Source organism: Nelumbo lutea, chromosome 7 (assembly GCF_056320005.1).
Source record: "Nelumbo lutea isolate HS-2025 chromosome 7, American lotus-T2T, whole genome shotgun sequence".
NCBI lineage: Eukaryota > Viridiplantae > Streptophyta > Magnoliopsida > Proteales > Nelumbonaceae > Nelumbo > Nelumbo lutea.
Window position 1 is genome coordinate 18947154 of NC_142690.1, and position 144179 is coordinate 19091332.

The 144179-nt window shown below is 37.1% G+C and overlaps 7 protein-coding genes, 2 long non-coding RNA genes and 4 pseudogenes across 11 annotated transcripts in view; 8 read left to right on the forward strand and 5 right to left on the reverse strand.

Annotated features, from left to right (window-relative positions):
* Window positions 1-459, reverse strand: part of LOC148845463 (65-kDa microtubule-associated protein 5-like) — a 9569-nt gene extending 9110 nt beyond the window's left edge. Inside the window, exon 1 of the mRNA XM_088956242.1 lies at window positions 183-459. Coding sequence (XP_088812368.1) covers window positions 183-257 — 75 coding nt within the window. The 5' untranslated portion in view covers window positions 258-459. The remainder of the gene's footprint in view (window positions 1-182) is intronic.
* A 22574-nt stretch (window positions 460-23033) lies between these two features.
* Window positions 23034-52280, forward strand: LOC148845464 (cytochrome P450 78A5-like). Its single transcript, XM_088954960.1, has 7 exons — window positions 23034-23489; window positions 24110-24309; window positions 25298-25942; window positions 40744-40894; window positions 46367-46543; window positions 47149-47318; window positions 51780-52280. The coding sequence occupies exons 1-7, from the start codon at window positions 23183-23185 to the stop codon at window positions 51894-51896; spliced, it is 1767 nt and encodes a 588-aa protein (XP_088811086.1). The 5' UTR covers window positions 23034-23182; the 3' UTR covers window positions 51897-52280.
* Window positions 52281-54001: 1721 nt separating this feature from the next.
* Window positions 54002-55302, reverse strand: LOC148845465 (cytochrome b561 and DOMON domain-containing protein At5g47530 pseudogene; annotated as a pseudogene).
* Window positions 55303-55621: 319 nt separating this feature from the next.
* On the forward strand, window positions 55622-57153 carry LOC148845466 (cytochrome b561 and DOMON domain-containing protein At5g47530 pseudogene; annotated as a pseudogene).
* Window positions 57154-68925: 11772 nt separating this feature from the next.
* On the forward strand, window positions 68926-69210 carry LOC148845467 (uncharacterized). Its single transcript, XR_016101847.1, has 2 exons — window positions 68926-69055; window positions 69158-69210. It is a non-coding gene; the product is annotated as an uncharacterized LOC148845467 (long non-coding RNA).
* Window positions 69211-71004: 1794 nt separating this feature from the next.
* On the reverse strand, window positions 71005-72488 carry LOC148845468 (cytochrome b561 and DOMON domain-containing protein At5g47530 pseudogene; annotated as a pseudogene). Its single transcript, XR_016101846.1, has one exon. The product of XR_016101846.1 is annotated as a cytochrome b561 and DOMON domain-containing protein At5g47530 pseudogene (transcript).
* Window positions 72489-77447: 4959 nt separating this feature from the next.
* On the forward strand, window positions 77448-81655 carry LOC148845469 (70 kDa peptidyl-prolyl isomerase-like). Of its 2 annotated transcripts, none has more exons than XR_016102551.1 (12): window positions 77448-77687; window positions 77798-77884; window positions 78102-78362; window positions 78750-78827; window positions 78970-79050; window positions 79842-80033; window positions 80174-80257; window positions 80346-80509; window positions 80613-80749; window positions 80861-81007; window positions 81089-81216; window positions 81351-81655. XR_016102551.1 is itself a non-coding variant. In XM_088956078.1 (12 exons), the coding sequence occupies exons 1-12, from the start codon at window positions 77543-77545 to the stop codon at window positions 81460-81462; spliced, it is 1602 nt and encodes a 533-aa protein (XP_088812204.1). In that variant the 5' UTR covers window positions 77448-77542; the 3' UTR covers window positions 81463-81655. The 2 variants fall into 2 exon arrangements, 1 of the variants encoding a protein (XP_088812204.1); XM_088956078.1 differs by having other exon boundaries at window positions 80613-80733; window positions 80859-81007.
* Window positions 81656-93324: 11669 nt separating this feature from the next.
* Window positions 93325-96701, forward strand: CYP98A3 (cytochrome P450, family 98, subfamily A, polypeptide 3). Its single transcript, XM_088955781.1, has 3 exons — window positions 93325-94076; window positions 95369-95766; window positions 95892-96701. Exons 1-3 carry the CDS (start codon window positions 93593-93595, stop codon window positions 96534-96536), a joined length of 1527 nt encoding a protein of 508 aa, XP_088811907.1. The 5' UTR covers window positions 93325-93592; the 3' UTR covers window positions 96537-96701.
* An 8958-nt stretch (window positions 96702-105659) lies between these two features.
* On the forward strand, window positions 105660-111862 carry NF-YC11 (nuclear factor Y, subunit C11). Its single transcript, XM_088955250.1, has 6 exons — window positions 105660-106212; window positions 109895-109967; window positions 110317-110410; window positions 110612-110728; window positions 110813-110867; window positions 111032-111862. The coding sequence occupies exons 1-6, from the start codon at window positions 106180-106182 to the stop codon at window positions 111512-111514; spliced, it is 855 nt and encodes a 284-aa protein (XP_088811376.1). The 5' UTR covers window positions 105660-106179; the 3' UTR covers window positions 111515-111862.
* Window positions 111863-111900: 38 nt separating this feature from the next.
* On the forward strand, window positions 111901-114241 carry LOC148845472 (uncharacterized). Its single transcript, XR_016102317.1, has 2 exons — window positions 111901-112798; window positions 113203-114241. It is a non-coding gene; the product is annotated as an uncharacterized LOC148845472 (long non-coding RNA).
* A 4375-nt stretch (window positions 114242-118616) lies between these two features.
* LOC148845473 (toll/interleukin-1 receptor-like protein pseudogene) lies at window positions 118617-123024 on the forward strand (annotated as a pseudogene).
* A 6394-nt stretch (window positions 123025-129418) lies between these two features.
* On the reverse strand, window positions 129419-132893 carry LOC148845474 (cysteine proteinase inhibitor 12-like). The gene is made up of 4 exons (XM_088955251.1): window positions 132261-132893; window positions 131938-132157; window positions 129919-130064; window positions 129419-129748 (listed from the first exon to the last, which is right to left on the reverse strand). Exons 1-4 carry the CDS (start codon window positions 132474-132476, stop codon window positions 129611-129613), a joined length of 720 nt encoding a protein of 239 aa, XP_088811377.1. The 5' UTR covers window positions 132477-132893; the 3' UTR covers window positions 129419-129610.
* A 6518-nt stretch (window positions 132894-139411) lies between these two features.
* Window positions 139412-143677, reverse strand: LOC148845475 (cysteine proteinase inhibitor A-like). Its single transcript, XM_088955252.1, has 3 exons — window positions 143193-143677; window positions 142870-143089; window positions 139412-139673 (listed from the first exon to the last, which is right to left on the reverse strand). The coding sequence occupies exons 1-3, from the start codon at window positions 143409-143411 to the stop codon at window positions 139666-139668; spliced, it is 447 nt and encodes a 148-aa protein (XP_088811378.1). The 5' UTR covers window positions 143412-143677; the 3' UTR covers window positions 139412-139665.
* Window positions 143678-144179: the final 502 nt, after the last annotated feature.

Genomic DNA, 144179 nt, shown 5'->3' on the forward strand with positions numbered 1-144179 from the left:
TTACTACAAACCAAGCAAAATTAGAAGAGAGAGTGTATTTACTACAGACCAAAATTATCCAAGAAATAGCATCTAGATCAGTCGAAGTGGATAAGAAATTACGAATTGCATGTCAATTCATCAAATCATCACCATTGTAACAAAACCAAGAAAGAGGGATAAAGAGAGAGTCCATTGAAGACCTGCAACTTCTGGAGGAGAGAGCCGCACGTCGTCTCTGAAATTGAAGGAATGCCCGCCATTTCCAGGGCAGCCATGACAGAAACAGTCGAATAAGCAAAAAGAACAAAACCCTAGAAACTGGAACCTAGTATTCCTCCTTTTCTCCTCTTATTCTATTTTGGGATCTGAGAAGAACTGCAGCAATGTTCACGAAGAAAGAACAATTACAGAATTCTTTAACGTTAAATAAAGAAAAGAGGAATTCACGGAGAGAAATAAGTGCGTCTTGGAATTCAATGGTTTTGGCGCGAAGACCAATGGAATTCAATTTGTGGAATTCTATCACGACGCGCACGAATGGCGCGTCTTGGAGAAAGTCCCGAAATAACAACGAACCATTGTTCCGAAATTGCCAAAACAACCTCCGGTTTTTTACGTTGTTCTCGCCCTTGCTTGGCTTCTAGCACCTGAGCGTCGCCCTGGAATTCCCCGATCAATTCCGTATTCTACATTACACCGCGTGCTAAGTTTGTTTGCTGCTGTGCGCTGTCTTACTCAATTACTCTTTACAGGTCTATGTAGATTTGGTGGGACCACCTTCGGTCAAGACTGTTGATCTGGTGCATCAAAGAGAATGAGTCAGCAATTGTTGCCGTTCTTACTGAAAAAATCACTGCCGTTAATCCAGTGGGGCATAGTTTGGACGAACCAATGAGCCATCAGCTGCTTGGCGGTAACTTACGTACTTCCAGTTCCAGAAGCCGTCTGGGCGAGATCGAATCTGATACTCACAAGATGTTCCTACATCTCTACCCACGTGACATGACAATCCCTGGGGTTGGGGAGATGTTCCCAATGCATATTAGTCATGCTCTGTGAGTGTGGATGTGGGTACAGATCATTAGTAGCAGATCCCGAGTCTCTTGGGGCGGTTTATGAATTCGAAATCCCGAAATGTTTGTTTTCTGGCAATGTAAGGCCCAATTGAACCGTCAAGAATTTTTCTTTTTTATATGAAAGGGAAAAAGACCCTTCCCCGGTTCCCCGTTCCCCGAACAAATAAAAAAGGGCTACTCAAAGACAAAAAGAGCTTGAGAGGCCTTTTTATTAGCCAATCAAATAATCAATCTATCGTTTCATTTGGTTGTTAATGGGTGGGCCCGACCCGATGAATTCGATGGACCTGAATTTGATTGGGTCAGTTACTCGGTTATAGTTTCAGAATCCGTACCGATGAATCAGTTCTAGTCATTATTATCGGTTTGAAATAAGGTTTTAAAAACTGACCCCGGAAACAAAACTGTTCTGGCCATCGGTTTTTAGGTCAGCGGTTTGACAATTCGGGTCAAACAGTTTGAACGGTTTGAGCATCTTACCCATTAGATTGTAATATTAAGATAAAATGCATACTATATAAGAGAAAATAAGAATTGAAACTACAGCGATGGTGAACTACAACGGTGGCATTATCAATCTTAGATCTCACTCTCTCTCACTTTTTCGCGCAAGAAAGACAGATCAGAGATTTCTCAATTTCAGACTCCTAATATTTGAGATTTCTCATATCTGAAATCTGAACAACAAACCATTCTATGGGTTGAACGATTTATTGATCAAACTGTTTGGATCAATGATTCATTGACTAATTCAATGGTTTTTGACCAAATGCTAAATTTAGGTAAAACGAAATCGATCACCTGAACGGTTTTCAGTCCAAACAATCCGACTGTCCGAGTCAACAATAATACAAAAACATTGATTTGAAACAGATTCTACAAAGTCCCGAATCGATTCAAACTCAACTAGAGCTGAGGAGAAATAAAGCCTAATAGCTCCAAGAAAAAGCTCAAGCCATAAGTAATGGGAAATTGATGCAACATGCTAGCAATGCATAAGTCTTCAATGCATCCGAGTGAAGTTGCTCTAGCTTCGATATCACTGACTAGAGTTGTACCATTTTATTCTAATTCTTTTTAATCTTATTATTTTATATAAAATAATTATATAATATAGACTAAAATTTTAAGATTTTTTTTTTCAATTTATTGTCTATCTTATTAATTTATTTCAACCTTTTTCATTATTTTTTCAATATTTCTAAAAAAAATCCTGCCCACAGCTCCCAATCCAACACGGACTTGTTTGGGCTCGTGTAGTGGATAATGCTGGGCTTTCCTTTTGAGGGTTCTGGATCAGGCAGGCACAACCTGCTACAATAAAAGCAGCTTGCAAAGTGGGTCCGGCATGGCTCACATTACACGTTTAAAGAATATTCAACGGGTGCAAAAGCCCTCCATCTGCTCTTGTAAAATCCAGCGTCACAATTCACCTCAATCCACCCCTAAGGCCTAGTTTGGATCTAGCATACCACACATTACACCTCTATCAATGAAGAATATGCAGCAGGTGCGAAAGCCCTCAGTCTATTGCTCTTGTTGAATCTAGCGTCACAGTTCACTTTAATCCACCCCTAAGACCCAGTTTCGAAGGAATATAATACAAATACGCAGTTTAATCCACCCCTTACCAGTTTGCAGTTGAAGGCAGCTGGGGGTGGGTAGTGGAGGGACAAACGAATGGTGGTCAGAAAATGGAGTTCCACCTTGGGCTAAGCATCTATTAAGGGTTGTATGGGGTCTAGATTAATATTGTTCAGAACTCACTGATTTCTAGTGTTTCAGAGTTCTCAATAAAGGCACGGAAAGCTACCAATGGGATCCCTTTCACTGAATTATTAAGGATGTATTTGGTTGCACTAGTACAAATAAATGGGAGTGCAAATGAAAAGAATGCAAATTCTGGTTTAATTTTGTTTTGGGTTTTATTTTATTTTGCTTCAAGTTTTATTTTACTTCATTTGTATTGCAAAACAAAACATTTGCATTACCATAATTTGCACCAAATGAGATTTCCCATAATTTGCATTACCATAATCAAACAAAACAAAATAAGTTTTAAAATAAAAAGAAACCATAATTTGCACCAAAATCATTTGCATTACCATGATTTTGCATCAACGCAAATAAATTCGTATTGCAACCAAACACATCTTAAGGCTCAATTTGAAAAGCATACACATACAAATGTGTACAATGCAAATGCATACAAAATAATACAAAATACAAGATTTTGCACTCTATACATTTGTATTTGTACTCCTTCCAAATTGAGCCTGGGTTTCACCAACCATAACCATAAGAGAACCCAGTGGAGAGTAATAGGTGATGCCCACCATAAGACTCGAGCAGCCTAACACTTCAAGCACAGATGATAAATAATTCTCCTCATCCTTGTTGTGCAGAAGGCGAGACAACTTAGTAATGGGAAATCTCATTTTCTTGAATCATGTTTTTTTGACAAAATTCAATTAGGCGTTTCATGCTTAACCAAAAAAATCCTTATGGAGCCTTTTAGGTGTGGAAGGGGGAAATCGTTTCTTTAGACTTCAAATGCTTTCTAAGAATATAGACCCCACTCCATTGTTTTGGATCCAAAATATCAATGACAAATTGACAGGGTTCATGAACCTAGACAAATTGGGGATCCGAGTCTCGAATGGGGAACCCATCCCCATCGGGATTGGGGATGGAGGAGCATTTCTTTCCCCAATGGGGATCAGGGACGGGGATGGGGAATGTAATCCCCACCCCGAACCCACCTCGTTGGCATTCCTAATCATTCTAACCTCTTTTGACCAATCAGACTTCACCAATGTGTTCAGAAACCCAAAAATCCCTAGTGCATCAAATTTTACGGCCAAACTCCTCTGATTGGTCGTTAAACAAACAAGATTTCATTTTAGACTTTCTCGTTAACTATAAGCTAAAACCTGGTCTAAACTAAATATATCAACCCACACCTCTAGTAAAAAAATCCACCACTTGCATCAGATTCAAGATGTCCAAAACAACTTATCCACCAAATTTCGTTCCAAAATTCCCTTGTTTGACCATCTATCAAGCTAAGATTTTGTTTTTGAAAATCTTATTGATTAAGAGCATATCATTCATAGATCTCCTTCATCCAAGATTTATTTGACCGTTCACACCCCACTACCATGTTCAATGACCCCCTAAAAAAAAACCCTCTATGCCAAATTCCACAACCTAATTCATCCATTTGATCATTAAATTAAAAAATACTTCATATCAACGAATTATATTAAATTACTACATTAACTATCCCCACCTGAGACCTCTAAAAGGGGTAAGGGCTGCAATAAGAAGTGGGTTCCGATAAATGTGTAGAGGACATAGGGCAAAAGAATCACTAATTATAGAAAAGGAGTAGAGATTAGTTCCCAAAGGGTCTATAGACTCGATAACAATGGATAGAAAAGCATAAAAGGAGAAAACAATTGAAAGTTTTAAGAGCCTGATGCCTGAGCTAAATGGGGCTGGCTTTGGATCCGTTTTGTGGAGTCTGAGTCAAATCTATTCTCAGATTTTAAAAGATCAAAATTCCAGGCCTCCAAGTCTGTTCTCGAAGAAGATTGAAGCTTTCCTCAGTGGCGACAATGCTATGATGCTACCAGAGCGGGAACCAATGGAAGTGATTGATGAGGTATGCCTCAAAATATTAAATCCCTCAGTTGTTCCTATTTTTGCTTCTCTGATTTCTTTAGAATCAGTTTGGGTGTTGGTAAGGTTGTTTATTGAAACCCTAGCAAAAAGAAATGGTAAAAGACTAAAGGAAAAAAAAAAAACAAAACAAAACATAATTGTGTTTTCTTATAGAATAGCATTGTGTCGGGCCATAACTTCAAACTATCAACAATGTCCTATTGTAAAAGATTTAAAAATATTGGATGGCCGGTTTTCCTTTTTTCCTGAAAGAGGAAAAAAAATAAAACCAATGGCTAAAAATTGGTATTTGGTAGATGCAAACAAAAATGAAATAGTAGCTTTTAAATCTGTTCGAAGTCCAAAAAGGGGGCTCAACAACCATGGAAGAATAGGGTTCTAATGCCAAATCTTGTTAAGTAGGTCGGTCTTCAATTTAAGAGGTTTAAAGGGGGTTGTCCTAAAACAATCCCCAAAGAGAAAATGAAGGTTGCAAGCTAGAATTGTCAGGGTTTAGGATCCCCTTAGACAATTTGTTTAGCGAAGAGGATTCTAAAGAAAGAGAAACCTACAATTCTCTTTCTAACGGAAGAAAAGTGCAATTTGATTGAGGTTAGGAAAAACCCAAGGTCCTGAGGAACTGGGATTGTTGAGGAGTGGACCCATGTTGTCTCTCAGGTGGCCTGGCGTTGTTTTAGTCTCCATACAGTAGAATTATAGTGCTAAATGCCAATAAGAATTTCATCCACAATAAGGTATTTGATCCTAAAAAAGGGGATTTGATGTGCTCTTTTTATTATGGGAAACCAAAGAAAAAAGATAGAAAGAACTTCTTGGATTCTTGGAAGCAGTTTGATAGGGGTTGTTTGGACCCTTGGATTTATTTAGGAGACTTTAATCTAACTTTTTCTGTTCAAGGCAAGTTAGAGGGAAGAGTGGAGAAGAAATGGATGATTTAGAGGAACAATAGGGAACTAACTGAAATAAATTTATCAAATATTCCATTTTTTGGTCCAAAGAAAATTTGGACAGAGCCTTGGCAAATAGGGAGTGGCTTTCTATCTTCCCTCATGTGGTAGTGTTGCACATTCCCATAGGAGGATCAGACCACTTACCTATTATTCTTGATCAAGCTCCTGAGATGGGTAAAGGAAGGAAACCATTTTGATTTGAGGAAATGTGGTCCTCCCATAAAAAGTGTGTAAAAGTGATTTAAGAAAGTTGGGGGCAAACACTTCATAGGGTCTAATGAAGCTGTTATGAGAAATAAATACATATGGCTTTACAAAGACTTAAGAGTTTGGAATAAACTTAGTTTTGGGAAGTTGGAAACCAAAATCCAAGAAGCTCAAGTGGATCTGGATAAAGCTCTTAGAGAAGCAGGTTCCTCTGCTTCAAGGGAAAGGGTTAAAGAGTGTGAAGAAAAGTTGGATCAGTGGCTAAGGAGGGAGGAGATCTTTTGGGCTCAAAAATCTAGATGTGATTGGCTAAGTTAGGGTGATATGAATACTAGTTTTTTCCACCATACAATCCTAACTAGAAGATCTAGGAATAGAGTCCTGAGAATTTGAAATTTTGATAGGGGGCGAGAAGAAGAGCAAAAGAAAATTATCGAAATTTTTAAGGAGTATTTCAATAACATGTTCACCTCCTTCTCTCCTCAGAACATGGAGAATGTCACAACCTACATTGGGAGGAGTTTAGAGCCAGAAGAGGCAGGGGAGCTACAGAGAGAAATTACAAATGAGGAGATAAGAGAGGATTTGTTTCAAATGCACCCAAAGAAAGCACTTAGACCAGATGGGTATCATAATATATATTTTTCAAAAATACTATGAAATAGTAGGAGAGGATGTTCTGAAAGCAGTTAAATTATTCTTTAATGAATGAAAAATTCTTAGGGACCTCAACAATACCTTTATAACTTTGATTCCAAAAGAATATCACACAAGGACCTAAGCTAGTTTAGACCCATTAGCCTATGTAATACATTTTATAAGTTAATTGCAAAAATTTTGGCAAATATGTTGAAAACAAAATTGGGTAGCATCATTTATCTAAATCATATTGCCTTTTTGGTAGGAAGATACATAACTAACAATGTCCTTATAGCTCATGAGATTTTCCATCACTTTAAAAAGTCAAAAGGTAGAAAATTTTATATGGCAATGAAACTGGATATGAGCAAGGCTTATGATAGAGTGGATGGGTTTTTCTAAACAGGATAATGGAAAAGCTAGGTTTTGGGGAGAAATGGGTTGGTTGGGTCATGGAGTGTATTACCTTTGTAACTTATCAGGTTTTGATTAATGGAACTCCGAGCAATAAATTTTACCCTAGTAGGGATTTGAGGCAAGGGGATCCTTTATCTCCTTATCTCTTCCTTATAGTATCAAATGTCATTTTAAGAATGTTGATAATTCTAGTAGAGTCAAAGAAGATTTTGGGTGTCAAACTTAATTATACATGTCTAACTATTTCCAATTTATTTTTTTATAGATGATAGTTATATCTTCACCAAAGCAAACTCTGAGGAGGGGCAAGAGATTATGGATGCCATTAAGGTGTATGAGATGGTCTCGGGGCAATAGGTGAACTTGAGTAAATCTTAAATTTCTTTTATCTCCAAAGTACATAAGATCCAAAAATGCTAGCTATGAGTTTAAAGTTAAATTGGTTCTCAAACCTTTAGTCTAGTTGGGATTCCCTATTTTTTCAATAGGTTTAAGATTAAACTTCTTGATTTCATCATTGAGAAGTTAGAAAAAATGACATTGGGTTGGAGAATAAAGCTCTTGAACCAAGCTGGTAAATAGTACTAATCAAGGCAGTCCTAAGTAACATCCCAACCTATGTTATGTCTTACTTTTTACTTCCTTTGGGAGTTAGTAAAAGGACTAAAAAAATCAAAGATCTTTTTGGTGAGGATTATGAGAGGAAAAAGAAGTAATCCGGTTGGGGTGGGACTAAATAAGTAGAAACAAACTTGACGGTCAGTTGGGGTTCAGAGAACCAATTGCTTTTAACAAAGCTCTATTGGCCCACTAAGAAAAAAATAACAGATTTTTGGCATAAGGTAAATCTAATTAGAAAATGGGCCCGCTAAGAAAGAATTACATATTTTATCAATGTTCTTTTTGTATAAAATTAATGGTTGAGGTCGATTCAACTTTAACATTATTTTATATAAAAACAAGTAGTTACTATTTTTTGCCTAAATTATAACCTTTAACATACATAGATAGATACATACATACACACATTTCTACCAAATAAACAAACATACATAATCATGCATTTGTACATATATGTTTATATGCATACATACATATATACTACTTACATAAGTACATGTTTATATACACAAAATCAAGTTAGGTTTGGGTTGGCTAAAGCCTTGACCTTATACATTTCAATCCTAACACTAACTAAAACTTCAACCCAACCCAACTTTTTTTAGTCGGGCTTAGATTGGGTTCGTCCTAACCTAACCAAGTTGCAACCTTTGATTCATTAGTTTCGTGATATGCATATTTTATAATTTTAAAGACAAAGAAGTTATGTTTGTCTTGTTTAAGCCTGTTAGTACAAGACTCTCAACACTATCCCCAACAGGTCACTACAATTGCACATTGGGAACATGCACAGTGACCTAATTTAGTATGTAATAACCTTTCACATGAGTCATTGTTGTTTTTTTCTCGACTGACATGGAAACATGCACGATGACCTAATTAAGACCAAATGTTGGGATTAGGGAGATCACATTTGCACCCCATAATTGCCCCACATGCACATCTCAATGTGCATTGAGGATATCTCCCGAAGTTGTTAGTGGGAGATGTTCCCAATACACGGTTGGGATATGTTGTGGGGCACCCTATGTAAGGTGCAGATGTGAATTCGGGATTAGGGGTTGCAAGTAGGGTGTCAATTGGACTGGATTTGGTCCAATCTGATCCAACTCAATGTAAGTCCATTACTAATGGACCAGGTCCAATCCAATCCAATGAATATTTTGAATTGGTCCAATTCAATGTCTGGACCATTCAATCTGTTCAAATTTGTTTCAATTCAGATTAATTCTAACCCAAACCTGGTCCATTGACACCTATATTCTTATCTTCCATCAATGGACCAGATATTGGCTTCCAACCCAATCCAATATAAATTCATTATGGATGGATCAGGATCGATCCAATCAAATAAATACTTTGGACCATTAAGTTGGGACTAGTCCAATTCAGTATATTTTATTGGTCTATCCAATCTGTCCAAATTGATTTTGGTTTGGGTGGGATCCAATCCTAAACTGGTCCATTGACACCCCTAGCTGCAAGTTGATCAACATAGGGTTGTGTCTTGGCGCATGGGTCACCAAAGGCTAGCCAATTCTAGCTTAAACCAAGTTACCCTAACTGGCTAATCTGTGGTTCTTATTTTTCAACTCGAGCACAGCCTTGGTCAAGGCCAAGTTTGGGAGTTCTTATTTGAAAAAATAAGTGCTTATTCTAATAAGCACTTATGAGCATTTAGTGAAAAATCACTTATTTTAAAAGCGGCTTGGTGGGCCAAGATAGGCTAGGAAGGAAATATGCACTTTAAAAATTAGCCAAAAATCTGGGTTTCTCAAATAAATGCTTATTCTCAGAATAATCACTTATTTTGGACTTATTTTCCAAATACAAATAAGTGCTTATTGATATGGTCCCCACCCAAAAAAGTACTTATTTCAATAATCACCTATTTTTAAGCACTCCCGAACTTAGCTTAAGTCAAACTATTTTAGGTTGGCTAGTGTTTGGTTGTCTTCTTTATTGTACCGCACCGCGGCCTGTGTTTGAATTCTCAAACTTAGCTTCAGTCAAATTTTGCTAGGTTGGCTAGTGTTTGATTGTCCTCTTTATTGTACAGCGCCATAGTTCGGCCTATGTAAGCTTCTGCTTTTGAGCTTTGAGCTTTGGGTTGTTGTAAACAAAAATGTGACAAGAAAGCATTGTAAGCCTTTAATAAGTGTTTCTTTCAAAACATAATCTAAAGTTGAAGTATTTTTGTGCCCCAAAACACAAAACCTAAAATCAGAGTTTTAAAAACTCAAATCTTGAAGTTCATCTAAATGCAAGCTTAAAGAAAATTTGAACATTTTGATTAGTAGAGTTAGAAACATAAATTCAATGAAGCCCTCACCAGTTACAACAAATAGTCAAATACTCAACTTTAACGTAATTTTTCAGAAGATATGTATAAAATGTGCTTTTGAGCCGGGTTTTGGGACCAATATTGGCTAATGGCCTTTAGCTGGGTTTGGGATGCAAAGGCAATAACCATAGCCCAAACCCAAGATTTCAAGCCCAAGTCAAGATGCCTAATAAGCCAAGTCAATTCAATTACTTTTAATTCAAAAAAATAATAATAATAATTTTTTTTTTTCAACTTGAGCCCGCCTAATGGAGGATAGGTTTTGGACCTTTTGGTCGATCTTTGGTATTTGTTTTCATTGGCATTAAAGAATAAAAAGAATATACCTATTAAATTATTTCTCTTTTTATAGGCTATTGCTTTCCAAAAGCTTGGTTTCTTACCCAATTTTTTTATTAACAAATTTCGGAACATGTCATTGTATTGTCATATTCACCAAGCCCACTTGATTCTTACAAAAAACAAAAGTAATGAAACATTATAGATATGATTCTATTAGAAGCCCTTTGTCCAGCTTTTACTTTTCAAAAAAGTACTTATCCTGACCAACAAGAAAATTAATACGATTTCTAGTATATATCCAATTTCACCATGAAAACATTATAGATGTGATTCTACTAGAAGCCCTTTTTCCAGCTTTTACTTTTTAAAAGGTACTTGTCCTAGCCAACAAACAAATTAATTCTATTTCTAGTTTTTTCGAGTCATTTGCTAATTATTAAAACACCCCTTATAGTTTAACCAATTTATTTGAACCTACCCTATAAACTATAGTTTTTATTTTAGTGAAACACTCCTTTCAGCCTATTTATTTAATTGACCTTTCATTAAGAACTGTTTGCTTTGCCATTGAATATTGTAACATGATCACCTAAACCCAATGGAAAATGTTCAAGGGCATGGGCCCATGGTTGTTTATCCCTAAAGTACCCCTAACATTTTTTTCGTATTAGAAAACATATAAATTCACCAAATAGAGCCAAATAGAGTGGTTGCCTATGTTTTATCAAGGACAAAATTTGGAAATTTCAATTTCTTTTGAATGATGTTAGGGTCAAAATTGTCATTTTTGACTTTCATCTAATGGAAAGTCAATTAAGTAGATCAATTGCAAACTATAGGCGGTGTTTTATTAGTAAAATTAGTTGACAAGGGGCTCTTTGGAGGTTTTGAAAATTAAATAAAAAAAAAAGGTCATGGTGAGTTTTAGATAATATCCCTTTTATATATTTCATCGAAAAATGATTCACTAAGGTGCCCCTCAAATAAGGTGGTCCCTTCAACACTTCAACCATATGATCAACTTCAATTGTGACTTTGTAACAGCTGAAATGTATAGTAATCAACACAAGTTCCCGAATAACTTAGCTAGGCAGTGTTTGGCACATCTTTCGGATAGCAAGAAGCACAATAGACCAACAAGTGTCTTTTTCCCATTTGATATCGCATAGATCGAAAGATTGAAGGACGAGTGCACGTAAACATTGTGATCTTTAAAGGCATGACAAGCACATGGAAAGACAGGAAAAGCTGAAAATCGGGAAGGTTCAAATAAAGCTTTTGGCTTTTCCATGTGGGAAATAGCATTCCCTACTGTTCTTAACAGCTCGATAGACCACAGCGCAAACCAAACATCACAATCTTTAAAGGCAAGACCCTATAACCTTAGTGTGTCTTCTCGTCTACTGGGTTAGTGAAGACATAAATAGAAAAAATTGACAAAACAACCCCATAATCACTTAAGGCTGCATTTGTTTGCAGTGTAACTCAATAACGATTTAAAATGTTACATCGGTTTAAAATTATCGTCCTTTGAATGGAGTGGAGTTTTACATTATAGATCAATATAAATATTATATCAATAAAATCAATATAATATTACATCAATAACCACGTTTTTCAATATTCAATCGTTCAAAGACTTAAAATGATTTGATATAAAACCACCAATAAATTTTTAAATGTATGAGGTTTTACACAGCAAACAAATACAGCCTTAAATAGACAAAACTACAGTTATTTGGTTTAAAAACTTTGCTATTATTAAACAGACACTACTTTAAAAGAGCACTTCTAAGTGTGAAGGATCCCATATTGAATCAAACACCAAATTTAGTTCAAGAAAATTGAAAGGCCGCATTATGAGCCCATCAATAACACATTGGTTTGGTTCACTTTTGGTGAAAAATAATAAGTGGTGATGCTACACTTCGGCCCATAGATAGATTGGGTGACTTTTGAGGCTCTGTTTTAAATGAAAAGGACCGTACCATGTCTATCCACGTTCTGGTTAGGGGACAGCACCCAAGTACTACCTATTTAACTAACATAGGCCTACTTCTTATACAAAAAGGTTTTGTTTGATGAATTGCTTAGCCAACATTTGTCTGGACACGTGGTGGTGGCTTATTAGTAGGCCGACACCCATTCATATGTAAATGGTGACGTGGCAAATTATATTCTTTTGTTTGTTAAACATAAAAAATTAAGGGAAAAGGACGGTTTCAAAAATCTGCATTGAGCCTGTTCTCACTTTTTAAGAAAAAAGTAATTTTTATTATATATATATATAAATTAGAGAAAAATCATAGATTCATAGTATTCAAAATATTCCATTATTTTATTTCGATAAAACAAAATAGTATGGCTGAAGAGTGAAGAGTGAATACTGGTAATTCTAATTTATAAGATGCTGTCAGATAAATTTTTGCTTTTTAGCTTTGGGCTGTAAAAATTGGAAATATGCTTTTTAGTTTTTAGTTTTGGGCTGTAAAAATTGGAAAAACATAATAAAATTTTACATTTAAGGGTTCATTTGGTTTATAATTGGAATCAAAATCATTTAAAATTGGAATTGGAATGATTTATTCTCATTATCTGTTTGATTCAGATAAAAATGGAAATGATAATTGAAATTAGCAGGAATAAAACTTTATTTCCAAGGGAGGGGTAAAAAATGACCATTCCCTCAAATAGGGAAATGTCATTCCAGCAGGAATGGGAATGGGATTCCAATTCCCGCCAAACCATTCCAATTTCAGACCCATTTCTGTAAATCAATATTGAGCTTTGAAACTTTAAAAGTACAAACCTAAAGCTTATCCAAACGCAATCTAAGAATCTAAGACTGATGTACCACTAAATTAATTGTGAAGAACTTAATGCCAAACATGTTGTAGAAAATGAAAATTGCAATAGTTGTTTGGAAATGTCTAGCCATTGATATATAGCTTCACTAATTAGGTGATGCATACTTTTTATTTTCTAATTCCGACCTGTTCTTTTTTTCTTTTTCTTTTTATAAATCTTAGTCCATGTTTGGTTTGAAATCCCTTCTTTTCCTACCTTTTCGTTCAAATCAAACACAACCCTAATTATTCAAATTTTCTTGTACTATTGTTTTTGGGCAACATTAATTCTCCAAATTAGTAAGGTTATCCCTTACTTATCTTGATGAAATTTTAATTTGGAGACCTTTGATGTCTAGCGTCTAGCAATACCAATTATATGTATCAATTCGACTCAGCTCGATTACACCACTACCCTCCACCAATTCCCAAGTAAAGCATTTTTTTTTTGTAGTGTTAGGAGGTGTTCTCAAATGTAAATCGTTTTGTTTTTGTTTTTTTTTTTCCTTTTTTAGATTAAAAAACAAATCAAAATCATCTGGCTTAAAAATAAAATTGGTTCTTACAAAAAAAAAAAAGAGAAAATTGTGTTAATATTTATGTATATATTTTCTGTTTAAAAAAAGGGCATAAAATGCAAGGTTTTTAAAATCGGAACGGACAGGGAACCGTTATAGGGACTGGTTCCTGGGTTGAACGGTCTGACCATCCGGTCCAAATGGATGGATCATTCTGACAAAAAAAATTAAAAATTAAAAACAAAAAACAAAAAAATGGCCAAAATTGTTGTTTGGTTTGGTGGTTCAATGGTTTAACTGCCCAGGCCAGCGGTTCACTAATTAAATAAACTTTTTTTTTTGCCAAAAAGCGGTTTTGGGATGAAATGGAACGATTCAGGTGACTAATTCCCGGTTTTCCTGATCCGGCCCAATTTTGAAAACATTGATAAAATATGTTCTTGAATTTCAAGTTTGAAAAACATGTGTTCATTTAATAACTTTATCATGCTTAATGAATAATATGATTTATGTCAATTCAAAATTTGTTTTCATTTTTTAAAACCGTCATTTTCATAATTTAAAAAGTATGAATAGGTTTTTAAAAGAAACGAATTGTTTTTGCTTATAAAACAAAAACAAAATTCACTAACATGTTTCATTTTTTTCCTCGATATGTCAATTTCAAAATCTAATGAAAGCAAAAATATTAGATGACAACCTTATTTTCTAATTCTAGCCTTCTGACTAAAATCTTAATAATTAATATTTAATTTTTCTTGTTGCATCTTCTTTTTTATAATGTTTGTTGATATGTAAATTTTTGGCCCAAGAAATGAAGTAAATAGACCCAAATAAGCTATTGGCCCACTAAGAAAAAAATAACAGATTTTTGGCATAAGGTAAATCTAATTAGAAAATGGGCCCGCTAAGAAAGAATTACATTTGCCCATTATGAAAAAAACCCTAAATTTAAATATGTCATTGGGTAGACAGATAGGCCGAATCTTGGATTGGGATTACAGAGAATCGCATCTAAAAGGAAATGAGCACATTAAGGAGGTCTGATTGATCAACCAAATTTCGAAATTACTTTTGATCAAATGAATGAAAAGCTCAGTGGAGCCCAATTAAATGGAAATCAAACTTAAATGAGAATCTATAGAAAAAAAGATAAGATGGCTGATTAATGGATATGAAGAGGGATATCTTAACCAAACTAATAAAATCTTGAGCTCAAACACTTCCTAATTAGCCATTTTAGCAAGTTTCGCCAATCAACCTTGATTGGATTACACAAATTGATGGAGGAAATCTTGCCAACAACCATTTAAAGCCAATCTTGTGGGTCCCCCAATTAATTGTTTGATTAAGATCTGAATTGGGCGTATTTTTCACTATAAAAGGGGATGGTTTTTCTCTCATTCGGCTCCCCCCTTTAATTACTGAGTTTGTCTCTGATCGATGCCGTTTCTTTTGAAAAAGAAGGAGAAGAAACGGGCTACACTAAGATCAAGGAAGAAAAAAGAAAGGCTTCAACTCTTCAACTGTCGAAGCACCGAAATTGCTACCACATCAACTTGTGAAGTTCTAATCATTGATTGAGCATGAGTAAATTTTAGTTCACATAAGTTTGGGCATTACTTGCTTCTCCTAATTGTAAGTTCTAGACGCGATTTTGGAATTTGTCTAAGACAAGAGAATCAAATGGTTTTCTTTGCAAAAAAAAAAAAAAAAGAATTTGTATCCCATTTACATTTCTGCAAAAAAAATAATAATAAATTTCTTTGAATTTGCGCACATTAATTTTGTGCTCCAAATTTAGCACTAAATTTGTATCCACAATGTTCTCCAAATTATTAAAGTTGTCGTTTTCATAGTTATTTAAAATTTTAAGGGTTATTTACTAAACACCCCTATAATTTTATGAATTTACTAAAACCTACTTTACAATTTGTTTTATTAAAACATCCCCTATAGTTTGCAATCAATTTACTTAATCAATTTTCATTAGATGAAAGTGAAAGATGACAGTTTTAACACTATCATCCATTCAAATAAATTTAATCAAAAGAAACTAAAAACAAAAAATACCATTTTGCCCCTAGTAAAACACGGACAACCACTTTATTTTTCTCTATTTGGTCAATTTTGTTTTCTATATAAAAAAGTATTAGGGGCATTTTTGGAATAAACAACCATGAACTCATACCCTTGAACATTTTCCACTCAGTTTAGGGGTTCTTTTGAAATAAACAACCTTGGTTCCATGCCCTTAAACATTTTCACTTAAGTCAGGTGGTCATATTACTATTTTCATATGGCAAAACAAATCAATTTTAATGGAAGGTCGAATAAGTAAATAGGTTGCAAAGTATATGAGGTGTTTTAGTAAGATATAAACGATCTAGGGTAGTTTTAATTAAATCTTTAAAACTATAGAGAATGTTATTGTAAATGAGCCAAATTTTAATTCTAGCTTCACCAATCAGGTCGCATCTCTCTTAAACATGATGATATTAGTTTATGTCTTTTAGTTAAGAGCGATTTGCCTCTTCTTACATTCTCAATCGAGCTTTGTTGCGGTTCTAACGGGCAGCAGCCCTCACTCACTAATTTCCATTTCTATTTCCAAACTTTCTTACTGAAATCATAAAAGATGTTAAATCTTTCTTACCATATTTCATTGGTAATACTCTATAAATTATTGGAAATAGTCATTTAATTTACACCCATCATTACCATTATCTAAGCCTTGTCTTAGATATATGGGATTGGCTACATGAATCTTATTTTGCCATTTTGTTCTATTTAGTCATATATCCATTATGTTAAATTGTGAGTGTTTAAATCCAAAGATTAAAATATTAACAAGTTATATCATATTTATCCAAACACGTATGGATACATCGATACAAAAGTAATCAATAAAATCTAAAATTTTGCATGTATAGGACATAGCCCTTTAATAATTATAATATAAAAAAAGGAAAGAATTTGTAATATTGATACATACCCAACTTTGAATATCAAGCTAATCAACATATTAATCCTTGATTAAATCATTTCTTACTATACAATCCATGTACTTTTTTGCCCGATTTCCTTTTAGCCCCTAGTCCTTTGCACTGTTACTTCAAGTTCATCACTAATCAAGTACCACCTCTCACAAAAGGATATCCATGTAGACCCTTCAATCAGCAAATTTGCTTCATTTTTGCATTCTTGATCAAGCTTTTTTTCATCATAATTCCTCTGAAACCTGAAATTTTTGTAACTCTTACTTTATAATTCCGACTTTTCTTTTTGAAATCCTAATGAAATTGAGTCATTCATGTACTATCTAATATTGATAATATTCTTCTAATTATTAAGACTGTCCCATGAGAATTCATTTCGAAAAATCAATGGAATTTTAAATGCACACACCCGTGAATTTGGTGCATTGTCAATTTCTTCACGTCATTACGTAAAGGAAAACAAACACAAGAAAGCATGAGACATGAGGGGCTTCTTGTCATTTTCCTGATGTCCACTTGCTTACTCTAGATGCAAAGTCAATATAAAAGATATAAAGTTGGCTCTAATAGAAAGTTTTTTGTACTTTATAGTCATTCAGCTCTCTCAATATATATATATATATATATATATATATATATGTATTTGATGAGGAGGAAAGGGAAAAGGGAAAATCTTTATGTAACATCATACTCATTAATTTCTTGGCACATCTCTTGACTTTTGCTTTGCCTCCCCTAAAGGCAAAATCTATATCTAAACAAACCATATAGGTGGTTATATTGAATTCCTTTTTCATTTTTTTTAGTGGGGAAATCTAGGATACCGAAAATACATGGTATTAGAAGAATTTTAACCAATCAAAGCATTCCGTAAATTTTGTTGAATACCCCTTGATTGGTCATCTCTTTAATGATACCTTTTGATTGGCTGTAATTTTTTTGGTATCATAATCAAACCCTTTTTAGTATTATTATAGCCCATTATCTCTTTGTAAGTCCAGAAGAAGAAATAAAGAAAAAAAATTAAAGAAAGAAGGCTAAATCTATTATGGTAGAAAGGTATGATATTGGGAGAGTTTTAACCAATCAACACCCCATGAATCTTGATGAATATTACCGATTGGTTACCACTTTTATGATATTGGTTGATTGGTTATAAATTTTTTAGGACATCGTAGTCAAACCCAAGAACGAAAGAAAAATAAATGAGAGACATGGTGTCACAAGAATTCAAGAAAAAGGAAATGAGGTGGTGGATAAGCCAGCCTAGAATTGCAAGTCTCAATCACATCAAGCTCTCAGGTTAGGTTTTGGGCCCATTGAAATTTTAACAATTTTTCAACCCAACCTGACACAAGTTGCATCCACTTTAATGAAATCCTCAAGAGCTTGTTAAAATGGTAATTTTGGAGTTTGTTAAAGCACCTTTTATGTGTACAAATAAATAAGGAAAGAAAGAAAGAAAAGTAGAGAAGATGAAGTAGGAGACATGAGTAGTGTATTGTCATTTTCATTTAGTCCACTTGTTAAATTTAAGGGTGAAAGTCTCCTTTTGTTTCTTCAACATTTGCTTGAGAGAAGCTTATCAGCTGCTGCTTCTTTTCCAAATCAAGTTCTGCTTACAAGAAAAAAGTTTCAAAAAATGTGAAGATTTTTCTTTTTGAAAATTTCATCCAAAATTCCCTTCCTTTTCCTACCTTTTCTTTCAAACCAAAACCAAAGGCAATCTAAATGTTAATTGGTTTGTCATATCAGTTTGAGAAGAGTGTAAATACAAATATGTTCAGTGCAAAACTTTGTATACAGTATTTTATTTGCACCGTGTATAATTGTCTTGGGAAAATCTGTGATGCTGGAAAGATATGGTATCCCAAGAGTTTTGACAAATCAAAACCCACCCATGAATATGATACCAGTTGGTTGGTCACAAAATTTTCAAATATCATGTTTTACTCCATTTGTGTTTACAGTCTTCCCTTGAAAGGAGTACAAATGCAAATTTATAGAGTACAAAATCTTGTATTTTATATGTATTTGTATTTATACTCTTTCCAAACTGAGCCTAAGATTCTATATTGCTATCGTGTTGATACATCATACATATACTCTATGTATTTATCTATCCATTCTTCCTCTTTCCCTCCCCAAACTATTTGTCAAACCCACTTAAGAATCAAGGCAAAATTATAACATGAAATTCATGTTCTAAAAGACAATGTACCATATGCTCATTATGAATAATCTGGTGATTTCAAATTTTCAATTGCCTAACTTGAACAGGTCGAAGTCATGACCGAGGAATATTTTGAAAAAATAAATACAAATCCCTTAAATAAATATAAAATTTCCACGCAAAACAAATAAAAAGACCACATTTACAATTAAAAAATTTTCAGATTTTTACCAAGGAAATTTCATGACCTTGACATTGGTTGGAAGAATGATTCAGCCTCGAAACCTTCAAATGGTTCAAACATTTGGGACATCGGCCAACCAATTGACAGATGCGAAATGCGAATTATCCATGGCAATTTGCAAGTGGCAATTCTCCCCCATCAATGGGCATAGCCAACGGTCCAACATGACCTCTGAACCAGCCCAACCAGTTGATCCGGCCAACAGACCATTCTTTATTTTTATCTTTTTTTTTTATAAATTAATTTCTACTAGAGTTTTATTTTTTATTTTTTATGGGGCTACGCATAATGAGTACTTGAGTAGGCGTAGGACTACTGTCTCTATTACCTTAGGACTAGGATTACACAAAGCGTGATTCAATCCCAACTCTGCATTACAAGTTTACAACCAGTTAGAGACCTTACTAATTGAGTTATTTGACACCTTCTTCTGGGCTATTGCTCGTCAAACATGCGTAAAAACCCACATAACTAATCCTTACTGAATATGCCAGTGGTCTTTGCACTGAAATGACACTTTTCCTCATTTTTGCCAGTTGTTCGGCTTCCTCGATCCAAAGGTTAGGGATGGAAATTGCCTTAGCGGGGATAGGGGCAAAGATGGGGATTGATAATGATAATCGATTAGGAATGGAAATGGAGATGGGGAATGAATTTCCTACCTACTCTGACCTTAATTATATATATATATATATATATATATATATATATATATAATATTTAAAATATTTTTATATTTAAAAAAATCCCTTGTTTTAAACAAATTTATTTTCCAAAAAAATCAATTTAAAAACTTCCGGTGATTTAGGTACACGATGGGAACTAGTCTTTGTCGGGATCAGGAATAGAGGGTCATTTTTATTTCCAACGTGAATCAGGGTTAGGGTCACCTATTTGTTTCAAAGTCAAGGTTAGGGATGGGGGAATATGGTCCCCGCCCTCAACTTGCCCATTACCATTCCCATCCTTACATTTTAAAAGCTGATGTATTCATTCATCATTGGCTACATAGATTTTTACACACAATATGCTGAATATGAATAGTAGATCCCCAATGCCTTCTTCCACTATAGATTTGAGAGTAGCTTGGGTTTGATGATATGGGATGGGCTCCCCACAAAAGCGCCCCACATCCATCCATCCCTTGAATTGTAACATCTCCATGTGGGGACCGCTTAGTGGGAGCCCATCTAAACTTGGATTTGATGGGCATTGATGACAAAACCTAATCATATCTATGTGCATATAACATCACAATAACACATTGATAATATTTTCCCGTGAATGAACATAAATTGTACAAGAGATGTTCTAGTGAGAGAAATCAAAAGTATAAATCTCTTCCCAACAAAAACAACCACTCCAACATGTCTCATATATGATGGGCACCTGGCTTATGGTCAGATGTGCATGCACTAATCATGTGATAACTTAGTATGTATTTGGTATAGCTTTCATTTATTAAATAAATGTTTGTAGTGTTTTGTCTTCAAAATTGAAAAAAAAAATTGATAAATTATTTATTAACAATTAAGCATTATTAGGCATCATATCAGCGGAACAATGAATAAATGCTTAATCATTAGGGGAAACGTTAAAATAAAGCTTCCCCCAATGATTGACACATATATGAATAAATACCAACTTTTATCAATATGGATGCCTATGAATCAACATGATGGGATAAATGCTAATTTGGTGATGACATAACACCATTTATCAAATAAACGGAAACTATACCAAATGCTACCTTAGAAGGGTATTGGCATAGTGTTTGTTGGGAGGAATCCTCAACTTTAGGCATTGATGCTGTATTTTTGAGAAAACGATGCCTCATCAGTGCTACGTTAGAAAAGCGGTGCTCCATAAAACAACTTCTTATTTGACATCGTTTTTCTAGAAAAAAATGTTGCTTTGAACCACATATTGGAATTTGGGGAAGTGTGGTATGAAGAAATGCCAAATTCAATGTTTTCTCAGAAAATAACCTATTGTTACCAGCAGTTCAATGACATGGCATCAACATGGCATCATCTTGGGCATTGGATAATGTAGAGCAATGCTGAAATTGATTTTACAACACTAGTATCAAATAAAACCAGTGTTGTTTTCCCAAAAAACAACCTATGTGGCAGCATCTATGCCAAACTAAAAGAAAAATGAATCATTTTTGAGAAAAAGGTGCAACAAACATCCATGCCTAAGTGGGTCCATTTTTTCATCTGAAGAAACGACATCCATGCCAAACACTTACTTGAATAGGGATATGCACCCAACAGTCTTCCAAATTCCAAGCTATGTCACATCTATTATATAAAATTTAATTAAGTAGCATCCCAGAAGTGGGCTCATCCATTCTTAAAAAATTGTCAAAGTGGTTACTTTCGGCCATAAACAAATTTGAATTTTGATCATAATTAAGAGCCTTACGGTTCAAAAATTGATTGCACATTAAAGTTATGTAAATTACCAGAATTTAGCATAATTAGAAAATCTATTATAACAACAATACTCAGTAATTAAATACTGATTATTAAAAAAAATATAAGAAAATAATCATCACAATTGCTAATTAAAAATAATATTTATCTTTAATAAAATAATTAAGTAAATATTACACTTTGATTAATCTTTAAATTTTTATAGTAAAAATTTTAATTATAATAATTATTATGATAATAAAATCATTAATTAAATACTAACCCCTTACTTAGTACTAGGTCATTCTCTAGTTTCACCATAAAACTGGACCTACCATGTTTGCGACATAACATGATAGAATAGTTTTTTTATGGTGAGTGGATTTGGTCTCAATAAGAGTTGGAATCTCTTGCTAATAAAACACGTTCCAACCCCCCTACTGATTTAATCTAACACTGTACATTTCACCGTGAGACGGCCCATCATAAAAGTGGGATCCATCGTGTTTGGTGTTAGATCATGTTGGTGGGTTGTTGGAATGTATTTTGTTAGCAGGTGATTCGAACTCGAAGCGGGATCTACTCCTCATAAATGGGCGCCTCACAGGTACATCCACCGTGCATTGGGAACATCTCCCATGAATAATAACTAATAAGTACAGGAGATGTTCCCAATGCATGGTAGGATGGGTGTGAGGAGCAGATCCAATCTCTCTAAACTCACTGTTTAATCCAATCCAAACCAGCTAAAATAAGAATTGGGATCTGTTCTTTATTTGGGCACCTCACAACGACCTCATAGGCACATTCCATCATACATTTAGAACATCTCCCGTAAATAATAAGATATAAATCGGGAAAATGATCTCAATGTGCGGTGTGATGTTCTTGTGAGATCGGTGTCAGCGTCATTGCTAGGAGCAGATCCGGTCTCCTAAAATGGCCGCTGAATCTTTCAACTTTTCTGATCCGGCACCATCTATCCATCCATTCATTAATCACCCAACCAATGATGGCTCCACACAACTGCTTCTCATACAGTGTGCCTCACACCGACCACAAAGGCACATCCGGGGAACATTTTCCGTATTGTTACTCAGAAAATGTTTCCACTGCAGGGTGGTGGGATGTGCCTGTGTGAGGTCAGTGTGCGGCGCGCTCAGTAAGGAGCAGATGCCATTTAATTACTTTAAGCTCTGATTAATGGTAGAGATTAGGACTTATTGGACATCCCACGTACTCTGTCACTCTGTCACCATTTCCATTTTTTTTCTAGACACAGAGACCTGTTAGGAACTCTAATAAACTATTGACCAAAATCCTTGTATGTATATGCGTACATGTGTGGTGGGCCGGTACTGGGCAGACAAGTCCCTTAATGAGACAGTGACGTATATGCGTACATGTGTGGTGGGCAAACATGTGGATCTCTTCTCCGGCCATTCCTGGTCCTGGGATTCTCCATTATCCACGTTAAACTCTGGGTCGCAGATGAGAAACACTGGGCCCTACACATGATGAATGTTTCTCGACCGTTAGATTGGCATCAGATAAGCTTAGCTGATGAAGATCACAACCGTGGGCCCCAAGATCGTTGAAATTATTCTAGGGCCTTCGTTCCACCAATCAGAGAAGTTCACAATTCGGCTCGTCTTCCCAGAATAATAACAAGTACTGGAGAGTGGAGAGGGAGAGAGCGCTTTGAGAGTTGATATCCAGAGCTGAAATTCTCTGAAGGATACGGAGATTTTTGTTTTCCGGCATTAAGGGGTATGAGATGCTTCAGATGACAACCTGTGAAGCTCCGGGCAGTATACTAGGGTTTATCTGGAAGAGGGATCAGTTGGGATCTGGGACTTGCAGAGCTGAAGGAGATTCTCCTTTGTTCAGCGATTTTGTAGCGAGGGAAATCAATGCCTTGTCATGGCTTTTTCTCATATTGATTACTTCTCTTCTGCTCGGGAAAGTTATCAGGTTGGTGAGATTATGGGCGAATGGGAGCAAGATCCCTGGTCCTCCATGCCCGTCCGTTTACGGGCATTTGAAGTTGATTTCTGGAGCCAATTCTGGTGGTAATCTCATTGGTGGGTCTTAATTTTACTGTTTATGGTTGGTTTGGTCTGGTGTTTACTGTTGAATTGGAATACTGTTTGTTTTAAGCTGTGGAATACTTATTCTTTGAAAATTCTCGTGGGATTCATTTCATTCTAAATCTTATGTCGAAGAGTTATTTATTTGTTTTATTTATAATCTATCTCTCCCAAATCTCTCCTGTTTACTGAGTGGATTTCTTCTGTCATCAACTTCAAATAGTCATGCTTGTTTGGTGTTAAGTTCGAAGTTGGCCCCCCTCCCCCCCTCTTTTGTAATGATATCACTTAGTTATTAGTCTAATTTGCTACTTCGTCACCGTTCTAAACAGAAAGAGATCTGTTCTGTTGTATTATCATTTTAGATTACCATATGAATCACGACAAACTAATTTAGTTGTGTTATTTTGCGATCTGGTGTGGTTTTGGGTTAGAAGTTATTTCTGATTTCTTTTGGTCTATTTAGATTCCTTTGGTATACAACTCATTAGATGGTTAAAAAATTAATGATGCTGCTTCTAGTAGGGGTGAATCGGTTATTCATTTTATTTATATTTGGTTATGATTTTGCCTTATGATTCTTATTATGTATGCTTGCATGTCTTGGCTTTCAGATTTTCTGTCAAAGTCACATGAGAAATATGGATCAATTGTTAGGCTATGGTTGGGTCCTACTCAGCTTCTGGTGTCTCTAAATGATCCAGAACTTATTAAGGAGATGCTTGTAAAGGCAGAGGATAAATTGCCTTTGACAGGAAGGACATTCCGTCTGGCATTTGGGCGGTTGAGTCTCTTTGTTCCATCATTTGAAAAGGTAACTGTTTATGTTTTTCCTTAATTTTTTTTCTTTTTATTATTATTTACTGATCATTTGCGTCTACCAACTATTTCTTCAATTGGTAAGAAGCTCTTCTTGTTTCCAAAGACAGTCAGAATTCTTTGATTCATAATAAATTACCAACATAACAATTCAAATCCTACTCCAGAATCCCAAAGTGAACAGCAATCATGATTAAATCCTATGATTCATGATTCAAATTTCAGGAACCCTATTCTTCATGCAATTCAATAAGATTGTAAGCTGATGCTAGTCACAGAAGACTAACCTCTGAAAATCAATATTTAATTACTTTTTGTTGTGTTTCCTTATTTCCTTTGGTTCATAACTTTTAAAATAAGGTGCCCCTTTTATCTTCAATCTAATTTTCTTAAGTGTGAAGCACAAATTTGTATATGGGTTTTAGGATTTCCTAAAACAATAAATTCTACATGAAGGATCAAGACAATTTCTTATTGATCTATAGTTGTAAAGGCAGAGGCCATTGCTTGGTGCAGTTGCAAAATCTTGGGTGACAAGTGCGATAATGGCTATTTGTGCAAAAAAAAAAAAAAAGCCATAGGTTAGGTATGCATCCGGTTTTGAGAAGAAAAAGGGAGTGTTGCCATTTATTTTTTCAGTTTATATGCATTTTGATTGGTACATAAAAGTAGGGAGCTAACGTAGAATTTAGTTTTTCCTTGTGAAATTCTAATGCATAGGGAACACCTAGGTTACTACGCACTCCACTGATGGCTAGAATTTCCTTAACTATACTTCCTTTTCAATAAGACACCATCGCATGTGATGTGCAACCTGTATTCTCTTTTTGAAACCAAAAATATCTAATCTATGTGATTTATTTTAATTCTTTCCATTCATAACATACTGAAAATGGGAAATGCATTTCAACTATTGTGATTTCTTGTACTTCTTTCTATTCATAACATAGTCATATTGATTTTTTCTTGTTCACCATTCACAGGCACAAAAGAGAAGACAATCATTGGCAATGCAGTTGAATGGGAAATTACTTGACAGGGCAAATATGATAACTCTGAAAGTTGTGGACTCTGTCATGGAAAGAATTCATTCTCTCATGCCAAAAGAAGTTCTTGATTGTAGATCGGTTTCCCAACATATGGCTTTCTCCATCCTTGGTTCTATGCTCTTTGGAGATGCATTCTTTGCTTGGTCTGATGCAATTGTTTATGAAGATCTTCTTATGATGATTGCTAAGGATGCTTATTTGTGGGCATCATATAGTGTTCCTCCATTCTGGAAAACAGGATTTTGGAGGTACCAGTGTTTGTGTAGAAGGTTAAAAAACTTAACACAAGACATTGTTCAATTATGCAGAGAAACTTGCAAATTCTTTGGTCAAATGGACCAAAACCACCATGATGAAAGGGCACATATTGGAAAGGAAGTTGCGAAGGGTGCAATATCTTATTCTGGTGGTTTGCTGGCAGATGACTTATTCTTAGAGGAGCTTAATGGCCATTTTATCACAAGGGATGAACCATGTGGGAATATTATGGGTATGATGTTTCATGGATGCCTCACCATGGCAGGCTTGATTGCAAACATCTTGACAAGGCTTGTTATGCATTCAGATATACAGGACAAGGTAGGTGTTTCTTTTCCTACTTGGCTTACTTTTTGTTAAGTTCCTTCTCTTTTATGTTGTTTTTGCATGGTTGTTGCTCCCAGATTGAATTTATACATCTACCATTGGTTGGTTTGTTCTTTATGGTCCTACTCCTACTCTTCCAAGAGTTTTGGAGAGTAGTGTTTCATTCTCATATTTATTATTTAATGAATTTCATCACTACTAATAATCTAATATAAAACAACCCATATTCAATTTACGAAGTCAATTGTAAATGGATTCCTTTTTTCTTATATCTTTTTGTATTGGCCGATATGTATCATTCTAATGAGGGTCTGATATGTGGAATGCATGGGAGTTATCTGGGCCAATATGGACTTTTAATATTATAATCTATCTACATTGTCTCTCATTTTTAATTACTCCATCTCTCTCTCTCTCTCTAATAACTCCTATATTTAAGATAACTTTTCTTAAAGAACCCCTAATCCCTTATAAATACTCCCTCTCTCTTAATAATTCTCCTATTTAAGGCAACTTTTCAAATTCAAAGTTGTTTCACTTTTAAATACATGCTACATTTAAGGCAATATTCAAATTCAAATTTGAATATGACATGCTATTAAATTAGTGTATTAAAAACTACAAGTAGAAAGTAAGAACATTTGAACACTGGTCATTAATTTGTAATGTTGATTATTTCCATGTAGAGTAGTTTTTTGGGGTGTCACCTTGACACCTGTTTAGATTTTTAGAATCTTTAGATCGTATTATCCTTTTATTTTAATGAAATCCTTTTGAAATTCTTCAAAAAAAAGGTGTAGAAGAATATTTGTATTAAGAATGCTTTTGAGTGTTCCTTGCCTTACAAGATTGTGGCAAAGGTCTTATCTTTGAGGATAAAAAGGTGCTTCCTTGTCTTATTAGCCAAGCGCAGGGAGCTTTTGTTCAGGGGAGACAAATTGTAGATCAGATTCTAATAGCAATGGAGGAAATGAGGAGATCGGGGCGTCAAGGTTGTGTGTAAACTAGATCTTGAAAAGGCCTATGACTTGGTGGATTGGGAATTCTTGTCAATTGTGCTAAGGAAGTGTGGGTTTGGGGATAAATGGTGCAAATGGATAAACGGTTGCCTCTCCAATTGCCATTATTCCATCCTAGTCAATGGGATAGTTAATGATTTTTCCCCAGCTAGTAGGGGTCTGAGACAAGGCGATCCCATGCCACTTTTTCTTTTCACTTTAGTCGTTGATGCCTTTAGTAGACTCCTCTAAGAAGCAGATAGAGCCGGATCTATAAGAGGGTGGAGAACAGGTAGAGATAGAGTTTTAGTTTCCCATCTCCAATTTACAGATGACATAATAATCTTTTGTGAATGTTGTGATTTAATGGAGGTACGAAATTTGAAGGATTTAATAATTCACTTTGAGAGGGCCTCAAATTTGAAGGTAAATTTTGAGATGAACTGTGTTGTGGGAGTTCATTTGAACAGAGAGGAGATGGAATCTATAGCAGCCTTGTTAGAATGCACTTGCTCTCAGTGGTTTCTTTCCTACCAGACTTCCTCTAAGTGCAAACCCAAAGGAAATTAGGTTTTGAAACCCGGTGGTGGAAAAATTCGAAAAAAGATTGACAGCTTGGAAGAGAAACTATATTTCCGTGGGTGGTAGAGTTACTCTGATTAAAGCAACTTTAGCCAACTTGCCTTTATATTTTTTGTCAGTTTTTAGAATTCCTAAGAGGAAGGTAAAGAGGTTGGAAAAATTGATGAGGGACTTCTTATGGGAACCTGGAGAAGAGAAAAAAGGTCACTTGATTAGGTGGGGAGGTGGTAAGTTGGAGTAAGAAAGGAGGCCTAGGCTTAGGGAATGTGGTGAGTAAGAATGAGGCTCTTTTAGGTAAGTGGCTTTGGAGGTGGCCCTTGGAGAGGGGGAGGTTGTGGCATGAAGTAGTGAAAAGTATCCATGACTATTCTGAATCAGGTTGGGATGTGGGGGTATCTCGAAGGGCTTTGCTCACAACACCTTGGAAGGCGATCTGTGGCATTCTCCCTAAATTCCTCAGTTTTGTAAGGTATGATGCTTGTTCTGGAAACTTCATTCTTTTTTGGGAAGATACATGGGTGAGCACTCAACCCCTGAAAGACCGTTTCCCTTCTATCTATTCCATCTTCCTCTTTAAAAAGAAACCCATTTCTTGGTTCCTCCCCCCCCGGTTTGCCCCTAGGCTTTAAATTGGGATTTCGGGTTTTGAAGAGGGTTAAGGGATGAAGAACTTCATTGTGTTTCGGAGCTATTGTTGCTTCTAGAGTCAGTGTGTTTGGACCCCACTAACCCAGATAAAAGAGTCTAGGCCCTAACCCCGGTTGGCTCCTTCACTTGTGCATCTTTCTTCAAAGCCCTTTGCTCTAACCCCTCCTTTCAGGTCTTCCTTGATAAAGATGTTTGGTCAAGGCTAATACCTCCCAAGATGTGTTCTGTTGGGAAGCCTATTATGGTAAGATCAATACTGTGGAAAATTTGCAAAAGAAGAAACATTTTATGTGTCTATCTCCAAATTGGTGCTTTATGTGTAAAGTGAAGGGTGAGGACTGTAACCATTTGCTGATATTGTGTTCCCTTTTGCTGCCAATAGTTGGAACTGGGTTGCTTCCTTATTTGGGTGCAGGAGGAACTTGCCCTTTGAAGTAAAGCTGCTGTTCACTCCGGCTGCTTTTGAGAGATTGACAAAAAGAGGGAAGCTAATGTGGAAATGTATCAGAGCCACTACTTTGTGGATTTTATGGGACGAGAGAAATGCTAGAATATTTCAAGAAAAGGAAAGAAGTCTTGCTGAAATCAAGGAATGCATATTGACAAGGACAATCTCATGGTTGAAATTTTCACATTTGTTGGCTGACTTCTCCTTTGATGACTTAAGGAGAAACTGGGAAGCAGTGGCTTCTACAATATCCACCAAGAACAAATCACAAGTGAATTGGAAACCCCCATCGGATGGAATGGTAAAATTGAATTTTGATGGTAGCTGCCAAGGTAACCCAGGGCTGTCTGGAATTGGTGGGGGTTCTGAGAGACAAAGACAACAATATGTTGTCTCTTTTTTAGGACCAGTGGGTGAAGGCGATTCTGTAAGGGTAGAGCTACTAGCAGCGGTACAAGGTATACAAATGGCTAGTCAAATTGGAGTTAACAATTTGTTAGTAGAAGGGGGTTCCAAAGTAGTAGTGGGCTGGTGGAATAGCCCAGATACATCTTGTTGGGGCTATAGGGATCTGTTAAAGAAAGTTATATGGATGAAGTAGAAAACCTTATGTGCTGATTTCAGCCAAGCTTCTTGTGAAAGGAAGAGTAGAAAGTTGGGGATTTCAGCAAGAGGGGAAAGGGGAGAAAAGAGAAGAAGGTCGACTAGGATAGATTAACATAACCCTAGCCGCCAGCCCCTCATTCTATTTATAATTAACTTAAGTATGAGATATTACAAGGATGCCCTTAGTAGGGCGGCAACTCAAACTAAGTAATTATAGCTCTTTAAAAAATAAAAACTAATGGGCCCAAGGCCCAACAACATCTTAATTTAAAAGAAAATAGACTAAACACAAGTTGGCCCACTCAACACTCCCCCTCAAGTTGGGAGTAGATGTCATACATTCCCAACTTGCGTAGACCATGCTCCAGCTTATTCTTTGCAACGCCTTTTGTGAGGACATCAGCATGCTGCAGAAGAAGAAATGTATGGAAGACAAACTTCTCCAGAAGTTGCCCTTTCTCTGATAAAATGTCTATCTACTTCAATGTGCTTAGTTCGGTCATGCTGGACTGGATTATGAGCAATATTAATTGCTGCCTGGTTATCGCAGTATAGCATCATAGGTTCTTTTGCCTGAACACCGATTTCTTCCAACAGAGAATGGATCCAGAGAAGTTCTGAAACTCCATGTGCCATGGCCCTATATTCGGCTTCTGCACTTGATCTTGCCACAACTGTTTGTTTTTTACTCTTCCATGAGACTAGGTTACCCCCAACTAGGGTGCACACTCCTTAAGTTGATCTTCTGTCATCGAGGCATCCTGCCCAGTCCGCATCTGTATAGGTCTCTAGCTTGAGCTGTCCATGATCAGTAAACAATATGCCTCTGCCTGGATGTCCCTTCAGATAAGCAAGGATCCTGTCAACTGCCTTCCAGTGCTGGTCTCGTGGGGCATGCATGTATTGGCTCACTACACTTACTGCATAGGAGATGTCCGGTCTTGTCATGCACAATTATAGTAGCTGACCCACAAGTCTTTGGTACCTCCCAAGGTCCTTTACTGGTTCACCTTCTGATGCATTGATTCTATGGTTCTGATCAATGGGGGTGCTAGTTGCCTTTGTTCCAAGTTTTCCTATTTCTTGGAGAAGGTCCAAGACATACTTCCTTTGAGAGATAAAAATTCCATGTTTCGATCTTGAAACTTCAATGCCTAAGAAGTATCTCAGTTCTCCAAAGTCCTTAATCTCAAATTCCTTATGCAGGTTCCTCTTTAGACTATCAATCTCACTCAGATCATTCCCAGTGACAACAATATCATCCACATAAACAATTAGGATTGACACCAAGGATCCCCTGCGCTTCACAAATAAGGTGTGATCAGATTGAGTTTGAGTGTAGCAAAAAATAATCAGGGCCTTTCTGAATCTGTCGAACCATGCTCTGAGGGATTGTTTCAAGCCATATAGTGACTTCTTCAGCTTGCATACCTTTCCCTCTTTAGCATTATCATAAAAACCAGTTGGAAGATCCATATACACCTCTTCTTGTAGATCCCCATTTAGGAAAGCATTCTTCACATCCAGTTGAAACAAGGTTCAAGAGTATGAGGCAGCAAGAGAAAGGAGTATCCGAACAGAGGTCATCTTTGCGACTGGTGCAAAGGTCTCTAGATAATCAATGCCATAGGTCTGTGTATATCCTTTTGCAACAAGTCTTGCCTTGTGCCTCTCTATGCTTCCATCTGCCTTATACTTTACTATGTAAACCCATCTGCATCCAACTGCCTCATTGCCTTCTGGTAGGTTCATAATCTCCCATGTCTGATTCTTAATCAAAGCTTCCATCTCTTCTTGCATAGCTGCCTTCCACTCAGGTTTGGAGAGAGCCTCACTAACACCCTTGGGTATAGACACAAAATCAAGAGAAGAGAGAAAATCACGTTAGGAAGGAGAAAGTCCACTGTAGGATAAGTATTGTGATATGCAATGAGCAGTGCACTTCCTCTTCCCTTTTCTAAGAGCAATAGGGAGATCAAGGTTATCTGTAACAGTGTTAGTGGGACCAATGGGAACTGAAATAGTAGAGGGATCAAGAGGAATACCTGGATCTGTATCAGCCGAATCTGGAGTCTCCAAGGGATTGACAGGAAGTGGTGTGAGTTCTGCCGTAGTGGAATCAACCTCCTTATGAAGTCTCTGCCGTGAGTAATACTGTGAGACGGAACGCAAAGGGGGTGGCAAGGTAGGTGACATCGGATGGTTGTCAAGCACATTAGTAGACACAGGAACTGGAACTGGGAGAGGGATAGATTGTTGACTTACTTCCTCAAAACACTCCCCCTGAGAAGGATTCCTTGAGAAGAAGTATGTAGATTCAAAAAAGGTAATGTCCATAGTAACAAACCGGTTCCCAGAGACTGGATCATAGCAGCGGTACCCTTTTTGATTCTCTGCATATCCAAGGAAGACACATTTATTTGCCTTGGGATCAATCTTCGAACGGTAATGACCAAGAATATGTGCAAAGCAGACACACCCAAACACCCTTAGGGGAATATGAAACATCTCCCCCTGAGGAAAAAGAAGGTTGAATGGAGTGCTGAATCCAAGTATATGAGAAGGCATCCTGTTAATCAGATATACTGCCGTGAGAACAACATCACCCCAAAACCGAACCGGAACTGTCGCTGTGATCATCATGCTTCTTGCCGTCTCAACAATGTGTCTGTTCTTTTTCTTTACAACACCATTCTGTTGTGGACTGTAGGAGCAGCTACTTTGATGGACAACACCATACTCCAACAGATATGAGGCAAGATGTCTCTCAAAATATTCTCTAGCATTGTCAGATCTGAACATCTTGATTCTAGTTCCAAACTGTGTTAATACCATCTGATGGAATTGCCTCACCAAGGATGGTCTCATCACGTGATTTCATCAAGTAAATCGAGGAGTATCGAGAGAAATCATCCACAAACAGAAGAAAATAGCGATAGCCGCCCATAGAGGGAACATGATAAGGGCCCCACACATCCAAATGAATAACATCAAAAGGAGAAGCACATCTTTTATTACTCGGTTTAAAAGAGTGTCTACAATACTTTCCAAGTTCACAACCTTCACACTTTAACCTTGACAAACTCACAGACTCAAACAGTTTTGGAAACAAAGAACTTAAAGAAGAAAAAGACAAATGACCCAGACGATTATGCCAAAGTATAATCCGATCCACAAGTTTTGACTCACTGTCCTTGCAAACATGATGACTTTGGTGAATTGGAAGAGTATCCAGGAGGTAGATTCCATTCACTTCACGACCACTCCCAATCGTCCTCTTTGAATCCAGATCCTGCAAAATAGAATGTCCAGGAGAAAAAATTACTGAGCAATTCAGATTCTTAGTCAAACTACTAACAGATAACAAGTTGGTGCTCAATCTAGGAACGTGGAGGATAGAGGGTAAACAAATGGAATCATTAATATTGACAGATCCCTTCCTAGCAATAGGAACATGGGATCCATCGGCTGTGGAGACCCTATCTCTGCCAGAACTGAGCTGGTAAGAGGAGAAAATGGTGGAGCAATGGGTCATGTGCTCTGAGGCTCCAAAGTCTATAATCCAAGGAGATCTCTCCTTACCTGAAGCAGAAAAATAGTTTGCAGTGACATGTGGACTACCTGTGTGGGCAAGGGAGGTAGAGTGAGTTCCACCTGTGCTACCTGTACCCTGTTGTCCGGTTGCGGCTGAATTGGAACTGGTTGTATCCCTCTGATTCAAAAGTAACCCAAACCTCTCAAGCTCGGCCCTTACTGTAGTAGCTGCAACAGACTCCAAGGCAGCTGTAGTAGGGGCGGCCGGAGTGTCACCAGTAACTGCCATATGTGCATTTCCTCTCTTATTCTTCAATCTGGTCGGCACAAGATGTGGGTGAAGCTTCCAGCAAGTATCTCTTGTATGCTTTGGTTTCTTACAGTAGTCACAGACTAAGTCCCTTTTGTCTTCCTTCTTGTTCTCATTGCCATTCTGTTTAGGTTTCACAACACTTACCATAGCAGACTGATTAGACATGAGATTCTTCATCATTACATCCCTCCTGCACTCTTCTCCTGAGACGAATGCATATGCTTGGGAGAGAGTGACACTGTCCCTGGAAAGAAGATGCTGTTGTGCAATGTCATACTCAGGGTTAAGGCCAGCAAGGAATTCGAACACCCTGTACTTCTCTAAGTGTTTTTGATAGGTAGCTGCATCCTTGGTGGTTTCCCAAGCAAATGTCTCTAGATGGTCAATTTCCTGCCACAGGGTCTTAAGGACTGAAAAATAAGCTGCAACAGATCTATCTCCCTGCCTAGTAGCAATAATCTGATTTCTCAGTTGATAAGCCCTAGCAACATTCTCCTTCTGTGAATAGGTCTCTGCAACCCCATCCCATATCTCCTTAGCAGTGTTTGCCCATAAAAAGTTTTTACTTATATGTGGCAACATAGAATTACACAACCATGTCATTACCATATAATTTTCTTGCACCTACCGGGAGTTGCCAGTTTCGGGTTTTACCTCTTCACCAGTAATATACCCCAATTTTCCACGAGCCCCAATGGCCATCTTTGTAGATTGGGACCATTCTAAGTAATTTGTACCATCCAACCTAACTGTAGTAATGGTTCCGGCTCCGAAGGGGTCTCCAGCACCTCCTCCCACTGGTCCCATTTCATTTCTGGGCTTATATTCAACTCTGTGTCCCTCCATGTGTCTCAAAGAGGTCCAAAAAACAGCTAAAAAATGCAACAAGAATAAACAGAATACCTTCTAGAACCAATGACACTCCTTTGGTGTCCTTGACTTTCTTCTCACGAAAGATTCCTTTTCGGTGGGATGGGGAGAAGAGGGAGAAGAAACAACCGCCCTCTCTAGAGGCCTCCAAACCACATGGAACTTGAATCGCCCCTTGCAAAAAACCCAGAGGAACCCTAGAAAAATAGGGCGCCACTACCTAGGTCAAAATTGAAGAGTCCAACAAAATCAGGACTCTTCCCCCTTTTCCAGTTTTTCCTGATTCTGATGAGAAACCCTAGACCAGCTACAGGGCATACAGATCCATCAAGAAAATCCAAAAACTGGGCTTACCTGAAAGCTTCGATCAACCTCTTAAAACTCCATGCAGTCCGCCGATCTAGGGCTGCAGGAATAAATCTCTTCAAGAACCTTCAACCTGCTTTGATACCAAGTAGAAAACCTTAAGTGCTGATTTCAGCCAAGCTTCTTGTGAAAGGAAGAGTAGAAAGTTGGGGATTTCAGCAAGAGAGGAAAGGGGAGAAAAGAGAAGAAGGTCGACTAGGATAGATTAACATAACCCTAGCCGCCAGCCCCTCATTCTATTTATAATTAACTTAAGTATGAGATATTACAAGGATGCCCTTAGTAGGGCGGCAACTCAAACTAAGTAATTAGAACTCTTTAAAAAATAAAAACTAATGGGCCCAAGGCCCAACAACATCTTAATTTAAAAGAAAATAGACTAAACACAAGTCGGCCCACTCAACAGATGACAAGAAATATGACTATCAGATTTCAGTGGGTCAGCAGATAAGCAAATGCAATGGCTGATTCTCTGGCCAAACAAGGGGTGTCAAGGGGATATCTGTTTTGGGCTACTTTGTAATTTGTGCTTCAGGCTTGGGCTTGTTTAGTGCATATGATTTAGTCCTTGGGGGAGGTAACATCTCGTGCCTCTTCCTAGGCTGATTGCATCCTCTTATCTGAATTAATAAAACTTCTCTCATTTATTAAAAAAAAAGGTGTTCCACTTGCAGCTGGTGCTTAATCATTGCATTCATCTGAGTTCATCCAAAACTGTATTTCCTTTTTGCAGACAAGTATCTTGATTGATTTGACTTGATTTCCAAAGGGCCATTACCCAACGATGACCCTAGCTATTTTGGGTCTTGGGAGGTCTTGGCAATAAATCCGATTGAAATATGAGGAAGTAGAGAAGAGAAGGGAAGAGGAGAGAAAAGAAGAAGAAAGAAAGGAAGAAGAAAAAGGTTTGGAGCAATAGAACAATGCTGGGAAAAGACTCTTGTGCCCCTGCTGTAAGTGAGTACAATAACAGAAATAACATAAAATAAAAAAAACGCTTTAACTAGCCAAACAGACCCTAACACAAATAACTAAATTATTTCAACACTCCCCCTCAAGTTCGAGCATAGATGTTAATCATGCCCAACTTGTCACACAAATCATTCTTCTGAGCTGACATATGGAGTACACACTTCTCCATTTACAAGTTTATCTCTAATAAAATGCTTGTCCACTTCAATGTGTTTCGTCCTATCATGCAGGACTGGATTAGCAGCAATATTGATGGCAGCTTTATTGTCACAGTAGAGTGACATAGGATTGCTCACTACAAAACCCAGTTCACCTAATAGATTTCTTATCCACATGATTTCAGCAACCTCATGAGACATCACTCTATATTCTGCTTCAGCACTAGATTTAGCCACCACACTTTGTTTTTTACTTCTCCATGTGACCAGGTTTCCTCCTACAAAGGCACAATACCCACTGGTAGACTTTCGGTCATCAATTGCTCTTGCCCAATCAGCATCAGTAGATACTTCCACCTTTAAGTGGCCATGTTTCTGGAACAACAAACCAGCTTCGGGAAACTTCTTGAGGTATCTAAGGATCCTCTCTGTAGCTTCAAAGTGAGTTGTCCTAGGATTGTGCATGAACTGACTAAGGACACCCACTGCATAAGCAATATCAAGCCTGGTCATAGACAAATACAAGAGTCTCCCTACGACTTTCTGGAACTTCTTCACATCTTTCAAAAACTCTCCCTGACCGTCTCTCAGCTGATGATTAGATTCAATTGGTGAGTCAATTGGTTTTACCCCCAACTTGCCTGTATCTTCTAGTAGATCTAGCACATATTTCCTTTGGGAAATAAAGATGCCCTTGTGAGAGCGGGCAACTTCAATTCCAACGAAATAATGTAAGGGGCCTAGATCTTTCACCTCAAATTGGGTGGCTAAGAATTTTTTTAGTCTTCGTATTTCAGCCTCCCAATCTCTTGTGATCACCATGTCATCCACATGGACAATTAGAGCTGCAATTTTTCCTTCACCTCTTTTCACAAATAGAGTGTGATCTGACTGGCATTGTTTGAACCCCATTTGTTGAACTGCTAAGTGGAACTTACTAAACCAAGCTCGAGGTGATTGTTTCAACCCATATAAAGATTTTTTTAACCTGCACACCTTTTGTTCACTGCCTTTGGCACAAAAACCTAGAGGTTGGGTCATGTACACTTCCTCTTCCAAGTCACCATTCAAGAAAGCATTTTTGATGTCCAATTGGTGAAGTTCTCATTCAAGATTTGCTGCCAATGAAAGAAGAATCTTGATAGAGTTCATCTTGGCTACTGGAGCAAAAGTCTCTGCATAGTCCATTCCATATACTTGTGTAAAACCTCTTGCTACCAGTCTATCCTTGTACCTTACAACAGTTCCATCAGCCTTGTGTTTCACTGTGAACACCCACTTGCAACCCACTGGTTCCTTCCCTTCGGGAAGATCCACCAACTCCCATTCTTAGGAACAGAGATATTGTCCACAGAAGAGAGGAATGCACAGAATGAAGGTGAAATGTGATTATAGGACACAAAATTAGTGGTACAAGATCTAACACCCTTTCTCTTAGCAATAGGAATATCAAGATCATTGATGACAGGGGAATCAACATTGAGAGCAACAAGCATATCAATAGCAACAAGTGTACCTGGCTTATGAGACGGATCTGCCTCTAGCGAATCCGATGATGTTGGTTGTATAGTGCCAGGTTCCACGGCTCTTGAACTCTGCTGGCTTTTATGGCGACGATGAAAGACCCAAAATGGAGGAGGATCGGGTAAAGGAGGTAGTTGAGTTTGAGCCGCCTGCTTCTCCTCAACCCTACTCTCCCCCCGAGGAGAAACCGAGAAGAAAGGTCGATTCTCAAAGAAGGATACATCAATGGAGACATAGTACTTGCGAGAGGTAGGACCGTAGCAATGATACCCCTTTTGAGATAAAGGGTAACCAAGGAAAACACAAGGAATAGCCCCAGGATCAAGCTTACCTCGAGTAGGGGACAAGTTATGGACAAAGCAACCACACCCAAAAACACGCATTGGAATGTGGACAACGGAGCTGTAGGAAACAAAAGCTGATGTGGGGCCTTATACTCTAGTAACCGAGATGGCATACGGTTGATGATGTATGTAGCACACAAAACTGCATCCATCCAAAAACGTTTTGGCACATTCATATGAACTAATAAGCCACAAGCTACTTCGAGAAGGTGACAGTTCTTTCGTTCAGCAACACCGTTTTGGTGGGGTGTCCTGGCACAAGAGCTTCGTTGAAGTGACCTACTCGAAGCAAAAAACTCCATGAGATCACTATGGAAGTATTCCTTCGCATTGTTCGACTGGAAGATATGGATTTCAGTTTGGAATTGAGTGAACACCATGCGTTGAAAGTCTTTCACAATTTTTGGCACTTCATCTCTAGATTGCATAGGTTAAACCCAAGTGTATCTAGAGTAATCATCAATCAAGGTAATGAAGTACTTATATCCAGCCTAAGTGGGTAGAGTAACAGGGCCCCAAACATCAGAATAAACAATATGAAATGGAAATTCAGATCTTTTATTTCTCAAAGGTAAAGAACTTTTACAATGTTTACTCAATTGACATGTCTGACACTGTAACTGACTCACTGACAAGGACTCAAACAACTTTGGGAACATAACTTTTAATGACTCAAAAGAAAGATGACCAAGACGACTATGCCATAAATAGGCTTGACTCTCACTGGACAAACTCATGGATTCTGTAGCTACAAGACCAGCTTTATTCTCCAACACGTAGAGACCATCCACCATGCTTCCTCTACCAATCATCTTCCCCGAGGCCAAATCCTGAAACACACATGAAGATGGAAAAAAAGTGACAGAACAGTTCAAGGAGTGAGTTATACTACTAATGAACAACAAATTTACAGGTAATTTCGGAACATGCAGTACATTAGAAAGGGTAAGGCTGAGTGGGAGAGGTATGGTACCTTGGCCAGCTATGGTAGAGAAAGAACCATCAGCTAGTCTCACCTTATTTCTCCTAGAGAGAAGGTTATATGTCTGAAATAAATTTGACTTACCGGTCATGTGGTTTGAGGCTTCAGAGTCAATAACCCAAGGAGAACTAATGGTATGTGATGACACATGGAAGGCAGTGGCAACATTTCCTGATGTAGACGCGAAAGAGGTAGAGGGAGTAGGACCATAATCCATCTGGCGGAGAGCCCTACCATACAATTCCAAATGGTCACGAAAGGAGTTGATAATTTTTTCCTTAGGGTCAGAACTGGGATGCCTCTCCTGAGTTACCAATGGGCTAGTCTCTAGAGACGCCATATTAGCTGAGTTATACTTTTTCTAATTCTGCTGACTTGGTTTCTTGCCTTAATCATGTGTTGACTTCTTGCCCAAATCTTGTGCCCATTTAGGTTTTCCATGGAGATCCCAACATGTATCTCTAGTGTGTCTTGTCTTCTGGCAGTGAGTGCACCAAAGTTTACACTTATCTTCTGTTCTCTTCTGAGAGTCACCTTTCTTAAAAGCACTTCCGACATTTGTATCTAAATTTTCCCGGACGACTAGGGCAACTGACTCCCCCTCTACACAATTCATCACACTTCTTCTACTCTCTTCTGACTGCACTAAGGCGTACACCTCCTGAACTGATGGCAAGTCTTTATTACCCAAGATCTGCACCCTGATGGACTCATATGAAGGGTTTAGTCCTAGGAGGAAGGCAAAGACCCGTTGCTGAGATACAATGCCTTTGCATCTTCATCACACTTCCAATTCACATTCTGGTAGTGATCAAGTTCTTTCCATATCGATGTCAAATCAGAATAGTACATCGAGAGACTCCTCTCCCCCTGCTTGCAAGTAGAGGATTCAGCTTGCAGTTGGTATATCTTGGCATAGTGTCTCTGCTCTGAATAGATGGACTTTGCTTGTTCCCATATCTCAGAAGCAGTTCCAGTCCACATAAAAGTCTTCCTTGTGGCAGCATGGAAACCAAGAGCCATGACATCACCATACTATTCTCTTGGTTCCACCTATCATATTCAGCACTTCCGTACTTTGGTTTCTTCACTCTCCCATTGATGTATCCTATTTTCCCCCTAGCAGTGATGTAGAGTTCTATTCCCCTAGACCACTCAAGGTAGTTCAGACCATCAAAGGGAATAACAGCCATGGGGAAATTCATATCCATTCCCCCACTCACTCCATTGTGGCTCCCTGAAATCTCTGAAGTAGCAGAATTCTCAGATGACATGGTAAACACAAAGTTTTTTTATCTAAACTCTCAACTTAGGATCCCTCCTTATATCGACAAAAGCTCCACACACAACAATTCAGTTCTGGACTTAATCTGAGCACAAAAAACAGCACCAATTTCCAAAGAAGAACTATGACGAGACTGATTTTCAGATCTGCATGAAGAACAGTCCCAACCTATTGGTTTTCCAGTAAGTTCCACCACAGCATTAATCAATAAGAGGGATCCTAACACACATGAAATCAGACTAACGAGCAGAGAAAACAGGTCATCTATGACTTACAGTCACCTTTTCATAGGTACAGGATCGCACGATCCAACAAATAAAAAAAATAACCCTCACAAAAGTCTGCCGACATTCGGTGGTTTGGATTCATTTATTCTCCACTTGGTACACGAGCAAGGAAAGAAATAAAAGAAGAAAGAAAACGTTAGGGTTGTACCAGTTGCAGATCTGGTTTGATCAGCCCAGATTCAGTCCTCTGTTCCGCCCAGATTCAGGAACTTGAAGAGAAAAAACTTGGTCGCCCAGATTCAATAGCCTTGCTCTGATACCATCTTGGCAATAAATCCGATTGAAATACGAGGAAGTAGAGAAGAGAAGGGAAGAAGAGAGAAAAGAAGAAGAAAGGAAGAAGAAAAGGTTTGGAGCAATAGAACAGTGCTAGCGGCGCCAGCTTCTATTATATTATATAGGGTGGCAGAAATAAGAAGGGAAAAGACTCTTGTGCCCCTGCTGGAAGTGAGTACTACAATAACAGAAATAACAGAAAATAAAAAACGCTTTAACTAGCCAAACAGACCCTAACACAAATAACTAAATTATTTCAACAGGAGGGGTAGAATGGATATGGGCCTAACATTTGGCTTTTTTTTTTGGCACATTGTGGCCGCTTTCAGACTTGAACCTGCTTTTTCATGCTTGTCAGCCCAAGCAATGGCCCCTAACTGAATTTACTTAATTTCCACAAAAGGAAACTTGATTTAGTATTTGTTTTGATAGTATAGAAAAAAATGCATATTTGGCAGTAAAATCTTACATGGTAGTTTTTCATATAAAAGATGTTTAGGTTTGCATGATAAATAAATGAGATAAAAAAGCATGTTGAGTAGAGCAATTATTCCTTCATGACTTCTTATTTTTGCTTTTTGGTACAAATTTATTTGTTGCAGATCTACTCAGAGATAATTATGATGCACAGAGAATCATCTAACCCAGAATTGCAGAATGTTGATAAGATGCACTTTTTATTGGCCACTGTATATGAATCTGCTCGTCTTCTGCCAGCAGGACCGCTGCTTCAAAGATGTTCTCTGAAACACGGTACTAATTTAACAAGGGTGAATGGACATTCTTCACCCATTTATGGATTTTACCTCATTGCATCATGGAATTGTTATTGGTTGAATTGAAAGTTTCATGAAGTAACATCTCGTGGAAAATTTCCTTTGAATGCTCTTTTCTGTTTTCCACTTCAAGGACACTTATACTGAGGATGCTGTTCCAGTTCGTTCTTATGAATTGAAATCTTACCATTTCCATATCAATAAAAAAAACCTTTTCCATCATTATGATGATAATTTCTGACCCTCTGTGTCCTCCATATTTCATCCTTAAAGTGTAGAACTTCTGTTCTTCCCCCTTTCCTCTCTAACTAATTTTAGGATCCTAGTTCAAGCTTGTACCATACAATCAGTCAATTTTATCTACTTGAAACGTGTGGAATTAACTTCTCATCTCTCTTTGATATGGGAGAATGGTTGAAAAACTTGGGTTTTGATACTGAATTCTTAGAGTCGAGTTCTTCCTAGGCTTATTATCTAGCTTAAAAGGTCAACTGACAAGTTTATGCTTAGAAAGTCTTTTGGGTCTCATTGTCACTCAGTAATGTACCAATGTTTTTAAACAATAGCTGGTGTTTTTTTTTTTTATTTGTGTTTTCATTTTGGTTTTTTTTTTGGAGAAAGAATAAGTTCAAATATTCTAGTGTTTGGTGCTCCATCCCATCCAGATGGTCCGAATAACTACTGCTAATCTTCACACTTTCTTCCAAGGACTCCACTACAGTCCTAGGGAAAACCCAATTTAGGGAATTAAGAAAGGCCAGATATTCCTGCTGCAAGGATAGTGGATTAAAGTGGTCAGCAGACTTCCCTCGGTAGTTGCAGAATGTACAGCCAGTGTTAGGGATGTCTGTCTATTTTTATAAGATTGTCTTTTGCCAGACAATTGTTTAGCATAGTCATCCAAACTATAAAGTCTTTGAAGGTATACTGATTTTGAACAACCTTACAAGGAAAGCTCCTCCTACTAGAGATAACCATTTTTCTAACCAGAGACTTGATGGAGAAGGTGCCTAACTTCTCCCAATTCCAGAACAACTTATTAGGCATACCAGCATGGGGCGAGTAACTCTGAAACTTAGTAAAAGGGTTCCCACCTTTTCAAGTTCCCAGTTATGGACATTTACCATTTTACCCAAAGTTTGGGAACCGTTATACCTTGTCGTTCACCATCTCATAGCACCTTAACTGAGAGTGGCCACTAAGCAAAAAAGTTCCTAGGTATGTATCCAGTTTACCCCTTCCAAGACCTAGATAACTGACATTGGGTAATTGCCTTCTGTAAATGTTGGGTGGGCTCCTGGTTGGAAAGGAATTGAGAAATCCTTCTACTCTTTCATTTGGGGTAAATGATATAAGCCAAGTGATGGTTCATATTTGGAAACTGGATAGTTCTCTGGTTATCTGTTTGATTGGCGGTCTAGTTAGGTATTACAGCACATTGGGTATTGAGGCAGACTCAGGCAGAGCGGCATTTCATTTTGTTAAACCATTGAAGACGGAAGACCAAACTCCAAAGTTCTAATATTGTTAAAACCATTATTGTCTTCCCTTTTTCTCATCTCTTCTTAACATTTAGTGCCTACAAGCCATGATTCATGAACAAGCTACAAATATATAATATTGATAAAAGAACTGCAAATATATAATAAAAAACAAACAGTAGCTTCAGTTCTAGTTTTTCTGAAAAAAACAAAAAGTAGCTTCACTTATAGTTTATCGAACCACAATGTGTCTTTCCTTTGGTTTTGTTTGATTACCAACCACATACTAGCATCGTGGCTGTCTGTTACCCCTGTGTTTTGTAATCAGAACATGTTTATGATGCTTAATTCTGCCAATCTATGGGAGCTTTGATCAGTCCCTTTGGGGCTTTTTGTATCAAGAGCTTCCCTTTTATTGTATGTTTCTTTCATCTTGAATAAATTTACCTTACCTTTTTTTTTTTCAAAAAAAAAAAAAGAAATACTAGTATCAATTCCTGCCATAGTTGTCGAGGTGTAAAGGTGATTGTAGGCAGCAATGGAGCAGCTTGTTGCATACTCATTTAGGCACCTAGGTGTTGCCTAGGAGAAGGCATTTTATTATGAATCATCATCATCATCCAACCCTTATCCCAACTATAAGTGGTTGGCATATAGTATTTTACAATATAAAAACTAAATTATAGGTTGTTAGTTCCTTGATTTTATATACCAATCAGCATGCACTAAATCAGAGAAGCAATAATGCTCTTTACTAATGACATTTACTTTCCTATCAAAACATGGCAAATTATCATATCTAGAAGATTAATCATTGTAAATCTACTAATTTCAATATTTCAAATATCACACTGTAACGAAATAATTATTTGATAGAGCAATTTTATGTCAAATTAGCAACTTAATAAAGCTACAATTTTATATTAATAAAATTTTAGATAGAGAATACTATAAAGAGAAAAAGAACAAGGAATGGAGCCCCTATTTTTAATGTAATAGTGTTGTTTTAGAAAATAGAACAAACCTCTTTTATTTTTCCTCTCTCTCTCTCTCTTTCTCACTGTCTTTATTGTGGACCTTGAAGTTTTATTAATAATGGTAAAAGATATTAGGCGCAATGAGGAATGGCCATTTTGTTGGGCTAGCTTTCTCTACCTAACCCTACCCATATTTGCCTATATATCTCTACATACAACTTTCATTGGTTACTGCACAAAATAGCTGTTCCCTAATTATCCCTCTTGAGCAGATGAGTCAGTCAAATATTTTGCTGATCTAGGTACCCAAACAACTGAAACAACAAATTGCCTTGCTAAATGCTTAGTTTCCCTTAGAGCCTGTGTTGCCATGTTTCTTTGTTTTTTTTTTTCCTTTAAACAGCCCGCAACAGTCTTGTAATCTCCTGCACCACTAGGTTTCTCATGTTTAGCCCTTTTTCCCAACCCCAATCCCTATAAAACAGCCAAGGCCTCAGCCCTTTAGAATCCCCATGGTCTATGGAGCCTGAATATTTTGCAATTACCTCCCCTTGGCAGTCCCTAAATACACCTCCAATACCTGAAATGCCTGGGTTGCCTAAGCAGCATCCACCAAAATTGAACTTCACTTCATCTACAGCTGGTGGTTTAAAAACCTTTGTGTAATTTTCCTTGATGGTGAAGAATGAGCTACAAAATGCATCCTCTTAGGATATTATCCATTGTAATCTGCTAACAAATTTTATGTTTTAATCCAGTGTACCACGTATTGCAATGTTTTCTATGATTGCTTCCTTGGACATTATCCTCTCATTAAGTATTCTTTCATTATCCTCTTCCCAAAAGAGTCCAAAAGATACCATCCAAGTGCATCTCCACAAAATCTTTCCCTTTTTCTTTGGTGGGTCAAGGAAAGAAGTCAAGAAAATGCTCCTCACATATCCTAGTGGGGACCATCTACAACCAAAGAGAGTGAGAAATTATTCCTTATGCTGGAGGCGAATAGGCAAGAAATTAGCAGATGGGATGTGAATTTCCCACTTGCATTACAAGGAAAGCACTTGTGAGGTGAAAGACACTGATTAGACCTCCTTTTCTGCAATATCTCACAGGTGTTGATTTTCATATTATATACCTCCCGGCAAAAAAGTCTAGATGGAGCTAACAAGAAATGGATGTACAGGAAGTGACTGAAAGGCCAAGTCAAGAAGGAAGCGCAAGAAAAAGTGCCCAAGGGAGAAAGGGATCAAATTCTTGATTTGGGTTTTGAGTGATCTAGAAGGTTAAGAAGAAGTTCATCGATTTGAGCATGTTCAAACTCCCTCAAACCTCTCCCAAATCCCAGATCCCAAGAATGGCCAGTAATTGAGGGAGAAGCCAAATGGAAAATAGGCAAAAGCTTGTTCTGGGATATCTGAGTACATGGTATGAAACTGATCCTTAAGTGGTCTATCCCTCCACCGAAGATCCTCTCAGAACTTATCTGGCAATAGTGTCATAAGAATATGCTGAAAGAAGAGATGACATAAGAAAGACATGGCTTTCCAAGTAGAGGAGAGCAATGCCCTATTAGCCACCTCACCATCCCAATCATTAACAGCCCAGGCATGTATGCTAGCAATAACTTTGTGCAACATATTATTTTTGCTCCAGAGGAAATTTCTAAAGCCACTTAGCAAGTGAAGCAAAATTCCTTTGCACCACCCTTTCCTACTCCTGACCCTCCTTTTTTTCCTACCTTTGCACATTCTTTCCTAGTTGATGAGATAATCTCTCTAGGACTCTCCAGGCTCTCATAGGAAGTCCCTTATTAACTTCTCTAGCCTTTTAGCAACTGATACTGGTACCCAGTTAAAGACCGACAGGTAGTATTAGGAAGACAATTGTGTGGGACCTATCTGTACTAACAGATGGAGGCTAATGGCACAATATTCAAATGACTCAATAGGTAATTATAGAGGACTCTTTGTGGTCAGTGGCCCGTTTAGGAGGTATGGAGAAAAATATGGTGGCTAGGTCTTGTGAGGAAAGTAAGCTGTATTAGGAATTAAGGAGAAAGACATCGGTGGGTCCCCAAGAAATTTAATCATCATCGACATCGCCTTCTTGGTTTCTGGTTACTGTTGTTGTTGTTATTGTTAGGACAGTATACCCCTTCCAAGACCCCAGAATAAGTGGGACCAACATTTGGTAATGGCCTTCTTTTATTAGTATTGTTATTCTTTCACCTGGTGTTTGTGGTAGAGTTGGGATTGGTTTAAAAATACATTCTCATATAGAGCCTGGGAAAAATTAACTTTAACTTCGTTTGAGTAATTCTGATAAGCAGATAACATTCAAATGGATCCTAACATTGAGAATCCAATTATAGAAATTTTTTCATTGGAGGATAATTTTTCTCCATATGTCAAGGAAAAGTTTTGTTTAATGAACTTGATTAGGAGAAAAGGAACTTATGTGTAGGTTATGTTTATAAAATGAGCTGGATTTTGTACTGTGATTTAGACAATTGTCCTCATCTCTAATTGGAAACAGATTTTTTTTTTTAAATTAGTTATTGAAGAAACAAACTGATTTCTGAATTGTTTTAACATTCTAAAAAATCCATTTAGTTGAACCATTGTATGAAAATGCAGGGAAGTTTTGTATTGGGCACAACTGTAACTTATTGCTTTTGTTTTCTTCTTTAGCGGAGAGATTGCAGTTCGTGCCTCTCCAAGGGCTGCTTATGTGCTAATATTTCCAAATTAATAAAAGGTTCTATTTATTTATCAAAAAAAAAAAAAGAAAATGCAGGTAAGCCCAAGCAGAAAAATTGAAATGATTTCACACTTGTCTCCAAAGTTCTCACTTGATATTTGTTTTGTTGTACTTTCTAAAATTGTATATTTTTTTTCAAGCATCCTTATAATGCTTTACTGCTTTACCAGATTTTCATACTTGTTCTGTTGCTTTTTTATGGTTACTGATTCTTCTGTGATTTCTTCCAAGACCTCAAGCTTAAAACAGGTATTACTGTACCAGCTGGCACAATTCTGGTTGTCCCTGTCCAATTAGTGCAGATAGATGATTCTTGTTGGGGAAGTGATGCTAGCCAGTTTAATCCATATCGTTTCTTGTCCAAGGTGGTGAAGACTGGTGATTCAATGCCTAAAATGCCATGCACAGGTCTTGAACTTGCATCCTGGCAAGTTAGAATTAATTTAGCATTATGAAATTACAGAAAATAAAAGAAAGAAAAAAAAGAAAAGAAAATATTGCTTTTATTACCTCATCTTTCAGTAAGAGTTCTCATGCTCGATATTTCAAGTATAGGCTCAAACTGATTCTATTGATTTGCTTAAGCTATGCATTACTTAAAGTAAATTTCAATGCCCATGTTATGTGTCACCTTCCAATGTATGTGTATACAAGGGCAGAGGCCTGAGGCTGGGAGCATGGCTCCCCCATTAAAACTTTGGAAGTCTCTACAAATATGTTAATTGTAAGCTATGTATTACTTAAACCACAATGCCAGAGGTTGGGGAGCATGTCCCCTCACCAAAATTTTGGAAGTCTCTACTAACATGTTAATTAACTTATATAATGGCCCCATAACACTGGGTGAATAAGGTGGCAACTGGCAACCTTCTTTCTTCTCATGATTATGATCTTCTGTAGTCTCACAGCAGAAGCTTTAACTGCCATTATTGGGTTGTGGCTATCATAGCTATAAAACATGATCATGAGAGTTAACATGTTCCATTTATGGCTAATCTTGTTTTCATCTGCAGGAGCTGCTAAGGATCTTGCTGGTGCAGGAGATGGCTCGTTTGTTGTAAATGACCCAAATGCAAATGAAGCATTTCTTCCTTTTGGTTCTGGTGCACGTGTTTGTGTTGGACAGAAATTAGCAATCCGTGGAATTTCAACATTATTTACATCTCTGCTTGAACAATATGAGGTTATGCTCCTCACTTGATTGTTACTTTTTATTTATTTCTCCAATCTGTTTTCTTGTCACAATTCCATTCATCACCCAGTTACTGCACTTTTTATTGAAGTTCACTTATTTTTATATGAGAGATTCTCTAAATGCAGTTTTTGATTTTTGGAAAAACATATGTAACTCATGCTGATTATTTTAAGGTCATTATGTTTTAAGATAATTGAAAGAAAGAATTAGTTCAGGAAGCAAAATGCAGAAGTATGTCCAAGGAGTAGATTGTTCATTTTAGGCTATGTCAACATAATGGCTTGCTGGCCCATTGACTAGGGATGCAAATGGACCGGATCGGATTCGAATCAGGGTATATTTGAATCCGATCCAACACTGTTCATGATCGGATCTGATTTGATCCGACTTGTTTTCTTTAAAACATAATAAATTATTAAAAGAAAAATAAAACATACCAATTTAAATAAAGAAAAAACAAAAAAATACAAGTATTTTTAATTATTTTGATCATATATATACATGTTTTTATAAAAAATAAATAATATAACAAATTTATAAAAGTAAAATATAAATAATATATTTATAAATAAATAAATAACATATATATATGTACTATATATATATTTATAAATATATAACACATCGGATCGGATCTCCTTGGATCGGATAGGGAGGGGGATTCGAGTCCGGTTCGAAGATCCGACCAGGGGGTGATCCGAATTTGACCAAATAGGATTGGATCGGATCATGATTTGATCCATTTGTACCCCTACCATTGACACTGGGTTTTCTTGTATAGGTCAATTTGTGAGAACAATCTAAAGGGTAGGGCTGTTCAAAGAATGTCAAAAACCGACCAGACCGGCCTGACTCGATTTGTCGTGGTCGGTTTTGGTTTAGAAATATGCATAACCCGACTGATCGGTTCGGTTACAGGTTATAATTTTGTAAACCGAAGTAAACTGACCTGAACCGACCATATGAATGATGCTCTCATGTCCCAGTTCCATCTTTTTAAACCTGCTTCAAAGAAGGAGGCCCAATTCTTGTTTGTCCCCAAATTGGTGTTCTCTCTGCAAGGTTGATGGGGAAACTGGCCACCACCTTGTGGTTACTTGCCTGTTTGCTAAATCTATTTGGGAATGGGCTTTCTCCCTTTTTAGGTGTAATTGGAACCCCCCTTTGAATGTGAAAAGTTTATTCTCTTCGTCCTTTTTCAGTTGGCCACAGAAAAGAAGGGAGGATTATGTGGAGATGCATCAGGGCAGCAGTTTGTTGGTCCTTATGGGAAGAAAGGAACTCTTGTATATTTTGAGACAAGGAAAGAACAGCTGAGAGCTTAACAGATTTGATACAACTTAGGGTGGTTCACTGGCTAAAATCGTTGGACCTTTTTACAGACTTTTCCATGACTGACTTGCTGAGAAATTGGAAAGAGATAGCAAACTCTGCTCAAGTTAAGAGGATTTCTAGCCCCATGTGGACTTCCCCACCCTCTGGATTCATACAACTGAACTTGGATGGGAATAGTTTTGGAAATCCAAGGCTGTCTGGGATTGGGGTTATCTTTAGGAATGAGGAAGGGTCTATTCTGGCCTTGTATTCAGGCCCAATTGGAGAAGGGGACTCCTTCAGGGCTGAGATCTTTGTGGTTTTTGAAGGAATCCAAAGAGCAAGGCAATTGAACATTAGAAGATTGGTCCTTGAAGGTGATTTGGAGGTGGTGGTTAGATGGCTAAAGGAAGACAATAGTACCGTATGGAGATATAGCAATGAAAGGAAGAAGTTCAAATGGTTTTCTAGGGACATTGAGGTGAAGTATAGCTGGGTGAAAAGAAATGCCAACTCATTTGCTGATGGGTTAGCTAAGCAAGAGGTGAATAGGGTGTCTCTGTTTTGGGCTAATTTCTAATTTTCTTTTTTGTAATTTGTTGATATGGAGTTAAGTCATTTTACCTCCCCTATATCTTGTTATTGCTTCCATCTATTTTAACGAAGGCGATTGTTATTGATAAAAAAAAAGACAGAAAAGACAAAAGTCTTTTTATTAGCTAACATGAAAGAGCATGGAAGTATGAAGTCAAATCTGAAATCTTAGGCCTAGCCCTCGGGTATGGTAGGCAAGTCTAAACTTTTAAATGCTAATTGGACAGTAATAACTTGATGGATTGACTCTACATCTATTATGTATTATTTTACTACTTTTTCTTCTTCTATTACATCTAATATGTTTTATTTTTTTACTACTTTTTCTTATATTACTGTGTTTTGAATTAAGTTGATTTGTATATGAAATGACCAGAAACAAATAAAATTTCTTGGGTTATGGGCTTAAGTCCTATCAATAACAATAAGAGGAGGTAGGAGGTCTCACTTCGGTTGAACCGAACAAACTGACCAACCGATAGTTTCTATTGCAAGTCGGTTTTTTTATTTCTTTCAGTCGGTTTCAATTGATTTAGTAGTCAACCTGATATAGTTGGTTTGGTTGGCAAAAATATGTACAACCGAACCGAACCGACCCGTGTACAGCCCTACTATAAAAGGAAGAAAGTTTTCTTTGCTTCTCATTCTTTTATTTTCCTGTTAACTTCTTTTTTTTTTTTTTTAATTTTTTCATGATGAGGATAGCATGTGTGTTTCTGATGTTGAGCATGTTGTGGCAGGGATAGAAGTTTATTAGTAATCTTTGTTTTCAATGGGGATGGAGATGATGACATGCATGCTTTAGATGTTATTCTGAGCTCCTAAAACTCTGCATTATTTTTTCCAATAAAAATATATAGACAGATATTTCAACACTCTTTTGCCATGAGAAATTTATGTAAAAAATTAGAAACTCCTGAGGGTTATGAACCTGGGAATAACTTAAGAAACTAAAAGTAATAGAACTTGATCAGCATATTGAATAGGGTACTTAGAACCACATCTGTGTCCCAGATTGTTAGAATCACAGGGTCTTATTGATATGTCTGGTAACGGTGTCCACATCAGTGCTGCATCGAGTTCGGATATCTCACATGATGCAGTGGCCAAAAGAGATTGCATATAGGCACCTGGATTCAACATGAAGCAGTCTATTTACAAAACTGGATAGGGATCGGGAAGGAGTTGGAAGAAGTTGAGATATTAGCTAAAGAGGACGTGGTCATAATGGAGAGGAGAGGGTCGTAATAATGGTTCAATTCATATAGATGCCTGAGAATAATGTGCCTAGTAGTAGGAAAAGCCAAAAAGCTTCTAAAGGAAGGGAGAGGAATAGAAGAGGATGGTAAAGCAGAAGAATAGAGGCTTTTGCCAGCTGCTTTTTGGTTGGTTTTCATTGTAGTTTTATCGGTTTGTTAATGTTCTCTTGAATGTTTCCCACTGTCTTCCCTTTTGGCAGTTGGCTGCCTCTATTGGGGGCAAGAAGTGTTTCTATTGCAGGCAGCTTTTTATAATCCCATTGGTAGTCTACTGGGCTCATGCCTAAGGCCCCATTATGAGGCTGGGATAGGCCTGGGCAATATCAACTGAAGTCCAGGCCAGTTTAAGTTAGAAACTTAGAATGCATTTGGCATGGGGCTGGGACATTGCAAACCTGTGCTTAGAAAAAGGAAAGAATCACCTAGCATTTATTTATTTATTTTTAATGAGTCACCTAGCTTTTATATTTAAATTGATATATATATATATATATATATATATTAGCAGAATGCTTCTTTTTATATGTAATGAGATCAAAGAGATTTTATTAAAAATTTGCGAGAAAAGGTGCAATAAATAAAGACAAAAGCATAGAAACAAAAACCTCATGCCTGACAGCAATCCAGTACTTCAATATACCCCAAACCAGTATTGTTATCTAGTTAGGACGCTATGAATCACATTGTTAATAACTTTTTCCAACCCCATTTCTAAGGAAACAACTAGATCATTTGTAGATTTCCTAACTAAGTTGAATGAAATGTTATCCTTGGCTGCCAGATCTCTAGCCTCTGGCATGAAGTTTCTATGTTAATAATATGTTCTTATTACTTAATAGCTATTTTTCATGCAAGTACATAATGCAAGTAGCACATGTATACGTATCTATATGTGCACATTTGTTGTGTCTCTTTGCAGGTTCTAATGCCACTACAGTAAACAGAAAATTTATCTATAAAATAATAAAAAATAATAGAACATTCAACAGAGAACTTTTTACCTTGAAAATTTGGGGTTATGATACAATTCCAATGAAAATGCTTGAGAAATAGGGAAAGGCAGAAAAGAGTGGCATTTACTTGAGTGGGCTCTTTTGAATTATAGTGGGTACAGTTTGCACAATCTTGTTACATATGATAAATGATCAAACCTGATTCTCTGCTTATCCATTATTGTTTTCAACATTTGGTTTACAGAAGAAAAAATGGATAGATTACAAAATTATTTGTAAAGTAGGAAGTGTAGTTCCTAATTGCTCTGTATTCACATCTTGGTTTGTAGGTACGACTTCAGCCAGGTACAGATAATGACCCAAAGCCAACAATGAACAATTGTGTTCTTCAGCTTCTTCCTAGTCCAAAGATCATCTTTGTGAGAAGAACCAAAGTGAGGAAGTGAGGAGAGAAGACATCCGTACGGAAATAACTCTCATTTCCTTTTTTTACTGGTACTTCCAGGATATGTAGTGGACAGGCATCTTGTTTTCACTCTTTTTAGTGGAGAAAGGGGGAATGTTTCATCTCTATGTTTTTTATTCATGTTTTTCCTTCCTGTTTTTAATGGCTCCAGTGCTGTCTAGTCATGATTTTCATGTTCTTTGAAGCACTTGAAAGCTGTTACTGCAGAGGAGCTGTGTTAATTCCTCCTTTATCTTTGTTGTAACTGTTTTTTTCTCCCAAGGGAGTTTATGTAATTTTGTGGTGCTCATCAAGACAAGTAGACAATTGTATTGTGTTATTGATATCAAGTGCTGTATGCTATTGTAGTGTTGTTGGTCTTCTACATGTTTATACTTGCCCTTACCCCTCGCATCACATGGCTGTCCAAATCTGAAGATAACATAACAGTATGTGTATTTAATCCAAGAAGTCATCCATAGAATGCACCAAATACCGTGTCTCATGGATATAGACATGGGAGTTGGAATCCTACATGTGTCCAAGAATCTCATTTGGTGAGATGGGAAAACATGGATTCCTGCACAAGGGGGTTCGAAATGTTGCCTGTCACCTAAAAAATTGAAACCACTAACCAATCATCCTTGATGAAACTAATGAAGGGTTAAATGTAAAATTAGGTTTATGGATAAGTGCATCAGAAAAAAAAAATTAAAAATAAAGACAAACTGAATATATACAATGTAAATTTAATAATTTGATTGCAACCTTGTATGATTAAATCAATTAAGATTTCATTCTAATTCCATTTCCATGTACTAGTTTCGTTGATTGAACAATGCAGACGACAAATTCTTTCAATTACAAACCATCCGATGTATGGTTTTTCACTACACGAGTCTTTAACCTATGTTCCATAACTAATTTTTAAATAAATTTCATGACCACCTTTAACTTTGGGTCCTCAACTTTAAATCAATACAAACAAATTTGAACAACAGCTAATTTGAACCTTCGAATTTGGAAGCAACCAATATTTTATTTCGTCCCAATGCCAAATAACATCTTTGGTTTAGATTTATAAATAAAATGGTATATACGATCCATGCACATGTTAAAGGGACTATAGAAGAGTTGGGGGCAAATAGAAAACGACTTGGATGGAAGTAATAAGAAATGATTAAAATGACATTGGCGAGTAGCAAATGATTTAAATGCCCATAATTTAACAAATGATATTGGCGAGTAGCAAAACACCCCCATATAGTTAAGACAAGGCTTAGATAATGATTTTACAGTTATTTCACCTCAGCTCCTTCTGCATTCTCTTTTATCGACCTCAAAATATTGTATTGTTTTGTTTTGTTTTAAAATATGAAGGAATTAATTGGCTCGTGTTTGGATTTGTGTAGCCAACGATTTGTATCTATAGGTCCCATGGGCCATGACCAACTCATCCACACCCCTTCTCTTGAGTCCACTTAATGCTCCTTTTCCAAGATGGAGAATAAAATAATAAATCTATTCCTTGCACTTTGGAGAAGAACTTTGGCTGATTTCAAAAGGAATGGAAGTTTGTCACCAATTATCCTCTGAATATCATTTACACAGTTGGCTTGTTAACAAACCATAAGCCCAGACAACTCTGTTGAACAAACAGAACCCTTTCTGGGTGATAAGTTGCAGAAGAAAATGTGGACTAAGAAGAAAATTTGGGATTATTTGGAAGGTTGGGCCATGAGTTCACTGAGTAACGTTTTATGCCCTGTTGAACCTCAAAACCCGATCTAGCTGCAGGGCTGCATGTTGCTAAAACAACAGTAATACTAAACCCAGGTTGGCTTAGGACTTACAACAAACAAAAAAAGTCGGATCGAGTTGGACTAACAACAGACAGTAAGTCTGATACAAACAAAATACCTTTTTATCTAAACATGTGCTTTTAATTAGATTATTTCTTTCAATAAACAGATGTGTTAATTACAAGCAGTTGGTAGGGTTAGCTCCTCACATGGGAAGGCAGAACAGATAGACTGAAATTTCTGAAGATAAAATAAGAATGCATGAACTTAAATATTAAACAAGAGAGAGAGAGAGAGAGAGAGAGATGGAAATAAAGTAAGAATTAATGTATACTGTCAATAACAAGCCAAAAAATTACAGATTATCAATCAGACCAGAGAACAAGTATTTTTCTTTATTTACACTTCTTCATAATTGGAAATAGATCCTTCCACCCCTTTTGCTGCATTGACGCCATTGGAGAGACCCATTAGAGCACTTGGCTCTCTTTCTCAGAACTGCATATCAAGTAATACACTCCAACACCAAAGCAATGGCGCCCAGTGCAGCAATGACCCAGCATAAGCGTACTTCCAATTGTGCCCAACACCTAAAATTTCCAATCCTTTGAACACATTGACAATGCTCAACACAATGGTGCTGTACCTGCAGACATGGTGATATATGTTCCATAAGAATCGGTACCTGTGATCTTTCTTTAGCCGCAGATTCAATGCAAATGCCTGAAGCGCTCCAAGGCAAAATAGAGCAATGCCGATGTTCCTGTGGGTGTTGTACTGAATTCCAGGGGACTTTCTCCCAAGTATGAGGCTGCTAGCCCATCCTCCAACACCAATGATGTAGGCTGAAATTTGGAAGCTGAGATGCAGGTAAAACCAGAGCGGATCTGCCGACTTAAACACCTTCATGTACCTCGTTATCATGGCGCCCATGGGCATTATGGTACCCCATGTCACTGCATTCACGACTCCATGAACTATCTTCCATAGCTCTCTTGTATCCCTTCCTCTGGTCATGATTGTCTGGCCTGATGAGAAATTCAGGGTGCCCATTTATCTGAGGTTGTCTCCAGAGAAAGAACGAGGCCCGGATCTGTCGTCCAGAAGCGGGCCCTCTTGCCAAACCTGGTTCACACTGGTTGTGTTGCCTGGAAGCTCCAGAGTTGCGAAGATCACCATCTTCAGCTGAGTTGTGTTGTCTCCAAACTGTGCTGAGATGTTCTACACCGGAAAGGTAAGATTACCCGGCTTCAGCTGAGTCCCGTAACTGGTTATGGGAGAGGTATAAGCCACAACCTTGCTATCACTACACTGGTAAGCAACGATCGCCTGAGAGCCAGCCGTTCTGGTGGAAGTTGGGTTGATGGCCCAAGCAAACCATCTTGAATATGTAGTGCCAGTGTGCCGATAAGCAATCTCAATCATCGGTGAAGATGGATTATAGTTCCAGTGAATAAAGGAACTCAAAACGGAAATATCGTTCCAGGAACGAAAGACTCTGTTACCAGAGAAAGTGTAACTTGTACATGATGGCAAAGCAGAGGATGAAAGGAACAGAGAAAACAAGAGAAAGAGAAACAACACCGGTCCTAGTGTTATATTCATCCTTCTGAACCTGTGTAATAGCTAAAGCCCGAAGAATTCAAAATGTAGGAACTGGGTAAGAGAAAAAGCTAGAAGAAAAAGTATGAAACCGCCCAGAAAGACAAGTGTTAATTCAATTTGCAACCACCGAAAGCAATGGCAATGGCACCGTGTTGGATTATTTTTGGTAAAATCTCAGTCTTAACCGCGTTAATGTTCAACTCGAACCCGTTAAAATCGATGCAACGTGAAAATAGAAACCAGATTCCTATTTGAATTTGGAGACTTGGATTGCAGACCGCCTTCATTCTCATCTCTATATAACCATAGCTCACCTACTCGAATAATCTCACTATCTTTCCAATCGAGAAACTCATTTCGATTAGCATTTTCTGTGAGACAATTTCCGTAGAGAATCTCATCTTTTGTTTTCTGTTCAGATTTTCTGTCTACTTTCATAGTTCTTTTTCTAGTTTTTTCTCTTACCCTGTTACCCATTCCGTAGATTTTGAATTGCAGGCTTAACAAGTTATTACAGAGAGGTTTCAGAATGATGAATATAGCTTTAAGACCGACGTGTTTTCTCTCTCTTGCTTTCTCTTTCTTTCATGTTCTGCTCAGTCTTCGTGTTCAACTTACACTTTCTCCGGTAACCGAGTCTTCACTTCATGCAACGATCTTCCCGTTTTGAACTCCTTCCTTCACTGGAACTACGAACAATCTTCACAGAGGATTGAGGTTGCATATCGGCACACCGGGACTACGACTTATGGTTTGCTTGGGCCATCAACCCAACTTCCACCGGCATGGCTGGCTCTCAGGCGTTCGTTGCTTACCGGCATAATGATGGCAAGGTTATAGCTTACACCTCTCCCATAACCAGTTACGGGACTCAGTTGCAGCAGGGAAATCTCAGCTTTCCAGTCTACAACATCTCTGCACAGTTTACGGACAATGAGATGGTGATTTTCGCAACTCTGGATCTTCAGGCAACACAACCAGTCTGAAACAGGTTTGGCAAGAGGGCCCACTTCTGGACAACAGACCTGGGCCTCATTCTTTCTTTGGAGACAATTTCAGATCAATGGGTAGCCTGAATTTCTCAAAAGCCAAACAATCATGAGGAGAGGAAGGGATTCAAGAGAGGTAAGGAAGATAGTTCATGGAGTTGTAAATGCAGTGACATGTGGCACCATGATGCCCATGCGCGCCATGATAGCTAGGTACATGAAGGTTTTTCAGTCTGCAGACCCACTTTGTTTTTACTTGCATGTTAGCTGCCAGATTTCAGCCTACATCATTGGTGTTGGAGGATGGGTGAGCAGCCTCGTACTTGGGAGCAAATCTCCTGGAATTCAGTACAGCGCCCACAGGTACATCGGCATTATTCTGCTTTGCCTTGCAATGCTTCAGGCATTTGCGCTGAAGCTGCGGCCAAAGAAGGATCATAGGTACCGATTCTTATGGAACATATACCACCATGTGTGCGGGTACAGCACCATTGTGTTGAGCATTGTCAATGTGTTCAAAGGATTAGAGATTTCGGGTGCTGGTCAAAAGTGGAAGTTTGCTTACGCTGGTGTCATTGCTACATTGGGCGCCATTGCTTTGGGGTTGGAGTGTATTACTTGGTATACAGTTTTGAGAAGGAGGGCCAAGTGCTCTGATGAGTCTCTCAATAACACCAAAGTGGCAAAACGCGTGGAAGGATTTATGTCTAATTCTGAAGATGTGTAAATAGAGAAGAGGAAGGCTTGTTTGTTATATGTATGTGCAAAGAACACAGTATATGTTAAATGCTTTTATTTGGTTTCCAATACAAAATTCATTTATTCTTTTATTTTGAACATTCTCTATCAAATCATTCTCTCTCTTTATTGTTTGGTATTTTCATTCATCTTTTAATTTGGGAAATTTCAATTCCGCTTCCCCGCTTTCCCATGTTTGAGAATTAAGCTCGACCACAGGATTTTATCTCCTCCACCCTCTAAAACTAAAATTCTTTTTTTTTTTCTTTTTTGGTAAACCTGTTTCTTCATTAAATACAACCACACAGAAAAAACACAGAAAGACAGAGGAGCTGACAAGGACGGTCAATTAAGTCATCCTTAAAAACCTGAGGAAAACATGAAGGAGAACGATCATCCAACTGAACATTAGACTTGAAACCCATCATAGCAAGGTTATGGGAGGGATCCTAGTCCCTCCCAATTCCCCAGATGTCTGGGACTGACATTGGGTAATTGCGTTTAGTAAGTGGTGGGTGGGATCCTAGTCTGGTTACATCGATTAGTGTTATTGGAAAGGAATTGAGGAATCCTTCTACACTTTCGTTTCAGGTAGAGATGGTTCATATTTGGAAACTGGATAGTTCTCTAATTAGCTGTTTGACTAGCATATCTGGTCAGGTTTAAAGAACATGGGTATTGAGGTAGAGCAGCATTTCATTTTGTTTAACGACAAGTCCTAATCTTGTTAGACCATTACTATCTTCCCTTTTTCTCATCTCTTCTCAATATTTAGTGCCTACAAACCATGATTCATGAACAATTAAAATTCAGTAAATTAGAAGATACTGACTCCCCACATAGGGGAGTTAGGACATCTCTGTAAAATATGGGGAAAATATACATCTGAACATACATACAAATCTCTTGAAAGTAACTTGTAAATGTGAATTCCTTCAATATATTTGAGAACTTGAATTAGTTCATCTACAGCATTTAGCAAGTTGGACAAAGAAGTTAGGGGTCAAGTTTGTTTAGCTATATGAAGTCATACTTTATGTACTGAATACTAATGGAACCACATGGTATGTACAACAACTTCATCGAGATTTAAGGATTACAAGATAGATCATGGTCAGAATCTGCAAATTGTTTGTTTTGAGATAAAGGGTGAGAAAAACGGGAAGTACAGAGTGAATTATGGTCTTCGGATGGATGGAGAACAAAGATGCAGGACCTTGAAGACTTCAATAGACGATCAGAGAAGCCATTGCTTTGGCATCCATTCTGAATTGCTCATTCAGGTGGGTTCATTGTTCATCTAACTTGATAGTGGACACTTTAGCCTAATCTGGAGTGAAGAGGGAACATTTTTTATGGGTAATACTGGCTTGGGATTGCTGTAAATCTGACTTAGATGAAATTTTTTGTTTCTTGGATTTCTTTATATTCTTGTGGATGCATTGAGTTTCTGAATTAATACAATTACTCATTATTGATCAACAAAAGAAAAAGGCAAAGTTGCAAAGGCAGTATTACCTTGGTATGTACCACTGGTATCCATCATATCAACTTCCAAAAATTGTGACAGGGGATTTTGTGATAAATGACATTTGATTACATAAGCAATTTAAAAATATATTGAAAATAAGAAAAGCAGAGTGTGAACTCCTTATTGTATGTATATTTTCTTGTAATTATATATGAGTGCCAAATGCCAAGGGTTCTTGCTGACTTCAGGTTGGGGCATTATCAAACTGTTATAAGAAGTGTCATACCATGTATCAAGTGCCAAGTGTCAGCACACTGCCCAAGGGATGTGTCATTGTTTGCTAGATTTTTCTGATGCCAAGATTCAATCAAGGAAGAGGAGCAAGGGCCACTTGTCTTCCAAAATACTTGATGAAGTGGTTCTGAACTTTGACTGAGAACTTAATGAAGAAAGTTGGAGACTGGTTCTGGCTGGTTGTGACAAAAGACCAAAATAATTTTGTCATGTCTTTTTTTATTGTAAAAGTGTGATTTTATTGATTGTAATAAAGAATGCTGTATACAGTGGGATTTGCTTCGTCGTTAGGGTGTAATGCACAACCTAACCCCTTTCTTCACTTTAAGATGTGGCTTTACATACAATCTTCACTAATTACTAAACAGTTTCCCAGTTTATACCCTTATCTTACAAGTTAATCACCTAAACTATTTACAGATCTAGAAATCCAATTGACACTTACAATTCTGTTCCTAGGTGTTTGATTTCCATTAAGATGTGCCAAAAGGTAGAAAAATGACCCAATGGAATCATACCTAAGGTATCTACAATGAAAAGATAGCAACATCCCTGAAAATGAGATATGCAGTTGAGCTTGTAGCTGGACAAAGGAAATGTTGGGAGTATAATTATAAGAAATTTTGAAATCCATCTATCAGGTACAATGTAATAAGGACACTCCATTATTGGAATTTCACATGTCAGATTCCATGTCATTTTCATGACTGAGCACATGCAGACACTCCCATTATAAAGTATGTTGACATGTTCTAGAGCAGCTTTTCTTTAGATAATTTTGGAAGAAAACAATGATAGAATTTTCAATGGAAATAACTGATCCAAGGAAGCTATTATCTAGAGCATTTCAATCAAAATGGAACAATGAATAAAGACTAGAGATCTTTGCCCTCCTTTCCTTGGAAAACACCCTTAGAGGGTGGTAATGCATAGTTGCACCCCCCACAACTAGGCATAATAGCTATCTGCAACAGCAGCCACCAGCTGAAGATAAAGATCAATTACGATGGATGTAGCTTGGGAAATCTGGGACCTTCAGGTGTACGAGGAACCATAAGAGAGAGTTTTAGCACCACCTTATCTGTTTTTTTCAGGGTTCATTAAGCATGGTGACTCCACAAGAGCTGAATTGTTAGTGATTAGACATTAGAGAGAGAGAGAGAGAGAGAGAGAGAGAGAGAGAGAGAGAGAGAGAGAGAGAGATTTGAGCTATGTCCATTAACATTTTTTATCAGTAACTATCAAAAATTTCATTGTAATTTAAACAGTGTATGCAAGTTTACAAGAGAAGGCTTGTATACCAGCACTTGCTGTCTACCCAAAAAAAAGTCTTGCATCAGGTTCCCCTGGTAACCACACCCAATACATTTCTGTTCAATTTACCCCTTGCCTTGTTAAACCCTCAACCATACCATAAGCACTTCTAGGAACCCAATGAAAGATGACATTCAATTCTTCTACTAATGATTCCCTTAAAGTGAATCTGTATTTCCAAGTTTCTTGTGCATTCTCTGTCCGTTAACATTTTTTTTGAGAAACATGTACTATTTGAAATAATTATACCAATATATCCGACTTATAGGCTTTTTGAAGTCATGTAAGACACTTCCTTTTAGTGTTAGAGAGATGCATTGTCCTAGTTAAATAGTTCAGTTCTGAAGTCTGGGATTATATTAGAGAGGCTAGAGCTCTGCCTGAAACCTCTCCTTAAACCCAGATCCCAAGAACGGCCAGTAATTGAGGGAGAAGCCAAATGGAAAAGAGGCAAAAGCTTGTTAATGGATATTTCAGTAAATGGTAGGAAACCAATCATTAAATGGTCTATGCCTCTCCATCAAATATTCTCTCAGCAGTTATCCAGCAATAGAGACACAACAAACGTGCTGAAAGAAGAGGAGATAAGAAAGATATGGCTTTCCTAGGAGAGGAGAGCGATGCTCTATTAGCCACCTCACCACTCCAATCATTAACAGCCTAGCCATGTATGATAGAAATTGTTTTTCTCCAGAGGAAATCTCCAAGGCCACTTTGCAAGTGAAGCAGAACTCCTCTGCATCACCTTTCCTACCTCTAATCCTCCTCCTCTCTTACCTTTGCACATTATTTCCTAGTTGATGAGATGACCTCTCTTGGACTCTCCAAGATCCATAAAAAGTCCCTCATTAACTCCTCTAGCCTCTTACTCTTAGCAAGTGATACAGGTACCCAGTACCATAAGGAAAACAATTGTGTTGGCCCTATATGTACTAACAGATGTAGGTCAATGGCATAATATGCCAAATGAGTGGTGCAAAGTGTATCTGTGAAGGGTACAAGAAAATACTTCTAAGGGAGTAAACTGTGATAGGAATTAAGGAGATGTGGCCCTTTTAGGATATTTAGGAGATGTGGAGAAAAATACTGCTAAGTATTCCAAGGAAAGTAAGCTGTAATAGAAAGGCAGTGCTTAGTCCCCAAGAATTATGATCGTCATCAATGTCACCTCCTTGGTTTCTGCTTATTGTTGTTGTTATTATTGTTAGGGCCATATCCAGTGTACTGGACCCCTCCCAGGACCCCAAATAACTGGGACCAACATTTGGTAATGGCCTTTTTTTATTAGTATTTTTATTCTTTCACTTGATAATTGTGGTAGAGTCAGGACTTACTTTTTTTTTAAACAAAGGTACCTTTTATTGAAGACAGAATAAGGAGTACATGAGACGATGTATTGAAGCCTAGAGCAGCTTGGAAAAATTACAAAGGCAAACAATTGTCACTAAACAAGAAATCTCTAAAGACCCCTGATTTTGCTTGGCTATCAGCAACAGTGTTTTGCTCCTGGGAAAAATTAACTTTAACTTTGTTTGAGTAGTTCTGATTAACAGATAACATTCAAATGGATCCTAACATTGAGAATCCTTATAGAAGTTTTTTCTTTAGGCTCCGTTTGTTTGCGATACAAAAGCTGAACCGGGGTATTTATGTACCCCGGTTTGCGTTTGTGAGCGTTTGTTTGAAACGTAAAAAAGTAATGATTATCAGAGTAAAAATGTATTTTCTGACACTTTTGTACTCTGGGAAGAGAGCATTACTGTACCTATTTTTTGGATACAATTTTGTGTTCTTTTGATAATTAACTTTTTGACCAAAGTTAATGCAATGGAGCATAAGATAGTTGGAGCATTTAATGATGGGCCCACACTTTTGCACCAATTTCAAACAAACAAGGTGAATTCAAAAATGGCTTAAGATGTGAACCGTGTTTGCATTCATGAACCGAAAAATGAGTAAATATGTAGTGTACATATTTGCGTTTACATTGCAACCAAACACAGCCTTAGGTTCAGTTTGGGAAGAGTGCAAATACAAATATGTTCAGTGCAAACCTTGTATATAGTATTTCTAAACTTTGTATTTGTACTGTGCATATTTGTATTTGCAGTCTTCCCAAACTGAACCTTAGAGGATAATTTTTATCCATAATTTAAGAAAAATATTTGCTTAATGAACTTGATTAGGAGAGAAGGAACTTATATGTACCTTATTTATATAAAATGAGTTGCTTTCAATTTTTTTTTTTTTTTTGACTTAATTTTGTACTGTGATCTAGACTCTTGTCCTCACTTCCAATATCTAATTGGAAATAGAATTATTTTTAAATTGGTTTATAAGACACACATCGATTTGTAAATTGTTTTTACAATCTAAAAAATCCTTTTAATTGAACTATTATATGAAAATGTAGGTGCAGAAAAAAATTGAAATGTTTTCATTTCACTTGGCCCCCAAATGCTCACTTGATATTTGTTTTATAGTACTTTCTGAAATTGTATTTTTTTAAGAATTCTTATAGTGCTTTACTGCTTTGCCAGATTTTCATGGCACATGTTTATTCCTTGTTCTTTTGCTTTTTTATGGTTACTAATTCTTTCATTTATTCTTTCAAGACCTCAAGCTTAAAACATGTATTACTGTACCAGCTGGAGCAGTTCTGGTTGTCCCTGTCCAATTATTGCAGGTGGATGATTCTAGTTTGTGAAGTGATTTTAGCCAGTTTAATCCATATTGTTTCTTGTCCAAGGTGGAGAAAACTGGTAAGTCAGTTTCTAAATGCATAGGCCTTGAGCTTGCATCCCGGCAAGTTAGAATTAATTTGGTATAATGAAATTATAAAAATAATAGAAAGAAAACAGCAAAAAAGGAAAACATTGCTATCATTACCTCATCTTTCAGTAAGATTTCTTGTGCTCAGTATTTGAAGCAAAGGCTCAAACTGGTTCTATTGATTTGCTTATGCTACGTACTCAGTGCCTATATTATGTCTCACCTCCCAATGTATATAAGGGCAGAGGGTAGAGGTTTGGGAGCATGGCCCCCCACCAAAATTTTTAAGGTCTACAAATTTGTTCTGAAAATCATTATTTTATCGTAAATTGTAGAAATGGCTGAACCGAATCGAATCTTGAATCATATATATGGTAAATCATAAGATTATTTCTATTTTATAAAATTATTTAAAAAATTAAATACAGATATACTAAAAAGCTAAATATATGGGAAAGTAATTACCCTATTTTTAATCCATATCAACCATATATGTATGTACCTTAAGCAATAGAATTTAACACTTGTACAATAGAAACCTAAGATGATATGTTCAAGCAGAGAAATAATTATTAATTCAATTATTTGAAACGCAGTGAATCACAAAAATTATATAAATCATAAGATTTATGAATCAAATTGTATGATTCAAACAAAAACTGTAAGATTTTTGCTTAAAAGGATTGATTCAAATCTAAACCCTTGGTATTCATGATTCAAACCATGAATAGTATTGTAAATTGTAAGATTTTGACAAAATTGCTACAAAATATGCTAATTCACTTATATAGTGGGCCCACAACACTGGGCAAACGAGGTGGAAAGTGGCAATCTTCTATTTTCTCTTGATCAGCCCTCCCAAGTCAACACTGGGCGAAGGAGGTGGAAACGGTCCTTATTTTTCGTTTGGAAACGGTGCTTCCACAGACTATTTTCTGAGAAAACAGCACTGGCTTTGTTTGGTACCCAGTGCTGTAGAACTGTTTTCGGCATTGGTCTATATTATCCAACATCAAAGATGATGCCACATCATTGCACTGCTGGCAGCAATGAGCTGTTTTCTGAGAAAACATTGAATCTAGCATTTCTCTAGACCACACTTGCCCGATTTCCAAGGTGTGGTCTGGAGCAACGTTTTTCCTGGAAAAATGGTACCAAACATGAGGGCGTTTTCTGAAGCACCACTTTTTCTGATGTGGTGCCTACATGGCGCTGTTTTCTGAGAAAACAGAATCGATGCCAAACACCCACATAATGTTCTGTAATCTCACAGCAGAAGCTTCAACTCTATCATTATTGGGTTGTGGCTATCATATATGCAAAAACATGACCATGAAAGTTAACATGTTCCATTTATGGATAATCTTGTTTTCATCTGCAGGAGCTGCCAAGGGTTTTGCTTATGTAGGAGACAGGTCATTTGTTTTAAACGACCCAAATGTAAATGAAGCATATCCTTCCTTTTGGTTCTGGTACACATTTCTGCATTGGATAGAAATTAGCAATCGATGGAATTTCAAGATTATTTGCATCTCTGATTGAACAGTATGAGGTTATGCTCCTCACCTGATTGTTACTGTTATTTATCCAATCAGTTTTCTTGTCACTATTCCACTCATCACCCAATTACCACACTTTTTACTGTAGTTCACATATTTTTATATGAGAGATTCTCTTGATACAGTTTTTGATCTTTCTTGATTGCCAAATCATATTCTCTAACTAATGCTGATTGTTTTAAGATTATTATGTTTTAAGATGAATGAAAGAAAGAATTAGTTTGCAGAGCAGATGTGTTAACTTTGGCTGTTGGGGGCCAACAGCCTATGCTGTTGAGAGCGTGTTTAGGCTGGACACACTGACCAAGTCACGCCCATGTCTATGTTTATGGTTAGAAAGAAATATGGTGCAATTACTATTTTATTGCACTCTATGGCAACATGGCATTCCCAATAATGTTCTCAACAGCAGAGGCTGTTGGCCCCCAACAGCCAAAGCTTTTCCAAAGCGAATTGCTATTCAAAGAATAGACTGTGCATTTTAGGCAATATAAACAAAATGGATTGCTGGCCCATTGACACTGGGTTCTCTTTCAATAAAACAAACGCATTAGTAACAAGCAATTGGTAGTTTGGTACCATTACAGTTAGTTAAAGCAACAACTTTGCTGATTTAAGTTGGAAATAAGCCAAATAAAATCCTCTAGCTTAGCTCATGGGAAGGCTGGGCAGATAGATTGAAATTTCTGAAGATAAAATAAGAATGATGAACTTAAATATGAAAAAAGAAGAGAGAGAGAGAGAGAGAGAGAGAGAGAGAGAGAGAGAGAGAGAGAGAGAGAGTGAATGATGGAGATTGCTTAGAAGGAGTAAAAGAATTTTATATTTCGAATCCAATAAGAATTAACATGTACTGCTATGCATGTACAAATGGCAAGCCAAAAAATTACACAGGAAGGAGATTATCAGTCAGTCTATCATGTTCCAGACCAGAGAACAAGCCTTTCTCTTCTTTATTTACGCTTCTTCAGAATTGTAATCTTCATTTTCTTCATTCTCAAAGTCATTTTCTTCCTTTGTGAAGGCAAGCCCACTAGTTCACTTGGGTGCCTCATGAGGAAATTGGTTGTATTTCAAACCAAATAAAAGCATTTAACATTTACTGTGCCCTGTGCATATTTCAAACCAAGGAAAATTAAGCATTCAATAAGGAAATTGGTTGTTTTGATACCTAGATCAGCAAAATTTTTGACAAACTCATTTGCTCAACAGTGTTCAAAAGGGAACAGCTATTTCAGGCAGTGACCAATGAAAGTTGTATGTAAAGATATATAATCAAACATGTGTGGAGTTAGGTAGAGAAAAATATCCTAACAAAATGGGCATTCCTCATTGTACATAACATTCTTTTACCATTATCAATAAACTTTCAAGGTTCAGTCATGAGAGAGAGAAAGAGAGAGGAGAAGGATAAAAGAAGTTTGTTCTTTTTTTTTCATTGAATAAAATAGGGGCTCCATTCCTTGTTCTTTTTCTCTTTATGTTACTCTCTATCTTAAATTTTTATCAGTATAAAATTATAGCCTTCTTAAGTTGCTAATTTGGCATTGCTCTATCAAATATATATTTTATTACAGTGTGATATTTGAAATGTTGAAATTAATAGATTTACAATGATTATTATCTTTTTGATATGATAATTTGCCATGTTTTGAGAGAAAAGTTATGTTATTAGTTAAATCTTATGGTTTAGCTGTCTGTTGGCTCTCGGACTTCATGACAACGACAGCTCTATTTTTGACTCTTGGTTTGCTTACTGGATTGATTTTCCTTTCAGTAGCATTGGAGAGAAATTTCATTTTTTGGCAGTCCTTGTTGTCACTTCTTGCATACGTGGAATTCCAGAAATAATCCTTTATATGATGATAACCCTCTCTCATTTGGAGGTTCGACTTATATGCTTCGCAGGAATCTGATGGAGAAGATTCTGAGATCCTCAAAAAAATCAGACCATGCATGCGCAGTTGATCACAGCAGACCCTTGACATGTGGCTGGGAACCTCCCTCCCTCAGTTGGTTTTTTGAAAATAAACACTGAAGTGAGCTTTAAAAGTCCAAGTGTAGCATATTTTGGGGTGGTTATTCGTGATCTTCAAGGTCTTTTTGTTGCACCTAAATCAGGCCCTCTTATGACAGGGTTGGCTCTTGAAGTGGAACCCCTTGCTATGAAAGAAGGAATCTTTTTTCCTTTAAACTTACAGAGTGTTCTTTTGGAATCTGACTGTCTCTCTTTCATTACTAGCCTTAGGAACAGGGGTGCATACTGTCACCACAAAAAAATACACTTGTAGCGGCAGTTGAAGAAGTGGCTATAGACCGGCTGCCGCTGATAATACTAATATATAGCGGCAGTTGTTTACAACTGCAGCTACAAGGGTGGCACCAAAAATGGATTAGTTCTCCTTTTCTCCTCCCCCGCATAAATCTTTTTCTCCTGCTCTCTCTGTGTCTCACCCTCTCTCTCTCTCTCTCTCCAACTTTCTCACAACCGGAGAATGACCTCGGTCCGGATTTTCTCACAACCGAACGGGAACCAGAGGGCGATCTCGATCTCGACTTTCTCACAACTGGAGAACAACCCCGGTCCGCATTTTCTCACAACCGGATGGTAACCAGAGGGCGACCTCGATCTCGGCCTTCTCACCGCCAGATACACAACCAAATATTGACATTAACAGGTGAGACTCTCTTTCCCTCTCTGTGTTTATTTTAGATGCTTCTGGAACTTACTCAGCTGAATGTTAGTGATTTCTTAACTTTTGTAGGTTCAGATCCTTTTGTTTGTTTATATTGATTCTTTCTAGTTAATATATTTGATGATAGTTAAGTCGAAAGTAGGTATGAAACATACATTGGCAGTAATCACATTTGATGGTCTAACAAGCTTCTAGTGAATTTGAATCACAACCCTAACAATGATCTTCTTTCACAGTTTTATTTTCTCCAAGTGTTAAATTTGAGGTGATCGATTGTCCTCCAGATTTCAATAATAATAGTTCATGTAGAATTGGAGTTCTTTATTTCTTATGATTTCACGGCACAGAGAGTAACCACCATGTAAATGTCATCATTTTAAATAGCAATTGCAGTTCCTTATATTGTATACCCAAAAAATTTTGGAGTTGGAACATATGTATACTAGGTTTCCAACAAGAAGGTAACACCAAAAAGGTGCTCACTCTAGAAGGCAGAGCTCTAGTCTCTCTAATATAATCCCAGACTTCAGAACTGAACTATTTAACTAGGACAATGCATCTCTCTAACACTAAAAGGAAGTGTCTGACATGACTTCAGAAAACCTGAAAGGCGGATATATTGGTATAGTTATTTCAAATAATACATGTTTCTCAAAAAATTTGTCAATGGACAGAGAGCGCACAAGCAACTTGGAAATACAGATTCACTTTAAGGGAATCTTTGGTAGAAGAGTTGAATGCCATCTTTCATTGGGTTGCTAGAAGTGCTAATGGTATGGTTGAGGGTTTAACAAGGCAAGTGGTAAATAGAACAGAAATGTATTGGGTGTTGTTTTCAGAAGAACCTGATGCAAGACTTTATTTTGGGTAGACAGCATGTGCTGGTCTACAAGCCTTCTCTTGTTAACTTGCATACAATGTTTAAATTCTAATAAAATTTTTTATAGTTACTGATAAAAAAAGTTAATGGGCATAGCTCTAGTCTCTCTCTCTCTCTCCAATGTCTAATCACTAACAACTCAGCTTTTGTGGAGTCACCATGCTCAATGGACCCTGAAAAAAATAACTAAGGTGGTGCTAAAACTGTCTCTTATGGTTCCTCATACACCTGAACGTCCCAGATTTCCCAAGCTACATCCATCGGAATTGGTCTTTATCTTCAGCTGGTGGCTGCTGTTGTAGATAGATATTATGCCTAGTTGTGGAGGGTGCAACTATGCATTACCGCTGACTTACCCCGTTGATATCAGTTCAAGTGTTTGTTTATTTCCTCTTTCATAATTATATTACTATTTCTCTTTGTGCTTCCATAATTATGCAATCTAGCTAGACCCAACTCTTGGTTTGGGCCATTATCAAATCTAGCTAGACATGTATATACAAGATTGGGTTGGATTTACGGATAGTGTAAATCCATTATCATGATTCATGTTCTGGTTTTCTAATTCTTGGTTCTTTCTACAGATTTACTGATAGTGTAAATCCATTGATTGAACATTATGCTATAGTCTGGTGCTATAGACATCAATTGCCCCAATTTAAATCAAGCTCATACATATATTTCATGATTTGACAGTGTGAAATCCCGTAAGAAGATTCCTTATCCAGTATCTATAGCAATTGTTCTGCTTGCATGTGCGGAGGACCTTCATCACTCTTAGCAGCAATAGCAAAGTCAGGCATCACTACTGCATTCTCATTGATCTTTGTTTCTGAGTTTGGGGACAAGGTGATTTACTTGTTTTTCTTGGAAGGTTTTAAATTTCCCTTATTTATCTAAGTGTTTATAGGACCTCCTATATTTTGATCTTTTTGTTTTTATCTCGTTGAATAGATTCTTGTCTTGTTTATCTGAGGTTTGCTGCAAACATCAAGCTATGAGTAGTTGCTTACTTGACCATGTCAGGAATTATTAGCCCTGTGAGTTACCACCAGTAGTTTTCTGTTTTCTCTAATCTGTATGCCAAAATACAATTAGAAAATGATTCACATATTATTTTTTGATGGGTTCCAAAATTGTAGGTTTGTAAGAGGTGGCTTGTGTAAAAAGGAAATGATATCAAATATTCTATAGGGCATACTTTGGGTCAAAGGTGATACTTGGGCAATTCCTGATTGTTGTTCTTTGGAAAATTCTGTTCCTTCTGGCCATCCGAATAGGAGGTAAGTCTCTTGTCAGTCAAGGTCTGTCCTTGATGATTTTGTAGGGTAACTCCCAAGTTGTGATTGCATGGATGTTTAGGACTTTCACGAGTTCTTGGTATTCATCCAGATACAAAACAAAAGATGATCCTTAGCTGCTTAGCTGAACATCTCTTTTGCTAGGGTGTGAAAGTTAGTGTTCAGCTGGTTCTTGACAATTTTAGCTGCTTAGCTGGTCCTTGAGCTTGTGAAGCACCTGGCCTTGTCTTTTTCCTTTGTGCCTAGGTCAAAGAAGGGGGCAGCTATCTGGTAGCCTCTATGGGTTTCGTGCTTTCTCAAGAATGGGTGAACGAGTGCCCTCCCTGGCTTGAAGAGCACTAGCTGCTGATTGCCCTAGTGTTTTATCTTAGTTCTTGTTTTTCTTTAGTTAGTTTTCTTTCTTTTCTATGGTTGGATTTGATTTGTATCACTTCTGTTCTTCACTTCTGGGTTTAATGAAATCCTTTGTTTATTTACCAAAGAAAAAGTAAAGTGCATTATTGTTTGTCCAAGGGATGGATGATGATAATGATATGAAAGGAATTGATGCTAGTATGTAGTTGGCAATCAAACAAAACCAAAAGAAAAAACACATTGAGGTTCAATAAACCATAAGTGAAACTACTTTTTGTTTGTTCATAAAACTAGAACTGAAGCAACTGTTTGTTTTTTATCATATATTTGCAGTTTCCATTTACTGAATTTATTTGTTCATGAATCATGGTTTGTAGGCACTAAATGTTGAGAAGAGATAAGAAAAAAAGGAAGATTATGGTCTAACAAGATTAGGACTTTGGTCGTTAAACAAAATGAAATGCTACTCTACCTCAATACCAATGTTCTGTAAACCTGACCAGATAAGCTAGTCAAACAGCTAATTAGAGAACTATCCAGTTTCCAAATATGAACGTTCTCTACCTGACATGAAAGTGTAGAAGGATTTCTCAATTCCTTTCCAAACTTATCTAACATTAATCGATGTAACCAGACTAGGATTCCACCCACCACTTACTAAACGCAATTTCCCAATGTCAGTCCCAGCCATCTGGGGAATTGGGAGGGGTAGATTGGATACGTACCTACGGAACATTTTTTCTTAGTTGTCACTCTAAGACCCAAATCAACATTCTCATTCTTGTCAGTCCAATATTTGGGAACCTTAAAAACCCAAGATTACAAACTGTTCCAAGAGATATAATGAAGAAGCAAATTGGGGAACCTAAAAAAATCAGAGACTGAAGTAAAATCTCAAGCATCAAACCACTTACTAAGGGGGCCTTGTTTGTAAATCTTCGTTCTATAAAACCCAAACCTCCCATAACCTTGCTATGATGGGTTTGAAGTCCAATGCTCAGTTGGATGATTGTTCTCCTTCATGTTTTCCTCAGGTTTTTAAGGAAGATTTAATTGACTGTCCTTGTCAATTCTCAAGCATCAAACCACTTACTAAGGGGTCCTTGTTCTTTCTGTGTTTTTTCTGTGTAGTTGTTATTTAATGAAGAAGCAGGTTTACCAAAAAAAAAAAAGAATTTTAGTTTTAGAGGGTGGAGGAGATAAAATCCTGTGGTCGAGCTTAATTCTCAAACATGGGAAAGCGGGGAAGAGGAATTGAAATTTCCCAAATTAAAAAGTGAATGAAAATACCAAACAATAAAGAGAGAGAATGATTTGATAGAGAATGCTCAAAATAAAAGAATAAATGAATTTTGTATTGGAAACCAAATAAAAGCATTTAACATATACCGTGGTCTGTGCATATACAAATAACAAACAAGCCTTCCTCTTCTCTATTTACACTTTTTCAGAATTAGACATAAATCCTTCCACCCCTTTTGCCACTTTGGTGTTATTGAGAGACTCATCAGAGCACTTGGCCCTCCTTCTCAGAACTATGTACCAAGTAATACACTCCAACCCCAAAGCAATGGCGCCCAATGTTGCAATGACACCAGCGTAAGCAAACTTCCACTTCTGACCAGCACCCAAAGTCTCTAATCCTTTGAACACATTGACAATGCTCAACACAATGGTGCTGTACCCGCACACATGGTGGTATATGTTCCATAAGAATCGGTACCTGTGATCCTTCTTTGGCCGCAGCTTCAGCGCAAATGCCTGAAGCATTCCAAGGCAAAACAGAACAATGCCGATGTACCTGTGGGCGCTGTACTGAATTCCAGGAGATTTGCTCCCAAGTACGAGGCCGCTCACCCATCCTCCAACACCAATGATGTAGGCTGAAATCTGGCAGCTAACATGCAAGTAAAACCAAAGTGGGTCTGCAGACTGAAAAACCTTCATGTACCTGGCTATCATGGCGCCCATGGGCATCATGGTACCCCATGTCACTGCATTTACAACTCCATGAACTATCTTCAATACCTCTCTTGAATCCCTTCCTCTCCTCATGATTGTTTGGCCTGACGAGAAGTTCAGGGTACCCATTGATCTGAGATTGTCTCCAGAAAAAGAATGAGGCCCAGGTCTGTTGTCCAGAAGTGGGCCCTCTTGCCAAACCTGGTTCAGACTGGTTGTGTTGCCTGGAAGTTTCAGAGTTGCAAAAATCACCATCTCATTGTCTGTAAACTGTGCAGAGATGTTGTAGACTGGAAAGCTGAGATTTCCCTGCTGCAACTGAGTCCCGTAACTGGTTATGGGAGAGGTGTAAGCCATAACCTTGCCATCATTACGCCGGTAAGCAACGAACGCCTGAGAGCCAGCCATGCCGGTGGAAGTTGGGTTGATGGCCCAAGCAAACCATCTTGAAGTCGTAGTCCCGGTGTGCCGATATGCAACCTCAATCCTCTGTGAAGATTGTTCGTAGTTCCAGTGAAGGAAGGAGTTCAAAACGGGAAGATCGTTGCATGAAGTGAAGACTCGGTTACCGGAGAAAGTGTAAGTTGAACACGAAGACTGAGCAGAGCATAAAAGAAAAAGAGAAAGCGATAGAAAGAGAAACAACGTCGGTCTTAAAGCTATATTCATCATTTTGAACTTCTCTATAATAGCTAATTAAGCCTGCAATTCAAAATCTACGGACTGTGTAAGAGATAAAACTAGAAAAAGAACTATGAAACTTGACAGAAAATCTGAACAGAAAACAAAAGATGAGATTTTCTACGGAAATTGTATCACAGAAAATGCTAATCTAAATGAGTTTCTCAGTTGGAAAGATAGTGAGATTATTCGAGTGGGTGAGCTATGGTTATATAGAGATGGGAACTAAGGCGGTCTGCAATCCAAGTCTCCAAATTCAAATAGGAATCTGGTTTCTATTTTCATGTTGCATCGATTTTAACGGGTTCGAGTTGAACATTAACGCGGTTAAGATTGAGATCTTACCGAAAATAATCCAACACGGTACCATTGCCACTGCTTTCGGTGGTTGCAAATTGAATTAACACTTGTTTTCGAAATTCGAACGTTTCTAGGATTCATGCGCTCAAACAAGTTAAACCCGCGCTGGCCCAACCAGATATCGGGTTAAGGGTTGGGTCGGTCGGAATGAATGGTAGTCGGTTAGTCACTGAGACGTGATTTTCAAGGATTTGTGACTTTTCAAAACTTCCGTATATTATATTATTAAATAATAACTACTGTGCATTATACTCTACCGATTTTTCAAAACAATAAATATAATGCACAGTAGTTATTATTTAATAATATAATATATGGAAGTTTTGAAAAGTCACAAATCTTTTTTCCTCAGTACAAAATATATATATATATATATATATATATATATATATATATATATATATATATATCGGCCATATCAATACTTTGAAACTTAATTAAAATTAAAGTAACCTAAGAGTATAATTCGTTAAAAGTGCTCGATCGTCTTTGATAATTTGATAAATATTTTATTTTTTATTATTTTATAACTAGTTTACATTTATTCTATAGTTTTGTTCATATTTTTTCTATATCCCATAAATATTCTATTATTATATTAATATTTTATTATCTTTATAATTATTTTATTTTATTATATGTTATTTTATAAATATTTTATCACTTTATTATTTTTATTACTAGTGTGTTATTATTTTCATTTTATTCATAATGTTTAATATTTCATAAAATTTATTATTATTGTTATGCCAATATTTCATTTATTTATTTTAATTATTTTATTATCATATCATTATTTTACCATATTTATAATATTAACTAATAATAATACTAATGAATATCCATTTGATAAAATTATTAGAATTAATATCCATTCACAAATTCAACAGCAAGGGCAAAATGGTAAAATAACCACCATTGAAATTCAGGCACAAAACAGAAAATCACATATGTTCAAAGTATTTTCTTTCAGAGCCATTTTGCTTTTCAAACATCAAACTTTATTGCATCAAAAATACAAAACTATACTAAGGCATAACCAAATCTTATATATATTCTATTGCCCGGTTAGTGCCCATTTACCCATGAATAATACTAAAATACTACAATATATACCATGGCATGGCATGCCATGATCAACCTGGCGCAGACATGATAATCAAGGGGTCGGATTTGAATCGGGTCAAGGCATTTTCGAATCATTTAAGGTCGGATCAACTTTCAAGTTGGACCGGCAAAGTCTAGACCCAGACCCTAACCATAAATATTTGGGTTAGCAAAGGAAAAGCTAGGGGTGGCGCAAGGGGAGCCATCCCCACTCCCCATGCCTTCAAAATCCCCGCAGTTTTTATACATCCCATTTATATTTTGACACAATGGAACATCTACCCATGTTTATTAACTTTTGATCCCCTCAATTAATGTTTATTAGTTTTGGATCCCACAAGAAAAATTCTTTGCTCTGCCCCTACATATTAAAATTGATCCATGTGTAAAATGGATCAATAGTTCAACCATTTGGATCAATTGATCTTTGATCAAATCAACAGTTTTTTTAACAAAATTACATGTTTAATAATTTGGTTCAAACAGCTTGAATGGTTGAATCATATGAGTCAACACTGGTTTGAAATCGTTTATTTGAAATGGGTGACCCTACATGACCCGAATTCTTTTCAGATTGAATTGTGTCGGGTCAAGCCACCTTCTAGTTTGAGTCTACTAGATAAGAAACCCTAACCTGCTTTCTCCAGCCTATGCCAGGCCGGGGTTCATAGGTTTGGTCCACTTTTTCCAGGTATAGGTGGATAGACAACATTTGAGACTATAGAAATTAGGGGTGTAATATGTGGATCTTCAATTGTGGTCTTTGTATTGTATGGATGGGATATAGTCATACAACCATACGATCATCTTCGCTAAATGAAGAAGTAGTTGTTGTTCTTAGAGATGCATTTTTTGGCTGAAAATGGAGCTTCCCTTTTTCTTTGAAGTCTTTATTGCAAGAATCATTCGTGAGAGATGAAAACTAGCAATCTGTTGTCTACCAGATATTGGGTTTCAAGAAACTCATTATCTTTGTAAGAAAATTGGCAATCTATTAGTAATTGAAACTATTTTTAGCTAGGTAGCTCGCAATCTGTTGCTGCAACATTTCTTGAAGTTTGGTAATTGTAATCACCTCCTTTGAATTTGTTGACATAGTTGCAAGTAGCCTAAACCCTTCTTATCTACTTTGTGAAATTTATTTGTTTTTTAAAATTTCTCTTCGTATCAATCACTCAAAGGTAAAGCTGCAACATTAAATTCTCTTTTTCTTTTGTCATGTTTATAAAGTTTGTATTGCCTTTTTGCCTTAATAGTAACTGTATGGGTATTTTAGACATTTTTGTGCCTTATGTTAGAGGGCTCTAACAGATGTGCCCTACTTGCAACTAAATCATAAAGTTCAGGGGAGGTGATTGAAATTACCAAGCTTCAAGGGAAATTTCATCAATTTACCCTCTTTTCTTACAACGGCCGAAAATAATTGTGGAAATCTGATTATTTTTGGTAAGATTGCTTTTGCAATTGTGGGAATCTGACTATTCATGTTCTGTTCAACTAGTACCAATTAAAATTGATACAACTAGAAATTAGAAATCATCTTCCTATTTGAAGGTTGGACTGTTGGAGTGCAGACTGTCTTTCCAATTCTCAGCCCTATATAACCATACCAAATCACTCAACAATCTCACCATCTTAGTATCCCTCTTACGAACTCTGAAACTCATCTCCATTACCATTTTCTGTGAGACTTTCTTATAAACTCATTTATTTTATCTCCCCATCAGATTTCCTACATACTTTCAGACTTCTCATTTTTTTCTAACCCAGTTCATCATAGATTTTGAATTCCTTCAGGGTTTAGCTATTTCACAGGTTCATAATGATGGATACAACTTTATGTATATGGATGACATATATGCATGTTATTTGTAATCTAAACTAAAACATAACTCGGCTTTGGGTCCATTAAAATATTGGATGTTTCCAAATTTCTTGGCATAAATAAGCCATTATTCATGGATTTGTTTGTGTTGAAGATAAAGTCGATGGCTCAAAGTCAGATGTGGTAATTTTCAAACTAGTTATGGAACATAGGTTGAATCCTCGTGTATAGATACTAATGGTCGGTTTGTAATTCCAACAATTTTTGTTGCTTGCGTTAATTTCCAATGAAGGTAGTAGTAGTAGCAACGTTTTTAAAATCACCTCGGACAGGAAATTTTTCTGATTTCGATTCTCAGATTTAACGGTCCAACCATCCGGTCCAAATGGATGGCCTGCTCTGATAAAAAAATTAAAAATTAAAAAAAGGCCAAAAATCGTTGTCTGGATCAACGGTTCGACAATATAAATCAACAATTCATTGACCAAATCAATGGTTTTTGGCCAAAAGACGATTTTGAGTTGAAATGGAATCGGTCAGGTGATATATTCCCGACCGTCCGATCTGGTCCAATTTTGAAAACAGTGGTATGTAGATATAAAATTAATATCTGGTGCAGCCCAAGTGCTAGGTTTCCCAACAATGCAATACAAAAGATAGCTACAGGAGGATTCCAGTTGTGAAGAAATTCTAGTACGTGAAGAGATTCCATTGCACGAAACCTCAATAATGTATGAGGAGTCGAATGTTACAGATAATTTCTATGCATTTTGTATATCGAACCTGTATCAGAATGATACGTACCAGCCGATATGATCCGATATATTGCAAAATTTTGAACCTTACTCGCAAACAAATTACCCCCTCCTCGTACCTTCATTCTCTTCAATTTAAAATGGGGATTACTTCATTTAATTCTCTATTTACTCTCAGCCTATTTGCACTTCTCTGTGCATTCATATCAGTGCAAATGAAATCCACACCAATGTTTTAAGACCCAGATCGACTGGATGGTTGGACTATTAGGCCCGGGAATTGGAGGACATTTTATTTTATTTTTTAAACCCTGTGTTTTAAATTTCTGAAAAATTGATAGAACCGGTCAAAACCCGGCAGAACCATTAAAAACCAACCAGGCTTTGATGATCCAACCGGTTAAATTGGACGGTTGGACATTTCAACATTTGACCAAATAGCCAAAACGGTTTTGTGTCCGGTCTGAGTCTGACCCAACAGACCCATGTCTAGCCTTGCCTAAGCCATTTAAAGTTGGGCTGGCCCATATTAGACCATATTAGACATGTGAAAGCCTGGGTTTAATTGCGAACTAGTCATCTTAATTCTCAACTTACTTTGCTCCAACTTCTCACCCAACTTGGGCTTTGGTACGTTGAATGGGGTTGGGCTTGGGCTGAGGGTTGACAACAGGCCGGGCCGGTCTGGCATTGGGCTTTATGTCATCATCCGGTTTATAGTAAAAAATCCGGACTGGTCTGGGTTAGACCCACGGTTTTATCGATTAATCAGCCGGTTGCCCATTCAAACCATGAAAAAGAAAAAACATCATTTAACCTTGAGTTACCGGGTCACCGATTCAACCATCCGGTTCCATCCGAGTCTGACACATCCTCGGTCATGTGACACGTCCTTTCTCTGATCATCCGATGACCTTGATCCTGATCCTCGCTTTTGGAATCTCCCTGTGGGGTCCACCCAGCGATTTGTCCTCGCCTGCTAGACACGTGTTTGTGTCTGGGCACCGAGGGGCGTTTTCCCCGATAGGGATATGGTGCGTATTACGCACCCCTATTAATACGTTGGAAAACCTTACCGAAAAATCTTAACTGAAAAACAATCAAATGGAGGGAAACAAACGGCTTATCTATTATCTGGAAACAAACTTCGTCTCGCTCTTTCTCTCGCTTTCTGCATTGTGAATGGCGGTTTCTTCCTTCAAATCCAGCTCAAAAGCTGAATTACCACATTCTTTAGAGACGGAAATTGGAACTCAGGGCTTGAGAAAAAGGATTATCCAGCAAGGTAGTTCATGGTTGACTCCATTTCCCGGGGATGAAGTCGAAGGTCTGAGAACTGTCGAGAAACAAAATGCATCTTCAACCTTCTTTCCATGCATCTTCAATCTTCTTTTCTTCATGTTCTGTTTGTTTAATGGTGGGGTTTCATGTTTTCAGTCCATTACAGTGGACGGGTGGAGGGTGGTCTTGATTTTGATTCAAGTCGAGACAGAGGAACTCCATTCAGATTCAAACTTGGACAAGGTAAGCTATAAACACATTCGACCTTCATGATTTGATTCTTAATTCATCGAACTTCTTTGGTTCACTCATTCTTTTTAAGCTTTCTCTCATAGAGTTCAAAAGCATTTAACTTAACAGTTTTCTGTTTATGGAATAATTTGTAGGTGGAGATTTGTGATGAGAGTATTAGTAACAGTGTTAGTAACTTTTCCTTCTTTGTATTGAATTTGAATTTCAGGTGAGGTTATTAAAGGATGGGATGATGGGGTTGCCACCATGAGGAAAGGTGAGAGAGCAATCTTCACCATTCCTCCAGAGTTGGCTTATGGGGAGATGGTTTCTCCCTCCATGATTCCTCCGAATTCGACGCTTATTTTTGATGTGGAGATGCTGTCTTGGAGCAGTGTTAGGGACTTATCTGGTGATGGAGGCATATTGAAAAAGAAAATAAAAGAGGGTGAGGGATGGTTGACACCCAAAGATGCAGATGAAGTGTTAGGTAGTTTTCTCATTGATTTTCTTGGTTTGCCTTTATAAGATAATTCTAAGGAAGAAAGCCATACAGAGGCATGACCAGTCAATAGTTTGTTATAAATGAACCTCTAGAATATTGTTTCTTTGCTTGGTTAAATCTGTTTAAGTTAATATTTTGCTATTCCACAGATTTTAAATTAAAACAAGTGCACCCCAAAATAATATTTTTACATTATCTTATCTTTGCTGTGCTGAGTTCCAAATTTTGAGTCCATTGATTTAGCCATGTTGCCTTGTTTCAGCCTTTGCTACAGTTTGAAATCAAGTTGGATTTGTTGATGTCAGATATTAATTATGTAAGTACTTTCCTGAAGGTCAGAGATTAACAATTTTCTGCTTTCTTTATTCACAGTTAAATATGAAGCCAGACTTGAGGATGGAACTCTTATCTCAAAGTCAGATGATGGCATAGAATTTCATTTAAGTGATGGTAAGTTGACCTTTTGCAGTGATAAGCTCCAAGGTGTCTTTACTATAAATTGGGCCCTTTTTCCTTTCATAAAGGAAATGTTCAAAAATAGTTTTCAGAGAGAGGAAAAGTTCTGTTAACATAATCCTACTACTCTGAGCAGGTTATCTCTGCCCAGCAATTGCCAAAGCTGTAAAAACAATGCGAAAAGGTGAAAAGGCAGAGTTATCAGTAAGGTTCTCATGTAAGTTACGTTGCACCAATTTTCAACTCTTTGATTTTTAGATACACCCAATGTGGTAACTGACAGATGGATATATTCAATTTGAGATCCTAATCAGGATTTTGGACCGACCCGGCCCGGCACGGCATGACAGCCCACGGGCCGTGCCAGGCCCAACACGATGGTCCGTGCTGTGTTGGGCCTGGGGTTTGAAGTCCACAGGCTGATACGGCACGGCACGATCAAGTGGGCCATGCCGCGGGCTGGCCCATATATACTATTTATATATATTTATATATATATACATAATATTTATATTTTGTATATTTATATATATAATATATTATATAAATTATAATTATATAATAATATATAGTATATAATATATTAATAAAATAAATATTTTTTTTAATTTTATTATACTAATTTATTTAATTATTGTATATATAAGCAATTGTATACATCAAAATTTATATAAAATTAAAATTTTAAATTTTTTTTCAATTTTTTAAATAAATTGGCAAAATTAACTTTGGCCCGACTTAGGCCAAGGCTTGACCCACGACACTGCACGGGCCCACACGGGCCTGGGCCATAGGCCATGCCAGGCCGACCCCCTAAATTTCACCGAGGAGGGCAGCACGGCCCGTGATGGTCCACGGGCCAATACGGCACTTTGCACGGGCCGCTTGCAGGCGGTGCCGGCACCACTTTACACCTCTATCAGGATTGCTAATATTTGGCTGTACTCAGATTTGAACAATTTCTTCTTAACAAGATTCTTGATTGCTCTTATTATTACTCATGTGCAGATGGCCTTGAACATGGAAATGGTGTTACCAAAAGTGATTGTAGTTTCCCACCAAAGTCCAGTTTATCTGTTCATCTTGAGCTTGTATCATGGAAGAGTGTCATTGATGTCACAGATGATAAGAAAGTAAAGAAAAAAGTTATCAAAGTAGGTGAAGGTTATGATCGCCCCAGTGAAGGATCACTGGCTAAAGGTAAACCCGATTCACTTTTCATTATACAGTCTAGCACATATCTTCCTTCTTTTGTGTCCAAAGAAGAGACTATTACCATTTAGGACTTGTTGAGATTCTGAACTTTGTCTAAAGTATAATTCTCATCCTTTTCTTTCTAGTGGTATACACTGGCAAGCTTGAAGATGGAACCATTTTTGAGGGTAAAGGATCTGAAGAACCTTTTGAATTTATGTGTTTTGAAGGTAAAAAGTGTTTCTAAAATGCACAAATTCAAAATCTAGGCTCTTATTTATGAAATGCTTGAGATTTGGTTCTTCTACTCTGTTTCAGGGAAAATTCATGAGGGCCTAGACAGGGCAATCACGACCATGAAGAAAGGTGAAAAGTCTCTGGTTACCATTAGTCCAGACTATGGATTTGACAATGCAGTCTCCAAAGATTTTCCTGAAAATGCAACTCTTCTTTACGAAGTGGAGCTAATTAGTTTCACCAAGGTTCTCCTTTTGAATGTTCTGACTTCTGAGTCCTGACATAATATGGCATTTGTGGAATTGCCGAATTTAGTTTCCTAATTTGAGGTATATTTTGCGTAAGTAGGAAAAACCATTCTGGAAGATGGAAACAGCAGAGAAGATTGAGGCCTGTGAAAGGAAGAAGGAAGATGGAAATATGCTTTTTAAGAATGGGAAGTTTTTGTTTGCCTCAAAGAAATATGAAAAGGAAAGTCATTTATGGTACATAAACACTAAGCAATTAGAAACTTCTCAAAGCATCTAAAGAAACAGTATAATCCATCTCCTTCCTCATCTTATGCAAGCTAAAGAGTCATTTTTTACTATTTGCAGGCTGTTAAATACATTGAATTTGATCACTCGTTCACAGATGAAGAAAAAAGGCAGGCAAATGCATTAAGAATATCATGCAATTTGAATAATGCAGCTTGTAAACTTAAGCTTGGAGAGTATGTTGAAGCTGCAGGACTGTGCACCAAGGTTTCTTATTTTTGCTCTGTCTTATCTGAAAATTCATAGTGAAACACACATAGTTTACAGAACTAAATTCTTCTTCAACAGGTCTTGGAACTAGACCCCTTTAATGTTAAGGCCCTGTATAGAAGATCTCAGTCATATATAAGAACTTCTGATTTGGAAAAAGCTGAAATTGACATCAAGAAAGCTCTTACAGTAGATCCAAATAACAGGTTTGTTGTTTTTTTATCCAGGTTTTTCCTTTGACAATATTCATTGTGGTAAATGCAAGTCAAGATTTTATTTTCCAAAGAATACTTAACCATATGGATTCTACTTCTTTTTCCTTGTATCTTTGAAACGATAGAGACGTGAAACTCGAGTACAAGAAGTTGAAGGACAAGGCAAAGGAGTACACTAAATATCAGGCTGAGATTTTTGGAACTATGTTTTCAAGGATGGCTCAATTAGAGACCTAGCCCAAGATATTCTCACAGAACTAATACTTGGATTCTAGATAGAAAATTTTCATGTACTGGTATTCTCTTTTGATATTTAATTGTTGCAGCCCAATACTATGTATTACTGTCAATGATAGGTAAAACTATGTCCACTGTCAATAGAGATTATTCGAACAATTATACTTCTATGTCATCCATTTGTGCTTATCAACTCTTTGCATCTCCCTAAGCAAATTTCTATAACCTATTTGTTCTGGAGTATCATGCATCCAAGTTCATATCAAGACACCATAAAAAAGACATTTCCCACATGAAAATTATAGCATGTTGTATGGATCTGTCTTAACTGTTTCATAAAAGCTAAGGAAAAAATGAAAGAGAAAAGGAAATAAGCTATGAATTATATAAACTTAATATGCAATTTGTTAGCACAAAATCATGTTTTCTCCATTGGAAATTGCTTGTCAACTTCAATATACTACTTCACAAGTAAGTCCTGATGCACTTCCGTCCTTACTAATAAATTGTATAAAATCATAATAAATTCAGCAATAAATTGATCTAGTCATTTCAATAAAGCAGTTCGGCTTTGAAGCCAGTGTGAATACCTATGGAGTACTATCATCTTCTTAAGTAAAAATCATTTGAAATTTTTATTTAATTTTTGTTATATTGATATTTTTATTAAAGAAAAATCATAACTATTACTTCGAGTTTGTAAATTGGTAGGTATCATTATCATGAATCATGAATGAACAAGTGAATAGAGATGACATTCTCACTTGTTCTATTGTTTTACTTTGAAAAGTATAGTGGATATGCTATTCTAACATATACATTTAGTGAGAAAACCAAAGAAATGTTTTTGTATCAGAAATTCAGTATAGCATTTACAACAAACGGATAGCTATTAGTCAACAAATAATGGAGCATCACACATCCTTAAAATCTTCAACCCCTATGGCATCAAACTGAGGCAAGACCTTAGCCCACTGAATGAGGGCCCATTCAATATGGTTGGCCACTTCTTCCACAGGGAGCTCTTTGAAAAATCTGAGCATTTCTCTCTCTCTCCAAACATCCCTGCAAAAGATAGCTGATCTCAAAGAATCTTCCCTTTCTCCAAGAATCCCAAGACCCTCCATGAAGACAAGAATATCCATATTTGGGGGGAAGATCCAGCATCTAAGAGAAGTCCTTAAAAATGGCACCATACATCATAGGAGAAAGAGCAATGTAGCAACAAGTGGCTGACTGATTTTTGGGCTCTCTCCACAAAGACTACAAATTAAGAGGGTCCAAACACCATATCTCTCTTCAGTAGCTAGTCCACTGTCTGGATTCTATCTTGAACAGAAGCCCGTAAAAAGAAAATTGTCTTGGAGGGGACCTTAGCTCGCCAAATCCAACACCAAGACACATTCTGACAGGGGCCAAGCAGCAAATTGTAGTAAGATTTGGTAGAAAGCCCTCCTGACTTTTTAACCCAACCAAATTCTAGAGTCTTTCTGCTAAGGATTTAGCTACACTTCAGTCAACTTCACGAGTAAAGATTCCACCAAAGATACCTCCAAAGTCCCAATCATTTAGTTTTCTCCTGAACCGAGGCACCAAAATCAACTGGTTTCCCACCCAGTCAACACACTCATTAACAAAGCAATTCCTATCAGCAGCAATTTGATACAAAGCTGGAAATAAAAATCTAAGGGGTTATCATCACACCAAATGTTACTCCAGAATAAAAATGTGCTCTCCTTCCACACACTAGAGCCAGAGTGAGTGGGATAGAGATTTTCCCAGTCCATGGAAGTTGTACCATATTTACTCCCCACCGCTTATCTCCAAAGCTGATTAGGTTCTTCACCAAAGCACCATAACCACTTGCAAAGGAGGGACCTATTCATAGCTTTTAATTATCTTATACCAATACCAATACCCTAGCTTCCTTGGGTTCACAAATTTTACTCCAAACCACAGTGATGTTTTGTTCCTCCTTAGGACCCTCCCAAAGGAAATCTCTTCTGATCTTCTCCAAGCGATTTACCACCCCAAAGGGAGTCATAAATACTTACCTCATTTAGATGAGAGCTGCTTACCTCCTTTAGATAAATACTTACTCTTCCAACCAAACAGTCTAGATTGGACCTGCTCAATGACAAGATCCCAAATAGAAAAAGAATTATAACTTGCCCCCAATGCAAGACCAAGGCTTTTCGTCGGTAGTGATCCCACACTATAGCCTAAAGAGATTGCTAAAGAAATGATGGTATCATCAGTAAACTATAACAGAGGAAACTCTTGGCCCGTCAGCCCCCACTAAAAACCTTCAATGTATCCATCCTCTTCGCAGATCACTCTATCGAATGCCACGTTCACCAGGGAAATAATCAACAGAGGCACCATTAATAATCACTGAATACATTGAATCAGAGATGAAATAAGCAATACACTTCATCCAAAGAATGCTAAAGATCATTCTCCTCAAAATGTAGTCTACAAACTACCACCTAACATGGTCATAAGCTTTTTCCAACTCGAGCTTGCAAATGACTCCCATCTCCCCCTGCCGAACTCTTGAATCCACACATTCATTTTCTATTAATGGCTTGTCTAAGATCTGCTGTCCATCCACAAAAGCTCCTTGGTAAGGTAAAACTAATTTTCCTATCACTTTCTGAATGTGGTTAGCCAGCACCTATGAATGTAATTTGTAAAAAGTCTCAATCAGGCTAATTGGGCGATAGTGCTTCAAATTAGCAACACCCTATAACATCGAAATTAGTGAGATGAAGGTAGATTTTACTGCATAGGACAGAGTACAGTTTACATAGAAGTCCTAAAGAGCCACCATGACATCTGATTTGATGGTCTCTCAACATTTTATATAAAAATCCATGGGGAAACCATTGGGCATTGGAGACTTGTCCCCTTTGAGGTCTTTGAGAACTGCCAACACTTATGTTTCATCAAATGGCCTCTCCATCCAATCCTATCTTCATCACTTAGGTACTGAAACTCCACCCCATCAAATTGGGGCCTGTACCCTTGCCTATTAGAAAACAAATTGTTTTGGTAATTTAGGCCATGTTTAGTTCAAATCCTATTCTTTCTCATTCTTACCCAAGATGAAATTCTAAAATGGATAAGAATGGGTAAAAGTAGGCAGAATGAGAAAATATTGCTATGAACCAAACACTTTTTTCCCTAAAAATGAATTCTTTTACAAGTGTCCTATGTTATTCATTTTCATTCTTCAAAAAAAAAATTGTGCCAGTATTCAAAAACCGCCAACCTAGGTCCCCAACAGTCAATGTTTACCAGTTTGTCATGGGGGTAGTTTTGCAACGGAAGAAACCCATGTGGCGTCCAGGCCAAGGCAGGCCAGGACAAGCTTGATGTGTGCTTAGGGCTAGGAGTTGCTCGATGAGATGGCTCCACCAAGGTTAGTAGCACTGGATCATGACCTCAAGTCGCATGACCGGGGCTCTGGGCTGGCTCTTGCCGCTCCATGGAAGGTGCCTCTTACATGTTCAAGGGGGAAGGCCATGATGTGAGGCGACTTGGCGCCGATGTGAAGGGTCTCCTGTACACCGATGATGTAGGCACATGAGTGTCGATGATGATAGGCAACCTCTTGGGTCGGAACACACCCGTGCGCTATGGGCAATAGGATAGCTCATTCAGCTTAGGCAAGGGGCTGGTGTGGTGAAGGGTCATGCTTGAGCCAGGCCCGCATGCCAAGCCTTCCTTGAGTGTCGATGGCGCAGTGTCGGTCCATGCATTGTCCCCATGAACATGTGTGCGCCCATGAGGAACCCTGGTAGCCATGCTAGCCATTAACCAAGGCCGCCCCGCAAGGGATATTGGTCTAGGAATGCCAAGGTTAGGCACCCAAGGAGGTCGACCACCCCTCCTCAAAGAGTACGTTAAGCTTTTGGAGGTCTGCCTGAAGATAACATCACTTTTCCCAAAAATCTTACAGGCAAAAATGACGGTGGTGTCCCTTAACGTAAGCCCGCCAAGCGTAGGCAAGGCTAAGCCTGTGTCAGACCATGACAGGCTCCCCCACTCAATCCATTGTTGTCCTTGACAATGGCTCTTATTGTGAATGGGCGCCCGTGTCCCGCACCATCCACTTGTGTGCCAGTTCCTGGGCTCGCTTGGCCAACCCGAGTCTCGCCTATGTTAGTGTCCATTTATGGGGACGGAACCATTTCACTATACCGGCCTGCCTAGACTTCACCCCCAGTGTTGAGGCTACTCAAACCGCGCAATGGCTATGCCATTGAACTATGTGAAAGAAGGGCCCTCGAAGAAATTGGATGTGTGTGCTTTGTGGAGGTCCGCCCCATGTATCTCTTTACCTCAAGGCTCGACCGTCTTCTTGGTAGCTTTTCGGTGGTGCTACCGAACACGTTGTGATAGGTCTACTCCTACTGTTGGCTATGTGCCCTATGTACCCTTTCACCATGCTGGCCTGTAGACTTCACCTCGCCGTGTGCGGGTTACTCAAACATAGTCCATGGCTTATGCTCTCTTGGCCCTCGAAACTACACTTCGCCTCGCCGACTCCTGCTACCTCTTCACTCCGAGAGGGCCCCAGTGTGCTGCTGCCTCAAGGAGATCTAACCGCAATGAACGCGAGTGTGGCAACCTTTACCCAAGATGTTGCCGAGCATGCACTCACCTTGTGATGTGTTGTTGCTACCGCAAGTGTTCCACCTATGTGAATGCTGAGCATGTCCTCCGATGCTTTGCTGGTGTAGGGCCACCATGCTCCAATGGCCAGTGTACCCACATTCCTATCATTCCAATATTGTGGCTTCAACCAAGGACCTGTTCTGTGCAAAACTGCCACTTCAATGATATTCGTTGACCAACCGTCAACACCAACCAATTTCGGACTGTTGTCCCCACCTTAGAAGTGCCTTAGACAAAACTACGGAACAATGGCTCATTTGTCATGTAACCAAGATGTAGGCGCACCGCCCACAACTCACTAAAATGAATAGCAACTGATGTCTGTGAGGAAGCATGGCACTCCCCCACTCAAACCACCACAATATGCCTTCCATGAAAAGGGCCCATGGGTCTACCCCCGCATGAGCACAACGCTCAATGCGTCTGCCCCCACAAGGGCGCTGTTTTGGGGTCATTGGAATGGGGACACGATGAATGGCCTCTTGCCAGACCTGATGTGATTTGCTTGCTTGAACCCAAGTGGAAGTGCCTAAGGACCGCACCCCACGATGTGATGCTTGTCGAGATTACCGCTTCAACTGGTTGTGTGTGCATCTGCTCTAATACCAACTATCACGGGGGTAGTTCTGCAACAGAAGAAACCTGTGCAACATCTAGGCCAAGGCAGGCTAGGACAAGCCTGATGTGTGCTTAGGGCTAGGAGTTGCCCGATGAGATGGCTCCACCAAGGTCAGTAGTACTGGATCATGACCTCGAGTCGCATGGTCAGGGCTTTCGGCTGGATCTTGCCGGTCCATGGGAGGCACCTCTTATGTGCTAAAGGGGGAAGGCCATGATGTGAGGTGACTTGGCACCAATGTGATGGGTCTCCTATACACCGATGATGTAGGCATATGAGTGCCAATGATGATAAGCAACCGCTTGGGCCGGAACACACCCATGCTATGGGCAACAGGATAGCTCATTCAGCTTAGGCAAGGGGCTGGCGTGGGAAGGGTCTTGCTTGAGCCAGGCATGTATGCTAAGCCTCCCTTGAGTGTCGGTGGCGTAGTGCCAATACATGCACTGTCCCCATGAGCATGTGTGTGCCCATGAGCAACCCTGGTAGCCAAGCTAGCCATTAACCAGGGCCGCCCCGTAAGGGATATTGGTCTAGGAGTGCCAAGGTTAGGCACCTAAGGAGGTCGACCCCCTGTCCTCAAAGTGTACGTTAAGTTTTTGGAGATATGCCTGAAGATAACGTCACTTTTCCCAAAAATCTTACAGGCGAAAATGATGGTGGTGTCCCTTAATATAAGCTTGCCAAGTGTAGGCAAGGCTAAGCTTGTGTCAGACCGTGACAAGTTGGCATAGATGTTTTGTAAAAGTACTTTCGTAAAAGTGCTTTATAAAAATACTTCCATAAATGTACTTTTATAAAAGTAATTTTGTAAAATTGCTTTTATAAAAGTAATTTTGTAAAAGTGTTTTATAAAAGTACTTCGTAAAAATGCTTTGGTAAAATTACTTTCATAAAAGTGCATTTATAAAAGTATTTTCATAAAAGTACTTTCATAAAAATATTTTTATAAAAATGCTTTTATAAAAGTACTTCCACAAAAATACTTTATTCGTAAAAATATTTCCATAAAAATGATTTTATAAAAGAATGAAATTCCACCACTGCTTTACTTTTTCCAAAAAAATCCGGAATTTCAATAAAACAAAAGTTTCAAATCTGAATGGTCCTAGCGTCAAATAATACCTCCAGATTAATTGCAGAAGTGGGATTTGATCAGACGTTGACCTCAACAAAACATGTTGCGTCAAATAATACCTCCAGATTAATCCCACCACTGCTTTACTTTTTCAAAAAAAATCAGGAATTTCAAGAAAACAAAAGTTTCAAATCTGAATGGTCCTAGCGTCAAATAATACCTCCAGATTAATTGCAGAAGTGGGATGTTATCAGACGTTGCACCAAGTCAAAGATTTTTGGAACCATGTTTTGTTTAATTTATAGCCAACCCAGTAATTAAATTTTCTTGAAATTTGGAGTATTCTAATAAATATGTTTTAAAATTTTCTCTTTTCTTTTTTCAATTGTACGCTTTATATATGAGGAAAACAAATCATATATGTAACGTTATCATACAAACATAAATATCAAGACTTAACAATAAGAATATTTCTTCTCCTCAAATTATCATTTTCTTCAACTCACCTTGTAGCCTTTTAAAACTATGCTCTCAATCCATCAATTAATAATGTTGGTTATTTTACAAGTTAGCTTTTCCACTTGGATACTATGGCAGTTTGATAAATTCAGAAGAACATTGATGAAGGTTGTGTTCTCTCATGCTCAATTATACATCATATTGTTTATCAAAAGGGATGGTATTAATGATATGGTAGTGAATAGGAATAATATTCTAGAGATATAAAGGCTCGAGCAATTTCTTAGTTGTGAGCATGGTTTTCAAAACCAGGCTGGACAGTCAGACCGGAAAAATTGGGAAATTGGTTCCGTTTTACCTCAAAACCCTTATTTTACAAAAAATCATTGATTTGGTCAATAAATCGTTGATTTGGGCGGTCGAACCATTCAAATTGTTCAATGGTTTTGACCATTTTTTTTTATTAGAACGGACCATTCATTCGGTTTGAATGGTCGGACCATTTGACTCGGGTTGATCAATACAAATTGATAAGATATATATGTTATCACATTACATGTGAGAGTTACTTCGGCTACAATGATTAGAGTTCACCCCCCTCCCTCTGCGGAGCAAGAAACACCAATTTGATGTGTATGGACTATGCAAATAGTCTCTCACACATGCATATTTTAGGTATGCCTATTTCAACCATAAATAGCCTCAAATAACAATTGCATGACAATTTTTACATTGATCAACCCAAAATGTTTTAGATAGAAACAACAATGGTACTAATTAACAGAACCCAAGTATGTCTGTTGTTGCATAATAAAGCATGTCTAACAAGTTTATGGGCAGCTGTATTAGCTCCTCTATCTCCTAACATGAGAAGGCATATCTCTTGTTTCCCTCGATGTACAAATACAAATATGTGTTGTACAAATACATACAAAATATAAGATTTTGCACCCTACAAATTTGTATTTATATTCCTTCCAAACTGAGCCTTAATTACTACAAAAAAGAACTGTAATTTATTCAAAGGGCCAATTAAGATGTACATTTGGAAATGTAGATTGGATTGGTTAAACAGATGATAAGCACTCCACATTTGATGATGTTTATCAAGATAATCAGACAGCCATTAAACTGGCTTATATTTTCATTCAATATGACAAAATACAACATATTGAGATGGACAAATATTTATGAGAAAACGGAATGACCTCCAAAAAATTATATTACAATCTAATGATCATCAGTATCTAAAAATGACAACAAAATGTCGGTAGTTGACAGTACAAACCCAAGCTTTGGCTGTCTTTTGATTACAATTGTAGCTTATCTAAAGTTCTTTAGACATGCATGGTTTTGTCTTTTATAAAGATATTTCTACATACATTTATGTCTCTTTATCCCATCAGATGGGTAAATTTCATGGCAAAGGGGGGAGGGAGAAATGGGAAAAGGGGAATATGGAAAAGAAAAAAAAAAAGAAGGGAAAAATGTTATCCTGTGGTTAGTCATGTATTCATGCCTAGTAAAGTATACTTATTTGAAATGGATTATTTTCCATCAGTAAAGAAAGAAATGGAAGTGAGTTCTTTTTTTAAGAAACCATAATAACTTGGGAATGAAGCTATATTTTGAATCCTGATATGACCTCATTTCAATCTGATTATACCATTTTGGAGGATTAAGGACTTGGCTGGGTCCACGTATGCCCCAACCCCCGGATTACGTGTCTTCCAGATGGAGGGGTCATCTTGAAATTTTATTAACCATTACCAAAGGGAAGACAGAAAAATAACAGATCTAGAAGAACCTTGCTCCAAACCCAAGCAATAAAATTTTCTTTCCTTTGATATGAATGCATTGATTACAGATTGGACCTAATTCCTCCTGGGTCTTCTACCTATGGACCCGAGTTGGACCCATATGCTTTGGTTCAAATGTTATGATCCTGTCCAACAGAAAGCCATTTTTGTGGGACGGACCCTACTAATCGGGGCCAGGTATGAATGGGATAGCAGCCCAACCCATAGGCCTAATTTTCCCAATCTTTCATATAAACCAAATGGGGAATGGAAAACATATGGATGAATGTGGAGAAAATAATCCAAATAATCCACCCATGTTATGAACATTCAATGCTTGTGGCAGCAAATATCTTAAATGTCTAAAATTTTTGGTTAATTTACACCTAAATCTACTTTGGACATAATGGGGTGGACTGGGGACACAGGTTTTGGACCACAATGTTTTTGTTTTTTATTCTTCCCCTGTTTGGTAGCTCAAGAGAAATTAGAAAAGGAGTTGCATTAAGAGAGGGGGGGGGGGGGTGTGGTGGGGTGCTGGACCACAGTCAAGGCCCAGTAGGTCAGGCAGACTCAACGGAACTGAACTGTCTCAGCCCAGGGTCTGACTATGCATTATGCTTTCCTGATTATAATTGGGTTAACATTGGTTTTGGTTCAATTTAACAAATAAAAAGGAGGTTCACTGGCAAATTACAGAGTATAACTGTGTCTCGATTTTCTAGATTAATAATTGGTTCGATTTTTAGGTCTATTATATAGGGTCTGATTCAGAACTGATTTTATACATTTATTTAAAGTTTCAGAACCAGATCTACCAATTTGTATACAGATCATCAGGTGGGTTTTCATCAAAATTCACAGGGTTTTCATCATGTCTTTGAGTCTTTCGGCATCATAGATATTTCCTTGTACACAAGCATCTACTAAAGTTCATTGATCCCTTTGAACCCAACTACTTAGGTTGGTGAGGACTTGAAAATGTACCTAATCACATGTTGTCTTTTGGTAGCAAAGCCTTAAGTCTGATTTGTTGAAATCGGCCCGCCCAATTAGCTCCCATGTGCCACACGTAATGATATTCAATTCATTTGTTGGGGCTGCGTTTTGGTTGTGGAGTGGGTTTGGTTTGGATGTAATTTCCATTGCCCCATGGATTTCATGGAGTTAAAATGTACAACTCACCAAGATTATCTGAACTGTGTTCAAACAAAGAATTTGAAAGCCAGAATTTTGGTTCCCTTCATTGTTAAATAAACCCAAAATTTTCGTTCCCTTTAGTTAGGAAAATGCTAGTTAGGACCAAGGTTCAAAGTATCGTATTGGCCCATATCAGTTAATATGTATTGTTCTGGGAGCTCCCTAATACATGACTACAGATCGAGGTTCTGACCGGTTCAGGGGGTAGAGAAGCCTTAAATCAGCCCCCTGAACCAATTTTGAACAAATTTAAAAAAAAGTAAAAAAATGTATCGATATCGCCCCATATGCCCTTACTGGCATATCAGGCCTATCGATATTTTAAACCTTGGTTAAGACTCACGTGATTTAACAAAGAAAGTGAAGCAAAGGGAACCTTATGGCTCTACTTGGTAAGAGTGCATATAAATATATTATAAATTCTAGACCCTGTTCATCTCTCTAGACCTTTTAATCGGTACTTTTTTTAAAATCTGTAGTGAATTGGATTTTAAAAACCCAAACCTTCTGGAACGTGGAAATGCAAAACCCTCCCAACCCTACTTAGGACCCATGTGGCTTAACAAAGAAATTGAAGTAACGAGAGCACTTTAGCTCAATTTGAAAAGAGTATAAAAACAAATATATATAATGTAAATACATATAAAATAAAAATAAAATTCAAGGTTTTGTACTCTACATATTTGTATTCATACTTCTTCCAAACTGAGCCTATAACATTCCCAACTGCGTAAAATCGATCTATGTCCAACTTAAGTATTAATTATTTTTTAAATAATGTCTATAGTTTCCTTCATTGAGGGAAATACTCAAAACCCATTTTTGTTTGGATTTTGTAGAGCAATTCTACTTCCACCCATGAAGTTTTCTTCTACAATTCTAGTGAAATTCTGTGGGAACTAGCTCTGACCCTCTCTCTAGAGTGGACTGATCCTAAATTTAAGCACTGGTTTGCAGTTATGTGCAGGAGGAGACTAGTAGGGCGGGGTTCGGATAATTTGAAAAGCTAGTGATGTTTTAGGAAATTTTGGAAAGTTCGGGGTGCATCCAAGACCAAGAGTAGGTATTGATTTGGTCACCCTTTCGTCACCAAAGGAAATGATGTGTGTTGGCTTTATACTGTAAAAGATGCGGGTTCTATGGTTGACGGTTGACATATCTCTTTGCCTCACCAACCCTCCACCTACTTTCGGTGGGACCCCACCCTCCAACTTTGACCTCCCCCCACCCCCACCAAAGTCACTAACTCCCAATACCATCACTGTCAACCCCCCAAAAAATAATCCAAAGATACTTTCCTTTGATAATTTATAAAGGGCAGATAACTTTGATCTCCTAGAAAATATTGTACAAAAATGAATTCTACTCACTGAGCCGTCTGATCAGAATCTATATGACCAAGAAAATTATTTGGCTCATAATCCACTATGTTGGAGAGGTAACATGAATTTAATAAAATGCTACTAAGGTTATCAAATAACCAAGAGATTAAGGTACAATATCGTGTTGTGCTCTGATCTATGTTTCCAAATGTCTGGACCACTATAGCTATGATGCCATTTGACTTAGTAATTTTTTTATTATATATTTCATAATTATACACACCTAATTTATCTATTAATTATAATAAGATAAATTAACCAAAATTAGCCCCTAATTGTTAGATTAACATGTTAATGGAAATGGGTTATTGGTTGAAATTTGCAACCTGCCATGTGTAAAAATCTTGATCATTGAGGAACAAAAAATACTAATTAAAGTTGTCCTAGTTCAGCTCCACATACCCGTATAATCAGGCTGACGTGGACCTATACTGATTGGCCAGAATGTTCCTGTTCCCACAGAGTATTCTTTTATTAGTTCCTGGTAGGTAATCTGATGCCCCTCACTCAATATTATAAGCCTCTAACATGATCATTTCAAATAATGACATTTTCTCTTTTCCCAATCAAATAGAAGAAAGAAAATCCAAGGAGGAAACTGTGGGCTAAGAACAGGAAGCCCCACCTCCCTCTCCTAACTTTGATTCACCTCACTCTCCAAACTTTGATTCCTCACAAATCACAACCACAGCCTTCCCTTGACAAACTCCATTCTCACTGTTGGACCTCCAACCACCAAGGAAAGAACCAATCCAAAAACAACTCAATTCAGGCTTCAGCACACCCTTTTGCTAATAAAAAACACCCTTAAAATCAATTCACCAACTCTCTCTCTCTCTCTCTCCCTCTTATATATTCAATCCCTTCTTCCTCCAGTCACCAGAATCATCTCTCCCACCCTCTCCCCCTAATGGATCTCTCCATATTCCTCTCCTCAATCCTCTTCATCTTCCTTGCTTACAAGCTCTACCAGCGCCTGAGGTTCAAGCTTCCACCAGGGCCAAGGCCATGGCCAATCGTCGGAAACCTGTATGACATAAAGCCGGTGAGGTTCCGGTGCTTCCATGAGTGGTCACAGACCTACGGACCCATCATATCTGTGTGGTTTGGGTCGACTCTGAACGTGATTGTATCCAACTCAGAACTGGCGAAGGAGGTACTCAAGGAGAACGATCAGCAGCTGGCAGACAGACACAGAAGTAGATCAGCAGCTAAGTTTAGCAGAGAAGGGAAGGATCTCATCTGGGCTGATTATGGACCTCACTATGTCAAAGTTAGGAAGGTCTGCACTCTTGAGCTCTTCACCCCCAAGAGGCTTGAAGCTCTCAGACCCATTAGAGAAGATGAAGTCACAGCCATGGTTGAATCCATCTTCAGATATTGCACCACTCCTGGTATGTCCCTTTCTTCATAATATTATTGTTTTGTGATTCAATAAGACCAGTACCCATACAAGATGGGGCATTCTTGCCAAGTAGATTCCAATCTAATGGCAGAAAAAGAAATCCCCCCGGCTGATGGATCCTTACCAAAAAAATAAATATGTAAATAATTAGAATATTACTATGTTGTCTGGGTAAGCTGGTGGTTGGCGTGTAATTGGGTGCATTCAACCATAATACTGACTACTCTCTTTCTTCATTTTTGTTTTGTTTTCCAAACTCAATCTATTTGTTTGTTAAGGGTTTGTTAGATTATTCTTCTGTTATTTTTTTCAATTAATATCCCGTTATTCTTTCACCGCCACCACCTCCTTGTCTGGAGAATGATTCAGATAGTTGTGGGTAGTGGTAGGTATGATGTGAATCGAACCATTGGATTGGAATCATAAATCAGACACCCACTTCAGTGACAATACAATAAATGCCCCTATCCTATGAAAGAAAATGATTGTTATTACTATTTTAGTAAGGGTATTTTAATCTTTTCACTTCTCCTTAATCCAAACAAGTTTCCCTATCGAAAGCAAAGAAATATCTCCAAAGCACAGTGGAAAAACCGTTCAAACAACCATCATAGCCGTGCACTGTAGAAATACGGAGATATTCCCGATGCAAGACCGTAAGGGCTGTTCGAAAAACGGGCCTTGCATTGACTGAAGCCGACCTCTTATTATTACTCAGGCCCACTTCCTTGGAATGGATGTAACGCTTCCGAAAAGCAAGAAGACGGCAGACTTGACCCTTCCACACTAAGAAAAAAGTTCCCCTAGTCGGGTCAAGTAGGAGGCTTTCCTACACGAGCTGCCAAATTTTTCCCATGTGGAGTGATGATGTGGCTAATTCAAGCCGGGGACCCTCTGGATTGACCAATGCCCCACCTTTTGTTAGTGTTTTTTCACATTAGGATATATTTTGGCCACATGGCAAGAGTTTTTGGTTTCAAATTTTGTCCAAATACATAAGATAACAAGAAGAATCTGTAGGGTCATTTTCATCTGTGCGTGGGTGGGTTGGGTTCTATGGTGGGCCCAGTTCTTTCATTGGGCCTTAGTTTTTAAATTGTTCATGGGCCTAAGTGCCTACTATCTATCCTGGGTGCCCAACTACATAGCAATTAATGGATGTTCCAAGTAGCCCATGTGTTAACAATACTTCGAAGAACATGTTGAAGCATTGCATTCATGTACCATTTTGTTTTACTTAATACAACCATGGCTGAAGTTCAGTAACTGGGTGCTGTGCAGACAATCAAGGGAAGAGCATTTTAGTGAAGAAATATCTGGGCACAGTAGCATTCAACAACATAACCAGACTTGTGTTTGGGAAGCGCTTTGTGAATGCTGAAGGCATCATTGAAGAGCAAGGTAAGGAATTCAAGGCAATTGTCTCTAATGGGTTGAAGCTCGGTGCATCACTCGCCATGGCTGAACACATCCCATGGCTCCGGTGGATGTTTCCCCTCGATGAGGCGGCTTTCGCCAAGCACGGGGCTCGCAGGGACCGCCTCACCAGAGCTATCATGGAGGAGCACACTGTGGCTCGCCAGAGGAGCGGCAATACTAAGGAACACTTTGTTGATGCACTGCTCACACTCCAGGAGAAATATGATCTCAGTGATGACACTGTTATTGGCCTTCTGTGGGTATGTAGCTTCAAGATCTACCACTTTCTTCCATATAAAACCAATTCATTTCTAGTGGGCTGGGCCTGGTGAACCAAAGCCCAGTATGGAAAGTGACCAACTTGGCCTCTTTTGCTGTCATGCAGGATATGATCACTGCAGGCATGGACACAACTGCGATCTCGGTTGAGTGGGCAATGGCAGAGGTGATCAAGAACCCTAGGGTGCAACAAAAGGCTCAGGAAGAGTTGGACCGAGTCGTCGGTTCGGACAGGGTGCTGACCGAGGCCGATTTCCCTAACCTCCCTTACCTACAATGTGTGGCCAAGGAGGCACTACGGCTGCACCCTCCAACCCCGCTCATGCTCCCCCACAAGGCCAATGCCAATGTCAAGATCGGTGGCTATGACATCCCCAAGGGCTCCAATGTGCATGTAAACGTCTGGGCCATTGCCCGTGATCCAGCCGTATGGAAGGAACCACTTGAATTCCGGCCTGAACGATTCCTAGAGGAGGATGTAGACATGAAGGGTCACGATTTCCGGCTTTTGCCATTTGGCGCGGGGCGACGGGTCTGCGCTGGGGCACAGCTTGGCATCAACTTGACCACATCAATGTTGGGTCACCTACTACACCATTTCCATTGGACCCCACTTCAAGGGGTTAAAGCGGAGGAGATGGACATGTCGGAAAACCCCGGGTTGGTCGCCTACATGGCAACCTCTCTACAAGCCGTTCCCACACCCAGGTTGCCATCCCACCTGTACAAGCGTGTGGCTGTGGATATGTAATCTAGTCTGGTTCTCAATTTAATTCTCTTCTGGGATCTGTCTTTCTTTGTTGTAAGAAAATTTGAGCTTTTCACCGGATAATGGAGCCCTAAAATCTATTAGAGAGGCATATAAAATAATTGAAGTTGTGGAATTGATACAGTGCTTTGTTTTAGGTGACTAAAATCCTCAATGTTTGCCTGATTTGGCTCTGGATCAGATACAAATTTCTGTTAGATCTCTCTCTATGTATGTGCACATGATGGTGGTTAGCAGTAAGGGTGTTAATGAACCGGTTTTGGATCGGACCTGTTCAGTTCAAAATCGATTTGGACGGATTGGATGGACCTATAAGATAAAATGGATTGGATCAATCCAGTTCAAAATATTTATTAGATTGGATTGGACTTTGGTCCGTCCGTAATAAATTTATATTGGATTGGGTTGGATTAAACTAATATCTAGTCCATTGTTGTAAGATAAGAATATAGGTGTCAATGTACTAGGTTTGGGTTGAAACCAATCTAAATCAAAACGAATTTGAACAGATTGGATGGTCCAAAGATTGAATTAGACCAGTCCAAAATGGCCCAAAATATTCATTGGATTGGATTGGACCAGATCCATTTATAATGGACTCACATTGGATTGGATCAAATTGGACCAAATCCAGACTAGCTAGCAAAATAACAACCTGTGTTAGCTTCATCTGTACACATTTAGGCCGCATTTGGCAAGTTTTTCCGTGCGGGCTTCGGGCTGTTTAGAAGTTCAGAAGCCTGAATTCTGGGGGTTTTTTTTTTTTTTTTTTTTTGTTTGGCAATGAAAAGATCTATTGGGAAAAAGCTCCAACCCATAAAAGACACCAGCAGCCCGAATTTGGGATTTTTCAAGAAACTTCTAATGAAGCTTTTACAATCTTTTAGCGCCTCGTCTTCTTCGAACGCGTGGCACGAAGGTATTATGTAGGGCCTACCAATGGTATGTGGTTATTATGTAGCACCTCGTCTTCTTCTAATGGGTTATCTTTCCACAAAAAACTATTTTAATGTTTAAGTGGGACCTACCAATGGTATGTGGGGCCCACATTAGGTATTATGTAGGGCCCACCTTGAAAATGTGTGGCTCCCACATACGTGTTCACACATAGACCCACATGCATGTCCACCAATGGCGTGTGGGGCCCACCTTGTAAAATGTATGTGGACCCCACATACATGTCCACACATGGACCCCACATGCATATCCACTAATGGTATGTTGGGCCCACCTTGTAAAATGTACGTGGGCCCCACATACATGTCCACCAATGGTATATCGATCCACCTTGCAAAATGTATGTGGGCCCCACACATGTCCACCATTGGTATGTCAGCCCACCTTGCAAAATGTATGTGAGCCCCACACATGTCCACCAATGGTATGCCGGCCCACCTTGCAAAATGTATGTGGGCCCCGCATACATGTCCACCAATGATATGTCAACCCACCTTGTAAAATGTATGCGAGCCCCACATACATATCCACACATGGATCCCACATACATGTCCACCAATGGTATGTGGGACCCACCTTGTAAAATGTATGTGAGCTCCACATACATGTCCACCAATGGTATGTCGGGCTCACTTTGAAAAATGTATGTGGCCTCACATACATGTCCACACATGGACCCCACATTCATGTTCACCAATGGTATGTGAGGCCCACCTTAGAAAATGTATGTGAGTCCCAAGTGTTAAATGAAAGGTTTATTGGCATACACACAAGGCATTCATATATATACATAACACATTTTTTTATCACGTTACCAAATAGTCTTCTAGCTTTTATGGTCTTTCCTCATATTTATAAAAAATATTTCAAACAAACAATTTTTAGTATTCCAAAATCTATTTGCAAAAGCTTGCCCTATCTTTTAATTATCAAATCTTGTAACAAATCTTATGGAAAAGATTTGCCACTTATACTATTTCCAAAGATAAGTAAAATTTTGTGCTTCGGCTGCATGGGTATTTGTTGACGGTTGTACAAATTTTTTAATGAATTACCTCATACCTTGGATGTAGAGGAAGCTGAGGCATCGGCTATTCTTGACTTTGCACTTGCAGCATAATGTGATAGAATGAATGGAAGATTCATGTTTGTGAGTAGGGGTGTCAATTGGGCTCGATTTTATCCAATCTCATCCAGTCTAGTGTGAATCTTTTACAAATGGACCAGGTTCAATCCAATCCAAAGAATATTTTAAATCATTTTGGACTAGGCTAACTTGTTGGTATTCATTTCTATTCTATATTCTTTTCTATGTTTTTCTGTTCTTTTGTTCTCCATTTCTCCCCTATTCCCATATATTTTTTCGTTCTCCATCTGTTCTTTTGTTTTGTTCTCCATTTTGTTCCCATATGTTCGTTTGTTCTCCCATGTTCTCCATTTGATATTTTCTTCCCATTTGTTATTTCTGTTCTTTCTTTTTGCAGGCATTTTGATATGGAGTTTCTTCTCTAGAATCCTTTCTATAATAACCACTGGTGAAAGTTGCCACTTGCATTGCCGTCTCCAGCGTTTTGGAAGGCAGTTACAATTCTCCGACATCCTGGATGGTAGTTATAGTTTTCCAGCATTGTAGATGGATGTTTCAGTTCTCCAGCATTTTTTGGATGGCAGGTCATAGTGGACAGTTATCTAGTGTGTTGGATGGCAATTACAGATCATGTCATCTTTTGTGGATTGGTTTGAAGTGGTTGGAAGTTACAGATCATGGCTTTTGGCTTTGTAACCTCCAATGACAATTTTCGTTTTTTGTTGGAAACCTCCCTTGTCAGTTATGCTCGTCAGTTATGGTGGTTTGGAGATGTACTTAACTACTTATCAACTTGTGTTGGTGATTTTAAGTCACCTTGCTTTGGTTGCAGAAGTTATTTTAATTCTCCTACATCTATCTCTTTATTTTGTTCTTCTTGATAAATTGTATCTGAACTTTAGTTGGCCTTGTTGGCATCTCTTTGTATCAATCTCTTGAATGAATGAATATGACTTAAACTTAAAAAAAATGTGAGAAAATGAAAATTAATACATTAAATATAAGACCTAATGATAAGAGAACTAATGAACCAAAAGGTATAATTGATTCAAATTATGTATTCTTTCATCCAAGATTCAAAATATCACAATGTATTGGTCCGTATCGGCCGATACATATCGTTCTAACAAGAACCCGATACATGGAACGTGTATAAATCATTTGTTCCATTTCTTTTCATACGTATCAGTCAATACGAGCCCGTATCAGGCTATTTCGGATCTGTATCGACTAGTATGGGCCCGATACAGTTCGATATGATCTAATAAAGTTCGGATCTATATTGTTATTCGTTAATCCATATTTAATACCAAATCTCTCATTATTGTCGTTTATTTAAGTCTAATTTCTTTTTCATTAATTAGTCAATTATTCCAAGGCAAATTTAAATTTAAATTTAAGTTTTAGCGCCTAATTCGAATTCTCTCATTAATTCATTTAATTAAGGTCCCCTATCATTAATTTCATTTTGTTAGTGTAAAAAACTTCAAATTTTAGCATTAGCAAGCCTTGGTCACTTGATTTTAAGTTTGAACAACCACAAGTTCACCAAGGAGCCACACATATTTGTTTACTATGATTTTATGTATTTTTAATTTTAATTAAATTTTCACTTTTCTTAATGAGTGACAAGTTTTTATTAATAAATGATAGAATTAATTATTAAAATTTATATACTAATAAATATTAGGATTAATTATATTGGTTTTTGAATATTGACATTCACATTTTAGTTTTAGTTTTTTTTTACATTTTAGTTATTCCATCATTTTTTCAATGGTTACTAATTATATCCTGATACATCACACTTTATATAAACCATTAAATTATGGTATTTTACATTTAAATGACTTATTTACAATCATATAAAATTTTTAAATATAATTAGTAATATATTTTTTAAGATTTATTTAAAATTTTTACCATATTTATGCATATCTTGATTTTTCGTCCATATCCAAAGCGTATCCCGATACGTCTATTAAAATTGTCTTTCCGATACACCTTGCGTTTCTAATACTTTGAACCTTGCTTTCATCACTCTTAGAGGAAATCTATTCAAAAGTAATGGCATTTTAGTAAAATAGCTAAAGAATACAATTAAGGTTCATTCGTACTATGTGTAAATCTTCAATTTGGCCATCTATAGAAAGTTGTCTAAAAAATACCAAATGCCTTGAGAAGCCTTTTGGTTTCAGTGGTTACAAAGGCTACAACTGTCTAAATTTGTTCTCCATAAAATAAAAGGCTATAAATGGCTAAATCCATCAAACCTTGTTCAACTACTATTCAATGTTTTGAACCCATGGTTGACCCTCTGATAGGAGGACCCATCGGTTGAACATGCTTCCAGGTCTATTTAGCCCTTGAACCATTTAGTTACGAAATAATATTAGTGGTTAATGACCCAGTAACTTGAAGAGTCAAAACCATCAAATTGTTTGATGAATTAGTAGGTCTTGGAAATCCCTTCTTAAAATTATTTTTTGTTTAATATGATGAATATATAATAATTTTCTTTTTTGTATATTTTTCTCTTTTATTTATTTTTTATATTTTATTATATGATTTATGGTAAATTGGTAATACGAGTTGACCAGTATCTCAACAACAAATTGCTGACACACCAAATGAAGGGGAAAGTGGTTCCACTTATGATATATAATAATTAAAGTATCGGTATCGAGTATTGTATCAAACAATTCGAATACATAAACGGATACAAATATGCTTTGGAAACACATGGATATAGACGAAAAGTATGAAAATTCATGGATACGCTAGGAAAATACATATAAATTCCATAAATACAATAATATCATTAAATTTAAGATCAAAATAATCACAAATAGTATATAATATATATAGGAAATGTATATTTTAGTGATATATATGAAGAAATATATTATAATTAATATATCAGGATGCATAGATATCATATAATTTTATTTATAATGCTTCAATCAAGTGTCCAAGTCACTTAACATATGCACCTATTATATTTTAATTATTATATAATTATTTTATTTTATTTTTTTGAACATTAAAAAAGTCAACTAAATATGAAATCATCAAATACAAATTAAAATATTAATTAATAATTTATAAAAATATATTCTTAACTTAAAGTATATCAAATTTGTTAAAATTTATAAAATATATAAAAATTCATAATTTTTAATTACTAAAACAATCATTCCTTTATTAATATTTTATTTATATAAATTTTCTAATATGAAAAATAATTTTTTGAAACAAATGTAGATTAATGGATTTGATAAATTAAATTTAATTTTATAGTCTTAAATATTTTATAAATGGTATTTTTTTTTATAAATAATAAATATGTTGTTATTACTTATTAATATAAATTAAAATATTAATTAATAATTGGTAAAAATATATAATAATTTTAGTATGCATATCATTTGCGAATTTATAAATTTTAAGTATTAAAATAGTTATTTTATTCTTAATATTTTATTTATATAATTTTCTTGTTAAAAATCATCTTTTTATATAAACAAGGATTTGATAGATTATCTATTGTATTAGTTTATAAAATACTGTTTTTGAATATTATTCTTTTGAAATTTTAGTTAGGGTTTTCTTTTTTTTTTTTGTAATAGAGATTGGAAAAATCACATGTAGAATAAAGTATTTTATTTTACTTATTATCACAAGGACAAATGTGGATTAGTGGCTTAGAATCATCATGCTTGCGCTTTTTTGTCCAATACGGATCTGTATATACATATGACTCATGGGATACACTTTTGTTTGTAGCGTATCCCATAATTGATATTTAAATCCTTGATGATATATATTTTAAACCATGCATTGCTAGCAAGTACCAACCATTGTTTTAAGTTCATATTGGCTCCAGCCCTACGTGCACATCTCAACGTGCATTAAGAACATCTCATGTACTTCTCACGGAGAGATGTTCGCAATGCACGATTGAGATGTCCTATGAGGCATGTGTGGGGCATGCTCTATGGGGAGCCAATACCAATTCTATTTTTCCAAATGCCACCATTCCTTCGTCTACCTAGTATCTATTAGTCTCAAGCCTAAAATATTTATATACTTCCATCAACAAAAACAACTAATCTCCCATGCTATCTCATGACTTTTCTCTTCTTCCTCCTCCCTATCATTATCTTCGATGCTTACAAGCTCTTCCACCTGGTCCAAGGCCATGGCTGGTAGTGGGAAACCTCTATGACATAAAGCCTGTGAGATTCCGGTGCTTCCATGAATGGTTGAAGATTTATGGACCAATCCTATGAGTGTTGTTTGGAGTTACACTGAGGCCCCGTTCATTTTTCAGTAAATTACTTACCTAGGTAAATGCAGTTACCTGGGTAAGTTTTTCTTGTGATACACCTACTCGAGTAAGTGCATTTACCCATGTTCTTTTATTTATCATGTAAATAAGGCAATGACCATTTTAGCCATAAAAATCTATTATTAAAAGGGGCATTTTTGTCCCATCCAAGTGTTGGCAACTTTTCCTCTAGGTGGGAAAGTTATTTACCCACCTAGGAGATGAGTACCACTCACCCGGATTCTTGGTGACATAATCTACTCTCACATAAATCTAAAAAAACAAAAAACATGGGATTCTTGGTTAATAGGAACTAAAATCCCATTGACCAACTTTGTTTCTCTCAAAATCCGAAAAAAGAATGCCCCATTAATGTTATTATAATAAATCTAGAATTGGGAGAGGAAGTATTTAAAGAGAATGATTATCACCAACGGGCTAATGGGCAAAGAAATAGATCTTCAGATTTGGGCATTGGAGAGAAGATTGTCAAGTGTGTGTGAGGAGGAAATCTAAAATTACACTCTCATCTCAGTGCCGTTCTTCTAAAACCCAGGAAAGACAAAGAGTGATGTCAAATACCCTCTTCCATGATTTGGATGGAACATAAAAGAAAACAGAAAACAAACATCTAAGGCCCCCGTTTGATTTGTGGAAATGAGATTTGGAATTGGAATTAGAATGGGCTATTCCCGTTTTAACTATTTAGTTGAGAGGAATCAAAATCCTATTCCCATTTCTGCTGAAATGGTATTTCTTTATTTAATTTCAATTTCCATTCCTATCGATTCCAATTCCCATTTTCATTTTTGTCTGAACCAAACCGATTCTAATTCTAAAGGATTTTGATTCCAATTCCGATTCTGAATACAAACCAAATAGGCCTAAATATCAATCTTGAACACTCATTGAACTAAAAATGACATACACAATAGGCCACATCACGCAAACCACAGCCTTTCCTGTTTGAAATAACTCAATAAGTGTTTTTTTCACCAAACACTCAATGAATATTTATTGTAATAATCACTTAAATTTTCAAATAATCACTCCCGAACCTAGCCTAATTCTAAGAGCCGAGTATCACCAAACACCATTGGAAGATGATTTCTTAATCACTATCCCAAGTCCCAATTCATCATTTTGCTTCTCATAGCAGAGTTCAGATCTGCGGGGCCGCCCCCCAGTGTCCCACAGTACTTGTTGTTTACAACCTCTACACGGCCCAACTAGGAAAAGAAAAGAAAATAGACCAGCAGATCTACGCAGTTGCTTGTGAAACGACAGAAGCAATTCTACCCAGCGACGTATTTATGCAGAAGGATGATTTGTATTTCCATGGGTCCCACGGGTCTATCTGTACGCTGTAGGGCGAAGCATCGAATAATTTCATTAATCGGTCGTTTCGGCGTAAAAAATTATATAACAAGCAAATTATGATAATAAAATAATAATAAATTAATAAACGATCAGTCATAGTTTATACATATCCAAATTCTCCCGTTTCAATATCCCAATTTACCTCTGAACGATAAATTGAGTAAATGTAACCCTGTTTAACTAAAGTTGAATAAGGATTTGACTTTCTCTGGAAAAAGAGATTTTATCCTGTTGGGAGATGATAAAATACATCGATTTCATGTATATAGATCCAACTTTTAAGGCCTGTTTGGGAGAAGCTGTACCAACATGATTTTAACATGATCTGTATCTCCATATTTTATCATAAAACTGAGAACCATCATAAGATTGGGATCTATCATATATGAGATATGTGGATATAAATCATGTTGGAACGTTTTTTTTGTTAGAACTTGGGAGAACTTTGAGAGGGTTGAGTTGAAAGAAGAAGATTTAGCTAGGTTGGTTCAACTACTTTAAAACACAAGGAATAAGCTATTAAGAAGCTGAAGCAAATAATTCTTTAAGTGCCTGTTTGGGAGGGCTTTTCTGATGCGGTTTTTTGGCATTCTAAGCTAAGCCCCATATAGGAATGCAAAGTTGTATTTGGTAATAATTCAGAAAACCAACATGGCCCTTTTCAAATGCACAAACAACTATTCAAATATAAAGCTACTGTGAATAGTTTCTTTGGAACATTGGTGCTCAGCCATCGCAATTCAATTAATATATTGCATCCCAAATGAAGGAGTCCTCCTAAACGGGTTCTAAATGACTGGCTCAAAGGAGTTTACATTTGTGCCTCACAAGGGGGTTCTCCACAACGTCTTACAATACATTCCTACTATGCATTGGGAGCATCTTCCAATGATATACCAAAAATGATGATATATAATCGGAAGATGTTCCCAATACACAATGGGAATGTGTTGTGGGACGCTGTGGGGCACAGATCTGAAGTTGACTCAAAGCAGGATTAGGTTATCTTATTTTTTCACCACACACAACTTATAGGCTATTTATGTGGGGCCCACTTCAGAATGTTAGAAGTCATTACACTTTAGCCTAGCCCCTCCCAAACAGGCACTTAAACACGTTGAGGCACAGCCCTTCAAATGAGCCAAATAACTTAAAAGTCGATTTGGGCTCTTCTGATTATAGAGAGGGCCCACCTCAAAAAGCCAGAAAATCGCTGCCCTTCAGCCCTCCCAAGCAGACATTTAATCTGAGCAGATCGGAAGGTTGAGAGCTTTTGTTGAAGACTTTGCTGACGCATGTGCTTTAAGCAATACTTATCATGAATCTCCATGCAGTTTACATTGATGAGTGGGGTAGGGGTACCCTCTTACCGATTCGGATTTCTTCAATGTGGCCGTGTGGGTCCCGTGACGTCCACGATCTTTGGCTTTGGACCACATGAGCTATTTAATAATGAAGCTCCTTCTCACATGCAATCATACTTCTGAAAAATCGGCGATTTGTAAAACCTGATCGGTCAAAATAAGAAAATTACAAAAGCACTAACCATGGTTGAGAAATTGGGGGAAAACGAAAATCTCCGCTAAATTGGAGGAGAAAGGAGGAAGTGGAACGAAGGTGGTGTTGCTTTTGGGCTCCGAAAAGAAATTACTGTTCTTTTTCTTTTATTTTTTTTCGTTTATTTTAATTTTTTTTTTCTGTGGGAGTTGGACGGAACGATTGAAGATTTTTCCGATTTTCTGTAAATATCTTCGGATCTGAAGTAGGTTTTCTGGGCTATAAGGGGAGAAGAAGAGTGGGTTCATCGGGATTGGAATCGATTTTCTGGTTTGGGTTTTGTTTGGAGCATTTGATGAGCAGATTCTGACGCCATGAGGAAGAAGCTCGATACCCGTTTCCCTGCTGTAAGTTCTTCTCTGGATCTGTTTTCCTTGATTTTGGTTTGCTGATCTCGCTTTGGTGTTGCTTGTACTGTATCTTTGATTTGTTTTCTTGTTAGATTTGGGTTTCTTGTGTTGATTATGTGCTGTTTTCATGGATAAATTGATTCCCGTGATGGATTAGGTTGGTTTTCGTGGTGTAGATTTGTGATATGGGTTTTGTGCCGCTTAGGTTTCCTGGTATAGTTTCTCTCAGTGTTTGTGATTAGGGTTTCTGCCTTCTTGCTCCTTACCTCTTATCCTTTGAGGGGCGATATAGGAGGGTTTGATTATTAGGTGTAATTTTTGCTAGTTTAATTCCTGATTTTGCTTTGTGATATTTGAAATTTTCGTGTTTCTGTTTTTCTGATTCTCCCCTTCCTGGTTAATTTCATCTGTTGGGATGTTTAACTGCTCTGGTTACCCAGGAAATATACGGTTTATTTTGTTGACATCTTAGTTTAGTTTCTTTATTTTGGCAGATAAATTGAAATACATGTCAAATTCCTGTACTTTTCTATATCCGTGTTAAAGTATTTCACTAGTTTTTTTTTTTTAAGGGGAAATGGAAACATTTTTGATATTGTTATGGTTTTTACTGGAAAAATTTTGTATTCTTCGAATCCATAGTGGATTAGGTCGTTAATGGCTTACTCTGTCAGAGTAGTATTGAGTAACTGCTAGTTTAGTTCACTTGTCTTTCATGATAGTCATTTTAGGGGTCTCTTGTACAGCCGTATTGTTTGTTCTTGTTGAAGGAATAAATGAAAAGGAAAATTAGAAAAAGAAAAGAAAAAAGCAAATAGGAAGATACAAATCTCTTTTAGGAAACCATGGGGCAAAATGGAATGAAAGAGGCTACTGATTGAAAAAAGGGATAGAAAAGGAGGATTCGCTGATTCATTTTAATGAACTTAGATGGTTGAGTTGGGTCTTTACTCACTGTGATGCTTTTTTTCCTTTTTCTATTTTACCTGTATTCTTTTTTTTCCTTTTGTGCTAGAGGTACTCTGATGTTGCCATCACAACCCTAGCAGAATGCCAATAAAACCCAAATTTGCAAGTAGTTAGCAGTTTCTAATGTTGCTCAAAGAGAAGGATTAGGCATGTTTTGATTTAATATGCATGACCTGACCTGTTCTATCCCGGTATTGTGTATGACATATATTAGTAAGCAGTTGCCAGTAATAACTTCCTCCTCTTTTTTTCTGATTGTTTTTCATAAGAATATCTTATTAATTTATGAAAAATGTAATGATTGTGGAATTATAAAGTCCTACTGTGCAATCCAAAACCACAAATAAGCTACAAAGGCCCTCAATGCTCAAGTGGGTTCATTTCTGGATAAGGAAAAGCCCTGACATAGCTTTTGGGTAATTCTTACCATCTTGCTTCATTATATATATTTGGTATTATTTTTCTCATTGCTTTTTGTGCAAAAATTTGATTTCCTTGGGAGATGTCATGTCTTCATTGGTTGATACGGCATAAAAAAAATGGTATTCTAACTTTTAATAGGTGTGTTATATTTTGTGTTTGGCCAAAACGCATCTAACAGACATTTTGATGTAGGTCTTATCTGTGGTTGTCAAGCAACTAAGGTGAGGCTAGGTGGCAGGGTAGCACCTTGTTGCATAGGCACTGCCTAGCTGATACTTTTTATGTAAAAACCTGGTTAATTTTCCTTGTTTTGCTTCCCTAATTTGTTTACGAGTTAGCTTGTTTTGAAGTAGTGACTGGACAATACTATTATTATTCTAACATAAAAGAATCAAACTTTAAGTGTAGAATGAAAACAATGTTGCATGGCCTAGGAGAAAAAGGAACTTGGGATGGAATCCAAATCAATTAAGGCAAAATGAAATTATTATTGAGAACTGAGAATATTTGTGTATATATATATATGCTCCAGTGGGATAAATTAATGAATGGAGGGAAAAACAAGCAGAGGGAAGAAGCTCCTTATGGTAAATATGACGGATATATTGGAGAGATGTTTTTATGTGTTAATACAGAGTGAAAGAAGATGAAGTGGTTGTTGAGTGATAGAAGATAAAGGGGAGAAAGTAAGAAGAACAAAGGAAGGGGCAGGACCCCTAATACCATGTAGAGGAACAAGGCAACCCTCTCTTTTACATGCCTTTGCCTTTATTTGTACTATATGATGTTGATTTAGTTGCAATACACCTTAAGTTTGAACACCATCCATGTAAAAATACCATGTAGAGGAACAGGGCAACCCTCTAGGCGTCATCTTGACAACTATGGTCCTATCTATGTCAGACACTGTTATGCATCTCCCTCTATGTTATATAGCTTTCTACCTGATTCCACAAAAGAGTTTGATCTAGTGCTTGCTGCATGTATGTGCCAAAGATAAGCCTTATTGGTAATTCTTTGTCATTAAGTATGGCTCTCTATTACAAGATATATATATATATCCATGTCTATAGAACCCAAGAATAAAAAAATTGGATTCTTAATGGATATAAATAAGTACATAATTGGGTTCATGTCCAGGATATTATTGTCTATGAACCTAGATAGAAACCTGATGAGATGAATCCGATGTTTTTCATTCATGGATTAATGGCTAGTACTTGCTGAAGAGCCCTGCTTTTAGCATGTGGGTTCATGAAATTATGACCTACTCATGTTCATAGGGCTGATGGGCTTAGACATTATTATTCCTTTCACCAATTACTTCATCCATAGGCCACATTACTAGTTCCAGGTGGATACCCTGGATTTTTGTGTGTGATATCTTACAATATAGGGTTTCGTTTAATTCAAGAATCAAGACGAGCCTAATATTCTTTTTATTGTTCACATCTGCTCATATCATTCTGTTGAGGACCATTTGGTAATTTAATTCTTATTGATATGAAATTGCTAAAATTAGTATTAATTTTGAAAGTGTTGAAGTTAATATATTTAAAAGACTTGTCTTTTCTACCTATAAAAAAAACTATTGCCTTGTTATGAGGCGAAATATAATGTTCTTGAATAAAGAGAATTTCTCTTTTGCCAATTAGTATGCATGCTGATTGGTATATAGAAATTGGGAACTAACCAAAATTTAGTTTTTTATTTAACAAAATTCTTGTCGCCTAGGTGACTAGGTGCCCCCCTGCTAACCCATAATTGCCTAGATGCCTTGACAATTATGGTCCTCAACAATGCATTGGGGATCTGAAATCTTGTTCATACATAAATATCATTCTATTAAGTTGCACATATATATATTCTTAAAAAGTGGACTAACAAATATGTAGATGATAGAAGCCAATAGACAACTTAACAAGAGAGAAGAAAAAAGAGAATATTGATGGCAATGAAGAAAGAAGAAGAGATTTTTTTTTTTTAACGTTTTTCAGTTCAGAAGAGGAAGCATCGGAAAGGTTTACTGACAAGCATCTTGATGTCCTTTCCTGAGGGATGCCTTATATTTCTGCAGACAATGTTTCTGAGATATTCTTGCTGTGTTTTTGTCATGTCTTTGTCCTATGATGTTTCAGGAAGTGGATTATTGATAAATTATGCTAGAGTGCATATATATTCATCTTCACTCCCATTAAGGGGAAATAGGGAATTTTGTGTATCGTAGTGGCTTTGGATAATCCTAGAATTTAGCCATCTGATCTGACTAATACTTTTCTTTTGGCAGTCTCGGATCAAAAAGATAATGCAAGCAGATGAAGATGTTGGAAAGATTGCAATGGCTGTGCCTCTTCTAGTTTGTGAGTTATTTGTACCTGGAATTAGAATCCTTGCAAAAAGTAAAAAATAGAACAAACATCAGAATTACTTAATAGTTATGAGATTCCAAAATTTTAGGAATTAATTACTTATTTATCTCATTACCTTTTTCTCTTCTTTTGTTATTGTCTTTCTTTTCAATTTCCTCCCTTGTTTGGTTACAATTTGCAACTGGGCTTGTACCTGATGCCTAAATGGTTGTTAATACTGCATTACAACCATGTAATGAGATGTTCAAGCCCAACTATTGAGTCAAAAGAATCAAATGAAATAGATAACATACATGGCATAGTATTTTTGTTGAAGTTTGAAACTTGGATAACACTGCAGCTAAAGCATTGGAGCTATTTCTGCAAGATCTTTGTGACCGGACATACGACATAACCCTTCGAAGAGGAGCAAAGACCATGAGTGCTTTACATTTGTAAGTGAAGAGTTTTATTATTTGGTTTTTAGTTTTCTTCATTAGGGTGTAATAGTGGAAAATGGAGTTATTGAGTTTTACAGTTTACATGCAGTTTCCTTCTCCAGTAGAATTTAATTTTGAATTAAAATTTGAGTTTTGATGGAAGGGTTTCTTTTATTCAGTCTGATCTTTAACTTGATTTTCTACAACAAATTACAGAAAACAGTGTGTGCAGAGCTTTAATGTGTTCGATTTTCTGAGGGAAATTGTTAGCAAAGTTCCAGATTTAGGTGGTTCTGATGCTGCTGGTGAGGACAGAACTGTTGCCAAGAGAAGGTTAGAAAAGTTTACATTATTTTTTCTTGTTAGGATCTCGATAAATGGGAACTATCAAGTAATAGCTTCTACTTATTCTTACAGGAAAGCTGCAGATGATGAAGATGATAGTGATGAGGAGTTAAAGAGGAGCAGGACGGTAATCCATCTCTTTGCAACTTTCAGTACAAACCATTTTCTGCATTTACTCCATAGACAAATAATTTGATCTTCTATATCCTACCAAGAGTGGCGAGAGTTTTTCTAACCCTTTTGAATATGCAAATGGTCCTCAATAATGGAGGGGTGGTTTGTATTGTGCAGCATGAGACAGTCCATGGCAGCACTGGTGGAAGAGGAAGGGGGAGAGGCAGGGGAAGAGGCCGTGGGAGAAGTAGCCGATTGATAGAGAGGGAGAGTGCTCATTATGAGAAGTGTGAAGATGATCCAGACATTTCTCCTCAACACAATGATAAGCAGCATCCTAACCCTGAAAGGCTGGATAATGGAACTGAGTCTAAAGAATCAAAGGAGATCATGGCAGTTGGTAGTAGTAGTAGTAGTAGCACCAATGCTGTGGTGCGGAACTTTGACTTAAATGTAAACTTGGATGATAATGGAGACACGACAGCCATAGCAACAGCAGCCCCTGCCTCTTCATCAGTGGAGCCTCCTGAGATGAAACATGAAGAATATCCTGGCTGGTCCCTGTCAGATATGGACAAGATGGCTATTGATCCTCTTCAGCTTGCCCAACTAAATAGAAGGTTGGATGAGGATGAAGAAGATTATGATGAAGAAGGATAAACTGACAGGGGCTAAACTGCTTGTGGGTTCTCCACCTGCAGAGGTAGAAATAACTCCATGTTCTGATACTTTGAATAGATGGTAATATGCTCTTTCTTGTTGAGACATTGTTAGGCAGCTTAGGGAAACTAAGAAGGAAAGAAAAACACGTGCACATGTAAGACAAAATGTGCTTGACCTCTAGAAATGCTGAATTTTTGGCCTTTCTGGGCGCTGTAATATATGTAGCTATTACTCATGCACTAACAAGAACAGTTTTAGACATGCCCCTTGGCAGTTTAGAATACTCAATTTGTGTGCTCTGATAATTAATGGATAGCAGGAGAATATTTGTGAAGCAGAGTGAAATTGGTTGTATTACTATTAATTTTTTTTCTCCATAGTTTTTTTTTTCTTTTTATCTGAACAAGTTTGCAATCTCTTGCTGCGTCAGTTAACTGTTCTTCAGATAGTATCTTGAAGTTGTATTTCATTAATTTCTTTTGTTTTACTTTTTATTTTTTTCTCCTTTTCTCCTCAAGCCTCTTTTGATCCCAAAGCAGCTTTTCATTAAGGGGGTGTGAAGCTAATTTGTCTGTGCAATTGGAGAAAATAAGGAAAAGAAAAAAAAGGAAAAAAGATGCAATAAAGAAAGATATAGTGATTGAAGTGACAAACTTGTGAAATTGGGGGGATTGTCATTCCATTTACTAATTTCCTTTCAGGGATTTAATTCTTTAGCAAGGAAGTTAGAGGAGTATGGTGCCTTTTTATAATCCTAACCAAAAAGAAAAAGTGGGGTTCCACTGTGAGATTTACCTGTGCTCAACTCTTCTTGGATAGCAGAGGGGTTTCTGTAAGCATGGGACAATCCTTTTGAATCTTTTTTCTTTTGCACTATTGCAAATGTATGGAGCAGGATGATAATAACCTTGGTTAGGTGGTGGTGGTGCTTGATCTTGAAGGATGTTGAGGCTTTTCTTTTGATCATTTCAGGCCCCTGTGGAAGACTTATTTCTTAGCTGATTTGGATGTTCTAAAGGGGTTGTATTGTAAATCCCTTTACATGGTTCTTTGACTTATTAATCACATATCATATCGTGTGGAAAAAGGGGTCCCATTATTTGTCATATGGCAATTCAATATACAGACAAAACACTTTTATCAAATAAAAAAAAAAGGATTTAATCCTTTAGCTATGGCAGGTTGGCAAGTTAAAGCCAAAACCAGCAGTGCTTCATGGCTGTTACCATGCTTACTCTACCCGAATCCAACGGTTCATGTTGCAAGATGTAGATTTTACAGGTAAGGGTGTTTAGCCTGTTAATTTGATGTTACTAAATGCCATTTTCTGACTAGTTACTGCTTGGATTCTTGATATGACATGTGATCGTTGTCTTCTGAGATTCATTTTGGGCCTTTAATGATTGTTGTGCATGTAAATATAGTGATTGCTTGTGCAACCAAACTGTGACCAATGATCATGTTATTCTGTCACCAGCAAATTAGTTAACCATTTAGAATGCTTTGTCTCCAATTCAAGTTTGTTAGACATTGTCGATCATGGATTTAGAAATTTGGGTTGGTAGTGTGGTACAACCCACTACTGGTTATATTACCTTGTGGGCACATAGTTTTCATCCACTAACGACCTCTTGTGGATGCATCTGATGGTGTTCTTATTTCCTTGACATTGTTTTTCATGCAAGACTTGAGCATAAACCAACGTGGACACATTCTGTAACTGGCTTGTTATATTACCTAAATCAGGGAGATGGAAAGATCAAAGATGCTTTTTATATATAGATTGTAAGCAGAGGCCATGAATGCAGCCAGCCTCTGCTGTGGCTGTGCAATAACAACTCATGCTCTGCTTTTCCATGGACTGCACTCAGTGGGGGTACAGATGGCCTGAATGCCAGATGCTCCATTAACTGCATCACGACTGTAGATCCGGATTTGACATTCCGATGAAGATTTATTTCACCAACCAAACCATTCCAGGAAATTATTCATATATGGTTCAGTTCCATGGTGGAAGATTTGATGGAACAGAGAGAATACTGAATACCAGCATGGAATTTGATCTCCTGCGTGCCAATTTGAACAAAGAACGGATCAAGAAAATGGCCGAGTTATCCAAGTTACCAATGCCCGAGGAAACAATTCAAATATTGAAGTAAAATCAAGGAGTCTGTATTAGCAGGTGGCAGTCATGGCATGTGCCTTAGAGGGGATATATTTCATATTTGTTGAGTCGTGTCGTGACTCGTGAGACAGACAATTGATGGAGAGCTCAAACGGATTGATCAGACTGCATTTGCATACATACCGCATTCTTGACTCTTGAGAATCGTATGAGTTTGTTTGACAGCTTAGCATTTTACACTGCATCGGGCCGTGCTCATTGGAATTTTAATGAACCTCAAGTTCTCAGCCCACTCTGCCCAAGTTGCACCCTTAAAAGTATCTGAGCTGCTTTGGATTTTCACTTTCACTAGACATTGCTTATAGGCTGTCTGGGTGGGATTCACCTTCACCTTCTAAAGCCATAAGCTATGGGGAAGCCCTCTCAAACGAGCCTTGATCTGTTGTACGTGCACTTGTAGTAAACACATTAGTGTTCTGTATTTACCTCCCAAACAGTAGTTGTGTACGGATCAAATTTGTATCAAACTGTCCTATTCAGTTCAGAGCAGTGCAATGCGCTAAGCACTGTTACCATGGCATAGGGTTCTTGTGGATTAATGTTGTCATTGAGAGAGTCCTGTGGACGTTTTAAGCTGTGGAACAGTCATTTTTTTTCCCGTTCAACCCATTGTTGATTCGACCGGTTAAACCATTCAACCCATCACCTTGTTGATTCAATCTGTTTGCAGCCCTCGTGAGTTGTGGCCCACCGGTTAAACCATTCAAACCATTAAATGGTTTAATACAATGAATCGCAAGTTCCTCACTGAATTTCATTTTGATAAATCTGTCCCCTCGCTTGACAATCTTGGTAGTATGACAGAGATAATTTACTATTTTGGTAGTATTCTTTGTTCTCCTCTGGTTTTCAGATCTCTACCTCCATGATGGAAGGTTCAAACTTTCAGATTATGAAGCTTTTCATATGCTTCCCCGGAAGATCTTTTCCCTTGCTCTTTTGAGTTGGTAGGTTTACTTTTGTAAGTGTTCTTGATACAACTTATTTCTACTAATGTCCTCTACTTCAATTTTTTGTCTTAAAAATGTGTAGTAAATAGCACTAAAGAGACTACAAAAAGGCTATTATCCAATATTGGTTGAGATCGGCTTCGGTCAGTCCAATGCCCGTTCAAACTGCATTTACAGCCTTGCATTGCATTGGGAATATCTCCACCCCTATGTACTTTATTTTATGGGGAGATATTCCCAATGCAAGGCCATCAAGGCTGTTCTAACGGGGCCTTGCACTGACTGAAGCCCAATTCTAATGTTCTATATAGAATATTAACTTTTGACATATTTATTTATTTATTTATTTCCCCTTGTACAAACATAAAAAATGAAAGGTATGAGTGCAAAGCATGTTTAAAGACCTTCAAATCCAACCAACCTATATAAGCTTCACCCAGTCCTAAGCCACCCAGGCCTTGATCTCAAGTTTGCCTGCCATTGGCTTGAGTCTGATCTGGTCCTAAACTTGGTCCAGCCTGCCCAAGTTGGACCCGCACATTGTATGCACCAATGCAACCTAGAGGAACTACAACTGCCAAATGACAACAATTGGGGTCATATAGGGTGATGGGTTAGTTGTAGATGCAATTCTCTTATCAAGGTGTAAACAGATTGATAAGGCCCAATATCATGATCAAGTATATTCACAATTGAAAAAGGGAGGAAAAAACATCCCACACATCTATAAGAGTCGATCATGGGTGGCTTATTCCTAAGCTAGCTGCCACACCCTTGCAACAACCAAATAAGACCTCCATTCACTGTTGTAAGATATCCCTTGTATTTTGGGGGTACAGGTTCAAACTAGGGATGCTCACGGTTCGGTTTCGATTGTTGTTGAACCGTGGGCTCTTTCTTGAAACTGAACCAGTAGTACTACAGGTTTTTGAAAAACCATGAACCAATATTGAACCGAAACCAATCGGTTAACCAGTCTATTGGTTTAATTTTTTACTGGTTCAGTTCTTTGATTTTTCGGTTTTTTATATTTACAACATATATTATAAATAAATATGAAACATATAATATAAATATTATAAATATATTATAATATAATATATTTGGTTTTTTGGTTTTTTGATCCAACAACACCATTATCAAGAAAAATAAATAAATAAAGGCAAATGCTAGTATGTGAAAAATTTATGATGAGAATGAATTGTGATTAGGGGTGAGCAAATGGATAGGTTCTACTAGGAACCGAATGAAATTGACCTCGAATCAGCCTTGAATCGGCCCTATTCAATCTATTACAGGGTAGGGTTTGATTCCAAATTCTTGGAACCGATCCCCATCTAGGCTGGTTCTAGGGTCTAGAGGTTTATCTTACTCAAACCAACTTGATGAATAGACGTTGGAACTGAACTTACCTTAAAATAAATCCTATAATATTTTTGGGAATGTGAAGATTTGAACCAAAGTACTCATGGTTACAAAGGCCATGGTCTCACTCAACCATTGAATTACTTAAATTATTCGATCATTTGTTTTCATTTTAATATTTGAATGTGTACAATAAGTAGTGTAAAATGCAATATTTACAAAATTTAAATTTAGTTTATAAGTTTTGAACCATATAGTGATAATCTACATATTAAGTTACTCAATTTAATTGATAAAGATAATATAGATTTTAAACTATACATTATATTTATTGAAAATCAAGTGTTTAAAGAACATACTTTTTTTTAAAGTATATTCCAAAAACTTGAAACTGACCCCTACAAGGTAGGTTCCAGATTCTACCATGGAACCAAACCAAATCGACCCATGCTCACCCCTAACTGCGATCACACAACCCCTGTATTGGTATGTATTCCTCTTTATGACATTGGATCCACTAGGTCCAATTAAGTTTGTGTCTGGGGTTTTCACTTATCCAATGAAAGACACCGATTTTCAGTGTTTTCAAAACTGGATCAGAACTGGCAGTCGGACCAGAAAAACTGGGAACCAATCACTTGATTGGTTCTGTTTCATCCCAAAACCGTTTTTTTTGCTAAAAAATCGTTGATTTGGTTAGTGAATCACTGACTCGGGTAGTTGAACCGTCGAACCAGAAAATGGTTTTTGGCCTTTTTTATTTTTATTTATTTTTTGTCTGAATGAATCATCCATCAAAACTAGATGATCGGACCGTTCGACACAAGAACCGGTCTTAAAATGATTCCCTATACAATCCGGTTTTAAAAACCTTGCTAATTTTCACATTATATACCATGACCATAAAATAAAATAAAAATGAACAACACAATCAACATTTAAACTGCCAAACCTGGTCACATCCAACAATAACGATCATCCAATATGGTTAAAATTGACGGCAATAACAAAGTGACAATCTCCCAACCAAGTCCTCTTTCCTCGTTCAATTAATCATGATTGGCATCCATCTGGAGAATCATTCATTCCTGGCAATTGTTTTGATTCTCCATTTCTCCAGATGAAAATCATGTTTGGTTCAGTTGACCCTAAGAACCAATTCAATTTGGATCAAATCCCTTGCCATTGGGATTGATCTTGTTAAATGACTTTTTTCTTTGTTTTTTCACGTTTTAGGATGATCTCCTTTCAATTCTCACTACGAGCTTCATTAAAATAACGAACACGAGTGCCATGTTCCACGTGCGAACATGGTCCTTCTTGCCATTTTGTGATTTAAACAACACTAGGTCAAGAAAGAAACCCTAATCGATCATTTTTGGGCCCTACTTCTCCAATGGCTCTGTTCTTCCTCCAACAACACACCACTGACTATGGATATCAGATAATGTTATTATTTCCTTTTTTTACACATTTTCCTTCTTTCATTTTTATTATTTTCTTTAAGGATTAACGGCTCTGACAACCTTTGTATTATTTGGAAAAGACAATTTTGCTCTTAAACTAAAAAGAAGGCCAATTTAAAGACTAGACTTCAAAAACCATTCACAATTCATTAAATAATAAATAAAATAATAGAAAATTCTAATGTGATACTATTAAATTCAAGAAACTAAAAATTTACAAGTGAATCCTACTGAATAAAATAAAAATATTTAATATATAATTAATAAATATTAAAAATAAATATAAATGAGTCCCACTTGAAATTATAGACAAGTTCCATTTGAACTTCCTATTTTTAGAGAAAAATAATATATGTGCTCCTCCTCCCTCTCTCTCTCTCTCCCTCTCTGTCTCGAATCTCCCTCCCCTATCTTGTCCCTCATCCCACACGACCTTGCCGTTGTAGAGAGTTGTAGTGGCAGTTAACACTCCCTTCCCTGGCCAGTTCGGCCACTAGCAACACATCGAGGAGGTTGGGTTGAGGGACGTTATTCAAATGATTCTTTTGGTGTTGGTTGTGGCCGTTCTGTACTGGCGTTGCATTAATTGGATGAAACACCAGGCGACACATGTAGAATTTGTCAGAGTTAAAGAAAATAAGAACTGAAGAGTAAGTTCAAGATGAATGGGTGGCTATGGCAAGCCGACCCCTTATGTATTTATAGAATACAGTTGAACTCTTTGAAAGTTCTAAATAGATTAAAGATAATGAGATAAAGAGATTAGGATAAGAAGAGAGATACGAATTAGATTCAAATTCATAGGAGAGAAGTTCAAACTCTCTAATAGTCAGTAATGTCAAGGCCAAGGTGAAACTCAACATGGGTGCTATTTGGTTCCACGCAAAGGAGCTTTGATGTGCCACATATGGGTTTGCGTAGAGGAATTTCATAAGCCAAGGTGGGTACATGATTGTAAACAAAACGCTTGCTTATGGGACTTCCATAGCCGTGAAGAAACTGCTTGATTTGGACTCTAGAGAAGATGGAGTTCCTGAATGAGGTTGTGATCATAAGAAAAATAAGACATAACAATCTCCTCCCTCTCTAAGGCTGCTATGCAACAATCAATGTGTTGGTACCGTGGTAAGGCTATGGAGGTTGGTCAAGTCTCCGTAGATCCGGAGAAGACAAAGACCAAGAGAGAGGTCATTGAGAAGAGAAAAGAAGAGAGGGGAGAAGGGAGAATTCCCCTTTTGAGAAACCCTAGGTCCAAGTTATATTGTCCCCATGGGGAAGAGTTATTCCTCTTTATATAACAAAAACCCTAAGGTTACAAGGAGAAAGATTTAAGAGAAGACATTTTCTATTAGGAAATGGGATCTTTACTTTTATATTGACTATTAAGGGAGCATCATTAGGGTTTTGCCACGTATCTGGTGAGATCCTTCAAATACAGGATTTCCTTTATCTTAAGGATTCTCATAATCCACTTATGCTTCTTCCTTTTGTTCCCCTTTTAAAATCAACGTGGCGTGGGTGACATCATTATTTACATTGCTTGTCTTTACTAAGCCTACGGGGCATCCCGTTTACACACATAATTTAAAGATGCACGTGTTTCTAATATTTATTCCCAATCAGTATTAATTCTACACTTGTTCGAAGTTCATCACAAACATGCACGTGTCTAAAGCTCATCACAAGTTCACTTGCATCCAAGATTCATCGCAGATCTGCATGGACCAAAGCTCATCGCAACCTGTTTCGGGTATGAGTTCATCATAGATGTGCGATGAATTATGAACTCATCGCAAATGTGCGATGGGTTATGGGTCCATCGCAGGCATCTGTGTAGTGTTGGTTTGACACCCTTTGTACTCTGATGGTTTTGGGGACCACTATGTACCTACACAATGATCTAGAGGGTAAGCAGAGATATCTTGTTTGTGACTACATGCTCAATGGCAGCCTTGCTGATCACCTCTTCTCTGCGACTAAATCTTATAACGGTAGCAAGAAACATTTGAACTGGCCTTAGCGCAAGAACATAATCTTAGGTGTGGCTAGGGGGCTAGCTTACTTGCATTCTGGAATCAAGCCTGCAATCTACCAACCTCAAATGTTTGCTTGGAGTCCTATACTCTTTTTAGGTCCTGTTTTTTTTTTTTTTTTTTTTTTTGGTAAGTTACTTATTCGAGTAAATGCACTTACTTGGATAAGTATTTCCTGGGAAAGATTTACTCGCGTAAGTGCATTTACTCATGTTCTTTTATTTTCAAAGTAAACAAGCCAATGACCATTTTAGCCATAAAAATCCATTATCAAAAGGGGCATTTTTGTCCGATTCAAGTGTTGGCATCTTTCCCCCTAGGTGGACAAGTTATTTATTATCCACCTAAGAGATGGGGTAAGTGATACACAAGAAAATAAACTTTCCCTAATCCCCACATAAATATGAAAAAAAGAACATGAGTTTTGTTGGTCAACTTCCCCTCCCTCCCTCCAAATCCAAAAAAAGACCGCTCCCTTACTATCTAACCATTGTTCGTTAAATTTCTAGATTCAATTCCATGCCTCCCTCGTTGTGCGATGGACTCAGATGAGGAGGATCAAGGGGGGTGGGGGGGAGTGTTAGCCATTGCTGCTGAGAGTTGCAGTGGTAGTGGCAGGGGAGAGAGATTCAATAGAGAGAGAGAGAGAGAGAGAGAGAGAGAGAGAGAAAGAGAGAGTTTGGGCCCACTTTTAATTTTAAGTGGGGCCTACCTATTATTTTTTTCGAAAAGAGAAAATTTCAAGTGGGACCCACTTATATATTATTTTTAACATTTATTAATTATATATTAAATATTTTTATTTTATTCAATGGGACCCAGTTGCAAATTTTTCAATTTTTTGTGTTTCACAATGCTACATCAGCTTTTACTATTATTTTGTTCATTATTTGACGAATTGTGAGCGTAGTTACTAACATTGGGCGTTATCTACTTACGATTGGCCTTTTCTTTTGAAGTCTAGGGTTTGGCCTTTTTCTTTTTTTTTTTAATTTGAGGGCAAAATTGCTTTTTCAAATAATACAAGGGTTGTCAGAGGCAGCTTATCCTTTTCTGTAATTTTCTTCTTTTCCTCTCTTTCTTTTTCTTCTACTCAAATCTCTTTCATTTAACTCCATTACTTAGTAGTTCAAAACGATATATTGGTTTATGTATGAAATTCAATTTCTAGTACATTAGGTTACAACTTCACAATTTTATTTTTCCTTTTTATCATCCAGAATTTGGTGGAAGAAAATCATGGGAATTTGAATCCATCATCGGCATCACTTTTCAAATCAAGGTCTTGGTATTTTAATGACTTTCCTGAACATAGTGAGTGATCTAGGTATTTTTGTGTGTTCCTCATTTAACTGAGTTTGAGAAAAACATAGGAATGAAGAAGAAGTTAGAAAATAAATTCTGAGAATTTTCTATAATTGATGTCAAACAAGGCCTTAGTTTCCAAAATTTCATTGAATGTATTGTTTTAGGAAAATGAACTCAGCTAGGGAATAGATAAGGGTGATGTTTGGGATATCGATGCTTTTTATTTCCAAGCAGGTTTTTCAAATAAGTGCTTATTAAATAAGTAGGCTCTATGCTTTAAGTGTTTGGTGTGACATTTTAGGCAAGCGTTTTCTTTATAAAACCATTTCTCTAAAACATAATGAACAATGAGCCCTTTTTTCTTTGGGTGGATAAGTGTCTTTTTTTGGCCTTTTTTACCGGATGTCCATTTAGACTTTTTTAAGTGCTTTTGAAATCTAATAAGATATGAAAGTCAACTATTTTGTTATATAATGGAAATAGTTATCTAAATCAATGAGATAATATTGCATCTATACAACTCAATTGAATAAATAATTACGAGCCCAGATTTTCTATAAACTTTTCCTACCCACTCTTTATCCGTCGTGAATTGGAGCCACACATCTCTTAATTCATAATAGAGATGTGTGGCTCCAATACAAAGCGGGTAGAGAGTGAGTAGGAAAAGTGAGTTGGAAATCCCGAGTGAACTACAACATATGTATGCATGTATGTATTTAAATTGAATTGTAGGATGGGATAGTAGTGCATCTATGTCCAATCAGATCACTCTTACCATGCATGCACATGGTGCCTCTTCGCTCCGCTGGCTACCAATATAAAATGGACATTTCACTTCAATGATAAAAGATTTAATGGCACAAGGGAAAGCTATATAAACTGAATGAAAGTTACCAATAAAACCAATGTTTTCAAAAATGACCTGAAATTGATTGGAACTGTTCTGGTTACTGGTTTTTGGATTGATGGTTCGCATTGTCTGTTTTAAATGGATGGCCTGTTTTAATAAAAAATAACAATGGTCAAAAATCATTGAACAGTTCAGTGGTTCAACCACCTGAATCAATAGATGTTAATCAATTAAATAATTTTTGACCAAAAACCAGATTTGGGATGAAACAAAACTGATAGCCTGAACATTTTTTGGGCCAAAGGGTCCGACCATTCGGGCCAACCGCGGTTCAAAAAACATTTACCAAAACACAAAACACAACATATCATATCTCTTGCTGCTCTTGTCAATCCTTTTTTTTTTTTTTTCTTTTTCTTTTTCTTTTTATTACTTGTGCCCATGTGAAAGTTATGCCGGTCTTTGCAAATAAATAATAAATAAACACACATGAATAAGATACGTACGTTTATAAAAAAATAATAATAACGATAATTCCGTGTTCTGTCTGCCGCGTGGCTATATATAATTGGCTAGGGTGACCCAATAAAAGTGGTACAATAAGTGCCAGAAATTGCAGACAATTATTACCCGTTGTTGATTGCATCTCTGCTTCTCATCGCTACCTTGTTTTTGTTTCCATGGCTTCCTCCGATATGACCAAGCAAATTTCTGCAGGTCCTGGAGGAATTTCTTTGTTGTTACTTCTTGGTGGAATTTCATTGTTTTTGTTGTCAGTTTTATCTCTTCGCGCTAAAAGGAAAAAGTTCAACGAAACCCCATCAACTTCTTCCTTCTTCCACTGGTCCATCATCCTCCTCTTCCACCCCTCGATGGAACTACGACGTCTTGTTGAGTTCCAGAGGCGAAACCCGTAAAAGTTTCACCGATCACCTCTATAGGGCTTTGGTTCAAGGAGGTTTTAGCACTTTTAGAGACGACGATGGACTGAAGAGAGGTGAAGAAATTACAACAGAGCTGCTGAAAACAATAGAAGAATCCAGGATTGCGATCATCGTTCTCTCGCCGAACTGCGCATCTTCAGGATGGTGCCTAGATGAACTTGTGAAAATCCTGGAATGCAAAGAACTTCTTGGAATGATTGTCCCGCCCATCTTCTATGGTGTCGATCCCTCGGATGTTCGAAACCAGACTGGTAGTTATGCCGAAGCACTTGCCGAACTTGAAAATAATAAATTCAAGGTGTTAAAGGAGGAGAAGATGGAGAAGATGCACAAGTGGAAGACAGCTCTCACAAAAGTTGCTAATTTGTGCGGGTGGAATTTGCAAGATTATGCCAATGGGTAATTCTCGATTTTAGGATCCTAGGCAACAGATTCTCTTTGCAAGCTTACCACAAATTATCATAAGTTTTCATCTGATTTCTAATGGTTATTAAACGGTAAACTCTGCGGTTAGGATTAGGTTTAGGTATATTCAGCTTCAGCTTTAGGGTTGGGTTAAGGTTTTGATTGTTTTAGGTTTAAATCATGTTTGAATTTTGGCTGACCCATATAGAACTTACAAAGTAAATCCGACTTAAATTAATGGGTTTAGGTGGAGTGGATTAGCTGAAGACAAAATCATGCACATGCACACTAGGCTGAGCTACCTATTATGGCCAGACATGCAGTACAGATGGGGTTCACACTGAACAGTGGCATGTTCACTAGTGATAGGTAATTCAGCCGGGTGTGTATGATTTTGTCTTCAGCTCATTTAGATTGTTTCAAAACATGTTAAAAAATATAATTGAAATGATCGGATCGGATTCAGGTTTAGATTGGGACATTGGAGGATCGGGTTATTCATGATTGAGGCAAACCAGTGCCAAACTTGAACCGTTGACATCCCTACTCATAATATTTAAGTAACAAAAACAAACTTTGGATTTATAAACACAACCTTCCACAATTTTTTATAAATAATCTATTTTAGTGATGCCCATTAAACAGTTTTCAGTGTTGAGTTTAATTAATAAGGAGATAACGAGTAATGTTGGATATGATAAGGACCATGGTGGGACATATGAAAAGGAATTCCTAGTTGATGAAGATGTTAAAGTAGTATATATATGGATAGCAAGTACAAGATTATATGTCTTTTTGTATATAGATTTAAAAGTTTTTTTTTGTATATAGATTTTAAAAAGTTTGATCTGTTTTTTTTTTTCTTTTTTGTTGAAGAGGAAAAAAATGAGGTAGAGAGAATTGTTCTTGCCTTCTTGGTGTAAGTGTGTTATTTTAGGAAAATTCTCGATTAGTACCACTTTGGTCCCCAAACTTTAAAATGTGTCAATCTAGTCCTTGCCATTAAGTAATCCGTTAACCAGTTGTTAAGTGGCATTTGAAAAGACACAAATGTCCTTTGAGTGTCATCTAATTCTCTTTCAACCATGTAAATATTGACAAAAAATGAATAGTCCCAAATCCTTACATTTTCTATTCGAGAAAGTAACTACTGTTCATTTTTTGTCAATGTTTGGATGGTTGATAAAGAGAATTAGATGACACTCAAAGGGCATTTGTGTCTTTTCAAATGTCACTTAATGGCTGATTAGCAGATTGATAACAACAAGTAATGGATTGACACGTTTTGAAAGTTCGGGTATTGAATTGTCGTGTTTTAAAGTTTGGGGACCAAAATAGCACTAGACCCAGAGTACAAGGTACTAATTGGGAATTTCCCCCTTTTTTCTCTTGTTTTGTTCCTCGTATTAAGAGAGGAAATGAAAAATGGATGTATAAGGATTATGGATTAATTTGGCTTGCAAACTACAAGATCCATGTATTGTTTTTCATTTTCTTTTATAATGAAGAGTGTTTTATAATAAGATTGTAGTTATATAAGTCCTTTGTATTCTTGGTAGTGCTTGTCCTATTTTGTATAAGTCCTTTTACAACCACAAGACAGCCCTCCACACCCCAAGCCAAATGACCACCCAACAACAAAGTCCAATCCATAAATTAAACACAACACTTTAATTGATTTTCTTCTTCCCCCGTAGTGATCTACTACCAAAAGAATGCTCACTACTACACTGTCCCAACATACCACTGCAACTGCACATCGGGAACATCTCCCAATAATTATCTGCTACCCTCCACACCCCAAGCCAAAGGACCATCCAACAACAAAGCCCAATCCTAAAACACAACACTATAATTGATTTTCCTTCTCCCCTAATAGCATCTGCTACCAACAAAATGCTAAGAACACTGTCCCAATGTACCATTGCAGCTGCACATTAGGAATATCTCCTTTTGTCATTCATGGGGAGATGTTCCTGAGGTACAGCTGCAATGGCTAGTTGGAACACTGGTGCCCACCCTGACTCGGGCAGGTAAATTGCCATCTCTAGATTCTAAGACATATTTGCCTTCCAAACGAAGAGTAAAGTTTACATCCAAAACTAGTCAATTTTAAAAAGATGTATTCCAATCCCAAGATCCGCACATTTATACTACCATAACTAAAAAGCATCATTTCCAACCTAAACCAATTTTAGATTTTCATGAGGAGGACATATTTGCACTTGCACTCAACAATTTTTGTATTTATAATTTTGTAATCTTCCCAAACTGAGCCTAAAGGAAGTTAATTTTAAAACACATGTCTCACATCTGTCTTACACTTGTTTGCTTGCCAAGCCCCCCCTCCCTTGACACCCAGCCCAATCTCGTGAACTCTGTTTCATTATCGAGTTTCCTCACATTTACCACATGTACCATTGCCGGTTTTTTTGTTTGAACCTGCTGAAGGGAGGTTAGGATCCATTACATAGATTTCTGAACCACGCTAGATGACAATGCAAATTTTCAAAAATTTTCTTAATTTTTTGGGAATTAAATTCTTTGATTTTTAAAAAATTGCATTTTTCTATGATCGATCTTACACTAAAATTGGATCAGATTTGAAACCAAAACAAAATGGAGATATATATTTGATACGGATTCCACAAATGTAGCTTCTAAGGTGGAAGTTCACGCCCAAATCAGTCCCTAAAATCAACTTCCATTAAAAATGGCGCAGGTTGATGTTGAAGCTGGTTCAACAACGTAGTTTTCATCAAAATTGCAATCCAATAGCTTGGATCGAATTGGGGAAGTGAGAACAAATTTTCTCTGAATTTTTCTTACAAAAATAAGGGAAAGAGCTGATCCATATCAATCCCAAAAGCTGAAGTCGAATTAGGGTTTCTTGGGTGACATTAGAAAGAGAGAGAGAGAGAGAGAGAGAGAGAGAGAGAGAGAGAGAGAGAGAGAGAGAGAGAGAGAGAGAGCATAACTTGCAATGTTCTACAACAGTTCATCTTCTTCATCTTTTGTCCTTTTATAGAGCACTTCACCTAATCAAAATATGAGATTATCCAAATCTTTAATTGGATCTGGACTCTATCAAGAGATAGGTTTTATCCTCTTAATAGAATGGGTGCTCCATACCCATTTTAAAACCCAGATTCACCCATATGATAGATTAATTAATCATATTAATTATGGGCTTTAGGCCTATTAGCTATATGACTCACGACCCATGAGTGTTTCTTGGCCAATTTAGGTTTGATTTGTATGGCATGGGACCCCACAATGACTTCACATAAGCCCATATGGGTTTGGCCTAGCCTATGTGAAAAGGCCTGGCCGAGTTCACTGCCAAATGCAATGAACCCCTAAGCTTATCACTATGGGTTCAAATTGGGCCCAACATTTACAGTTAAATGATCCATGAATCCAACTATCTTATGAAGACCCAAGGATAATGGACTTAAGTAATATATAGCCCATCAAATAATCATCCCTTAATAGTCTCTTACACTTAACAACCCATAATGATTAGACACTACCCGACAAGGAAAGATCTCTCCCCTGATTGCAAGGTGCAGTGTCACATTTTCTGCTCGGATGGATCATAGGAATTAAAACCTTTTGTAAACACTTTTCACTGACGTTTTCACTCTTGATAGGTAATTCAGCCGGGTGTGTATAATTTTGTCTTCAGTTCATCTGGACTGTTTCAAAACATGTTAAAAAAGTATAATTGAAATGCTACGACAATATATCAAGTCGAATCGGATTCAGGTTTAGATTGGGACATTGGAGGATCAGGTTATTCATGGTTGAGGCAAACCAGTGCCAAACTCGAACCGTTGACATCCCTACTCATTATATTTAAGTAACAAGTACAAACTTTGGATTTATAAACACAATCTTCCACAATTATATTATAATAGAAATCACAAGGTAAGTAATTTTTTTTTAAATAATCAATTTTAGTGATGCCCATTAATCGATGATTACAAATAATGGGAAGAAATTGTGTCATCTCCACGCATTAAACAGTTTTCAGTGTGAGTTTAATTAATAGGGAGATAACGAGTAATGTTGGATATGATAAGGACCATGGTGGGGCATATGAAAAGGAATTGCTAGTTGATGAAGATGTTAAAGTAGTATATATATGGATAGCAAGTACAGGATTATATGATAATTACTATTGAGATTGTGTGGTCTTTTTGTATATAGATTTAAAAGTTTTTTTTTTTTTGTATATTGATTTTAAAAAGTTTGATCTGTTTTTTTTTTTTCGTCCTTTTTGTTAAAGAGGAAAAAAAGAGGTAAGAGAGAATTGTTCTTGCCTTTTTTTTCGTCCTTTTTGTTAAAGAGGAAAAAAAGAGGTAAGAGAGAATTGTTCTTGCCTTCTTGGTGTAAGTGTGTTTCTTTAAGAAAATTCTTGAATAGTACCCAGTACCTTGGGTCTAGTGCCATTTTGGTCCCCAAACTTTAAAATGTGTCAATTTAGTCCTTGTAATTAATTAATCCGTTAAGTGGCATTTGAAAAGACACAAATACCCTTTGAGTGTCATCTAATTCTCTTTCAACCATCTAAACGTTGACAAAAAATGAATAGTTTCAAATCCTTACCTTTTCTATTCGAGAAAGTAACTACGGTTCATTTTTTATCAATGTTTGGATGGTTGATAAAGAGAATTAGATGACACTCGAAAGGCATTTGTGTCTTTTCAAATGCCACTTAATGGCTGGTTAGCGGATTGATTAACAACAAATACTGAATTGACACGTTTTGAACGTTCAGATATTAAATTGTCACATTTTAAAGTTTGGGGACCAAAGTAGCACTAGACCCAGAGTATAGGGTACTAATTGGGAATTCCCCCCTTGATTAGTCTAAATTCTTCCTGTATTATTCAAAATTCACGGGAGCTTTTGATTAGTCTAAGTTCTTCATGTATTATTCAAAATTCACGGGACCTTTTGACATTGATGGGGTCGCACTTTTGAGACATCAATTATGTTTTGGATATGCAGCTTTAGATCATGTTGGAAGTCATGTACGTAGTGTTTTGTTGATAGAAAATCTGAATTCAATTGTGAGAACATTGCACTCAGAAGTGCATCTTTAATGGCTTGTTCTCTCAAAAAGTGAAAATCTATTTAACCCCAAAGCAAAACAAGGCCTGTATATAAAATTTACAGTCAGCCCAACTGTGTTTGGTCAAAGGAAAAAGTAGGGAAAGAAAGGGAAAGATAGGAAACCTTTTCCTTCAAACCAAACATAGCCTCAGCAAGAAACTGCATAGCAATGCCGCATCACATGACAGCCCCTCCGCCCCAAGCCAAAAACCACCCAACAAGGTCCAATCCAAGAATACAACACTTTAAATCAGCGTTTTAAAAAACAATCCAAAATAGAATCGTTCTGACTATTGATTTTTGGGTTGACGGTCTGATCGTCCGGTTCAAATGAACGGTCTGTTCGGACGACAAAATTAAAAAATAAAAAACAGTCAAAAACCATTGAACATATCAATGATTCAACCGCCCGAATCAACAGTTTGACTTTTCCAACGGTTTTTTATCAGATTCCAGGAATGAGGTAAAATGGAACCGATTGCCTAAACGGTCCCCAGGCCAAACGGTCCAACCATTCAGGTAAACAGCGATTCAAAAACGTTGCTTTAGATTGCTTTTTCTCTCTGCCCTAAGCCAACACAACCCAAGTTGCGTTCCTATTTTCCTGTTATGCATACATTGTCTCCATGTTGTGTGCTTTGCAAATACCATATAACCATAACACAATATGGTGTAGCGATATCAATGAGTTGTGTTTTAAATGGTAAATTCGCATTGACGAGACCCAAATGAGTTAGGTTTGGGCTTAATCGGGTTTTGGGTCAGGTCGAATGATCCCATACCAAACCCGACCCTTAACTTTGCATCATTGAAACATCCCATTTTCACTTACTCGAATCAGGTCAGTATAGGTGTTGTTCGGGTTGAGAAAACCCATACCAAAACCGATCTATTAGCATCTCAATTGTGTATTTACATCATGCCATGGGAGCCCACATTCATGAACAAACATGTATTTGATAGATACATTACGGATTGTCTATGTGAATTGTGAAACACCAGATTAAAGCTCTTAGGGTCTAGCCTTGTACAGTCTTGATCATCTCAAGTTAGGTTGCCCTGGACCCAGGGTCCAGATCTAAGGATCAAGCATGTGTAAATTGGCTCGGAACACGGCCAAGCCCGCCCAAGTTGTTCCCCCATGTTGTATATAGAGGAACCACAACTGTCGAATGACAAAATTGGGGTCATAATCATATAGGTCAGCTGCAGTTAAGGTGTTACATATAGATAAGGCCCAAATGTATGCCCAGCATATTCAAAAAGAAGCATCCAAGACAACATCTATAATAGGCTATATTTCTCATCTATGTAACATATAAACATTATTCAAGCAATACACAGTTGTTTCATCGTTTCATCTGTAGGGCAGTACTGATTAAAGTTTCACAAAGCACTAAAGCAGAGATGTCTATATAAATCCACACATACTAACATGTTAGGGTAGTCCCCAGAGTCATGACTCATGAGTGATCTTGCTCCATCATATTCAAATGAAAGATACCTTCAACATTCTTATGTACTTCAACCTTGAATTTTTCTTCCTTATTTCCCCTCTTGACTTTGAGAAGCAAATAGAACTTCGCCACTTCTTCAATTACCTGCATGAATCACAAACAATAAGATCATTTATCCATCTTCCAAAACTATGTAAGTTGCAAATATGCATGCAATTCCCATGCCAACAGCTAAATAGCTAATAACAGAAGGGTAAAACTGCTACTAAGGAAATAATGGGGAAAAAAAACCAAACAGAGCAGAAGATGCCGACCTCTGCCTTTGCATGAAGGACCTCCAGCAGTTCGTAAGGGGCCAGCGAGTTTGACCTCTGCTGGATAGTCTTCACAGCATGATTTGCTGCATCTTGGACAATAGGATCATGTGCTGGCACTGCTCTCCATCCTGGTCCATGGCCATCTGGATTTACATGACCGGCCAATAATTACTACTAGGAAATATTTGGCCCAAATTTACTTAAACAAGACCCCCTAACATGGCCTGTTACATGTACATTATCGGCTCCAGTGGCTTGGGAAGGCTTTGGATGTTGAAGGGTAAAGTGTTTAATGCAAAGAGGTTAATCTAGGTCAAGCATGATTCTAAAAGAATGTGAATATGTCATATTCTTGTCCTCATGAAGAATCTGAACATGCAATTACAAAACAAGTAAAAGAAGAAAGAAACTTAATTATGTTTTCAGGTTCGAGCACATAACACGATCTGGATATCTTGTATTTACAAATCCCACATGATAGAAATTCCCATGGGTGGAGCTTTTATGTACAAATAGCAGAATACCAATTACCCTTCAATAAGGGGGGAAGAAATCATGTAAAAAGTAAAAAACCCCCAAAACAATGCAAATGGGGTTGAAACATGCATTAATAAGTCAATTAATTTCTTTCCTTTATATCAGAAAAAGAAAAGTATTGTATTTTGCATGTGAAAGATGAAGCATGTTCAAAACCCAAAGGCTTGATACAAACAAGGTGACTACTAAAGGCTGACCAATACCCAAAATAGGATCCCTTTCCACTACTTTGTCACTCACCTTCTTGGAAATAGAAAAACTCAACAGTTTATCTTGTTGTCTTAAAAATCAAGCCAATGAGTGAAAAACATGGTAGGGCAAAAATGATTTAATGAGTGCTCATTGAATTTCCATTACTTTTTAGCACAATTCTAAATTGTGCCCAAGTCTGTACTTTCTTTTTAGATTGACCATATAACACTCTCTTAATAATAATTAATGTTTTAAAAAAAGGCATCTTTGAATGTTGGATCAATAAACACAACCCAAATTAGATAGCATAAGAAACCTACAAAGAACAGTTGTGGTTCTAGAGACTAATAAAATCTTTTTTTTTTTTGTATTAAAATGCTACCTCAGAAAATATAGGGAATTCAAAGGAGATATTAAGACATTATCGTTAAAGATCAAAACAGAAAAAAAAAAAACAAAAATAGAACAACCAAGAAAGAGAATAAAGATATAGATGGAAGATAATATGATTGCCAAAGTATTGAGTATTGACTCAACAATATCCATTTATCAAGTTTTATTTATTTTCTTTTACTTCTCATACTTCTCAACAAATTCAAACTTTTAGTTGGTGATATGGGTTTTATACTTGTAAACTTATAATATGATCTGTCTAATTGGTCAAGGAGTTGCCTACATCAAGTAGTTGTTTGCATTTAAAACCAAACTAAATTTATGCAGCAATTTTGTTAGATTATTAGTAATAATCATATTATGCCATCAACAACAGAGTTATATAAGGTTTAAGAACACTTCTATATATATATATATATATTCATGATCTTGCATCAAATTAAAAAGTCAAATCCTTTCACTTTGGTTCAAACTTCTCCAGTTCGTGATTTATGATCCAATTTGGTTTCGATAATATTGACTCCAACAATTTTAGCACCTCCAATTAGAAAAAAGAAATAATAATAATAATAATAACGGGGATCCACCAGATAATTGAAGCCTACAAAATCTCTGAAGAAGACCCACTCAAGCACAATAACAGAGATATCATTTCTTCCCAATCGACACAATCCATTCCCTGTCCTGTATATTTGATGGATTGAAAATCCGAGAAACCATGTTTACAGAAGGCATGCATTCTCAATCGCATCCAAACCGAAAATTAATTCCGATAATCCCTAACAAGGTAAATGTAAAATATGTATATATGATTCTACGGTCAATGGTCCCCTTAAAATCAGTACTCAATTGCTTCAAAATTCAAAGGCAAATAGAGATTCCAAGATCATCTACCTCGCCTGGCACCGAGATCAGACGAAGTGAACGTGGGGGCATCTCCAACCGGTTTGAATTCCTGCAGCTCCTTGAAGTTCAACCATGGCTTCACCCACACCTTGGCTTCATAAATTTTCTTCTTACCAGCCTCAATCACCTCCAGAGTCAGATGGTGCAGAGTACCAGCAACCACCTGCTCCTTCGCCTTCACAATCCTCGCAAACTCCAGCAGCGCATTCTACCCCAATTATCAAACAAACAAAAAATTAAAAAATAAAATAATTAATTTTTCAAACTCCAGATGAGAGAACTAATAATCGAGAAAGAGACAAGGAGATCACCTGTTTCTTGTTGTGTTCATCGACAGCAAATCGAGCAAGGCTTTCAATCTCGACGCTGTTCTCAAACCCCACCGACTGGCGTATCCCGCCGGGGAGCCCTTCAGTTGCCATCCTTATCGGATTCTCGAAACAAAACCCAAATTCGGAAAACCCAGAGAAGAGAAGCAGAAGAGACAAGGCTAGAACCGAACAACTAATAACTCTGCTGAATCTCATCACTCCGCTCTCTTTAATAACTCTGCTGTCTTTAATGACTCCGCTGAGTGCTCGCAGCTGCTTCGTTTCCTCCTTCCAACACTATCCCTCCGCGCTTTTGCTCTGGCATGGATTAGATTCTCTCACTCCCACACCCATTTTCTCACGACATCTGAGCTCCGTCGCCCTGGCCCCAGTGCACGTGCGGGCACGTGAGGAAACGTGTCAGATCCTGGGCTTCTGGGGTGGAATCTTGCAAGTTTTGATCCCTTTGCGTAGGTCCTACGCGTTTGACTGGTAGTTGGTGACGTACTGACGTTGGGACTAAGGCTTTATTAAGTCTCTGACCAGTAATGATATTTTGCGTAGTTTAGTCTTCCAGATGAATGCTAACCGCACGAACTGTTTTGCTTGTATCGTTTTAGGAAATTATCGTACACCGTGAGGCCAAATACCTGTGGTATATAATGGTTTTGTAAAGGACACGAGAAAATATCCGTGTGATTAACATTTCTTTTCTTTGCCATGAAGCAAAGAATGGTCAACCAGTAATAATGATACCGACCTCATATTTTTTTCGTAAATTACAAATACCCCTAAATTGTTGAAAACTACCCCCCAAACTTTTACTTTGCAACAAATATCCCCGTTAAGTGAGATGGAGGAATATTCCATTAAATTATCAAAATATCCATCCAAAATTTTCTTATTTTCTTTTACTTGCCCTTTTCCTTTAAACCCTATTTAACCCAAAAGTAATTCCATTTTCTCCAAACGAAATTAGTTAAAATAATAAGAATCATTTCACTAGTATAGAAAAATAAATTTCTTTCAATTCTTGTTTTATTTCAAGAACATGAACGTCTCTTTTCATCTTAAAATATAATAGTTATCCACTCCTTACAATAATCAAAGAAAAACCAAATGAAACCTTACATTTGCATATCTCATAACTAAACCTCTACCATCTTTTGAATGTTGAATCTAACCAGAAATTTTCAGGGACAGATTAGAGCAATGAAGAAGATTTTAATATTTTAAACAATAAATTATTCAAATAAATAAGAAAAAGGGTAGTTTGGATTAAACAGTTGAATGAGAATCGTTTTTGAAATTAATGATGAAACTCTAATGGATGAGGGTATTTGTCACACTGAAAGTTTAGGAAGGTCTCTATCATAATTCGAAGTCTAGGAAGACAATTGTCATTGACCCCATAATTCCAAGTGAAAATTTAGTGTATTTGTCACCTATCTCCCTTTTATTTTATTTTTTAATTTTTTTTTTGTAGTGTATAAAAGTTTTGATTAATAGAATATTATAACACATTGTGTTACTCATGCACATTTGTATATTTTTGTGGTGCATGGGTCTTAAGAATTGGCAATGGGAAGAAAATCGATAGTGGCAAGGTAACACCCTTATATCTTATGATTTTCTTGTTTAAATCTAACAAATTTCACATTGGTTTGTAAATTTAACTTTTTTTTCAACATTTCTTTTTGTAGATGGATGCCAACTGCAAGAATTTTCAAAGCAAACCCTATGAGATAACACTCTTGTAACTTGCGATTCTTTGTTCAAATATACCAAAATACATTAATTTAGGATCTGATCTTTGATAAGCTTTACTAAGTCAAAATCTGTTAATAGATCAGAACTAGGTTGAATTATTTTAGTTTTCTAAATCCCAAGCCTCTGCATATCCTTGGTTACCTACCTTTGCTCAAAGACATCTGTGCTTCTATCGCCAAACATTGGTCTAAGGTCTTTGCACTGCTGAAATAACACATATAAGGAAACATATAAAGCTTATTAATTGAAGTAAGAATTGAAGTGACCAAATGGTTAGCAATTTTACAGCTTTCTGTTTTCACTTTTGAAACCAGACATTAAGACTATGTTTGGTTTGAAGGAAAAGGTAGGGAAAGAAAGGGAAAGATAGGAAAACCTATATAAGGTTTGTAAAGGTTTCCCTACCTTTCCCTTCCTTTCCCTACTTTTTCCTTCAAACCAAACACAGCCTAATGGAGAGTGGAAACGACCCGGTACTGCTCTCCCAAGGTCAAAGCTCTTTTCTCAAGTGGGACGATGTGAGAATAATGAGGCCCAAATCTATGATTCACAGGGGCAAACATTTATTCCTACCTAGTACAAGATCTCTCTACAATTCTTCTCAATTCTCGTCACTAGTTTATAAATCCATAAGCCAAATTACTCTTGTAATTGGGTATTGGACAAAGTGCCCACAACTACAAGAATTTATTGCCTTTGTCCATGTTTGCTTTTGGATCATTCAAGAATTCTCTTATCAACAAGTTGACAACAAACAAGGATGCTTGTTTGGGTTCTCTAAAGGTCAATCCACAGTTTGCATCTAAGATGAGAGAGAGAGAGAGAGAGAGGTGGGGGAGTGAGTTATTTACTTAGTATAATAAGTAAAGAAATAACTTTTTTGGGTAATAGATATATCAATAAAACACCAAATGAACTACACAAAAACATTAACAAAGAAAAAGCTGTTTGAGCATTCAAAACATGTTTACACTCTTAGGAGCTGTTTGAGAACTGTTGGATTGGCTGAACTGAAATCAACTTTTTTATAATGAATTTAACAATCATTTAATGGAATATTTAGGAGTAATAAGGTTACCCTATCAAACCATTAAGCAGTTAAGGAGCTCACAACTGCTTCATTGTTTATACATTGACTAAAATATAACCCAATGAACTATTAAGTACAAGCAAATAAGCCATCATCAAACAGTCTCTTGGGATCATGACATACTGCTCCAGCATCACAAAGTGTACATTTGTGTATATATAGATAGAATTGTTGTATTTTTGGCATTATAATATATCTGAAATTTGATAGACGAATTAAATATCATTGCCGAAGTTTGTGATCATGGTTAGTCTTCTGTTTTGATAGTTTTGGTCATGGTGAATATGATATTTGGTGTTTTTTTAATCTTCTAAACCAATGTTCTGAAACAAGACTGATATGATTGACTGGATTCAACTAGGTTCACTTGGTAGAAACATTTCAGTTTAAGTTATGTTCAATTCTGTACCACAAGCATAACAGTCAAATGCTTGTTTATGTTCTATTTTGTATAGATCCATCCCAACTTACATGGGGCAGACTGGCAAATTAGACACTCTACACTTAACCTCTATTTGTAATGGTTGACTAGGAGAGAGAGACCAACTCTTTCTTCCCATAGGATCACATTCAGACTTTCTCTTCTTCTGTTGCACACACTTCAGGACCACCATATCTTGATTTCATAATACTTCTAAAACACAGTCCTCTTTATGAATATTCAACTCCAATATGGTTTGACTCTTTTCCCAAAAAAAGAAAATGTCTTCTGTGGTTCTAGTTTCATATTTGAATAAACTGCATTGCTTTAGTAAGACATTTCTCAATCATTTTGGGAACCTTTCTACATCAAAAGATCTTAATTATGCAGCTTCATGTGTTTGCACATATGCCCGTTAGGAAGAAATGTGACATGTTTGTTAAGTGGCTTTTTCTGGTTCATGGATTTGCTTGGCTTCAGCAAAGAAAAAAAAATAAAGTTGCTGCCTTGCAGTATTATACATTAACCATAGATTTATAGAGGCTGGCTGGGTTGGATGGATCTACTGAAATGGTGGGAAAAGTAAAAGACATGAGGTGGTAAGAGAAGAATAACCACCTCTTGATAATTATATGGTCTATTTTTCAAGTATTTTACTTTCAAAGGAATTTTAAGAATTGAATTCATACATAACCACCTCTTGATATTTTCAGAGTTAGTGATGGTTTAATCACCTCTTTATATGTTTTCTATGTTTCTTGTGTTACGGGATGACTTGGCATTATAGAGCAATGGAGGTTGCAAAATTGTAGTAAAAATATATGACAAACCTGTAACAAAGTCATGGACTATGTGTTGATTTCTTGAATTCAAATTTTCTCATTTGAGGTTAGGTGTTATTTTAATTCTTTTGTGCTTACATATGCTGCCTTATGTAGGCAAGCTTAGTTTGGCATGAGTATTTCTATATAGTTTTTGGTGCATGTATGAAGATTGAAGTTGATAAGTTGTCTGTAATTTCTTCAAGAAATTCAATAAGTTAAATATCATATGAATTGTATGGATCACCCTACATTTGTTGAATGTTTTCATTCTTGTAAAATGATGAACCACCCTGCAGTCATCCAACAATCTAGGAAGCTAAATATCATGTGAATAGTATGGACATGGATAAATATATTTTATCATTTTGGTTAAGTAATGTCCAAGAGCTTTATTTATATCTAGTTTTATTATTTTTTAATTATGTAAAAGTTGGACATGCCCATGTAACAATGTGCTCATGCTAATTGAAACCTTAACCCTGAATTAAAGACACTAATCAGAGAGAGAGAGAGAACCAAAGCAACAAGAGCTCATTGGCTTTTAGTGTGGAGGCCAACATGCCAGACCCAATTTCTGAGAAAGCTTAATAAGGCCAAGTCAGTCTATGTTAATTACTTATAGTCAATTTGGCATATGGCAAAGATGATTATGTAGAGAGAGAGAGAGAGAGTTCTATGGAAATCTTAAAATAAGAAGGCAGGCTAGGGAGAAAAACATAGATGGTTGCAAAAAACTCATATCCACCTCTAATTATTTTCCCACAAAACAGGGAAAATGAATTTTCCCATTATTTTCCCTTGTATAACCAAACGATGGAAAGTGAAATTTGCACACTTTCTTCCTCAAACCAAATGGAGCCTTGAGAGTTTGCTGCTGTATTGTAGATCCTATGCATTTTGACTTGTAGCTGCCTAGTTGGTGACATTGGGAGCCCTTGGATTGCCACCTCCAAAGGTGGAGTCAGGAATTTTTCATGAGAGGGGCCAAAACCTAAAGTGGATTGAGCCAACTATTTGGATGGGAAGTGAAGGAGGGAGGAAATTTATAGGGAAGAGTGTGTATTACAAGTAGACCTTTTCACGAGCTGGTCTTTGAGGCCAATTTGACACTGTCTTGCACTTGAACTTTAGACAGAAACCAAGTCCAAACCCGACCCATAAACACGTCTAATTACAAGCGGAGATTTATGAAGTATTAGAGAGGCCATGACTCCCCAGAGAACAGAAGCTGAAAACATGACGCTAGAAGCAAACAACGAGCACTCTTTCATTGGTCCACTCTCTTTAATAACTTGTTTTTTGGTAAAATCTCTTTAATAACTCTGGTGAATGATGGCAGCTGCTTCCTTTCCTCCTCTTAATTCTACCCTTACGCGCTTTTGCTCTGGCATGGCATGGATTAGATTCTCTCTCTTACTCTCATACCCATTTTTTCGCGCCTTCCGAGTTATGTTGTCCCGGCCCCAATGCACATGATAACATGTGTTGTGCCGGGCCGGGCTGGGTTCGGGTCGGGCTTTGATTCTTTATTAACAGAAAATTGTTAGGCCCGAGCCCGAGCCTGGTCCTGATAAAAAGCCTAAAGCCCGAGCCCAAGCCCGAAGCCCGACCTAATAAAAGAAATTCAAAATTTTTCCTATTCAAATGGACATTTTCTATTTTAATTTAGATTTTTCCTCTATTTAAATGAACAATGGGCCTACAAGTGAATCAATGACCTTCTCAAATCAAAAAATTTATTCAAATAGACATCACATAGGGTTTTTACTTAGGTTTAACTATAGGTCGAGCCGGGTTTACTTAGGTTTAACTATAGGTCGGGCCGGGTCGGGCTCGGGCCGGGCTATTTTGGCATAGCCCGAGCCCGGCTCGAATTTTATGTGGGTCGGGCTTTTTGGCCCGAGGTTAAACCCACGGGCCAAAAATCATGTTCAAGCCCGTCCAAGGGTCAGGTCGGGCCGAGCCGGCCCGTCGGGCCACCCGGCCCATGAACAGGTCTACTTGCAAGTATTGTCCTTTTGTGTAGGGTTCCACTATGATGCTAGAAATATGTGATACATAAAACTTTACAACCAATTAAAATGGCATCATAAAAATAAGAATCAATCAAGTTGGTTTTTCACTAAAACTCAAGGGGTTGTGAACTTGTGATTAGTCAAACCTTTTCGGCATCATAGGTTTTCTCATTTGGTAAAGTAAGAATTAATTAGTGGTTAAAACTTTTCCAATTCAAATTTTAGGGAATTTTATAATTGGAAATTATGTTTTTGAATTTACATTTTTGTATTTGAAAATATACCACAAAAACTGTTTAATATAGATAAATGATTTTTTTTTTTTGAGAAAAAATATCCCACAAAAAAAATATATACAAATTAGGCTCAGTTTGGAAGGAGAACAAATACAAATATGTACATTGCTCTTTCCAAAGTTTGAAAAATGTATTATTTTGTATATATTCGCGCTGTTCATATTTGTATTTATATTTCTTCCAAAGTTTGAAAAGAGTACAAATGTAAATATATAGAGTACAAATATTGTATTTTGTATGTATATATTTGTGTTTGTGCTCTTTCCAAACTGAGCGTTAAGAACAAATTGGATGTGGCACTGGCAGTAGTTGTTAGAACTTCTTTAAAATGTACTTTTTATGGTTTTATTCATTTGTTTACCTATTATTATTTTTTCAATGTTACGAGACTCAAACCGGATCATATGGTTAGACCATAAAACCCTGGAATCGGAAATTACTCTGATTTTTCAAATTTCTGAAAAACGGTCAAATGGATCGACACCCGATGTAACCATTGAAAATTGACAAAATTTTCACCATCCACCTGAGTCACTGAATCACTACAAACTTAAAGTGGCAAAGGAAGATTTGAATTTGTGTGTTAATATCCGACAATTAGTCCGTAATGTCATTTATATTGATTTACGGCTCTTTAATTCATAGTCTTTAATCCACGGACCATATGGTTAGACCATAAACCCATGGTGCATGCATACCACGTGTTCTGAAGATTATTCGAGCGGTACACTATTATTTCAAATATATATGTAGCAATAATAAATGTTTCATAGAAGTACTAAATCAGATGTCTATAATATAAATCCACACATATTAACATAATAGGCTAGTGCCTAGACTCATGAGTGATCCTGCTCCATCATATTTAAACGGAAGAAACCTTCAACATTCCTATGTACTTCAACTTAAAAAAAAAAAAAACTACATTTTTCTTTCTTATTTACTCTGTAGACCTTGAGAAGCAATTCGAGTTTTGCTACTTCAATTACTCAATTACCTGCATGAATCACAAACGATAAGATCATTATCTATCTTCCATAACTGTACAAGTTACAAATACACATGCAGTTTTCATATCAAGAGCTAATAACAGAAGAATAAAACTGCTATGATGGAAATAATAGGGAAAAAGAACCGAAAGGAGCAAAAGGTGCCAACCTCGGCCTCTGCCTCCAACAATTGGTAAATACAAGTGTAGCGTGCTTTTGTCATGCCACTGAGCAGGCGGTGCTACCATGACACAACAAATCGAGGAGCAAATTTTTCTTTTTTTTTTATAAAAGAAAAAAAAATTAAAACAAACAAATACATACATACATACATATGCCAGTTCATCGGCCTCGAACCCTTAACCCAGTCTAGAACAGGGCTATGGATCGTGCCTGCACTACACTATACCACTATGGGCCATTTAGAGCATAGGCCAAATTGTATCAAGGCGTGCTGGCCCATGCGGCCCAGCCCATTTCTTGGCAATCTGGATTTACACGACCGATCAATAATTACTACTACGAAGTACGAAACATGATCCCAGCTCTGGCCTCTATACATACTCATTGTGGGTTTACCGGCTTGGAAAGGCTTTGGAATGTAAAGCCCGAATGGGGTGTTTTACAAGTTACAACATGAATGTTTTTGTTTTCATTTGATTTTAAAATTATCACATCAGAAAAAAAAAAAAAAAAACATGTTTTTAAATTCTATTTTTGTTCTTAAAGCGAAAAAAAAAATTAATTTAATTTAAAAAAAAATAATACATGTTTTTGAAACCAACAAAATGTTGTTTATAAAACAAGTCAAGCTTATGGGCTTTCCAAGACTAATAAAAGTTAATTTAAGGAATCATGGGCCGAGCCTAATGAAAGGAAATGAAAATGACGCCTTGGCTTGGCTTCAAAGATAAGCAAGTCAAGCCAAACCATTTATAAGAATTAAATAAAGCCCATGCTTTAGTTTTTGTGCCATAGGCCAAAGCCTAGTCAAGCCTAGCCTAGGTTGGGCATGTGCAATATTTTGTTTTATGCATTATATATTATTTAATTTTAAATTTTCAAAATAATATTTTTATCTTTAGATGTCATGTGCCCAAAGTGTGGTCCAGCCCAGCCCATGGTTCCTAAGACTTTTCCTAAGAAGACAATTCTCATATTTGAATTAACTCGTGTATTGCCACGTGTTTTATATTTTATAAAACAAAATATACATGTATATATATTGCATGAAAAGCCAAGAATGAAAACCCCTATTATTTGGTGAAGGAATTGCCTACATCAAGTATTTGATTTCATATAAAACCAAACCAAATTTATGCAACGATTTTGTGTATTTGATCATCTACATAAATACCATTTACACCTCTTAGAAAAAGGGGTTAGTTACAAAACAAAGGGGCTAGAAGAACTAGAGGCCGACTAAAGAAAACTTGGATGGGAGTAATAAAAAATGATTAAGTGTGCATAGTTTAATAATGGATATGGCATTGAATAGAAGGAAATGGCGAAACAGGATTCATGTGACCAATTCTGTATAGTTGGGATATGGCTTAGATGATTTCCATGCAAATTATTTGACTTGGAATCCAGTCACCTATCCATAGGAGTGTCCATGAAAAATTGAAAAACCAAAAAACTGAACTGAGCCATATATATATATATATATATATATATATATATATATATATATATATATGTATATATATATTTATATGTATATATTATATATATTTTTTATATATTATACATAAATATATATTCATTATATAACTATATATATTATATTTATAATAATCTATTTATAAATACTTTATATATTTTTATAATATTTATGATATATTATATATCATTTATTATTTATAATATAATATTATACATATACTTATATAATATATATTATAATTATAAAAAACCAAAAAATTGAAGAACCAAACCAGTCAAAAATCAAAACCGACGGACTGGTTAACCGGTGATACCTGTTCAGTTTGCAAAAATTGCCTATTGTTCGGTTAACTGAACCATGGACACCCCTACCAATCCATTTCTGTTTTTTACTTGGCCTGAATTTTTCAAAAAGAAAACCATTGAAATTGCCAACCATTTGACTTGGACAAAGGTTTTTTAATAATTTTTATTTAAACCTTTTATTATTTTTAAAACATCATGTGTTGGTTTGTTTAGATCTGACAACCAAAATGGGCCAAAGGGTTCCATTTATGGGTGAGGTTTTAAAAGCTTGATTCCAACAATTTCAGCAGCTCCAAATAGAATAAAACAAACAATGATCCACCATATACTGGAAGCCTATAGACTCTGACTTGGGACCCAACCATGCACATAACATAGGGCTTGTTTGACAAGTCTTGGAAGATCTTTCAAACTTTCTAACCTCTAGACCAACAATCAGTTATTTTTCTTTAATTATTTTTTATAACAAAAGACAAGAAACCGGAAACACTACCCAAAAAACTTGCACAAGCCCAAAATAGCCTAAAATCCCTTCTTTCTCTGTCTAAAATCTTTCATTTAATAGCACAACAATACCACATTATCAAATCAGATTTGATGCTTACAAAATTATGCTTACAGTTTTCACAGCCCTTTTTAGTGGTGCTTTGAGAATACCTCTCCATAAAAATAGCATGGAAATATTCCCAATGCACAATGCACAACAGAAAAGAGTTGTGACAACTGTCTGAGTACAATTTTATGAATTGACTTGGGTGGGTGCATGTGCATGTCTCTTGCAACCTTGCATTTGGAATACCTCCTCATAAAATAAAGTATATAAATGTTTCACTGAGTTGAGTTGAGATCTTCTGCCAACAAAACATCTTCCAACCCTCTACTAACTTCATCTAACACCGCACATCTCACCAATGAAAACTGGGACCCGTCATGTGCGTGTGAGATTATTTGGTAGAGGGTTGGAAGCTCATATATATTTTGGCGAAAGATCTTGAAAAAAAAAAAATTGAAAAAGGGTACCATGGTTACCACTTTTCCCAATCGACACAATCTATCCCCTACCATGTATATTTGGTGGATTGAAAATCCAAAACGTGCACTCTCAATCCTAGAATTGATTCTTATAACTTTTAACAGACTACATGTGAAAGATGCATATAAAATTCTGCAATCAATTTCTATTCAATATTGCTTCAAAATTGAAGTGCAAAGAGAGATTTCCAGATCATTTACCACGCTTGGCACCGAGATCCGACGAAGCGACAGTGGGGGCATCTCCAACCAGCCTGAATTCGTGCAGCTCCTTGAAGTTCATCCATGGCTTCACCCACACCTTGGCTTCACAGAGTTTCTTCTTACCCGCCTCAATCACCTCCAGAGTCAGGTGGTGCATCATTCCGGCAACCACCTGCTCCTTCGCCATCACAACCCTACCAAACTCCAGCAGCGCATTCTACCCCAATCATCAAACAAACAAAAATTAAATAAATGAAAGAATTCTTTTTCAAACTCCAGAGAACTTCCAGTCGAGATTCGAGAAAGAGACAAGAGATAACCTGTTTCTTGTTGTGTTCATCGACAGCGAATCGAGCAAGGTCTTCAATCTCGACGCTGTTCTCAAACCCGACGGAATCGTGTATTCCGCCGAGGATTACTCCCTCGCGTTCCATCCTTTTGGGATTCGCGAAACAAAGCCTAAATTCAGAAAATGCAGAGAAGAGAAGCAGTAGAGATGACGCTAAAACCGAACAACGATTTACACTCCTGAATTTCATCGGTCCGCTCTCTTTAATAACTCTGCTGAATGTTGGCAGGTGGCAGCTGCTTCGTTTCCTCCTTCACCCACTTTATCCTCCGCACTTTTGCTCTGGCATGGATTACAGGATTAGATTCTCTCAATCGAGTTCGGATTGGCTACCATGGAGCGCGTCCCACACGACAAAGGAGTTGAAATCAGCCCCCCACACGATAAGTTTCGCACAATGTCGCACAGAACATCTCTGCCATGTATTGTGAACATCTTCCAATGATATTAACATCTCTGATATTATCATCGACAGATGTTTTTAATGCACGGCGAAGATGTTGAGATGTGATGTAGGGTGCATGTGGGGCAATCTATTTTGTTTATAGCGGAAGATGAGATTGAATTGATAGGTCTCCATCTGAATTTGAATTTTATCCACAAGTTAGATATCCAATTTGTTTTTTTTTTTTTAATTAATAAATTATTAAATAAATAAATAAAGAAAAAAAAAACAAAAAATACAATTACTTTTTTAATTGTTCCCATCACACACAGAGATTATATAACATATATCGGATTGAATAAAGGTGATCCAGACCCGATCCGATCAAATCCTAACATGGGTGATCCAAATTCAATCAAATATGGTCAGATCGGATCATAATCCGATGCATTGGTATCCCTACTCACTGAATATGCCTCACATCAACCTCAAGGTCCTCAACACATTGGAGCCCTGTATTGGAAACACCTCTCGTGAATGATGAGTTCCATCTGCTCCTCACACCAACCTTAG

Coding starts and splice junctions, on each gene's coding strand:
- LOC148845475 (XM_088955252.1), bottom strand. CDS start 143,411: ATGAAATTCAGGAGTGTAAATCGTTGTTCGGTTTTAGCGTCATCTCTA. Junction 143,090..143,192: donor ATGAACACAACAAGAAACAG/GTTATCTCTTGT, acceptor TGATTGGGGTAG/AATGCGCTGCTGGAGTTTGG.
- CYP98A3 (XM_088955781.1), top strand. CDS start 93,593: ATGGATCTCTCCATATTCCTCTCCTCAATCCTCTTCATCTTCCTTGCT. Junction 94,077..95,368: donor CAGATATTGCACCACTCCTG/GTATGTCCCTTT, acceptor GGTGCTGTGCAG/ACAATCAAGGGAAGAGCATT. Junction 95,767..95,891: donor CTGTTATTGGCCTTCTGTGG/GTATGTAGCTTC, acceptor GCTGTCATGCAG/GATATGATCACTGCAGGCAT.
- NF-YC11 (XM_088955250.1), top strand. CDS start 106,180: ATGAGGAAGAAGCTCGATACCCGTTTCCCTGCT. Junction 106,213..109,894: donor TCGATACCCGTTTCCCTGCT/GTAAGTTCTTCT, acceptor TTCTTTTGGCAG/TCTCGGATCAAAAAGATAAT. Junction 110,729..110,812: donor AGAACTGTTGCCAAGAGAAG/GTTAGAAAAGTT, acceptor TTATTCTTACAG/GAAAGCTGCAGATGATGAAG.
- LOC148845474 (XM_088955251.1), bottom strand. CDS start 132,476: ATGAGATTCAGCAGAGTTATTAGTTGTTCGGTTCTAGCCTTGTCTCTT. Junction 132,158..132,260: donor ATGAACACAACAAGAAACAG/GTGATCTCCTTG, acceptor TAATTGGGGTAG/AATGCGCTGCTGGAGTTTGC. Junction 129,749..129,918: donor TCCTTCATGCAAAGGCAGAG/GTCGGCATCTTC, acceptor TGATTCATGCAG/GTAATTGAAGAAGTGGCGAA.
- LOC148845469 (XM_088956078.1), top strand. CDS start 77,543: ATGGCGGTTTCTTCCTTCAAATCCAGCTCAAAAGCTGAATTACCACAT. Junction 77,688..77,797: donor TCCCGGGGATGAAGTCGAAG/GTCTGAGAACTG, acceptor TCATGTTTTCAG/TCCATTACAGTGGACGGGTG. Junction 81,008..81,088: donor CTGCAGGACTGTGCACCAAG/GTTTCTTATTTT, acceptor CTTCTTCAACAG/GTCTTGGAACTAGACCCCTT.
- LOC148845464 (XM_088954960.1), top strand. CDS start 23,183: ATGCTTCAGATGACAACCTGTGAAGCTCCGGGCAGTATACTAGGGTTT. Junction 25,943..40,743: donor ATTCAGATATACAGGACAAG/GTAGGTGTTTCT, acceptor TATTTGTTGCAG/ATCTACTCAGAGATAATTAT. Junction 40,895..46,366: donor AAGATGTTCTCTGAAACACG/GTACTAATTTAA, acceptor ATTTCTTCCAAG/ACCTCAAGCTTAAAACAGGT.